Raw genomic sequence first — 144,179 nt, forward strand, 5'->3', positions numbered from 1 at the left:
TCCACCACCAAATCTTTTTTTTTTTTTTTTTTTACATGTCAGTATATGGGCACAGAAATGTAATTGTCCCTTATTGTCTCAACTCTAGAAATATTTACACGGAATGAGCATCTTTTAAATGGGATGGAGGTATGTTTAAAGCATGTGGTTCTTCCTTAGGTTATCAGCAACTGCTGTACAGAGAAATAACCTCTTCTTCCCAAACACTGTTAATAATGCACAGCCTTTTTGCACTTTAATGTTGGCTATATCTTAGAAATATCGCTTTTGGCGCTGATACCTAACTTAAATTTAGAATGCATACTAACAGCAAACTCTGTGTTCTGAGCGCCTAGTCTTATGTAGCCAAAACAACACTATCCACAAGGGGGGCAGAGACACAGGTGGCGCTGCGGTCTAAACCACTGAGCCTCTTGGGCTTGCCGATCAGAACGTCAGCAGTTCAAATCCCTGTGACGGGGGGAGCTCTGTCCCAGCTCCTGCCAACCTAGCAGTTCAAAAGCATACCAGTGCAAGTAGATAAATAGGTGGCGGGAAGGTAAACGGCATTTCCATGGGCTCTGGTTTCCATCACGGTGTCCCGTTGCGCCAGAAGTGGTTTAGTCATGCTGGCCACATGACCCAGAAAGCTGTCTGCTCCCTTGGCCTGAAAGTGGAGATGAGCACCACACCCCATAGTCAAGTTTGACTGGACTTAACCTTCCAGGGATCCTTTACTTTTTTACCTATCCACAAGGGGGTAATGCTATCTGTCAGCAGGCTAGGGGAAAGGCAAAGTACAGGAAGTCATTAGGGTCTCGGCCACACCATCTGTTCAAAGCACATCTGAACCACATGGCTTTCCCCCAAAGAATCCTGGGAAGGGCAGTTGGTTAAGGGTGCTGGGAATTGTAGTTCTGTGGGAGGTGAACTACAGTTCCCATGATTCTTTGGGGGAAGGTATATGCTTTGGATGCATGGCATGGACATGACCTAGTCCTAGGGAGAGAAAAGTGTGGGGGTGTTGTGGATCGTAGGGGAGGATAGATGGATTAAATCTTATCTTTCCTCACTCATGCTAGAGAGTCAGTAGCAGAGTACATACCCCAATATATTGCAGGAAGCTAGTTGGTAGACTCAACTGAATCTCTTTAGAAGAAGAAGAATTTGGATTTGATATCCCGCTTTATCACTACCCTAAGGAGTCTCAAAGCGGGGAAGCGAACCCGCTTCCCCAGATTACGAGTCTACCGCTCTTAACCACTACGCCACACTGGCTTTAGTTAAACAATCCAGTCTGGCTTGTCCAGATTGGATTATTCCTGGTAAATCCCCATTGTTCCCTCTTAAAAAGAATAAAGACAGAATAGTCTTTTCTTAAACGTAGTAAGAAGTTTACTTACATTCAGTTCACAGTATGATCCTGAAGGCAGGCTTTAGCTTGTAGTTACAGATACAGATACAGGGAAAGGTGTGAATTCATCCTTTTGTGAGGGATGAGCCCATGTGCTGCTGACCGAGAGCCAGCACACAGCAAATGCATCAGTATTAGAAGAGAGCAGCAAAAGAAAAGAAGAGCAAGGGAAGATGACTGTGTGACTGGCCCTTTTACAAGGGTCTCACAGGGTCACGCCCATCTACCTGGTTACATGCAGGGGGAGCATGCTCCAGGCCAGGAGTGACAGGAAGTCCTCCTGGCTGGAGTAACATCCCCCTGTGTGTCCAGTCTGGGCAAACAGGAAGTATTGTACAGTGGTGCCCCGCAAGACGAATGCCTCGCAAGACGGAAAACCCGCTAGACGAAAGGGTTTTCCGTTTTGGAGGTGCTTCGCAAAACGAATTTCCTATGGGCTTGCTTCGCAAGACGAAAATGTCTTGCGAGTTCCTGCAGGTATTTTTCCTTTCCCCCCCTTTTTCTAAGCCGCTAAGCCGCTTATCAGCTGATCCGCTAAGCCGCTTATCAGCTGATCCGCTAAGCCGCTTAACAGCTGATCCGCTAAGCCACTTATCAGCTGATCCGCTAAGCCGCTAATAGCGCTAATCCGGTAAGCCACTAATGGGCTTGCTTCGCAAGACGAAAAAAACCGCAAGACGAAGAGACTCGCGGAACGGATTCTTTTCGTCTTGCGAGGCACCACTGTACTTGACTGCTTATGTTACATCTCACAAAAAGCCCTCCAGGGCCCAAAGCAAACTCAGTCTGCTGAGTGGATGCAGAATGCTGATGGGGTGAGTAGGTGAGATAGAATGTCTGGATTCCAGGATGAGGAACAGAAATTCGGTGTGTCTGCGAAATGATATGGAATATTCTGGAGAACGGCAAGGCTGACTGGCTGGCAGCCTGAACAGTAGCAATCCACACGCTGCAACATTTTGTAGGTCTTGGTCACGTGCGATTTGCTGAAATGGTTGAGCAATCCCACCTTTTCTCCTTTCTGAAATGCTCATGTGAAGGAAAATAGTGCATTTGACCCTAGGACCACAAAGTTGTAGAGTTATTCTAGTGTTGGGAGGGGCCCCAAGGGTAATCTAGTCTAACCCCCTGCAGCTGTCTTCAGTGGTACTTCAGTTCTCAAACGTAATCCATTCCGGAGGACCATTCGACTTCTGAAACGTTTGAAAACTGAGGTGCAAAGGGCTGGTTGCAAGTTCAATTGGAAAAATGGAAAAACACACTGCGGAAGCTGTTCGACTTTTGAGACATGTTCAAAAACGGAAGCATTTACTTCGGGTTTTTGGTGTTCGGGTTCCGAAAGCTTCAGCAATGGAGATGTTCAAGAACCGAGGTACCACTGTATTTATTTGAAAACTTCCTTTAACCGCTTGCCAATGTAAAGACTTTCCTCCAGGAGAAACCTTAACCAAAAACACACACAAAAACAAACAAACAAAAACCCCAAACAAATCCAAAATTAACTATATTGGTTGCTTTTGTAATCGGTGGTTGTTGTTTTGTTGTGCCTCATTTGACATAATGTGAGGAGAATCAGGTGATTTTACATTACTGGACGTGCTGGGTTGCACTTCCAAGGATGCCCACCAGAGAGAGCACAAAATCTCTTGAAATTAGTGCCTCTAGCGCTGCTATAGAGAGGAATCTCCCGTTGTTTGCTTTTATACGAATCCCCTTCCCTACCAAGCCAAGCATCCCAGACAGAGCTTGCTTTATGACGGCTGATTCTGCTATAGCAATGCATCTCTCATTTTCTCTCTGGGTTGAACTTCATCCCCCGTGGTTCTTGGGACACCCCTCCAGACTATCACTGTCTCAGAAGCGATGCCAGCTGAATAATACATGAAAATAATTAATAATTCTCTTCAGACAGTTTACATTTAATTATTGAATAGTTCAACAGATCCATATCGACGATTGCACCCGAGGCATTTATTTATTGATGACTGCGCCGTCCGTTTGGAATGTAATGAATTGTTTTAATTTCCACATCCTCCTTTCGAGTCCCAGGGGTCGGTTGGGCGTGGGTGGCTGTGGTCCTGCACAGAGCTCATCTCGTGGGCTTAGTCTGAATGGGAAACTTAAGGTGCATCCGCATTGCAGTTAAGCTCCAGTTCATGCGCAGAGGGCAGCTTCGAGAACGGGAGTTGGGCAAGCTCAGGTGAAGGGAAACAAAACGGGCAACACAAGTCAGGGGAAGACATGCCCAGCCCCTCTCTGGTGTGGACAGTAAAATGCAAATGGGAGTTGGAGACAGCAGAGAGAAAAACAACCTTGCAGCATTTCAAGCCAGTAATATGTACATAGCCGATTTGGATGCTATGTGGTCTAAACCGCTGTGGTCTAAACCACTGAGCCTGTTGGGTTCGCCGATCAGAAGGTCGGTGGTTCGAATTCCTGCAACGGAGTGAGCTCCCGTTGCTCTGTCCCAGCTCCTGCCAACCTAGCAGTTCGAAAGCATGCTAGTGCATGGGTAGGCAAACTAAGGCCCGGGGGCCGGATCCGGCCCAATCGTCTTCTCTATCTGGCCCGCGGACGGTCCAGGAATCAGCGGATTTTTACATGAGTAGAATGTGTCCTTTTATTTAAAATGCACCTCTGGGTTATTTGTGGGGCATAGGAATTCCTTCATTATTATTTTTTCAAAATATAGTCCGGCCCACCACATGGTTTGAGGGACAGTGGACCGGCTCCCTGCTGAAAAAGTTTGCTGACCCCTGTGCTAGTGCAAGTAGATAAATACGTACTGCTGCAGCGGAAAGATGCAACAGCATTTCCATGCGCTCTGGCTTCTGTCACTGTGTTCCGTTGCACTAGTAGCGGTTGAGTCATGCTGGCCACATGACCTGAAAAGCTGCCTGTGGACAAACAGCGGCTCCCTCGGCCTGAAAGCAAGATGAGCGCCGCAACCCCATAGTCGCCTTTGACTGGACTTAACTATCCAGGGGTCCTTTACCTTACCTTTATATAGCCTATGAGGGCTGGGAAATATCTATTTGCCTGAGACTTTAGGTGATAATGTGACTAGAGAGACCAAGGTTAAGCCATTTTCATTTGTTCAATTAACCCTTATACCCCATCATTATCTATCTATCTATCTATCTATCTATCTATCTATCTATCTATCTATCTATCATCTCCTATAATGCAGGGTTTCCCAAACTTCTGAGTTCATGGACCCCTGTATCATAGATTCACAGAATTGTAGAGTTGGAAGGGACCCCAAAGGGTCATCTAGTCCAACCCCCTGCAATGCAGGAATATTTTCCCTAATGTGGTGCTCAAATCCACAACCCTGAGATTCAGAGTCTACCAACTGAGCTATCCCAGCAATCCAGCTTATTTATTTATTCCGTCATTTATTACATTTATACTCCACCATTTCCCCCCGAATGTGCAAATTAAATCAATGAATAAACAATAGTACATGGTTATTCCCTCCTTTTTTAACCCTTACACCAACCCTGTGAAGTAGGTTAGGATGAGAGGCAGCAACTGGCCCAAGGTCACCCAGTGAGCTTCATGGAGGTGTAGGGATTCGAACTTTGGTCTCCCAGGTCCTAGTCCGACACTCTAACCACGGTGTCACGCTGGATCTGCTCCTCCTCTGCAAGTTGAAGTTGCCAGTGGGCAATCCCGGGAAGGCTGCAGACCCCCTGGAGTTGGCATGCCTGCCACCTGTCAAACGTGGCTCATGGGGCTGCCATAGATTAGTATCTTGGCCTAGCAGGCTCAAACAGTTCTCTCCCACCCCCCACCCCCCGCTCTAGGGGGCTGGGAGGGAGTGTGAAAGCAAAGAAGGAGCCTCTCAGACAATGGTGTGTGGGGAGCAGGGACGGCAGATGTCTCCGTTTTCAATGACAACCACCTGTATACGAAACCATTGCGTCAAGGACTTTATAGGCCTGTTCGTTCTTGGATCATGAGCCATCTTCTACAATGGGGCAATAAGCAACTTTACGGCGACAAAAGCAATGACGCCAGGCGGAATTTTACAACGGTGCACTTAAATCACAAGGAACAGACGAGCGAGGGAGAAAACAACCACCCCAATCACCGGCGAGATTCAGCCTTCGTTTTCTGCGGAATGGTTTACAATGCGCCATAATGAGACGCCGCCAAATGTGGCGTGAAGACTTCCTAATACTTCCCAGCCAACGAAGCCGGTGATGACTAGACAAAAGAAATTAGACGGCTGCAAAATCGCTCAAAGATTGCGCTCAGGCCGAGCAGAAGCGATGCTTATTGGCAATAGATATGCATGTTGTCTTAATGGGCTCTGTGTGTTTTTCGACTTAATTGCCACTCAGTCACTTTATTCATCAAAGTGCTGCTTACGTTCAGCTAATTTGTCTCCGCTGATGTGCTCCGGCTGTTGCAGTAATGATGTATGTAGTGAGAAAATATATATATATATATATATATATATCCCCAAATAAATGGGAGAAGTGCAGAGGAAAAGTTTTTGTTGAAGTCCTAGAATTGTAAGACTTGGAAGAGACCTCACAGTCCCCCAATTCTTTGAAAAACATCTGGTAAAGCTGTGGGTTAAATCACAGAGCCTAGGACTTGCCGATCAGAAGGTCGGCGGTTCGAATCTCCGCGACGGGTGAGCTCCCGTTGCTCGGTCCCTGCTCCTGCCAACCTAGCAGTTCGAAAGCACGTCAAAGTGCAAATAGATAAATAGGTACCGCTCTGGCAGGAAGGTAAACGGCGTTTCTGTGCGCTGCTCTGGTTCGCCAGAAGCGGCTTAGTCATGCTGGCCACACATGACCCGGAAGCTGTACGCCGGCTCTCTCAGCCAATAAAGCGAGATGAGCACCGCAACCCCAGAGTCGGTCACAACTGGACCTAATGGTCAGGGGTCCCTTTACCTTTAACCTTACATTAGTAGCGCCAAAGTGACCTGCCCAGGGCACAAGCCTGGCCATTGTATATGAAAGTCCGAGCAACAAGACCACCATCTCCATTTCACTGATATGGTCCAAAGGAAAGCAGAGCAAGACATTTGGCACCAGCTTTGTGTCAGGAGTTGTCAGAAGGAGGCATACAACCATCTTAGGGACTCCAGATTCGGTGGGGCTTGCTCCTTAGCTTTTCCTTCTCCTGAAGATGTCCCACAAGGCAGCAGAGTCGGTCACGACTGGACCTAATGGTCAGGGGTCCCTTTACCTTTACCTTTAACTTGCCCTGGGACCTGCTGATGAAGGAGGGTAATAAAATGAATAAACACGCAAGGGGTGATTTCTGGTTTTCCACTGTTCAACAATATAGGACCAAAGAGGCAGAGAGGTAGATTAGATAGCTAATGCTAAGTAGGTGCAGGAACAACGGAAGCCTGACTATAAAGGAATAAATTTCATTTTACATACTTGTAAAAAGCTGAACATGGATTAAAAGCCATATAAGGAAACTTAGTAGTGTCAGTTGAGAGTAGTGTCAGTTGAGTGCTGGTGGTTGCTAGGTTGCGGAGGTCCTTGTGACACGCCCTTCATTGTGACACCTCCCTCTGCTGGCTCCTTGGTCACTAGGGCTCTAGAGGCATAGCAATCTCCTTTGGTTTGATCATTCAGCGAGTGAGAGAGAAAGTGAATGGAGATGTAAGTAGACTTTCTTATCAGCATCTGCATTCTGTGCTGGTAATACTCCATGAGAGTCTTAGGGAACATTTAAGAGATTAAGATTGGGAATAATTTAAATGCTTCAGTCAGCCCTTCTGGGCATCTTTATGACTCCACCCACTGTTTTGTAACAGTGAAGGGAAGTGACTATGGGTTCTGCTTACACTTTAAGAGAAGGAAAACTAATAAGATGTCACGCCTTGGAAAAGGGCGTTCTTTTTAGGCTAGTGAAACAAGAGTCACTTGATAACTCACCATGGGAGCATTAAGCATGCCCTCTGGAGAGGGTAATATTTTGCATTGTCTTCTTCCCCTTCAATCAAAATTGATTTGATTGACATCCTATGCCCTTCTAAAATGTGTTGGGCAGGGGTTATCGGATTGTTGTTTTTACTTTGATTATATATTTTGTGGCTTTATATTCTGATTCTATTCTGTGTACAGCCCTGAGACCTCCGGGTGTAGGGCACTAGATAAATTCTAATAATAATAATAATAATAATAATAATAATAATAATAGTATTAATAATTGTGAATCATTAGCATTGCCCAACTCCCCATGTCTAATACAGATACTTGATCTTTACAGTGCGAGTTATAACTAAGTACAATACACAGCTGCAGAGTTTAAGTACCGTATTTTTGTCCCATAGGACGCACCTAGTTTTTTTGGGGGGAAATAAAGGAAAAATTCCCCCCCCCAAACCAGGTCGGGGAACAGTGGGATGGCGGCGCTGCGCCTCCCCACTGTCCCCCAAGCTTGTGGGGCTGGCCGATGTCTGCCCAAAGCGTGGGGTGCTCTGCTTCAGTGTGCCCCGCGCTCCGTGCAGCAGGCTGCTATCCGCAGCCTAGGGAGCCCTGCGGGAACTCCCACAGGGCTCCCCATGCTGCGGATGTCTGCCCGGCGCGCGGGGCGCTCTGCTTCAGGGTGCCCCGTGCGCCGGGCAGCAGGCTGCTATCCGCAACCTGGGGAGCCCTGCGGGAACTCCCGTGGGCTCCCCAGGCTTGCTGATAGCTTCCTGAAGCCTGGAGAGCGAGAGGGGTCGGTGTGCACCGACCCCTCTCGCTCTCCAAGCGTCAGCGAAAGCCTGTGTTCACCCCATAGGACGCACACAGATTTCCCCTTCATTTTGGGAGGGGAAAAGGTGCGTCCTATAGGGCGAAAAATACGGTAAGTGGAAGGCCAACATATTTTTTTTAAGCAAAGGAGGCTTGCTCCTAAACAGCACTGTGCATGCCTCATGAGATCAATCTAAGTGTTCTGTTTCCAGTGTTGTTTTATATGAATATCGCAACAGTTCCTAACCAGTCCCGGAACGCTGACACAGCACTTAAAGCTCGCCGTGCATCCCGAACATATTCCGAGCACGACCGCACGATTCCCAAAGCTACTCTTACAACAGTTGCGAGATGTCAGTGAATCCTGTATTGTTACAAAGAAGTCTGTTCTCAATTCTGCCGAGGTCTCTTTAGAGAACAGAACTTATTACAGCACCAATACCTTCCAGGGAAAAAAGCAGTACAAATACGAGGAAGATTGATTTTTTTCCTTCTTCCCTTGAATGCCTTCTGCACTTCAAAACTCTTCTGGGCTAAGAACGAGCCGCATCAATTATTATTATTATTATTTTCTTATTAAGCAATGCTGCTTCAGTGCTCAGCGAACTGCTTACTCATGAAATGGGCTCACAAGGAGAGGTGGTTTGTCTGTTGTGGCATATTCTGGCCCTCCTGATCACATCCGTGCCATACACTTACACCAGGGGTTTTCAAACTTTTTCAGCAGGGGACCAGTCCACTGTCCCTCAGACCTTGTGGGGGGCTGGACTATATTTTTTATTTTTTGGGGGGGAGGAATGAGCAAGGGAGGATGAGCGGCATGCGAAAGGGCTCCGGAGAGGGGCTGCTCGGGCGCTCAGCCAGTGTGGTGTAGTGGTTAAGAGCGGTGGACTTGTAATCCGGGGAACCGGGTTTGCGTCTCCGCTCCTCCACATGCAGCTGCTGGGTGACCTTGGGCTAGTCACACTTCTCTGAAGTCTCTCAGCCCCACTCACCTCCCAGAGTGTTTGTTGTGGGGGAGGAAGTGAAAGGAGAATGTTAGCCACTTTGAGACTCCTTTGGGTAGTGATAAAGCGGAATATCAAATCCAAACTCCTCCTCCTCCTCAGCCAACTGCGGCTCCTATGTCTTGCGAGCAGCAGGGGTTGGCGGTGGTGGAGGAGGAGGGACAATGAGCAGAGAGCGAAAGGGTGCCGGAGTGGAGCTAGCACCAACAAAGCCCAGCTCCCTTCCTCCTCTAGGCAGGGTGGGGAGAAGCCAGGAGGAGGAAGGAAGGAGGCAGCGCCGTCGCGTGAGGGAGAGGGACAGAGAGGGAAAGAACGAGCGCGCTGGCGATCCACGCGGCGATTCCCAGACCGTCCGTGGGCCAGATTTGGAAGGCATTCATGGCAGATCCGGCCCACGAGCCTTAGTTTGCCGACCCATGATTTAAACTTTCTCCCAAGGAATCCTGCGAGCTCTGGTTTCTTTGGGATCGCTCCAGTGCTATTCCCACTGCCCCCAGGAGGCTCACTCTCAATTCCTTCTTGCTCTCTCCTACTGGATATTTTACACTGAAATAAAGGACAACCTTGTATGGGGTAACTGTGTCCCTGAAGGACCAGGTGTTCAAACTGGGAGTCATTTTGGACTCACAGCTGTCCATGGAGGTGCAGGTCAATTCTGTGTCCAGGGCAGCTGTCTACCAGCTCCACCTGGTACGTAGGCTGAGACCCTACCTGCCCTCAGACTGTCTTGCCAGAGTGGTGCATGCTCTGGTTATCTCCTGCTTGGACTACTGCAATGTGCTCTACGTGGGGCTACCTTTGAAGGTGACCTGGAAACTACAACTTATCCAGAATGCAGCAGCTAGACTGGTGACTGGGAGCGGCCGCCGAGACCATATAACACCAGTCCTGAAAGACCTACATTGGTTCCCAGTGCGTTTCCAAGTACAGTTCAAAGTGTTGGTGCTAACCTTTAAAGCCCTAAACAGCCTCGGCCCAGTATAGCTGAAGGAGCGACTCTACCCCCACTGTTCTGTCCGGACGCTGAGGTCCAGCTCCGAGGGCCTTCTGGCGGTTCCCTCACTGCGAGAAGTGAAGCTACAGGGAACCAGGCAGAGGGCCTTCTCAGTAGTGGTGGCCACCCTGTGGAACATCCTCCCATCAGATGTCAAGGAAATAAACAACTACCTGACTTTTAGAAAACACCTGAAGGCAGCCCTGTTTAGGGAAGTTTTTAATGTTTGATGTTTTATTGTGTTTTTAATATTCTGTTGGGAGCTGACCAGAGTGGCTGGGGAGACCCGGCCAGATGGGTGGGGTATAAGTAACAAATAATAACAATTATTATTATTATTATTATTATTATTATTATTATTATTATTATACAGGACAGGTGGCAACGCTAGAAAGCCCCCACTGCAATATGACAACTCCTCAGATGTTTTCTGCCTGTGCATTGAATGGCTGCACGGAATTGCGTCTTTGCCCGACAGCAGGAGTGCTTCACGTTGGGACCAAGTCCCAGGACTTTTCGTTTTAATTATTGCAGAACATTAAAGCGTTTTGTGGTTTGGCCTCACTTTCTTTCTCCATCACTGTGCTATTGTTTATGTTTTACGGAGGTCGGTTTGATTGTTAGGTTTGCTCTTAATGCTGTTGCGCTGCATATGTTTCCTTGCAAGTGGACTTGATTTTTATCATAGGAAAGCGGGATCCGTCTGTCTAAAACAAACTTGTGTGTCATAAACACACAAGATAGCAAAGATGATCTAAAGGAGCCACGTCCAGCCTGTGTCGATTATTGCTAAAGGGACTGTTGCTCTGGTTTTGCCCATCCGGGATGGGAATTAGGGGTTAAGAAAAGAGCCTTAAAGCTCCTTTAATGACTGTGTGGATATTTCCTCCTTTATTTTAAATAATTTTTATGAAAAGTTTTTCAAATACCCATTTCCGCAATTTAAAATATTTCAGTAGTGGTGCCCCGCAAGACGAATGCTTCGCAAGATGAAAAACCCGCTAGACGAAAGGGTTTTCCGTTTTGGAGGTGCTTCGCAAGACGAATTTCCCTATGGGCTTGCTTTGCAAGACGAAAACGTCTTGCGAGTTTTTCCGACTTTTTCCCCTCCCCCCTTTTTCTAAGTCGCTAAGCTACTAATAGCCGCTAAGCCGCTAATAGCCGCTAAGCCACTAATAGCGCTAAGCCGCTAATGGCCGTGCTTTGCAAGACGAAAAAACTGCTAGACAAAGAGACTCGCGGAACGGATTATTTTCATCTTGTGAGGCACCACTGTATACCAATGCATTCAACGACTTCCCTCCTTCCCCTTTCAAGGCTCCTTTATTTTTACCACAATTCCTGCATATTCTTGTACAGTGGTGCCTCGCAAGACGAAAATAATCCGTTACGTGAGTCTCTTCATCTAGCGGTTTTTTCGTCTTGCGAAGCATGGCCATTAGCAGCTTAGCGGATTAGAGCTATTAGCGGCTTAGTGGCTATTAGCGACTTAGAAAAGGGGGGGGGGGAGTCGGAAAAACTTGCAAGATGTTTTCGTCTTGCGAAGCAAGCCCATAGGGAAATTCGTCTTGCGAAGCACCTCCAAAACGGAAAACCCTTTTGTCTAGCGGGTTTTTCATCTTGCGAGGCATTCATCTTGCGGGGCACCACTGTATATCCGTTTAATTCAATCCCCGCCCCCCAGTTTTAATATCCCTTTTAAATATGTTGTGCTGTTGAATTTACCTTAATGCTGTGTATGGGCCTATGGCCGTAATAAATAAATATTGTTATTGTTGTTACCTTAATGCTGTTGGCGTTTTCGTCTGTGTACGATTATTTTCTATATATTCAGCAACAAAATTCCACTCCTCTTTATATACACGTTCTTCTTGCTCTCTAAATCTGCTTGTTAGCCCTGCAAGTTGTGCGTTTTATAATGTCTTAAGTTGCCCATCCTCCTTATTAGTGTCCTCACTCACTTTCCATTTTGGGGCTAACAGGATCCAAGCTGCTGTTGTCGCATTGATATATATATATACCTACTCCTGGGTACCTCTGTCTGAACCATTCCTAAAAGGAATGCCTCTGGGTTTTTTTGGGGGGGGGAGGGGAATAGTTGATTTAAACATTTTTTTCATCTCATTGTAAATCATTTCTCAATATCCTTTAACTTTTTTGCATGCCCACCACATGTGAAAAAGTGTTCCTTCAGTTTCCTTACATGTATCTGATTTGGATTTATACATCTTAGCTAATCTACTTTATTTTCTTACAGCAGTATAGGGAAGTTTTTAATGTTTGATGTTTTACTGTGCTTAATGTGATTAATTTGTTGGGTGCTGCCCAGAGTACAATCTAGTCACATGGGTGGCATATAAACAATAAATTATTGTTGGTGCTGTTGCTGTTGTTAAGAAAAAACTTCAATGTCTAAAATCCCTGTTAGAGGACAAGGATCCTGAGATCATGTTAAGGGTAGCCAAATTCTGTGCGATTGCCAAAAAACTTAGGGAACAAGCTGTGCTATCATAATGATTAAAGTTTTAAATGATAATTTTAGGTTATATGTTACTGACTAAGTTTTAATTTATATATATTTTTAACTGTTGCTATATCTGTATTGTCCCTGTTATACCTAATTGCAAATACAAATGTATCCCTATGGTGTTTTATGACTTCCTTGATATTGTATGTGGGCTGGAACTGGTCTGTGACTGAAATAATTGTTAAGAAAAAAGATGGCATAAGAGGAAGGACCTGATCTGGAATATGACAAAGGCAGATTTAGGGGAGTGTGACTGACCAGTTTGGCTGCATGAGGTGCAGAGCCTCAAGAGTACCACAACTTTGGTCTATACCACTGAGCCTCTTGGGCTCGCTGATCGGAAGGTCAGCAGTTCGAATCCCCATCACCAGGTGCGCTCCCGTTGCTCTGTCCCAGCTTCTGCCAACCTAGCAGTTCTAAAGCATGCCAGTGCAAGTAGATAAATAGGTACCGCTGCGGTGGGAAGGTAAACAACATTTCTGTGTGCTCTGGCTTCTGTCACAATGTTCCGTTGCACGAGAAACGGTTTTGTCATGCTGGCCACATAACCTGGAAATCTGTCTGTGGACAAACGCCGGCTCCCTCAGCCTGAAGCGAGATGAGCTCCGCAACTGCATAGTCGCCTTTGACTGGTCTTAAACATCCAGGGGTCCTTTACTTTTTTCTCTTTTTTTGCCCTCACACGTCCCTTTTGCAATGGGAGGAAAGCATCCATTGGTACTGTTTAATATGGTTTTAAAAACAGATGTGCAAGGGATAAAGGTGGAAATAGCAGTCATGCCCAGCTTGGCCCCTCGTCTAGAAAAACTGGGGTGCGGCGCTGTAGCCGATTCCCAAAGTTGGGAATTTTGAGGCTGGCTGTGCCGTATAGGCATATATACTTGCCTTCATCGTCTGCCTCTTTATGCATTTGTTGACAGAGCAAACACTAGAGAGATGTTGCATAAGTTGCTGCATTGTTGTCACGACCTGGTCCGGGACCTTATAGTGAAGGACGGATAATAAATCAAATTGACAACAACAATGCTGTCCCATCCACAAGACAGCTTACATATGTCTCCTCAAAAGCAAGCCCCACAGAGTTCAGAGGGACTCAGACAAGTGTATCTGTAGGGCATCTGCCTGAACTGGGTAATGCATCTTCTCCAGGGAAGTGGAGAGTCTGGAAGAGTTCGGCATTTTATGTGCACTCCCTCATCCAGATACAAAAGAAGGGGGAAGGAAATGTTTCCATTATTCATGAGAGCAGAGTGGGAATGTGACTAAACGCTCTCAGTACACAAGGACTCTCATCTCTCTCTGTGATCAGCACCACTTGCCTGCACGGAATTATTGATTCCAGGTTTCCATCCTCCTGAAGCACTGCTAGGTAAATTTCCAGAGCTATTTCCCCCTGTGATGATGCCTCTAGTCTATAATCTTGATTTGGCAAGCCAAGGAACCACTCAGTGACAAGTGGCACATTGCTGCCTTACCCCCACTCTCCTTCATTGTCACTGAGCGGTTCCCCCAGCTTGCCAAAGCACGATTGTGGGCTATAGGTATTGCCACAGGGGAAAATAGCATCCCCAAAGGTTGAAGGAAGTATGGCCTAAGGTAAAGGTAAAGGTAAAGGGACCCCTGACCATTAGGTCCAGTCGTGGCTGACTCTGGGGTTGCGGCGCTCATCTCGCTTTATTGGCCGAGGGAGCCGGCGTATAGCTTCCGGGTCATGTGGCCAGCATGACTAAGCCACTTCTGGAGAACCAGAGCAGCGCATGGAAACGCCGTTTACCTTCCCGCCGGAGCGGTACCTATTTATCCACTTGCACTTTGACGTGCTTTCGAACTGCTAGGTTGGCAGGAGCAGGGACTGAGCAACGGGAGCTCACCCCGTCGCGGGGATTAGAACCGCCGACCTTCTGATTGGCAAGTCCTAGGCTCTGTGGTTTAACCCACAGCGCCACCCGCGTCCCTTAACGTGGCCTAAGGTAGGGATGGGTGAAATCTGTGGTCCTCCACCAGGCGATGTGATGGGGACTCCAGCTCCCATCAACCACACACCCAGCTCAGCACAACTGTTAGTCAGGGATGACAATGGGCACAAGGCAGGGGGGGCCAACTTGAGTAGATTATGGGGGGGGAGCCCCACTCCACATAATCAATCACAAGATGCACCACACATGCATAATTTGGATGGCAATGCTCATCAACTTGGGGGGGGGGCTTGGCCCCCTCAAATAATTTATGGGGGGAACCTCAGCCCCTAGGAATTGGCTCCTATGCTGTAGGGGCCAACTTTGGTAATATGGTGCCTTGAACCAGCACCAAATCTCCCCCCCCTCCCATTTTGAGTAGGTACCCATATTATTACTTAAGGCCCCCTTGGCTCATCAATCTCTGTGGGGGAACCCTAAATCCTGCGCAATAACTACAGCCTATCCTCCCCCCTCCCCAGGAATCCTGGAAACTGTAGTTTTTTAAAGGGTGCTGGGAATTGTAGCATTGCGGGGGGGGGGGGGACTAAAGTTCCTTTAAGAGAGAGAGAGAGAGAGAGAGAGAGAGAGAGAGAGAGAGAGAGAGAGTCTCGTGCTCTAAACGTACAGGATGCAGCTTAACTTCGGAGCATTGGACTTCTGTGGGACTTGACTCCTGCGTCGTCACGATGCGCAGCGCGGCGCGTTACATTTTTGCCACCTCTCCCCTTTCTTTCTTTCTCTCCCTCTCTCTCCGGGCAAGCATCTCGCGTGGCCTTCCTCATCGGTCCGGGCGCCCGCAGCGAGCATCCCGTGCGCGCCTCCTTCCCCGCAATGTGGGGCTTGCAGGAGACGGTGGGGGGGGGGGGAGCCGGGAGGCCGAAGGACCGCCCTTCTTCTGTGTCTCCTCCTCCTGCCGCTGCTGCGGGGCTGCCGGCGAGCGCCTGCCAAAGCCGCGCTGCGTCCTGGGGTCTCGCCACGCGCGCCGCCAGCTGCTCCACGGAGCAGCTCCCTTTTCCCGCGCGCCACGCTTCCAGTGCCAGGTATTTCCCCTCCCCATCGCGGTGCAGAGGGTCAGGCAGGGGGGTCCCTCTTCTTCTCCGCCCCCTTCGGCTCCCATTTGCCTTCGTTTGGGTCCGCCTTTTCCCCGCAAACTTTCCCTGGGGTCGCCTCGCCTTGCCTCTCCAGCCTTTGCTTCGTGCGCGCAAAAGAAACTTCGCTACATCCTCTCCGCCTGTCTTTGCGTCTCCGAAGTTTTCAGTTCACGTAAAAGGGACTGGGAAGAACAATACCCCCCCACTCTCTTCGGGCTCCCCCGCACCTTATTATTATTACTATTATTACTATTATTAACTTATTAAACTTGTAGAGCACCATCCCGCCCCCCCTCCCACACCTTGCGTAAAACTGAGAGCGCCGCTTCGTTTCTTATTTGCAGCGCCAGAGGGTCCCATAGGGGACACTGTTGTGGAAACTCAGCCCTGCAGTTTAGGGGTTGTGTCAGAGCGAGCTGTGCTTCTTTTGAGAAGGGAAGGCACCCTGCACACGCTCAGAGGCGGTGACCTTGCCATCTAGGCTGCAGGTGGAATGTGCAAGTACTAGCTAAGCCTGCAGTTTGAATTCAGTGGGGCTTGCTTCTGAGTAGACGTGGTTAGGATTGCAGCCTGGGTATCTCGCATGAAGCCTACGAACAGATTTCCAGGGCTGAGCTCTAGCTCAGCTTTTCATGCTCCGTGGATGTCCTTTCAGAAGAGTGAAGCCTCATGGATTTTGTGTGTGTGTGTGTGTGTGTGTGTGTGTGTGTGTGTGTGTTTTAAGGGTGGGTGTTTTGCTGAGATTGACTTGGAATCGTTTCTCCCCTTTGAAATGGAGTGACTTTTTCTCTTTGAAATGTGAATGTTGTGTAATTCTATGGGGGATGTCTCAGATACAGAACTTGGTTTTCTACTTTAAAGTACTGTAGTAATTTTGGTCTTTTACTAGGGAATGTGTTTGTTTTTTTTAGCATGAAACTGCATCAGATTGGACTCTGTGTCTCTGTGTGCTTAGTAAGGGGAATGACAAACTCTTTGAGACTTAAGAGAATTGCAGAGTTGGGTCCTCAATGGGTTATCTAGTCCACCCCCCTGCAATGCAGGAATCTCAGCTAAAGCATCCATGGCAGATGGCCAATAAAGCTCTTCTTAAAAACCACCAAGGAAGGAGAGTTTGTCACCTTCTGAGGGAGTCCATTCCTCTGTCGAACAGGTCTTACTGTCAGAAAGTTCTTTCTGATGTTTAGTTGCAATTTCCTTTCTTGTAACTTGAATCCATTGGTTCAGGTTCTGCCTTCTGGAGCAGGAGAAACAGTTATGTTTCAACACGGGTCACATTCTGCTGATCTTGGCAGTCCTGCAACTCAAGGTTTGCCATCTGCAAGGGAGATGTTCCTTAAAATGTGGGTGCTTCCAGGCTACTGCTATTTTAGGATGAGATGCAATCAATATATTGTTCAGTTCAAGTTGGGCAATTAAATGCTGTGTTGATCCTCTTGTATAACACATCCCCCACTCCAAAGAAACAAACACACCCCAGACTATTTGTGATAAGGAACGTGACTGGAAAAGGGACTCGAAAACGCTTGCTTTGACACAATGCCATCTAACTTCCTTTGCAAACAAATTGGGACGAATGCTTGATAAATAGCTGGCTTTTTCTAAGCTCTCCCCAAACTTTGTGCAAACAAATCATGACAAATGCTGAAATAATAATAAAAAAAACCAGTCACATGGAAGTCCATACTGCAGAGATCCACCCCATCTTTCCAGAATACAGATTTTAATAGTAGTCTAGGTTAATTTTCTTTGACGTATTAGTGTACTATGGTACATTGGATGGTAATGATATTGCTGCACTCAAAATGGATTTATTTCTCAAAATCAAGGTGCGTTAATTGTCTTTTTTAAATGCCTTTCAATTTCCTGTGTGTTTTAAAGGGACAGTGGAAGCTGGCTCCTTCTTATCCCATTAGTGACCTGATCAGCGTTCTCCCTTCTCTTTTGTTTTTTCATCAGATATTACAAAAATATTTGGAAGCAACTATTTAACTTGGCTTTGGTTATTTTTGGTCAGGCTTCACAAGACTCTTGTTTAATCTTTCCTCCTAAAAAATATAATGTCATGCCTCGTGTTGCGTCCGCTTCATATCACGTCTTTTCGCGTTACGTCCTGCGGCAACCCGGAAGTACCGGAATGGGTTACTTCCGGGTTTCACCACTCGCGAATACACAGAAGCTCCAAATTGCGTCACACACCTGCGCAGACACCGCACTTCGAGTTGTGGGCATTTCACGTTACAGACGGGCCTCTGGAACGGATCCTGTCTGTAACATGTGGTAAAAGGTAAAGGGACCCCTGACTATTAGGTCCAGTTGCAGATGACTCTGGGGTTGCGGTGCTCATCTTGCTTTACTGGCCGAGGGAGCCGGCGTACAGCTTCCGGGTCATGTGGCCAGCATGACTAAGCCGCTTCTGACAAACCAGAGCAGCACACGGAGACGTCGTTTACCTTCCCGCCGGAGCAGTACCTATTGATCTACTTGCACTTTGATGTGCTTTCGAACTGCTAGGTTGGCAGGAGCAGGGACCGAGCAACGGGAGCTCACCCCATCACGGGGATTCGAACCGCTGACCTTCTGATCGGCAAGCCCTAGGCTCGGTGGTTTAACCCACAGCACCACCTGCGTCCCTGTAATGTGAGGTACCACTGTAATAATAATCCAGTTAAGTTTCTGTAACAAAACCAAGAAGAAGCTGGAAATCATCTTCCAAAAGTTGAACTGTGCAGCAGCACCCTGTAGAAGAGAATTGATGTGAACCCTCTTTCAGTTGGGATGCTTTAGGCATTGATGTCCTCAGCTAGTTCTTTCTCTGCTCTCTTTATTTTTTGTGCTATCTTGATTGCTTCATGCATTATATTTCTAGGTTACAATTAAAACAAGAGAAGGGCTCCTCAGAGACCCAAGTGCATCCCACTGTCCACATAGGAAATCCATAGCCACAGTATCTCTTGATAGGTAGCCTTCAGCATTTGCTTAAAAACCACAATCAGGGCAGCCTGTTCTACAACTGAGAGGCTCATCCCATCAGGAAGTTATTTCTAGTGGTGCAAACCCTTTGTTGCTTTACCTTACAATGCATTAAGGTAAATGTATTTTGGAGGGATGCGGTCTAAACCACTGAGCCTCTTGGGCTTGCTGATCAGAAGGTTGGCAGTTCGAGTCCCCAGGGTGAGTTCCCATTGCTCTGTCCCAGTTCCTGCCAACCTAGCAGTTCAAAGCACACCAGTGCAAGTAGATAAATAGGTACTGCTGTGGCGGGAAGGTACATGGCGTTTCTGTGCACTCTGGTTTCCATCACGGTTTCCCATTGTGCCAGAAGTGGTTTATTCCTGCTGGCCACAGGACCCGGAAAGCTATCTGTGGACAAATGGCGGCTCCCTCCGCCTGAAATTAAGATGAGCACTGCAACCCCATAGTTGCCTTTGACTGGACTTAACTGTCCAGGGATCCTTTACCTTTACTTGCAGTGTAGTATGTAAAGACTGTGAACCTGGCTAACGGAAATGTCAGTCTTGTGCAGGTACACTTGCCAAGAAGCGATTGGCTGTAGCTGTACAGTGACAAAAACTTGAATTTGTAGCCTTCGGTTGGTTGCAGTGTGGATTGTGTTTGTATGAGTGATTGGGGGTTGGATTGTTGAGTCAGATTAGCCACATTGATTCGTATGCTGGGGAGGGGCTGGGAATAGGCCATTGTCTTGTTGTCTTGTTGTGTGTGTGTGATAAAGGGGAGACACACCATGGTGAAGGCATCCTCCTTTGCTTGTCCCAAGTTTGTTGGTTAACTTTTCTAGTAGGGCAGTTTCCCATACGTTTTGGAACCGGTGGGCTATATTCACTCCTGATATCTCCTTCTCTCCCCTCTCTTTTCCCTCAATCGCATGTCTATGACAATAGTGTCTCATATCGAACGTAATTGAATGGTGAAAAAGACTCAGTGAATCAAAAGTAGAGACCCTATATGCAGTGCTTTTTTCCCTGGGGGTACGCAGGGGTGCACATACCCCTAAACATTTTGTGAATCAAAATTTGGCCTCATTGAGGGGCAGTATTTCAAAATGAATAGGAAAATGAGAGTGCCCCTAAACATGGTTTTTTTAAAAAGAAAAAAAGCACTGCCTATATGTACTTTTCCTGGTTTAGTTGGCTGTTTCGTAACACAAGAAAATCTTTAATAAAAACCAAGAACTGAGTTTGTAGTGAAGCGAACCCGCAACTTGATTTAAATGTGAACATTCAACAGTAATTGCCGTTAACAGACGATGAACTCCCCCCTCCACGCACAACCACACACCATATGTGTAGACAGGAACTGTTTTCAAGCGTCTTTGTGGGGGAAGGATTCTAAATCCAAGAGGGGTTTTCTAGACTTCTTTTGCAGAGAACAAGGGTGTGAACGCGTTTCTTAAGAACAGGAGAGGGGAAGAGAACCAGAGAAGTTCGCCACTGGGGGTTTTGTCTTCATTAATTCCACCCCCACCCCGGCTGTGGCATTTTTACTGTATTACAGTAACCCATTAGTGTGAAATCATCTCTTTCTCCAGCCCTTGGCTAGCGTTCACGCAGAGCAGGATTGGCAAGGAGCGATGCTGGGTTGCACTACTTTGCTGAGAATGTGGTCCGGTTTGTCAGCAAAAGTGTCGGAGAGTAATTAATTGCACAAAGAAGTTTCGCTGGGAAAATATATTCTCGCTAGTCCTGGTGTCGGAAGGAGCCGAGGGGCCTGCAGGAGGAAAACAGCCAGGTTGGCTTAGTTGTGTGTGTGTGTGTTTGTGTGTTTGCAGACGTTCTTGGTGCAAGCACGTTCTTTCTTGTTAGAAAAAGCTGGCATGGTGTGTGTGTGTTTGCTTTTGGGGGGGGGAATCTGGAGCAATTTTGCAGCGAGTATGTTTTTAGAAAACAAATAGTATCTTGGTGGGGTGTGCGATTTAATGGGAAAACGTCACGGATGGAATGATCTCTCCTGATTGCTCACTCCCTTGCACACTGTGGTTGCTTTTAGTTAGAAATGAACGTTCCCAGGCAAAATACATTAGACGAAAGGCATCATTAACGTAGGAATGACCCTAAGAAAGTATGTTTTGGGTGGGAGTACTTGCCGGGTGTCTGTCTCTTGGATGCGGTGGGTATCCAGGTCAATTCTCTTGCAAAATTCCAGAGCTTATAAGATTTTAGCGGTGTCCTTTATGAAGAGCAAAGGACTTCAAAGTGAGGCTCTAATGGTAGAGATTGCCAAATGACCAATGGATAACTCTGAATGCGCTGTGGTATTTTACATTTACAATCCACTTTTCCCCCAAGTGGCTCATGGTGGCCTGAACTCCTTCTTCCGCTACCCACTTTGTCCTTACAACAACTCTGTGAGGTGGGAGAGGCTGAGAGGCTGTTCCAAAGACACCCAATAAATTTCATGGCTGGGTGGGGATTCAAACCCTTCTCTCCCAGGTCTGAGCCCAACTGCTGGACCGTACTGGGTCTCATGATAGGATTTCATGATATCTTGTGATTTGCCTTCCAGACATTTGTGGCGAGATACAGTCCAGTCCAAAGGGATGCGGGTGGCGCTGTGGGTTAAACCACAGAGCCTAGGACTTGCCAATCAGAAGGTCGGCGGTTCTAATCCCCGCGACGGGGTGAGCTCCCGTTGCTCAGTCCCTGCTCCTGCCAACCTAGCAGTTCGAAAGCACGTCAAAGTGCAAGTGGATAAATAGGGACCGCTCCGGCGGGAAGGTAAACGGCGTTTCCGTGCACTGCTCTGGTTTGCCAGAAGCGGCTTAGTCATGCTGGCCACATGACCCGGAAGCTGTACACCGGCTCCCTCGGCCAATAAAGCGAGGTGAGCGCCGCAACCCCAGAGTCAGTCACGACTGGACCTAATGGTCAGGGGTCCCTTTACCTTTACCTTACAGTCCAGTCCTGTGCGTATTTATTCAAAGGTTCTCAAAGGAATTGGGCTGAAACTACATTCTAGCTAGACGTCACCACTCAAGATCCCATATGACAAGGGCTGGTGGACTTAACAGCTAGAAGGCTGTGTGTAGGGTTTACTCCTTAGCCTGTTCTTCTCCTGAACATATCCCACAAGGCAGCTGAGGTTTAGTACCAGAGTTTTCCTTCCCCTGGTTGGGCTGCCTTCCCAGGTGGACCAGCCCCATCTGCCCCTCTCTTCCCCCTCCAGCACATGCAGAAACCTCCTTCTTGAGCTTTGGACCCACTGTTGGTCTTGTCTGCTCAATCCGCTGGAGCCTGTCTTTGCATGCAGGGGAAGTTCCCAACTAACCAAGGGTTCGAGGCCCACTGGCTGCCCTCACCTGGTTTTGACTTGTACATATGGGAATAATAAAAGATGATGACCTGGCATTGTGAATCAATAGATCTTGCTGAAATCGTCCCTTTTGCTGGGCATGTGAAATTTATGACTGATAAGGTTCTTTTTAAAGTGAGGTTATGTGTAAGGAAGTACTTTTGCTGAATCAGACAAACTTCCATGCAACTCAGTACTGTTTACACTAGTGTTTCCCAAACTTGGGTCTCCAGCTGTTTTTGGACTACAGCTCCCATCATCCCTAGCTAGCAGGACCAGTGGTCAGGGATGGTGGGAATCATAGTCCAAAAGCAGATGGAGACCCAAGTTTGGGAAACACTGGTTTGCAGTGACAGAGAGCAGCTCTCTAGCTTTCAGACACAGCGTCTTTCACTATCTGAGATTGAACCTGAAACCTGATTGCAAGGCAGATGCTCCAACCACTGAGCTATATAGCCTCTTCTTCCTTTCTCCTTTTCTTGCTATATCCATAGTAGTCTAAATAGGGTACAGTGGTACCTCAGGTTACATACGCTTCAGGTTATAGACTTCACTAACCCAGAAATAGTACCTTGGGTTAAGAACTTTGCTTCAGGATGAGAACAGAAATCATGTGGCGGCGCCACGGCAGCAGCGGGAGGCCCCATTAGCTAAAGTGGTGCTTCAGGTTAAGAACAGTTTCAGGTTAAGAACGGACCTCCGGAACGAATTAAGTACGTAACCAGAGGTACCACTGTATTTGTAATCGTTAGCAATAAGCAACAAAGAGGCTTCCAGTCTCCAAAACCAGGGCTTCCCCACGAAACAGTAGGAAAGCTTAAGAAACCAGAATGCCTGGTTAAAATTAAAAGTAATTCTCTGGAGGCAAATTCATAAACCAGAGGTCAGAATTTGTCCTGCCTTGACCCTGTGGAGAGGCAGAGTGGTCCTATATCAGGGAACATTCCCACAATGACTGTTCCAAGGACATGTCAACATGGAAGAAGGAAAAGCACATTTGGAAGACCCGGCAAATAATTGGCACTTAGCCCTCAAGGTAATCCTAATTATTGAACTAAATCTTCCAGAGCAGTGAAAAGTAATAATGGCCAATTCAATGTCACTTAGGAAGTGCCGTAATATGGGGTTGCTCAGTTTCCTGGCCATGATCCAGAACTCATAGAAAACAACGAATAAGACAAGAGTGCTTCACACGTTTCTGCTTCTGCCGAGCACGGTAACCGATGATATGATGGCTCCTCAAAATGGAAATCGATGTTTGAAAGCTTACCACCTCCCCCCCTCCCCCTGACATCTTTATTTAAAAAGGACATAATTATATGTGCACTAAATGTGGTGAGGTGTAAATAAAAGACAGAAAAAGAGAAACAGCACCCATATATAATGGAAAGTAAAGGGGAGGAGGGGAAACACCCAAAACTGTATGCAGTGGTACCTCGGGTTACAGACGCTTCAGGTTACAGACTCTGCCAACCCAGAAATATTACCTTGGGTTAAGAACTTTGCTTCAGGATGAGAACAGAAATTGTGCTCTGGCGGCGCGACAGCAGCAGGAGGCCCCATTAGCTAAAGTGGTGCTTCAGGTTAAGAACAGTTTCAGGTTAAGAACGGACCTCCGGAACAAATTAAGTTCTTAACCTGAGGTACCACTATACGGTTTACAAAGTTGTTATTGTACTTCACCAGATTTTAACCTATTACAGTATTTGAAAGAATGGATCCCACATATCATTGAATTTGCCCATGGCAAGTCTGCATTTATATGCAGGTTGTTCATATGTTGCGAGTTTGTATAAGTCTTCAATCCAATCGTAGAAGGAAGCCGCATTTTTATTTTTCCAATTCATCAGTATCAGTATTTTTCCTGTGGTAAGGGCATGGAGAGGCCACTCGTATTGTCCTGTTGTAAGGTTCCATGTGCTGAGTATGAAATTCAAGAGGATATTTTGCTCTGTAAATGTAAGGTTGTTCCGTACAGTTCTGCCGTTAGTTTCAGTTACCTTCTGCCAAAAGTCTTTCAATACAGGATAATCAAAAAAACATATGTTTTAGGGAAGCAGTATCCCTAATGCATCTCCATCAGTTAGGTACCTTAGATAAAAGGTAAAGGGAACCCTGACCATTAGGTACAGTCGTGGCCACTCTGGGGTTGCGGCGCTCATCTTGCTCTATAGGCTGAGGGAGCTGGCGTACAGCTTCCGGGTCATGTGGCCAGCATGACTAAGCCGCTTCCGGCGAACCAGAGCAGCACACAGAAACGCTGTTTACCTTCCCGCCGGAGCGGTCCCTATTTATCTACTTGCACATGACGTGGTTTCGAACTGCTAAGTTGGCAGGAGCAGGGACTGAGCAACAGGAGCTCACCCCGTCACGGGGATTCGAACCGCCGACCTTTTGATTGGCAAGTCCTAGGCTCTGTGGTTTAACCCACAGCGCCACCCACGTCCCTAGGTACCTTAGATAGCCCTTTTTAAAACAAAAGTAATGGTGTCCAGTATATTCTAAATATTATTTTTTGTTGTATGAGCCTCAGTTTAAGGTCCAGAGATGCCCTTGTTATAGCACTTAGAACAGTTTCCCACTCTGTGGTCAGAACTGAGATCTCTAATTCTTTTTTCCATTCCTCCCCCAATACCTGTATATCAAATTGGTTTGCTAGTAACAAAGATTGATATATGTTGATGGCTGGTTTTTGGGTTTTTTTTTGTTGCGTAAGAGTTAATCAGCCGCTTCAATATCTCTGGGGTCTCTTAGGCTGTAAATGCTGCTGGTCTGTAGATGGTGGTTAAAGGTAAAGGTAAAGGGACCCCTGGCCGTTAGGTCCAGTTGCGGATGACTCTGGGGTTGCGGTGCTCATATCGCTTTATTGGCCTAGGGAGCCGGCGTACAGCCTCCAGGTCATGTGGCCAGCATCAGTAAGCCGCTTCTGGCAAACCACAGCAGCACACGGAAATGCCATTTACCTTCCCGCCAGAGCGGTACCTATTTATCTACTCACACTTTGACGTGCTTTCGAACTGCTAATGAAATATACTCGGAGTCGCAAAGAGATTTCATGCTCTTTATTCAGCTCATAGTGGTGAGGAGGAATGAATGAATGTCCCCTCAAAGTATCTGCCTTATATACATTATTTACACAATGGGCTGCACATGATTGGCTAATTCCGGAATTGTACTGTAAACCAATCAGGTTGTGGATTCACTTCAATCTGGAGCATGATTGGGTGGTTCCTGCCAACCAATCATACTGCTGCATTGTTCTAGGACCAATCAGACTGCTGCATTCTGAATCCTATTGTTCTAGGACCAATCAGACTGCTGCCTTTTGGATCCTATTGTTCTAGGACCAATCAGACTGCTGCAGTTTGGATCCTATTCGACTCAGTACATAACACCCCTCCCCTCTAAGTTCCAGTCCTGCCCGGGAGATCGCATTCATAGTCCTCAAGGTACGCTGGCGGCCTACGTGTGCGTTGCGGCCTGGGGTGTTCCCTGGTCCGGGGTTCTGGTTCTGGCTCGTGTTCCAAGGATGCTGGCTGTGATGGGGCTGTTTGGTCTGGCGCAACCGGCTCGCTCAGTCGTGGTTCTGGTTCCGGTGTCCTTTCGGCCTCCCGGGACCTCTCTGTATTTACTGGTTCTGCCTCTCCTGCTGGCCCCTGCTGCTCTATGGGCCTCACTGCCCCACTGTTCCCCGGGGACTCCTCTGACCTGTCCTCCTCCTCCTGGTTTTCTCCCGGGAATCGTCGCCGTATCCCTGGTGACTGTGGCGGGTACCCATGCAGGGCCTGCCCCAAAATTCTTTGCGTACACTGGGTCCTGGGCCTCGAAGGTCCGGGGGTTCCTGCCTTCCCCCACCCCTACCTCATCCTGAGCTCTATCGGGGTGAAGGCGGTCCAATCTGATTGCAAGGCGCCGACCCATTAGTAGTTCAGCGGGGCTCCGGCCAGTCGTTGAGCTGGGGGTGCTGTGCTGTGCTAGAAGGAATGTGGCAAGGCGGTACTCCCAATCCCCTTGCGTCATGCGGCAAAGGGTGTCCTTGGTGGTCCGCACCATGCGTTCTGCTTGGCCATTGGTGGCAGGGTGGAATGGCGCCGAACGGATGTGGCGGATGGCGTTCTGCGCTGTGAAGGTTTGGAATTCTCCTGACGTAAATGCAGTCCCGTTGTCTGAGACGAGAGTGTCAGGGAGCCCGTGCGTTGCAAACAGCCTGCGTAGTACCCGGATGGCTGCGGATGTAGAAGTGGATGGTACCAGTGCGACTTCCAGCCATTTGGTGTAGGAGTCCACCACTATGAAGAATGTTTTCCCCTGAAAGGGGCCAGCGAAGTCCACATGCAGGCGTGACCATGGTGCTCGGGCAGACTCCCAGGACTGGACTGGGGCCCTTGGGGGATCTGGGCCCTTGGGGGATCTGTTTGACCCAGGCCTCTATCTCTCCGTCGATCCCCGGCCACCACACATAACTCCTGGCAAGGGCCTTCATTCTTACTACCCCTGGGTGTGTCTCGTGTAGGGCTGTGAGGACCCTTTTGCGGAGGGGCTGGGGAACAACGACCCTGCTTCCCCATAACAGGCACCCCTTGTGGGCCGACAGTTCATGTTTGCGGGTTGTGTAGCTGGCGAATTCTGGCCCGGGGATGCTGCTGGGCCATCCCCTCCACACCCAGTCCAGGACCCGGGAGATGACCCTATCTTTCTTGGAATGGTGTGCAACTTCTTGTGCCTGAATGGGGCGGTCGGGAAGCAGCTCCAGGCTCATAACCTCTTGTGCAGGTGCCGGGTCGGGGCCTGTTTCTGGTAGTGGTAGCCTGCTGAGGGCGTCCGCATGGCCCATCGCCTTCCCAGGGCGGTGAATCAGTGCATACTGGTAGCTGGCAAGGAAAATTGACCACCTGAGGACACGAGGAGACAGCACTTGGGGGGTCTGCTTTTCGGGGGCAAACAAGCCAAGCAACGGTTTGTGGTCAGTCACCACGGTGAAGGGCCGCCCATACAAGAAATCATGGAATTTTTTTACTCCCTTCACGATTGCCAGGCCCTCCTTGTCGATTTGTGAGTAGTTCCGCTCGGTTGCGTTGAGTGTCTGGGAAAAGTATGCCACCGGTACCTCTCTTCCATCTGGGAGTTGGTGTCCCAGGACAGCGGCAATGCCATAGGGTGAGGCGTCGCATGCTAGCACCACCGGCAGCCTCTCGTCGAAGTGTGCCAAGACCGAGTTTGAGACAAGCAAGTCCTTGACTGCCTGGAATGCGGCCTCCTGGCGATGGCCCCACACCCAAGGGGCCCGCTTGTCCAGGAGTCTGTGTAGGGGCTCCGCTACCGCCGCCTTGTGGGGAAGGAAGGAATGGTAAAAGTTCAATAGTCCCAAGAAGGCCTGAAGTTCAGTCTTGTTCCTGGGCGCTGGGGCATCACAAATGGCCCGTACCTTGTCCCCAGTCGGGTGGACCCCTTCTGCGTCCACCATGAATCCCAGAAAGTCCACCTGGGCACTCCTAGTAGACATTTTTCCCGCTTTACCTTGAGACCCGCTGTCTGGAAACGGTGCAGAACGGTGCGGAGGCGGTCCTCAAACTCCTCTGGTGTGGGCCCGGCAATCAACACATCATCGAAGAAGGGGGTGACGCCAGGAATCCCTTTAAGGAGAGAGTCCATTAGATTCTGGAATATGCCTGGTGCCACGCTGACACTGAATTGCAGCCGCTTTACCCTGAATGCTCCTCTGTGCGTCACAATCGTCTGTGCCTCTGCTGTTGCCTCATCTACTGGCAGCTGTTGATATGCTTGGGCCAAGTCCAGCTTGCCAAAAATTTTCGACCCAGCCAGGGTGGCAAGGACATGGCTGACCACTGGCACTGGGTATGCATGGGCCGTGAGGGCCTTGTTTATGGTACATTTGTAGTCTGCGCAGATGCGGACTGAGCCATTAGGCTTGACAGGTGTGACGATTGGGGTTTCCCAGGGGGCATTAGGTACCGGTTCCAGCACTCCTTGCTCCACGAGCCGGTCCAATTCCTCGTCTATACGGGGTTTCAGAGCGAACGGGACCCGGCGGGCCTTGAGCCTGACTGGTCGTACTGCGGGGTCAAGCTGTAGAGCAATGGGGGGGCCCGTATACTGTCCCAATTTCCCATCGAAAACCCCCGGAAATTCCTTGCATATGGCGTCCACGTCCACTTGTAAGCTAGTGTGGTTCACCCCGGTGACAGCTAGCCCCAGTGGTCCAAACCATGCCAATCCCAGTAAGCTAATGTAGGGGCCCTTGACCACAAGCAAGTCCAGTTGCCGCGTCCGCCCTCGGTATTGCACCCTGAAGGTCCCCACCCCCATTGTGGGGACCTTACGTTTCTGGAAGTCCCGGAGGGTGAATGGGGGCGGCCTGAGTTTGGGACCCCCAGTAGGACACAGTTTCCTTAAGGTCCTTGCCGAGATTATGGATAGAGTTGAACCCGTGTCAAGCTCCATGCGGCATGGGGCCCCCTCTATCTGTACCTCTACATAAATTTTCTCTATGTTGGGGTGGGGCAACTGGTATACCTGGAAGTCCGTGAGCTCTGTCGAGTTGCCTTGGTGCGTTGGGCCCCGGGACCTGGGGTTCTTGGATTGGTCGTCTGATGCCTGGTGTCGGGTGGGCCGAGCCCGACACACCCGGGCGATGTGTCCCGATTTTCTGCACTGTCTGCACTCTGCATTGCGGAAACGGCAGGTCCTCCTCTCATGACTTTCTCCACAGCTTGCGCAGTTCCCTCCTTCTCGTCGAGGCAGCTGTGGTATGTGGGCTGCTTGAGTGCGCTGCTGTACTCGGTGCACCTCCTCCCTGTCAGATCCTGAGTCGTCGGTGAGGTCTTCATGGTGGACCCTCGGTTGGGACGGCTGGCTCGGCCGTGCCTCTTGTGTCGACCTCTCGGCAGCTTCCGTTGCCAGGGCCTCCTCCAGAGCGACCTGGAACGTTAGGTTCTTCTTAGCGTAGAGGCGTCGTTGCAGCTTCTCATCCCTCAGGCCACCGACGAGGCGGTCACGAAGCATGTTCTCCAGCTCTGAGAAGTTGCAGAACCGGGCGGCTTGGCGGAGAGAGGTCACAAACCCAGTTATGGTTTCCCCAGGGGCTTGCCGCTTTGCGTAGAAGGCATTTCGACGAGCCACCACTGAGGGCTGTGGCGAAAAGTGCCCCTTCAGCTGTTCCATTATTGTTTTGTATGGAACAGTAGCAACGTCTTCAGGCGCAAGGAGAGCCCGGGCGATTTCAAATGTCTCCTCTCCGCAGACGCTGAAGAATATTGCCCTCTTCTTGGCGTCTTCATCATCGGTGACCCCTTTGGCTTCTAGGAGGAAGGTGAAACGGGAGGCGTACGCTTCCCAGTCTCCAGATGCTGGGTTGAACGGCGAGAAGTTGCTGTCAGTTGCCATTCTGAGTTCCTTGTGTCCCGGAGCTGAAGCCTGGATACACGGTGCGAGGCAGCGGTGCGGCAGGTGGCGGTGCTGCGGTGCTGTGTGTGGCAGTCAGCTCAGCGGGATCCCACCTTCGTCGCCAGTGAAATATACTCGGAGTCGCAAAGAGATTTCATGCTCTTTATTCAGCTCATAGTGGTGAGGAGGAATGAATGAATGTCCCCTCAAAGTATCTGCCTTATATACATTATTTACACAATGGGCTGCACATGATTGGCTAATTCCGGAATTGTACTGTAAACCAATCAGGTTGTGGATTCACTTCAATCTGGAGCATGATTGGGTGGTTCCTGCCAACCAATCATACTGCTGCATTGTTCTAGGACCAATCAGACTGCTGCATTCTGAATCCTATTGTTCTAGGACCAATCAGACTGCTGCCTTTTGGATCCTATTGTTCTAGGACCAATCAGACTGCTGCAGTTTGGATCCTATTCGACTCAGTACATAACAGCTAAGTTGGCAGGAGCAGGGACTGAGCAACAGGAGCTCACCCCGTCGCGGGGATTCGAACTGCCGACCTTCTGATCGGCAAGCCCTAGGCTCTGTGGTTTAACCCACAGCGCTACCCGTGGTTAGCAAGTGTTTTATCTGGAGAGATTGCCCCTGAGCATTTGTAGGTAACCTGTATTTGTCTCTTAAGACGGAATATGTATAAAATTCATCCTCTTCGTTTATCAGGTGGTCTAACGATAATATACCCATATTCACCCACTTTTCCATATGACCATTTCTTTCCTGATTTTTAAAGACGGGTTTCCCCACAAAGTCATTTTGTCATGGGAGAAAAGATCAAATATATATATATATATTTGGACATGTTGTGCCATATCGTTCAAACAGATGCTGTTGTTTCAATAGGATCTTGAGTATTAATGTATTTAGACCCAAGTGCTGCCCATCTTTCTAGAGTTGCTAGACAGGAATATTCCAAAGCAGCCCAATTTGTGTGGTGGAATGACCTTCTCTGTCCCTGCCTTCAACAAAGGGGCATCTCTGTTGTTTTTGCAGTCTGTGCTGTTTAAATCTCACTATCCCAGAAGGGCCTACTGAAGGTTTGTGTGCTCAGCAACATTGCGACATCAGTCTTCTTGAATGCATCAGCTAGCCAGGCCAGGAGGTGATACTGACAAAAGGTACAGATATTCCCGGTTGCTCTATAACTGTTGAGCATCTTGCCGCCCTAGCTTCACCTCAGCCATTGCTTCTGTTTCTGGCTGCAGTTTGTGAGAATATTTTTCTTCCTGCCGTCGGACTGAGCCATTGTGGTGCAGTTGGTTAGAGTGTCGGACGAGGACTGGGGAGACCCATGTTCAAAACCCCACTGAACCATGAAATTCGCTGGGTGGCCTGGGCTCTGTCAGAGTCTCTCAGCCTAACCTACCTCACAGGGTTGTTGTGAGGAGAAAGTCATGGATGCCACCTGGAGATTCGTGGAGGAAAGGTGGAACACAATTGGAACAAATCAATAAAGCTGTGAAAAATACTAGAGGGATTCAAAAACTTAAATTCAAATTTTGCTTTGTGAGACTTGCAAGTCAAACAGGAAAGACAGAAGTTACTTTTTAAAACAACAACGTATATTTACTGGAATCTTCCATACAGAGGAAGTTGACATAGATGGCAATAGGCCATCGAAAGAGGAATGAAATGTATGAAAATAATATGCAATATACGTATATACACAAAACCATTTTGTATGGAATGAGTTGCTATTTTTGTTGTGGCTGTAATTCCCCCTTAATTGTTTTGTAACTGAACTCCGTATCTAAGCTACTATATGATATTGTGATTTTTGAAAGCACACGCACACCATGATTCACAGTATATTGCCAGGTCAAAAATTATGATGCTGATATCACGGTATGGACTTCAAACCGGTTTTGAACGATAGATCACCCAGCCCTATTGTCGCCTATCCTTTGTTTCCTTTGAGGTCTGTCGGATTCTTCTCCTTCCTCTCTACTGTTTCTTCCTCTTTTGCATCTGCATTTTCCCTTACCTCTCATGCTTCACTTTCCTGCCCTCTAAACACTGCAGGTTCGTCTTTGCAGAACCTGCAGTGGTTCTGTACAGTATATTTTGGGGGCAAGCTCAGGGGAAGGGCCAGAGGTGACAAACAGTGAGAGAAATTCTGCCACATCGCTTGCATGTGCCAAGCGCAGTATCCTTTCCCCCAGTACTCCCATTTGTGGGTCTTACATGATGTTGTTGTTTAGTCGTCTTAGTCGTCTTTGACTCTCTGCGACCCCATGAACCAGAGCATGCCTTGGAAACTATCACTTTCTTCTCAAAGCTGCTCCTTTTTTATGTCCATCGAGTTTTCTTGGCAAACTTGGTGCCTCGGGTTAAGAACTTAATTCGTTCTGGAGGTCCGTTCTTAATCTGAAACTGTTCTTAACCTGAGGTACCACTTTAGCTAATGGAGCCTCCTGCTGCCTCCGCGCCACAGCCACACGATTTTTGTTCTCATCCTGAAGCAAAGTTCTTAACCTGAGGTAATATTTCTGGGTCAGCGGAGTCTGTAACCTGAAGCCTCTGTAACCTGAAGTGTCTGTAACCTGAGGTACCACTGTACTGGAGTGGATTGCTAGTTCCTTCTCCAGGTGGATCACATTTAGTCTACACCATGGGTAGGCAAACTAAAGCTCGGGGGCCGGATCCGGCCCAATAGCCTTCTAAATCCGGCTCACAGACAGTCTGGGAATCAGCGTGTTTTTACATGAGTAGAATGTGTCCTTTTATTTAAAATGCATCTCTGGGTTATCTGTGGGGCATAGGAACTCATTCATATATATTATTTCAAAATATCGTCCGGCCCCCCACAAGGTCTGAGAGACAGTGGACCGGCCCCTGCTGAAAAAGTTTGCTGAGCCCTGGTCTACACTCTCACCTATGACCTGTCCATCTTGGGTGGCCCTGCACGGCATAGCTCATAACTTCTTGGAGTTATCCAAGCCCCTTCACCGCGACAAGGCAGTGATCCATGAAGGGGGTCTTACATGATAGTAGGGCGTTAAAGCACATGGAAACTAGTGACTCCGGTTTGCTTGTTTAGTTAGCTCTAGAGAGGTTTGCATCTCGGTGCAAAAAGATTCCTGTTAATGGGCCACTTGACCTGCAGATCCGACAGCTTATTGCAAAGTCCATTATCAGCCTTATTGATATTGTGCACTGTTTTATCTTCACTGGGAAAACAAACACACATCTTCCCCCCACCCCACCCTGGCTAAACCGTATTAAAATGTCCTTAGCTGTCTGTACTGTTCACTGCCGTCACTTCAACATGGTACCAGACTATTACAAAATGCATCCATTGTGGTGAGTTTTTTAAATATTATTATTATTATTTCCAAATCCATGACAGCATGCCGCAAGGCACCCAAGCAATTGTGTGGCTCCTGAATCTAGCTGAGTAGACCTTTGATTCCTGGTTCCTGTGGTTTGGCCTTTTTAAGAAAGAAAGAAAAAAACCGAGCACCATACCATTAACACTCAGTTATGCAACCGAGCTGCGGTATGTGGATTCCAAAGGCTGCTTTCCCATCAGCATTCGGCTGGTGTAGAACCAACCTATTCTTTTGTGCTGCTGCCTGGCTGTAGGCAGAACATGCAATGTCAGAGTACAAGGTGGTGTTATTCTGCACTGGCAGAGGGGTTGAGGCTGGGCGAAGCGCTCTCAGTGAATCAAAAGGGGGAAGAGACATACCCAAAGCATCAGGTATTAAAGGAGTCTCCTTCATTTCATTTCATTTATTGAATTTATATACCGCCCTATACCTGGAGATCTCAGGGCGGTTCACAAAAAAACCCCACAATATATAAAATAAAAATAAAAATCTAATAATACCCCCCCAAAAAGAGCCAAAATTTAAAGGGTGTAGGATATTGATTAGGTCAGCCAAAGGCCTGGTTAAAAAGGAAGGTTTTTGCCTGGCACCTAAAGGTGAATAATAATAATAATAATAATAATAATAATAATAATAATAATTTATTTATACCCCGCCCATCTGGCTGGGCTTCCCCAGCCACTTTGGGCAGCTTCCAAAAGAATATTAAAATACTATAATACATCAAACATTAATGAAGGTGCCAAGCGAATTTACTTGGGGAGAGCATTCCACAGATGGGGAGCCACTGCAGAGAAGGCCCGTTCTCGTGTTGCCACCCTCTGAACCTCTCGAGGAGGAGGCACATGAAGAAGGGCCTCAGAAGATGATCTCAGGGTCTTGGTAGGTTCATATGTTTTGTTTATTGAAGCTTATGGGTTGCTAGTGATTTTTTGTTTATTGAAGCTTATGGGTTGCTACGGTCTCTGGAGCGTAATAAAGATTGATGATGATTTAAATCAGTAGTCCTCTGCTAATCACCCTCACATCCTATAATATGGAGGGGAGTGACCTATACCAGACTTACCTCTTTCGGGGGGGCGGGTGCCATAGATTCATGTCATATCAAGCAGCATTTGAAATTCGCCAGGTGCAAGGTGCATTTTGCAGTGAGAAGCAAAAAAGGTTGTTTTTTTTTTGTTTAAATGGTAGAAATCCCACAGAGGTTTGAAAAGGGGGTGGGGTGGGGATTGAGGCTCTGTTTGGGTTTCTCAACACTGTGCTGGATCTCCCCAGCCTTATAGTTTGATGCTCTGCCCAACGGACAGTTAATTGCACATGGAGCCTTACTGCTATGATGGGGGGGCGGGGATAGGCTAAAACATACCCTATTTATTTTGGCTTTTAGTCTTTTTTTAAAAAAATTGGCTTCGGTGTATCCTGAGTGAAACTAAACAGGATTATAAATTGGGCTTGGACTATGAAAATGGCCACTCTAAGAATTGGCTTTCCTAGTACCGTAAAATATACGGCGCACACAATATATAGCGCTTTCAGTTTTAACTATAGGAGTTGCTTTTTGGAGTGTGTGTGTGGGGGAGTTGATTGCACATAAATTGCTGCTGGGTTTATTGATTCTTCAGAAGCTAATTATAGGGTGAAACCCCTAAAATTTGCTGCATCGGTGACGATACGATACAATACGATACGATAATCTTTATTGTCATTGTCCCATACAAAACAATGAAATTGAAAAAATCTACATCAGACATTCAAGAGCCAACAAGCCTGCTATCCCAGCTATCCCAGCCTGGTTAGCCCCCTAAGAACTCTGATACCCCATAATTAAATACAATATACTCCCATAGAGACTACCTTAAAGGTAAAGGAACCCCTAACCATTAGGTCCAGTCGTGGATGACTCTGGGGTTGCGGCGCTCATCTCGCTTTATTGGCCAAGGGAGCCGGCGTATAGCTTCCGAGTCGTGTGGCCAGCATGACTAAACCGCTTCTGGCGAACCAGAGCAGCACACGGAAACACCGTTTACCTTTCCGCCGGAGCGGTACCTATTTATCTTCTTGCACTTTGACGTGCTTTCAAACTGCTAGGTTGAGACTACCTTACACTGCGTTTAAAACCAAAATCGCATATGAATAGAAACTGTTTCTAAGGCGGCTAGTCCTAGTCTTTATAACCCTGTACCTTCTTCCAGAAGCCGAAAGATGTGTCAGCGGCATGACGTCGTCCAACGGCATATTTGATGTGGAAAAGAGTGGCTGTTGCAGTTGTGCAGAACGATTCTCAAAAGTTAGTGATCACAGCCTTCTAAGCAACACGCATGGCTGTCTTGTGCAAAGTAACTCTTGGGAGCTGTTCAGGAGATTGTTTTGTAACATAAAGTCTGTGCACAAGCATGTCTTGAATTCCCCTCACAAAACTACAGTTCCCAGAGAGTGGTTTAGCAACCAACATCTCTTTGTAGGGGGAACTCCAGAAACTTTGCTTCTGTGAGGAGAATCGGGGTCTCCTAGCAGCTCTCAGAACCCTCAACAAATTACAGCTCCCAGAATTCTTTGGGGAAAGCCATGACTGTTTATAGGGATATCATAGCGAATGTCCCATGTGAGTGTTAGGAGGTGGCTGGAGGATGGATGGCCGTTAACAGATTGAGGTTGAATCCTGACAAGACAAAGTACAGTGGTACCTCAGGTTACAGACGCTTCAGATTACAGACTCCGCTAACCCAGAAATAGTACCTCAGGTTAAGAACTTTGCTTCAGGATGAGAACAGAAATCGTGCAGCAGTGGTGCAGCAGCAGCAGGAGGCCCCATTAGCTAAAGTGTTGCCTCAGGTTAAGAACGGTTTCAGGTTAAGAACGGACCTCCACAATGAATTAAGTTCTTAACCCAAGGTGCCACTGTACTGTTTTCGGGGCACGGCGAGTGGACAGGTGTGGGGGGAGCCTCCCTGGTCCTGAATGGGGTAACTGTGCACCTGGTCCTTTTGGACTCACAGCTGTCCATAGAGGCACACGTCAGTTCTGTGTCCAGGGCAGCTGTCTACCAGCTCCATCTGGCACGCAGGCTGAGACCCTACAGACCACAGACTGTCTCGCCAGAGTGGTACGTGCTCTAGTTATCTCCCAGTTGGACTACTGAAATGCTCTCTGCGTGGGGCTACCTTTGAAGGTGACTTGGAAACTACAAATTATCCAGAATGCAGCAGTTAGACTGGTGACTGGGAATGGCCGCCAGGACCATGTAACACCGGTCCTAAAGGATCTACACTGGTCCCCAGTACGTTTTTGAGCACAATTCAAAGTGTTGCTAGCAAAATACATCCTTAGGATGTTCTGTTCCTTGTTGCCAGTGAGAACAGCTGCTCCTTCAAATTCCATTGCTCTGAGTGTAATTTGGTAAATAAATCTTAGCAAAAGCACCGTAAGCTTGGTACTCTTTTCTCAGGAAGTGATCAGATGTTCCAGGGAAAGTTTTGCATGAAAATCACCCTGTGAACCTTTTCAGTGGAATCTCTCTCCAAATGGCTAAAGCAGAAGCAAAACAAACAAACAAACAATAAACCAGCGCCCTGTCGAAAAACTTCAGTGGATATATGTAAAGGAATACCTCTTTGTTCGTTTGTTTTAAGCCAGCCTTGGTGGGTTAAGTAAGCACACAGCCCATTCCTTGGGGGCAGAAAGTTTGCCGGCTCTTAATTGAAACGGCTTGTTCAATAAAAGGTTATCACATCTCCTCTCTCCGCAACAAAATAAAATCAATCCAATAATGACAAGTGTTGCAGAAGGGACGTGAGCGAATGCTGCTTGACTTTAGCCCATGAGGAACCTGGGTGCAAATCTGTTGTAGACGAAGCAAGGACATTTAGCATTTCACTATGGTGCTACTCGCAGTCTTCAGCAATTAATCAGCCCAAATGGACATATATTGACAGGGGTGCTTAAATCTTGTGATGGGTTATTATGCCAATAAAGCTGTAAACTAGGACTTGCTGGTCTTCCAGGTATTGTTGGATTCCAATTCCCATCAGCCATCTCTTTGTCTTTAGCAGCTTGTGTCAAACAAGAACATGAAGCCATTCCACCGCTCCTTTAAATTGTCCTCAGTGAGGGCTGAATGTGACTTTTTAATGCTTGGTGTAAATTGTGTTCCTGAGCTATTTACTCTTCATCCCATTGGCTTCAATGGGAGCAGTTTAAATGAGTGGCTTTAACAGCCAGATCCTGTTAATGTTTACTTGGGAGTAAACCCCCTGGGTACCATTGCCCATAGCTATCAACGTTTCCCTTTTGTTAAGGGAAATTCCCTTATTCCGAATAGGATTCCTCGCAAGAAAAGGGAAAAGATGACAGCTATGCCATTGGCGCTTACTCTGACATGAACACAGGTCAGACTGGGCTGCAAGTCTCCCACTGAACTTAAAGGCATTTAAAATGCTTAATTCATCCAGTTTTATGTCGTCGATGGTGATGATGTTGTTCTCTTTCTCCATGTGGCAAGCATTCAAAATTAAACCAGATATGGGTTTTTCAAGAAGGAAGATATTAAGGCTTGCTTTAAAAAAGAAGCCCTATCTTCTTCTTAATTCTTAACATTTCATTTTTAAACAAAATTTAGGAAAAAATATATGAGGAGTTATGTGTTGTATGCATTTATTAAACAAATCCGGCATCATTTATTTTTCATCGTTGTGTGCTAGGTAATAATCATATTATTATTATTATTTAAATATATTTGCCCTCTTTCTCAGCAGCAACCCAAGGTTGTAATTTTAAGCATTGGGCTGGCGGGGGGCAGTTTGGAAGCTGAGAGCATTTTGTATGCTCAAAGCATAAGGAGATGTTCAGATATAATCAGCAGAAAAAGCGTTGCAGCTGTCCCTTATACCAACAGCAAACTTGTTCTCAAAGTGTGGATCCTTATGTAGCCGAAACATCACCATCCCTACACAGCAGGGAGTATCGGCAGGCTTGAGGGGATCCCAAGGTTTGCAGAAGTACAAAAGTGGGGAGATTGAAAAATGAGGAATGAAAAATCCCATCTCCCCCACCTCAAAAAAACCCCATGCAGCCCAGTAGTGGACTGAGCTTACTCATTGACAAGGGAATCCTTGCAGTTGGAGAAGGGATGGAAAACTGGGTGATAGAATGGTGATTGGATGGAATATTCTGGAAGAAGGCTTAGCTAGCTGGCTGGAACCCTGAATGGGAGCACCGCACAATGCAACAATTTGTCGCAGTTCCCCCTTGTTTATGGTTTCTGTTGCAGGCCTTTGGAAGAAATGCTATCCCACATGCAGTCAGTTAAAAAGGACCCTGCAAAACAAATTCTGTATTTCATCCATTTTCAGTACAGTAATTTCCTTTCAGAGGAGGGCTTACAGATGTAACATAGGCTGATGAGGGTTGAGGTCTTATGGATGTAACATGGATTAATTCTGAAATATGCTCTCAGGAAGGTAATTTACGTCAAGTGCGCTGGTGTCATCTCTGGGATTTTGAAGCACCTGAGAGGGAAACATAATCAACTCATATAATTCTTTGTAGGGGTGGGCTTGGTTTTTGCAGAAATCTGAGGGGGTTCTGTCGCCATTTTAGAAAACCAAAGATTGCAAATGCCTGCACATTTTCTCACAGACTTGTGACATGTTGGCTCTCACTATAATGAACTCATAAAATAAATGACTTTTGCTTATACCAAATGACTTAAAGCCATTTCTCCCATCAGTTAAATTCTCCTTTGTTGACTTCAAGATACAGTATAAAAGCTGTTGTTTATGTGAACGCATCTTAGACATTTTAAGAATCACAAATATATTAATTTATGGCATTTTTCAATATACGCTTGGTTTTTAAACCTGCAGGCATGCACTTTCCAAATTCAAACACTTTCAATTTTATGGGACCAATCTTTCTCTCTTGGGGGGGAAATTAAAGCTAATGGCCCATATATAAATGCAATGAACAGTGTTATGCAGGCTATTCTAGCCTACATTTCCCCCTGTCTATTTTACTGCTTACCAATCCATTAACCTTCAGTTATGTTATGGTACATGGAAGGCAAACAAGCCTTGCCTTGCCAACCTAAGGCTTTTCACATTTCCTTTTGTAATGATGAAGTCGTCGTGTGATTTTACAATTCCTGCATTCTTCTGAATGTCCCCCCTTCATGATGAAACAGGACATTTGCTACAGGACACTTAACTATGAGACACTAATTTTTACTCAAGAGCAGACCCACTAACTTTCAGTGGATCTACTCTGAACAAAAGTTCCTAGAGTATCCTAGAGATCCCTCAAAAATGAAAATTCAGATACTGGAGAAGTGGAGGTGGAGGCATTAATGAAGTACAGTGAGCCCGCAATGGAGGAGAGGGTGACATTCCAGGGATTGTGACTGATGCCAAAATTGTGTGCAGTGAAAACTCATTGGGTTCAATGGCGGGTGGGATTGCCAAGGAAATTTTGCCACATGCACAAAGTTGAATGTGTATGAGTTAAATGTGCATACGTTGCTGTATCATTCTCTGCTTGGAAATGACATGAATAAAACCTATCTAGTACTGGGACGACTTAATTGTGGCTTCAGATGAAGATGAATACATCTGGTCAAAATTCTAAAAGGAAAGGGGCATCACACTTCATGAGGTAAAAAAATCTGTCTCCTTCAAGGTTGACATCTGGGACGGAGGTTATTTCACTGACCACAAACTTCTGGCTCCAGTCTAGCTTCTCTGCCCCCATCCCACTGCCAGATGCAAAGAAAATCCTAGCACTTCCTGTCTTAGGACCCACCCTTTCTCTTGCCCTGGAAGCTGACTTCACTTCCACCATATTAAGAGAGGGTGGCTTTGGACAGCCATGTTTCTCTAGGCGAGCCCTGCACCTTTGCATGTGTTGCAAGTTTGATGTGCAGCCCTAAATCACACAGAAGTGTTGCATTGCCAGACTAATCATTTCTACACCCCAGTTCTGTATCACCACATAGTTCAAAATTTCCAGGGTGGCTTATGATAGATGCAGTGGTGGACCTACATTTTGAGGGGTCCTGAAGCCTGAACTGTTAAGGGGGCTCCTTCGCAACCAGCAATGAGGTCTGGGTAACCACTGTCATCATCTTCAGTGAGGTTGTCTGCAACACCTGTGCTACTGACTTTCAAACTTTGGGATTGTTGAAATATATAAAAGAAAAAATAAATTGATTTGAGTCTACTAGCCCCATTATTATTTTTTTTAAAAGCAATGTGGATTAAAGTCACTTCTGGGGCCCCATGGGATTAGGGGGGACTGAAGCTTAATCTTCATTTGTTTCATAGCAGATTAATCTTTGGGGAGATGAATTTATGGAAAGTATCAGATAGTTTTGATAAGATTTTCAACTTGCTTAGGTTCTATAATGGCGTGTAGATACATGGTTCATGGAACTGTCGTGGATTCAGGAATCCAGTCTAATATAATATTACTATATTATGGCCTCACTTGTAAAAGTTCACGTAACACTTGAGGGCCACCAACCTTATGCGGTGGTTGATGAGAGGATAAACTAGAGAAGAACGGTCCATCAGACTCCTCACTGAAAATGGAAAGGAAAAAAAAGTATTTCATGCTAATTGAATTTCTTGAAAGTGTTGGGCCAAAATACATTGATTTTCAATTGTCACTGGAAACTCTATCCTTTTTAAGGACCTAGCTTTTATTGTTCACGTTGGGCAGCATTGATTTTGTTGTTGTGAGGCACCTAACCATAAGCCTGCATTTTTATCAAAGCTTCTATATATTTCAATCAAGGCTTGTATTTAAAAATGAGCTTAAAAAAGGATTTTCAAATGTTTCATGCCAGGCAGAGAAAACCTTGGCCATTCTCCTAAGACAAGAGGGCCCCATTGATTTATAGTAGAAAAACAATTCTCAAAGTCATAAAAAGGGAGAATTACATATGCTGCCCCAAGGCTGAAAAAACACCATTAGGAATGGGGTAAGATAATACTAATGTGCCTCCCAGTAAAATGAGCCAGATCTTCTTTCTAAGGTTGAAAGGCCAGGAGCAAATGGAAAGAAAAACATTTAGCTAGAAGAAAGAGAGCATTTTTGGGGAAGTCTTTTTCTAAAGCCATTCTTTCTTAAACTGAAGAGGCTTCTTTTAAAAGCTGTTTTACTGAGTTTCTTCCTTTTTACTTTGAAAAGCTTTATTCTTTTAAGAGGCTACCTATGATAAATGTATGAAATATATTAGCTTAAATATATTGGCTTAAATGTAATTATGCAAAGGATTTAAGGAATGCTAGATTCTTATTTCATAGAGTCATATTGCAATAGGAGACCAGAGGGGCAAATGAGCCTAGCCCCCCCCCCCTGCCAGACAGAAGACGCCATCCAAGCAGTCTTGATATATAGTTGTCAGGCATTTGTTTAGAAACATTAAATGAAGGAAATCTTTCAATGTTGATGTGAAACTCAAGATCCTTGACATCTGTTGAACATAAAAAATGTAAGATTAAACATTTGTTTTAGAAGGCAATAGGGCAAGGAGGGCAAGAGGTGAGCTGGTAATTAAGATTCCATGTAAGATATATTATTACTTATATGTCATATATATAGCTCTTTGTCTCCCTTATAAGGGCAAGGAAATGGGTGTATCTTTTGTGGGTGTATTTTTTGTGATTGGTTCTAGCAAACAGCCAATAGGAATTTCAACCAGGCTGATTGGACAGAGGCAGCCACAGGAGGAGCAAAGGGGGCTGGATTAAGGGAATATAAGTGCTGGCCAGAATGGCAGGAGGCCAGGCCAGAGCTTGGTAACCATGTACCACTGTGCCTCTTATTTATTTGTCTGACAAATAAATTACTATTTTAATTTCTCTATTGCTGCGTTGAATATTTCATTCCAGCTAAGCGTTAACCACAAGCAGGGTGCTACATTTTATGGTGCCCTGTGACTCGGATAAGTGGTCTGCTGGAACGCAGCCCCTTCGCCCTACTGGGCAGGGTACAAGAGAGAGGACAACTGCTTACCCAAAGCGCGCACTGGTAAATTTTTCCAGGGGAACGCAGAAGACTCGTCTGTCTGATACCCTGCTCACTGGCGGCGACGGACCGGGGGAAACAGGGAACCAACCAAGGGTAAGTGCACAAAGGGATTTTTGGCCCTCCAATTAATTAGGAGGAAGAGAAGTCTTGATCAAACTTCTGCGTCTCAGTAAGGGGAAACTGAGTACGCTAGGTGGTTGGGTACATCAGATGGTGATCTGGTGTAGGGAAAGGGAAAAATTGGGAGGTAGAGTGTGGTGAAGTATCCAGCGCATTGTATGTGTGAGAAAGTACAGAGCAATCTGTAGCTGACCTGAGTGTGGAGTGGGCAGTACTTCGGTTCCTAGTAAGGCGACTTCACTAGGCAAGGAAACCCACGAAGCGCGTCTGTGAGTGACTGAGTGGATACTTCACAGGGCCATACAATGGGAGTTGGGGGTTCAAAGGGGGAAAATACACCTCTTGAGTGTATGTTAAATAATTTTAAGAAAGCCTTCTCAGGGGCATATGGAGTCAAAATGACGCCAGAGCGCTTGAGAACGTTATGTGAACTAGAATGGCCAAAACAAAATACTAGATGGCCATCTCAGGGAACTTTTGATATAAATTTAGTAAGCAAACTTTGGACTGATATCGCCAAAGAAACTGGAGGGTGCCCAGAACAATTTCCATATATAGATTCCTGGCTGAGCACATTAAATAAAAATCCTCCATGGATAAGGGAATGCAAAGTCAAACGATGCAAATTATTGGCTGTAAAAGCCGAAGCTAGGAAAGGAATCTTGCCAAATAAACTCAAACCCATTTTTGAGGGGCCAGAGGAAGAGGTGCTTCCACCTCCACCCTATGCTCCACATCGAAGGGAGCTTAATCCAAACACTCCACCAGTTGTAACCCCAAGGCAAGAAACTGGAATGAATAATGGGAGTGGAGTCACAGAGTTTGATTCCTTGATAGATTATGATAAATATCTTCAGGAGGCATTGGAGTCCTATAATAAAGCCCAAGCAGAAGTGGTTATTCCACCTGTGACTCCTAATAGACCTCCATCTACAGTCTCCTTTAGTGGAACAACTGATTGCCCACCCCAAACCCCTGTACATCCAAGTCCCAGAGAAATATTACAGAAGTTACAGGGAGACCTTGCTCGGTCAGCAAGCAATACAGCCAGGCGTATAAAGCTGCTAAAAGAACGCCTTGCGACAGATATCATCCCCTATGATTTGAGGCCCCTAGAGCAAAGTGAAGAGAAAGGTCACGTAGTAGCCCCTCTTAGAAGAGTATTTGATGCACTTGAGGAGCCTGCGCTGGTTAATGGGCAACCCGGACCACGGCCACCTCGAACTTCGACCCTGCAATATATTCCATTCACAACTACAGATCTGATGAATTGGAAAACACACACCCCATCTTTTGCAGAAAAACCTCAGGCTATGATGGACTTGGTGACTTCAATAGTAAATACTCATAGTCCTACTTGGACAGATTGCCGCCAGCTCCTGAATACTCTGTTCACCACTGAGGAAAGGAGAGACATAATTGAAAAGGCACAGATATATTTGCGTGAGCAGGCCAGAGTGGGAAATATTTATAATATTGACCGTCATCTCCAAGATAACTTTCCCTTGGAAGATCCTAATTGGGATCCAAACAATGCAATTCACCTGGCCAGACTTACCACCTACCGCCAGACACTTGTGCAAGGTATCCGCAGGGCATGCCAGAAGCCCACTAATATGTCTAAAGTCTCAGAAGTAGAACAGAAACCAAATGAGAGTCCGGGAGACTTTTTAGAGAGGCTGCAAGAAGCCTATCGTATATGGACTCCTTTTGACCCTGAAGCCCCTGAAAACAGTAGAATGATTACTGCTACATTTGTGGCCCAGTGCGCTTCTGACATTCGTAAGAAAATTCAGAAATCAGAAGGATGGGAAGGGATGCTGATGAGCCAAATTATGGCCATTGCACGCCGAGTTTATCGGAATAGGGATGAGGCTGAGAAGCAAGAGAAGAAGAAGTGGCAGAAGGAAAAGATGGTAATGCTAGCCACAGCAGTGAAGCAAGACCACCGCCCCTTAAATGGAGGGCGAGGGCGAGGAAGGAATCCACCACTGGGAAGGAATCAATGTGCAAATTGCAAGAAGGAGGGTCACTGGAAGCGGGAGTGTCCTGAACACCTGAGGTTGGAAGAAGTACGCCCAGGCCCAGGCCCAGGCTCCGGCCCAAGAAACCAGGGACGGGGACGGGGAATGATCCGAGATGGAAGATATCAGAGACCAGGACAGGGACGGAGTAGAGACAATTTCATTGGACTGGCAGAAGAGGATTTTACTCAAGACTAGGAACGACCGGACTCCATAAAGTTAGGCTTCCAGGAGCCCACGGTCACGATTCAATTAGGAAGCCATTTAATAGATTTTATGATTGATACTGGGGCTGAATACTCAGTACTCCCAGAACTATTGCAGAAAAAGGCATCCAAAAGTGTAATCATTAAAAGTGCCACTGGACAGTCAGCTAAGAGGTCTTTCCTCCAACCTTTGGAATGCCAGATTGGGGGACATCGTTTAACCCATCAGTTTTTGTATATACCTGAGTGTCCAATACCTCTCTTAGGCAGAGATATGCTGTCCAAATTGCAGGCCCAAATCACTTTCACTCCTCGAGGTCCAGAAATGAAACTGCCATCAAAAGCAGCAGGAATAATTACCCTCTCAGTACCTAAGGAACAATCATGGCGCCTAATGTCAGCCTTGCAAGTCCAACCCACATTGGATACAGAATTAAACAAGCTCCTCCGAACTCTACAGGTGCCACCAGGAGTATGGGCCGAAAATAGCCCACCAGGAATGGCTAAGAATATAGCTCCAATTGTAGTAACCCTAAAACCTATGGCTACCCCTGTATCTGTAAAGCAATATCCCTTACCCCGGCGAGCAGCGGAGGGCATCCAGAAACATTTGGACCGCCTATTAAAATATGGTCTGCTTAAACCTTGCCAATCAGAATGGAACACACCCCTTTTGCCTGTTCGAAAACCTGGGACAGATGAATACAGGCCAGTGCAGGACTTGAGGCTCGTAAACCAGGCTATCGAGACCTTGCACCCAAATGTACCAAACCCATATACCTTGCTGAGTTTGATCCCACCAGAAGCAACATTTTTTACTGTATTGGACTTGAAAGATGCATTCTTCTGTTGCCGGCTGGCACCACAGAGCCAACCTATATTTGCCTTCCAGTGGGAAGACCCTTTGACAGGAACAAAAGGCCAGCTAACCTGGACAAGATTGCCCCAAGGATTCAAAAATTCCCCAACTTTATTTGGCACTGCCTTGGCGAGGGATCTAACAAGTTACCCCTCAACACCGGGAGAAAAGGTGGTTCTGCAATATGTGGATGATCTTATACTAGCTGCAAAGGATTTTGATACCTGTAAAGAAGGGACAGAGGAACTGCTCCACTTGCTCTGGGAAGCTGGCTACCGAGTTTCCCAGAAAAAGGCACAGTTATGTTTAGAAAAGGTCAAATATTTGGGCTTTGACATCTCACACCAACAACGAGCATTGAGACCAGAGAGGAAAGAAGCTATTTGCCTTATCAAGGAACCTACCACAAGAAAACAACTTAGGGGATTCCTGGGAACAGCAGGGTTTTGTAGACTATGGATACCTGATTTCAGTAGTCTGGCCAAGCCCTTACATGAAAGCACTCGAGGTGCAGAAAAGGACCCATTCGTATGGGGACCTGAGCAGAAACAAGCCTTTTTAGTTATCAAACAACGACTTATGGAGGCACCAGCCCTTGGATTGCCTAATTCGGAAAAACCCTTTCAGCTGTATGTACATGAACAGAATGGGATTGCAGCGGCAGTCCTGACCCAGAGATTAGGAAGTTGGAACCGTCCAGTAGCTTATTTGTCTAAACAATTGGACTCAGTAGCAAAAGGATGGCCTCCATGCCTAAGGGCAGTAGCAGCCACTGCGAGCCTTGTCAAAGAAGCTGATAAATTTACCTTTGGCCAGACGATGTATGTGAATGTACCTCATGCTGTTCTGACACTCATGGAATATAAGGGTAGTTATTGGCTAACGAACCCAAGGATGGCTAGATACCAAGGCCTATTGTGTGAAAATCCCAGGATTCATCTACGAGTAGTGAATATGCTCAATCCAGCGACTTTGCTGCCCCTACCAGAGGTAGATGATGAGGAATCACATGATTGTCTCCAAGTAATGGATGAAGTTTATTCCAGTAGACCTGATCTGAAAGATGAGCCATTGAAAAATCCAGATGTTGTATATTATACGGATGGTAGCAGTTACCTGCATGAAGGTGCCAGACGAGCAGGATATGCTGTGGTCACCAATGAGGAAGTTGTGGAAGCTGAGGCTTTGCCTGCTGGCACCTCAGCACAAAAGGCTGAACTTATAGGTTTAACTAGAGCTCTGCAATTGGCAGCCGGATGTAAGGCAAACATCTATACTGATTCAAAATATGCCTTCTTAACCCTGCATGCACATGGAGCTCTATGGAAAGAAAGAGGTCTAATCGGAGCCCACGGGAAGACTTTGAAATATGGACCTGAAGTAGAAATCCTGTTAGAAGCAGTATGGGCTCCAGAACAGATTGCTGTAATGCACTGCAAAGGTCATGGACGAGGAAGGGATCCAATAACCAGAGGAAATCATGCTGCTGACAAAGCAGCCCGAGAGGCAGCCCAAAAGCCTGTGGGAGGATTTATAGCAGCCCTCATACCAGAGGTAGTTCCAGAAGATGTTAAACCTCACTATACCCCAGAAGAGAGGAAGTGGGCTGAACAGGAAGGAGCAGTTGTGAAGGACGGTTGGATGATCCTGCCGGACAATAGGATTTATGTACCTCATCATCTAGCAGGCACAATTGTAAGAAATTATCATGAATCTACTCACCTTGGCGGTACTGCAACTAGAGAGAGTCTCAGTCGGAAGTTGTATATTATTAATCTATCACAATTAGCAACTTGCATTTCACAGAAATGTGTTCTTTGTGCTAAAAACAATCCCAGGCAGGGACCGGTACAACCTCCTGGAATTCAGCATGTGGGATACGTCCCCATGGAAAGCCTAATTGTGGACTTCACAGAGCTGGTCCCTTCTAAGGGATTCAAGTATCTCCTTGTGTTTGTAGATACTCTTACCGGATGGGTTGAAGCTTTTCCCACCCGAACTGAAAAGGCACGAGAGGTAACTAAAAGACTCCTCACTGAATTGATCCCAAGGTTTGGATTACCTAGATGCATTGGAAGTGATAATGGGCCAGCGTTCATTGATCAAGTAGTACAAGATGTATGTCGAGTCCTACAAGTAAAATGGAGACTGCATACAGCATATAGGCCTCAGAGTTCAGGGAAAACTGAAAGAATGAATCGGACTCTGAAAACCCAATTGGCAAAATTAACCCAGGAAACGGGATTGGGATGGGTAGATGTGTTACCCATAACACTGTTTCGTGTTCGGTGTGCACCCACAAAAAGACTTAAGTTGTCACCTTTTGAGCTCCTGTATGGGAGACCGCCCTCCTTTGTTCAGGATATTCCAGCTGACCTTAAACAAATAGGAGATCATGTGACACAGGGACAAGTGCAATCTCTCTCCCGTGTTTTTGTTTCTCTTAACAGGTGGGCCCTCGAGCGCACGCCGTGCAGCATTGCCGAGCCGATTCATCAGTTCCAGGCTGGCGATAGCGTATGGGTGAAAGAGTGGAAACGTGATCCACTTGCACCTAAGTGGCGTGGACCTTACACCGTCTTGCTCTCTACTCCAACAGCGGTGAAGGTAGCTGAGGTGACCCCCTGGATTCATCACTCTCGTTTGAAGAAGTCTGAAGGCAGTTGGACGTGCAAAGGTGACCCCTCTAATCCTTTAAAACTAACTCTCTCCAAAAACCCCTGTATCTAGCCCTACCGGGAACGGGCTAGGTCACGGGCAACATTTGACGACCGGCCTGCTGCAGCCACAACCTGGAAGCTGGCTGACCTGCGCACGCCTGAAGCTTGAGGAGCGTCTGAACCAGCGACTGTGAACGGAAAGATTCTCTAATACAATTGATTGACTGCCCCCCTTGTGGAACAATTATCAGAGATATTACTCATTGGGGATCCTCGGGATATATGTTTTGGTCTTGGTGGTTCCCCATTTCTGTCACTGGGGGAATTATATTGGGGCTAATAATTATTTGCTATCACAATAAGGTAATCTTTTGTGGAAGGAATGCATATACTAGATATCAACATGATTTTATTATTAATCCTGATCCCTTGGGAAGGGGAAGGGTCCTTGAATCTGACCAAATTGGCTAAATATGGATTCAGCCATGACCACAATATGTGGGTAGGTTTAGCTGAAATGGTAGCTAATGTTGCAAATAGGACCAATTGCCTTGTTTGCTCTCTTGGGCCAGATGATTCAGAGGGAGGTATGCCCTTATTACCGATACCATTAGATGCTATTGGTATGGTAAGCGAAATGCCACACCAAACTGAAATACAGAATTTCCCCGGATGGAACTCAACTAAACCATTACGAGTTATACCTGTACAAGGGGAATTCTGTGTACATAAATCATCAGATGCAGCTGATTCTCCCATGATAGGCTCTTCTCATTGTCACTATACTTGGGATTATAAGAAGAATAGTCATACCTGGGCACACGGTACTACCTATCGAACTCGGAATACCTTGCCCTGTGCACCTCCTTTTATTCACGCATGGAAGGTGGTGTGGAACATAACTGTGACAGAAAAAGGCAATCTAACATACTGCACTGTGAACTCTCTACCCCTTTTGGTATTTCGCCTTCTGTATTCCCCGTACCAAAAACCTCAGACCCGATGGTTGTGGTGGATATGTGGAGAATGGGCGTACAAGAAACTCCCTTCCAAATGGAGTGGGACTTGTTTCTTGGGTTGGGTATTACCACCAATGTGGATTATGCCCACTAGTTCGGCCAGGCGAACACGAAGGAATGCTGATATTTCTCATATAGCAGGAGGAAGTACCCAAAGTTGGAGCGGTACTGATGATTGGCCGCCAGAGCGCATTATAGCCTATTATGATCCTGCCTCCTGGAATCCTGGTGAGCTCATACAAGGGGCACGGGATCCTATTTATAATCTAAACAGAATAATTCGATTGCAAGCAGTAGTGGAACTTGTAACCAATGCAACGGCCCAGAGTTTGAGACTTATTGCACAACAGTTGGATGAAAGTAGAGCCGCCATTTTGCAGCTGAAAATGGGAATGGATTATGTACTTGCCAGGCAGGGAGGCCTATGTGGAGTCTTGAACTTGACAGGGAATGCCTGTTGCTTTAACATTTCTGATAATGGTGAGGCAATCCGTGTGTTGGCCACAAAGATGGAGAATATAGCACATGTCCCAGTACAAACATGGGAAGGATGGGATATGGGATGGCTCACCAATTGGTTACCTAATGTCACAGGACTCAAAGGGATACTATTGTCTTGCTTGTTTTTCTTGACAGTAGTAGTATTGGTTTTATGTATGATGCCATGTATCATTTCATGTTTTAGAAGTACAATTAGCAAGATGGTTTCAAATGAAACTCTACCTCATATCATGGCCCTATACAGAGCTTTACCTCAGGAATATGATGAAGGTCAAGCTATCAAGGACACTTGGGATGAAGGTCCTTGAGCTTGAAAGGGGGGAATGAGGCACCTAACCATAAGCCTGCATTTTTATCAAAGCTTCTATATATTTCAATCAAGGCTTGTATTTAAAAATGAGCTTAAAAAAGGATTTTCAAATGTTTCATGCCAGGCAGAGAAAACCTTGGCCATTCTCCTAAGACAAGAGGGCCCCATTGATTTATAGTAGAAAAACAATTCTCAAAGTCATAAAAAGGGAGAATTACATATGCTGCCCCAAGGCTGAAAAAACACCATTAGGAATGGGGTAAGATAATACTAATGTGCCTCCCAGTAAAATGAGCCAGATCTTCTTTCTAAGGTTGAAAGGCCAGGAGCAAATGGAAAGAAAAACATTTAGCTAGAAGAAAGAGAGCATTTTTGGGGAAGTCTTTTTCTAAAGCCATTCTTTCTTAAACTGAAGAGGCTTCTTTTAAAAGCTGTTTTACTGAGTTTCTTCCTTTTTACTTTGAAAAGCTTTATTCTTTTAAGAGGCTACCTATGATAAATGTATGAAATATATTAGCTTAAATATATTGGCTTAAATGTAATTATGCAAAGGATTTAAGGAATGCTAGATTCTTATTTCATAGAGTCATATTGCAATAGGAGACCAGAGGGGCAAATGAGCCTAGCCCCCCCCCCCCTGCCAGACAGAAGACGCCATCCAAGCAGTCTTGATATATAGTTGTCAGGCATTTGTTTAGAAACATTAAATGAAGGAAATCTTTCAATGTTGATGTGAAACTCAAGATCCTTGACATCTGTTGAACATAAAAAATGTAAGATTAAACATTTGTTTTAGAAGGCAATAGGGCAAGGAGGGCAAGAGGTGAGCTGGTAATTAAGATTCCATGTAAGATATATTATTACTTATATGTCATATATATAGCTCTTTGTCTCCCTTATAAGGGCAAGGAAATGGGTGTATCTTTTGTGGGTGTATTTTTTGTGATTGGTTCTAGCAAACAGCCAATAGGAATTTCAACCAGGCTGATTGGACAGAGGCAGCCACAGGAGGAGCAAAGGGGGCTGGATTAAGGGAATATAAGTGCTGGCCAGAATGGCAGGAGGCCAGGCCAGAGCTTGGTAACCATGTACCACTGTGCCTCTTATTTATTTGTCTGACAAATAAATTACTATTTTAATTTCTCTATTGCTGCGTTGAATATTTCATTCCAGCTAAGCATTAACCACAAGCAGGGTGCTACAGTTGCTTGTCGCTATTAGAAGCTGTGTATTGTTGAAAGTAACTGAGAAATAAGATTAGTGGTCTTTAAAACTGGTCTGAAGGGAGACATTTTATTTTACTGCCAGAACAGGCTGGTCTTGATAAGGCATAATGAGGTACTCTGCTTATTCTTGCCTTTCTCAGTCACTCTGCAGAGTCGTATAACTGTAGGACAACCATTCAAGAAAACTCATTATGGAGTTTTCCACCCCCAAATGGAAGCCTCCTGCATATTGCTCAGAGGCAAAGATTCCAGGTGATCTTTAAACTAAGCCCAACTATCTTAACTGACCCACTTTCCTTAGGTCAGGGTGATAGCGATCTTTCAATTTTCCGAAAGTGCTCAGTAACTGAGCCAGCTGCGTGTGGTCAGAACAGAATACGGATGAACATGTCATCACTTCTAAGTGAATGGCTCATTAAAGTCAACTTTATCTACAAGGAGGGGGTTAGAATATTTGTGTTAAAACTGTAGACTTCCGATCTTCTTGGGAATTGTATACAGTGTAATAAAAAAATTAAGGTCTTATATATATAATAAATGTTCATAAATGTACCAACCAAGCACGTACATAGATATGTGGACCACATGTCCGGAGCAGCACAGGAAGACTACCCCGAAACCATTTTGACTCCCAAACTGACCAAATGTTTTCTCTGCAAGGAGGGAGGGGGTGAGGGAACCTTCCCATTGTCTCAGGAATTGGGTGATCACCATCTCAAAGGAATGGGCAGACTACTAGGAAAGGCAATCAGATAAGGCCTTATCAGATAACCTGGCAGACAGGAAAAACAACAACATTCACATTTCTGTTGTAGACCGCCTTTTCTGTGATGTGGGTATGATGTTTGTGGGGGGTGGTCTTGGGTTACACACCTTCTGTGATATAGGTATGATGTATGGAGGGGTGGTCTTGAGCTCCAGGGAAGGCAATTAAAAATGTCTATATAAGGGTGGGCACACCTTTGTTCTGGGTCCTGCTCCTTTCTCCTGCTTGTGAGGGGAGCACCCTCTTGCAACAGTTCCATAAAGATCAGGCTTACTAGCTGCTTTGCTTCTCAATATTCTCTGGTTGGCCTCTGTTATTTTCTCCTACTGATGGAGAACCTACAAAGGACTCTATAGGGACTCTTGTGTCCCCCATAAGGAAATAAGGGTAGATTTTGTTTACAACAGACAATTCTGCAGTGTTCGTATTGTTCTCGCAGGTAATAAAATATACGGAAAAGAAATATATATGTTGGATTATGAGCACAGCCAGCTTCTTATTAAGCTTTCTTGATAGCTATTATTATTGTAGTAACTCAACCCATTCATCTGTCAACATCTAAATAATGTATGTTAGTGGACTGCAGACACTCACTTTGTTATTTGTATGTATCTGTTTAAGGAATTTTCACAGACCCCCAAATCCTTTATGGTGTATGAAATGGACTCTCTGTCGCAGTGAAGTAATATTGCTCATGAACATCAGTGAGGAGGAACCCTGCCTGGTTGGACACAGAGGAATGATGGGAGGAAACTGCTGGGGAACCCCCATGGGAAGGAGGCTCAGAGCCCGGGGAGTGGTGGTGGGGTGACAATGAGTGGCCAGAGCGAGAAGACTGGGAGGAGGAGGTGTCAGAAACTGAAGGGGCAACAGGACTTAGTGAGCTGGGAGAGTCTGTGGCAGAGAGGCAGAAGCTGAAGCAGGAGGAGAGAGGCCAAGAAACAGAGATGAGTCAGGCTGGTGAAGAGTCATGGGTGCCATCCTCTCCTGCTGTGATGAGGTCCCCTCCACTCTTGTCCCCCAGAACCAGAAGAAGTATGAAGTGGGAGGAACAAAGGCAGGCACGCAGGCGCAGTCTCCGATTGCTAGGAGAAAATCCTGGAGAGGAGGAGACATAGACGGCTGTGGGGAGACAGGGACCTTCAGTCAACAACTGCTTCATGGGGGCCAGACCTGCGTGAAGATCCTATTTTTGCTAATAAAGAGTTAACGCCAGCTTGCTCAGTGTGGATTCCTGCTAGCTCAGCCCAGCCAGCAGCAGAGACATTGCAACTTAACCAGAGGGGAGAGGACCAGTCAATGGGGATATCAGCACTGTGTAGGTTCAATCTAATATTACCTACCACCTCATCCCTGACCCTCTCCCACTAAGTTAGTAATTCCCTGCTGCATACCTCATTCATCACTACAGGTGATGCCCAACTAGTTCATTGATTTTAATGCGTCTATTCTGGGTTTTGAGTATGAGTTTTCCATTTGTATGTAGTATTTTGTTACAGAAAGCCCAGATATATCTGGTCTCTGGTCATGTAACCTTCAGAATAAAGGTTTCCACAAGAAAATAAGTAGAGGCCTGCTTGATCCAGCCAGTGGCCAATCTAGACCAGCCTCCTATTCCCACAGTAACCTAGATGCCTATTGGAAGCTAGCAAAGTAGTGCAACAGCCATCTCTGATTCCCACCCACTGGTTTTCAGGGGTCTGCTGCTTCTGACAGTGGAGGTAATGCCTAGCCATCATGGCTAGTAGCTGCTGATAGCCTTCTCTTCCTTAAACTGAGTTGCTGCCATTGAACAGCAATGAAAATGGAAAAACCTTTGGACAAAGAGATGGATACAGGCCACCATCTTGGATCTAGAATAGTGTTTTCTTGATAAAGTTGGCTTGGAATGCTTTTGGAATCAAAAGAACTTGCCACGTTGCCTAAACCTGTGTCTGTTAATTAACTGAATGGATGCGTCGCACTAGGTAATCACAGTGAGTAATGGGTGGTATTAATGTAATCTCAGCCATGAATCATAGCCTAGTACTGTGGAGGATTGCTGAGACCTGATTTTTCCCCCTGAAGTGAAATTGGCTTTAACAAGGTGCATGCAGATTTCTCTGTTGATAAAAATCTAGTGCACAACCCCTTTTAATTCCATTTTGATTAAATAAGAAACAGGAGGCTTAATGCTCTTTGACCAGTCTATTGTCAATTTTCGTTCTGTTTGTACCTGCCTTTCCCCTAAAGTAGGGATGGAGAACATTTGGTTCTTGAGATGTTGGGCTGCAACTCCCCCTGACCACTGGGCATGCTGGCTAGGGGTAACTGGGGTTGGAGTCCAACGGTATCTGAAGAACTACGTATTCCCCATCCTGGTTATACATAAGTCTTAGCCTAATGGAGTTTGTGACATCTGAACTGAGCCAATCTGCTGGAACCTCATATTCTCCCTACTTTTCTCCTGTACGTGGATTCCCTCATTTCCATGATTTGCAATATCCATAGTTCGCTGCAGAATTCAAATGGCACAAACTATAGCACAAACAAACCAGAAAGCTGCAGTTTGACAGAAAACCAGCTTCAAACCATAGTTTTGTATCTCCCTTCACCCAAAACCTAAATCTTCCACAACATCTTAAATCACTTGATTGCCTATCAATCTCCTGCTTAATTTCTTCCCTCCCGCTGTGCTCAGGGCTGGCCCTCCCGCCCATGAAAAGTGGCGAGGCAGTTGCCACATGGCGGCAGGCTCTTAGGGGTGCCACTGTGTGCCACTGGACATTTGCTGCCAGGCACCCACCACCTGGCACTTGCCACTGCTGGGTGATGGCTGTTGCTGGCTGTTTGCTGCTGCCTCTTGCTTAGCTGCAGCAGTGAGAGAGCCCCCTGCATCCACAACCATGCCCTGCAGCTGCCGTGGCCCACCTGTTGCTGTGTCTCCTCTGCTGCCACCTGGAGGCAAGCTGCAATGGGTACCACAGGGTGTATGGCCACAGGGGTTTACAGCAGTGGGGTGTGTGGCCATGGTGGGACATTGAAGAAGAGTTTGGATTTGATATCCCGCTTAGCAGGTGGCACTGTGGGTTAAACCACAGAGCCTAGGACTTGCCAATCAGAAGGTCACAGTTCGAATCCCCGCAACAGGGTGAGGTCCCATTGCTCAGTCCCTGCTCCTACCAACCTAGCAGTTCGAAAGCATGCCAAAGTGCAAGTAGATAAATAGGTACTGCTCAGGCAGGAAGGTAAACGGCCTTTCTGTGCGCTTCTCTGGTTCGCCAGAAGCGGTTTAGTCATGCTGGCCACATGACCTGGAAGCTGTACGGCGGCTCCCTCGGCCAATAAAGCGAGATGAGCGCCGCAACCCCAGAGTCGGTCACGGCTGGACCTAATGGTCAGGGGTCTCTTTACCTTTTAAGGAGTCTCAAAGTGGCTAACAATCTCCTTTCCCTTCCTCCCCCACAACAAACACTCTGTGAGGTGAGTGAGGCTGAGAGACTTCAGAGAAGTGTGACTGGCCCCGGTTCACCAGATTACAAGTCCACCGCTCTTAACCAGTACACCACGCTGGCTCTCTACACCACACTGGGCCAGCCCTGCCTGTGCTCCTAGCCTACTTTTATTGGAATATGTGTAGATGACAAAATGGTCAGTGCTTTTTCTTTCTTTCCTACAGGTATCCTCTCATTTTGCCGAACGTGAAACTTTCTGGCCTTTGCCTAAACCAGGAAAGTTGTTTCAGTCCTCTCTTGTATGCAGTACCGCCATGCTTATAAACGCAAACTGCCGTGACAGGAAATGCTTCTGGAACTGACAAGTACCCTAAGAGAAGGCTTCAGATCACTTCTGGTAAGTAGCAAAATCAGATAAGTTCAAATATCCCCTTTTCCCCCCAGGCACCTGTCTGTAAGAATGGCTAGGAGAGGAAAATGAAGTCAACTTCCCTCTGGTGTCCCAGAACCAGAAGAGGCATGAAAAGGGCAGGAGAGAGATTAGCAATGTGCAGACGTAGTCTCCCTGGAGAGGAGGCAGCTGTAGGAAAGTGGGGACCTTCAGTCTCAGCAACTGTTTCCTAGGGCAAGACCTACCAGAAATGAGTTGCTGTGCTCATTGTGCTGTGCACAATTAGTTTTTGCTAACAAGGAGTTAACTCCAACTTTCACAGTGTGATTTACTGACCGGCTTGCTCTGTGACACACAGGTTCCCATATCCTTGGGATCCATGGTCATCATCATCATTACGATCACAGAAAAGATCACAACATATATAATCAGAATAAAAACAACAACCCAACAACACACCTCTCGAAAAGAGCCACATTTTAAAAGGGTATAGGATGTCAGTCAGGTCACCCAAAGGCCTGGTTAAAAAGGAACGTTTTTGCCTGGCGCCTAAAGGTGTATAATGAAGGCACCAGGCAAACTTTCCTAGGGAGAGAATCCCACAGACGGGGAGCCACTGCAGAGAAGGCCTGTTAAAATGTGAGAAATGGGACTCGCAGTACTCTCCTGATCTACATCCCTAAACTGGTTTGAACATTCACGACTCAAAGCTCAAGACGGATTCACTTTCCTAGGCATATCATAATGGGCATCCTGTGAAGAGAGTGCTTGAATACTGTAGCCAGAATAGCACCCTCTGGATATTATAAGACAATTCATTGAATTGTCTTAAACTCATTGAAAGAGATGGTTTGCTTAGTGTGGAGAAGGGATGTTTAAAAGAGAAACATCAAATACCACATACTAATATTACTATGGAAGGAGCATCAGCCTGCTGAAGGGTTTTGTACCTTGGCTGTCCTGGGAGGCAGGAAGGGGAGGAAGACAATGCAAGATATTACCCTCTCCAGAGGGCATGCTTAATGTTCCCATGGCAAGTTATCAAGTGCTTAAAAAGAACGCATGACATGTTAGTTTTCCTTTTCCTAAATTGTAAGCAGCATCCACAGTTACTTCCCTTCACTTACAAAACAGTGGGTGGAGTCATAAAGATGCCCAGAAGGACTGGCTGAAGCATTTAAATTATTCCCAATCTTAATCTTTTAAATGTTCCCATAGACTGCCATGGAGCATTACCAGCACAGAATGCAGATGCTGATGAAAAAGTCTACTTACATCTCCATCCACTTTCTCTCTCACTCGCTGAATGATCAAACCAAAGGAGATCTCTATGCCTCTAGAGCCCTAGTGACCCAGGAGCCAGCAGAGGGAGGTGTCACAATGAAGGACGTGTCACAAGGACCTCCGCAACCTAGCAACCACCAGCACTCAACTGACACTACTCTCAGCTGACACTACTAAGTTTGCTTATATGGCTTTTAATCCATGTTCAGCTTTTTACAAGTATGTAAAATGAAAAAATTCCCTTTATATTACACCTTCCGTTTTTCCTGCACTAGCTATCTAAGCTACCTCTCTTTAAAAGGCCTGGTTAAAAAGGAACCTTTTTGCCTGGCGCCTAAAGGTGTATATTGAAGGCGCCAGGCAAACTTCCCTGGGGAGAGCATCCCACAGACGGGGAGCCCATTCTTGTGTTGCCACCCTCTAGACCTCTCGAGGAGGAGTCACACAAACGAGGGCCTCAGAAGATGATCTCGGGGTCCAGGTAGGTTCATCATGCTTTGAACAATTATTTCCCCTTAGAAAGTACAGTGGTACCACAGGTTACGGACGCTTTAGGTTACAGACGCTTCAGTTTACAGACTCCGCTAACCCAGAAATAGTACCTTGGGTTAAGAACTTTACCTCAGGATGAGAACAGAAATCATGCTCCAGCAACGCAGCGGCAGCAGGAGGCCCCATTAGCTAAAGTGGTACCTCAGGTTAAGAACAGTTTCAGGTTAAAAATGGACCTCCAGAATGAATTAAGTTCTTAACCAGAGGTACCACTGTATATGAATCAAACACAAAATTTTCTCACTGCAGATTAATGGGAAGTGTGTGATGGAGAGGTGGGGCACCCACCCACTCTTTCCCCATAGGAAGCGGTCTTGGTAACCTGGTAATTGCAAGGACACAGCCATGCATGTATAAACAGGGGGAAATGTATTACAGACTTAAATATTGTTTTCTTGTGAGATTCATTATAGTTAAGCCTACCAGAGCTACACTTTAATTCTTGGAAGGATGAACATTAATTTAAATATGGTTCAGCTACAGGACAGGACAAGCTTAATGAATTAACCATCTTTTCTCCACAGCAGGGTGTTTGGGGGAGGCAGGGGGAGGTAGTGCTAACCAGACTTTATTTTAATCAAGCTTTATAACTCTGACTTAATAAACCTTGTAAGTAATTTAATTTTGCCTCTCTGAATTGTTTAGTGCTGCATGTGAGATTTTTATTTCTTCCCCGTTTCCTTTAATATGACTACTCGCAGTAAGCAGAGATGAGAAGTGTTTGCAATGAGAACAAAACGAGATTGAATTACCTAAGTGTACCTTGTGTTGCTTTTTAGGTGCGATGTAATATTATGTGCCTTGCCAGCCGGCCACAACACTTACAGCATTCAAAATGGTGTACGGCGAATTCTTCCACAGGCCGGGACAAGATGAGGAGCTTGTCAACTTGAATGTGGGTGGCTTTAAGCAGTCCATTGGCCAAAGCACACTGCTCAGATTTCCCCATACGAGACTCGGGAAGCTGCTCAAATGCCATTCAGAAGAAGCTATTCTGGAACTGTGCGACGACTACAGCGTTGCAGAGAAGGAGTACTACTTTGACCGGAACCCTTCCTTGTTCCGCTATGTGCTGAATTTTTATTACACAGGGAAACTCCACGTCATGGAAGAGCTCTGTGTCTTCTCCTTCTGTCAGGAAATAGAGTACTGGGGAATCAACGAGCTCTTCCTTGACTCTTGCTGCAGCAACAGGTACCAAGAAAGGAAAGAAGAGGGACTTGATAAAGAGTGGGACCAGAAAAGCAATGCCGGAAGCCTGGATTCTTCTGACGACGAGTCGTCCATCTTTGAGAAGGAGCTCGAGAAGTTTGATAAGCAATGGTTGGGGGAGTTGCGCAAGAACATCTGGGTCAGAATGGAGAACCCTGCCTCTTGCTTGTCCGCCAAGTTGATTGCCGTTTCCTCCTTGAGCGTCGTCCTAGCATCCATCGTGACCATGTGCATCCATAGCATGCCGGAATTCCAGAAGCTGGATGCCAACGAAAGGGAGATAGAAGACCCTATTCTGGAAATAGTGGAGATCATATGCATCATCTGGTTCACCTCTGAGCTTATGATCAGGTTGGCTGCTGCTCCCAGTCAGAAAAAGTTCTGGAAGAACCCACTGAACATCATAGACTTTGTCTCCATCATTCCGTTCTATGCCACTTTGGCCGTGGACACCAAAGAGGAGGAAAGTGAAGACATTGAGAACATGGGGAAAGTGGTCCAGATCCTGCGTTTGATGAGGATCTTCCGTATCCTGAAGCTGGCTAGGCACTCTGTTGGGCTGCGGTCATTGGGTGCCACTTTGAGGCACAGCTACCATGAAGTTGGACTTCTGCTTTTGTTCCTGGCTGTTGGGATTTCCATTTTCTCCGTCCTGGTCTACTCTGTGGAAAAAGATGATGACACATCCGAGTTGCAGAGCATCCCAATCTGCTGGTGGTGGGCCACCATTAGCATGACCACCGTTGGCTATGGAGACACCTACCCGGTCACTCTTGGAGGGAAGATCATTGGCACAACGTGCATCATCTGTGGAATATTAGTGGTAGCTCTTCCCATCACGATCATTTTCAACAAGTTTTCCAAATACTACCAGAAGCAGAAGGATATTGATGTGGACCAGTGCAACAACGACCCCAAGGAGAAGACAAACGAGCTCCCTTATTTTAATATTAGGGATATTTATGCAAAAAGGATGCACTCCTTTATTTCTAGCCTTTCTTCAGTAGGATTTGTAGCCAACGATCAAGATTCAACCGACGCCTCAAGCATCCAAGATCTTGACGATGTTTATAACACAACATCTTTGCAGAATGGTACAGGAAAATGAGTTGAATCTCTTTTCTTTACTGTTTCCTTCTAATATTAGCACAGCTTTGACAAAGAGCACTTAAATTCTCAGGGTATCTTAACTCTCTGCCATATTAGGGCATTCTTGGCTCTGATGATGTTGCACATTCTTTACAGTTTAGATGGGGCTTAAGGATAGATAGACTGTGTGTGGTGGATTAGTTTTTTGTTTCTTTCACATGGCTTCAGAAAATGGTATTGAGTGTGCTTGGTCCGGCAACCAAGTCCAATAACCTTTTAAAGAATGTGTGGTTTGAATGGATTGTGCATTGGGAAATAGTGGGTTACTAGCACACAGGAAATGTGCTGGGACAAATGTAATTTTTTATTTGGGTGATTATACCTGAGAATGAACAGAAGTGCATACGAAACCATATTTGCTAAGAAACCAAATAGTCCTAAACTAAGCCAGGGGGCCTGTTAGCATTTGAGGTTAAAATTCGACATTATACAGGGCTAGGGAAAGGCTTTGCTCCTCAACCATAGTTCACCCAGGCCTTCTTTGGTGTTATGGGTGGGTGCAATTCACTTGTGTTTCCTGTAGCTTGCATACAGCCCTCAGCCTAATTCCATGCCAGTGGAGGAAGCCTGGTGGGAGGAAGGAAGGGAGTGGAATGGAAACTAATGGAGTGATCGAGAAGAAATTGAAAGCCCCTTGCAAGCAATTTACAGTACAGTGGTACCTCTGGTTGCAAACGGGATCTGTTCCAGAGGCCCATTCACAACATGAAAAAAGCGCAACCTGAAATGCCTTATCTGCGCAGGTGCGCAGCACGATTTGGCGCTTGTGCACATGCACGAAGCGTGATTTAGCACTTGTGCACGAGCTGCGAAACCTGGAAGTAACCCTTTCCAGTACTTCTGGGTCGCCGCGGGACATAACCTGAAAGAACGTAACATGAAGCAAACGTAACATGAGGTATGACTGTAGTGTAAACATCTGGCGAGTGTGATCTGTCCTTTCTCCAGCAGCCTGCTGGGCTGGGAGAAAGAGGAAGGGGATAAAGGGGAACAGGGAGCATGACTGGTCCTGGCTGGTTTTGGGTGTAACCCCATCCAAACCCAGTTTAACCTTGCCCACCCCTGACAGATCCAGAGAGAGAAAAAAGGCTTCCCAACTTCCACCTTTCGATGTGCAAAATGCCAGCGCTTTATTTTGTTTTGCAGGAACAGGCACCTGTTTCAGATGCATGTCTTGCTTAGCTGCCTGATCTCAGGAAAGATGTGCGCATTGCCACTTGATGTGCCAGCCATTCACCCTTCATTTCTCACCGCAGGGTTGGGCGACCTTTTTTTTACCTACTTACTTGTCTACACACACAAACACGCACACAGGCAAGCAAGAAGCATTATTCAAGGAGACCTTCCAATTGGCAGAAGCACTTGAGGAAGTTGTTGTACAAACCTGGTGTGGGATGGCATCCAATGAGAGGACTGTGGGTCACTAAGAGGAGCTGGGGGAAGGGGCTGTGTTCAGGCCTCAGGCCTGAGTTCCTCCATCTTTGATTTAGTGTCCGAACCTACCCTTAAGCCATAGATTGACGTGGTGGATGGCAGGGTCAGGCAATGAGTCAGCCATATTATTCCTTCCAACTCACTCGGTTCAATTCGCTTTTTAAATGGACGCATAGCAGAGCTGGAAGGAACCCAGAAGCCATATCATATATTTCCTTGGCCCTAGCATAAAATTAAGCTGCCAACTTCCACAAATCCGAATCATAGCATTCCCCTGGTCAGAGAGAAGGTACACCCCATAATAGTGTTGGCCAAGCAGTTGACTTGAGGCAATTTGTACAAATTTGGCAGTATACTTCTGTCTTAATTTCTGGATCTTGGGACTTCTTAAGTGAATCCATCCTTGCACATAGAAACACATTTCCATTTATTTTTCTCTTTCCAATTAATTTCTAGTTTGGGGGAGGCAGAGTGCTCCCGCAACTTGCAGTGCTACGGACTATGTCAAGCTGACCACGAAGGCGGACTAAATGTCAAGTGTTGCCCCTGTTTATGGGCTCAGGGTTTTATATCCTCTGTGTACTTCCTTTGTTTTGGTGATGGTGACAGCAGGACGCATGACAAAGCAGTGAAGCATTTGCTTGGTTCTCCGCTGATTGCAGTAGGAGGAATTCATTACGCCTGACTATAAATGGAATAGGGCTGCTATCATCTTTGTACGTGAGATTGCAAGTCAAAATTCTGATAGCCACCCGGCCACTAAAGCCCACAGGGATCCTTGTAATCACCTGGAGGAGGCTAAATTATCTCATATGAAATCACACATTGTAGACACACAGCAGGAGCTTCCCAGAGCTGCAGAACCTACTACTGCAAGGGAGATTTGCTGGTGCACTCCATTTTTGGTCTTCACAGCAGAATGGCCGAGCCCCCATACCTCCATTTAAGGCAGCCAAATTGCTCAGCTGACACTAAAAAGCTTAACTTAAGCAGCCTTCTCTTGTCAATCATTCTCACAAACCAGCCTGGCAGTGTTTAAAACAGAGAGAGCAATGATTCAGATACCGTTAAGAGTGGTGATGAGGAAAACTCTGTAATATCAGCTGAGAGGAGAAGCTGGAGCCTCCAGTATCTTTTTATGCTTTCTGAGTAATTTTTATTATTCTGACACACTTCTGCTGTTGAGGGCTACCTGCCAAAAATGTTCTGAAGTCTTGTGAATCTACTTTGTTTTTTTGTTAGAGCTCTGAGATCCACCAAGCAGAATCAGGTGGAAAAGACGTACAATTTAAGGATTAAATAACACCGAATCCAGGAATCTGTGTTGAGTATCTGAACTGAACTTTCTGCACTTCCACACAGAATCCATGATTCCGTGTACTCCAGCTTTCTTCATTGCAGCAGTATAATAGTATTGGGGGGTGGGGATGTGCCATTTTATTATTCCCACTGTTAAATGACTGGAAGTCAGAAGTCCTCTTTGAGTTGCCCAGAGGTGTACTTGTAGCTGCAGATTGGCCATTGGCCAACCCCTTCTCTAAAAGTCATAGGAACTAGGAGAGGCAAAACATGGGGCTTTCTGACTTGGATATATAGGGGCTAGTAGACAGTTTTCAGTGAAAAGACTGGTTTGGGGAGAGGGATTTGCTGGAATTCTGGAGGATGGGGTGGTAGGTTTGCAGCTTAATAGCTTCTGGCTTAGTACAGAGGTAGTAGCTACCAGTGGGGACGCAGGTGGCGCTGTGGGACACGGGTGGAGCTGTGGTCTAAACCACAGAGCCTAGGGCTTGCCGATCAGAAGGTTGGTGGTTCAAATCCCCGTGACAGGGTGAGCTCCCGTTGCTCGGTCCCAGCTCCTGCCCACCTAGCAGTTCGAAAGCACGTCAAGTGCAAGTAGATAAATAGGTACTGCTCCAGTGGGAAGGTAAACAGCATTTCCGTGTGCTGCTGTGGTTCGCCAGAAGCGGCTTAGTCATTCTGGCCACATGACCCAGAAGCTGTACGCTCGGCCAATAAAGTGAGATGAGCGCTGCAACCCCAGAGTCGGCCATGACTGGACCTAATGGTCAGGGGTACCTTTACCTTCACGTTTAGCTACCAGTGGGCTAGACACTTCCAGCTGAATTTGTATAAGCAACTCAAGTTTGCCCCAGTGGCTAAGAAGGGGTCTTTGAGGGAGAAGCACAGGCATAAACAGTGGACATAAAATTGATAGCACTGACCAGGGCTTGGGGATATCTGGTTTTCAACATCATGATATATCACCAGCTAAACATCACAATATTCCGATATGCCATGATGTCTGAAATAAGGATGGAGCTATGCAGAGGCATTGGCTGGCCTCACAGTTTTTCCCGCATCGTGATTTTTGCTGATGCTGCTCTTGTGATTTGCTGCACACCTGGAGGCAGGGGAGAACTGAGCTGGCAGAGTTAGCAGGGGCTGCAGGAATTGAGAGAAGCATTGGCTGGCTTCACGGTTTCCCCCACACTGTGAATTTTGCATAACACACACACACACACACACACACACACACACACACACGTACACATGTAATGATTCATGATATATTGGCAAGTCAAAAATGGACTTCAAACTGGTTTTGGATCATATTTCGCCCAGCCCTAACACACATCATGATTTGTGATAATTGCCAGGTCAAAAGTTATGAAACCGATATCGCAATATGGACTTCAAACTGGGTTTGGATGATATATTGATAAATTGCCCAGCCCTGGCCAGCTGGTGGTGGGCTGGGCAAGGCAGACATATGCCTTTGCTGCTCTTTGCTCTTCCATGTGCCAGCACAGACATTCTCTTGGCTGAAGGCAAGTTAAGCACTGGGTTTGCTGCATGCAACACTTTTCTTGGAATACCTGACAAGGTTGTTGTGCAGAGATGCACCCTGGAAGACATGAATGGCTAGAAGCATCGTTAGTTACCAGGTTCTTCTTGGTTCAGCTGGTATATGCAGTTATGAGTATAGCAAGTCCCTTCTAAACCACTCCTTTTAAGCAGCTTTTGTGAGTTTTGAAGGACAATGTCAGTGCAGTAAGTTCAGCCTCCACAAGCGCAGCTGGCTTACAGCATGCTGACTCATACCGCCTGTGCCTGAGTCCCTTATTCTTTGTGAAATGACCAAGATCTGCTAAAAGTCTGGATAAAGTTCTTTTAATGCTCTCAGATTAATCAATAGCTCTTATAAACCCATTACAACTTTTCAGTGCGCTGAGCACCTCTCTGTCTCTGTCTTTTATTATTACTTTTTAAAGCCCCAAAGAACCACATCCTGCAATTTGTGTGGCACACTGATAAGCGCTCAGAAAAATTCCTGTGACTGATGCTACAGAGCGTATGCTTCCTACTCTTTCTGAATCTTTCAGTCTCGATGCCGTGCAAATCCTTTAAAAAGTTGCCTGTTTTTTGTAGTGCTGTTTTCATTTCCTAAGATCTTCTCTGCTTGTATGCTTTTGTCTGCAGAAAGACAGAGGACGGGAAAGTCTGTGGGAAGCCAATGCTTCAGAGTAGCCCTAGTCCAAACAACAAGCCCATCTCAGTGGCTTTTATTGTTAACTTGAGAAATCCCTGTGCCACTTCACAGGAGAGATGAGTGTTTTGGGAGAGCTGGGCCCTAGCCTTTCTCCTTTCCTCTACTGTGCTTCACTTTAGACCCTGACTATTTCCATACTGGGACACGGGTGGTGCTGTGGGTTAAACCACAGAGCCTAGGACTTGCCGATCAGAAGGTCAGCGGTTCGAATCCCCGCGACGGGGTGAGCTCCCGTTGCTCGGTCCCTGCTCCTGCCAACCTAGCAGTTCGAAAGCACGTCAAAGTGCAAGTAGATAAATAGGTACTGCTCCAGCAGGAAGGTAAACGGCGTTTCCGTGCGCTGCTCTGGTTTGCCAGAAGCGGCTTAGTCATGCTGGCCACATGACCCAGAAGCTGTACACCAGCTCCCTCGGCCAATAAAACAAGATGAGCGCCGCAACCCCAGAGTTGGCCACGAGTGGACCTAGTGGTCAGGGGTCCCTTTACCTTACTATTTCCATTTTGGCAAGATTGGCCCTACTGTTAGCCAGAGTGAGGCAACTGCCTCAGGCAGCTGGTTTGGGGTATCATGAAAGGCCAAGAAAGACCAACATGGTTCCTGCTAGATCTTGTTGGTGGGTGAAAACTCACATCAGCCCCAGCCAACATGGCTGAAGGTCAGGAATGATGGGAGTTGTAGTTTCTGCAAGACATCACATTGTCTACCCCTGGAACAGAATAAGAGAGAGTAGCCAACCAAATGAGTTTTGTAGTTGAGCAGGGATTTAAGCCCAGTCCTAGTCAGACGCTCTACTCCAGAATTGGAGAACCTCAGGCCCATGGGTCTAATCAGACTTCCCCATTTACTCTCAAGGTTGAGGCCATTTTGGCCAAGCTTTGCCCACCTGATCTTCACCTGATGTCAAACTGGTTCTTTATTGTTCAAGTCTACCTAAAGGGAGCTGGCTTGCTTTTGAATATGAAATTGCTAAGTTTTTCAAAATGTTCAAGTTTCCCCTGGTGCTGTGGATTGGGACTGCCATTTTGGATGTAATAGCTGGCTGTGAGCCTGAAAGACTGCAAGCATATATAATGTTGAATTATATCCAAGAAAGAGTGATATGTTTTTCTTGCTGTAACCAATCATGAAGCAATAGCTGCGGGAGTTCATATGACTTGAGTAAAAATTATCATTTCACTTGGCGCAAAATTGCATCTTGACTCCAGCCGCTTCCAGATCATAATACATTAGGGAAAATATTTGGGGTGGATGAATTTTGGCAGGAACCGATAACCTTATCTGAAATTATTTCTACTCTCCTGATCTTTCTAAAGCACAGTAATCTCTGCAATGTGAAAGTAAGAAGAGTGTCAAGTTTCTGTTTGTGGTGGAAACTCAAGAAAGCAAAACTTTATTCCCTGGAGTAAAGTTAGAGGGGCTTACTCAGAGCTTCATGTAACCTGGGTCAAGAATGTATACAAGGGATAAGAAAAGCTGGATTATGTGACTAACAAATTGTCAAAAATAAGGAAAGGTGCATATTCTGCATAGTTTGGATAATTCCTGTTTTGTTTTTTGTAGCCTGACTAAGAGGTAAGGACCTATGCAGGGCACAGGAGACCCTGCATGCTATCCACAAATACTTAAGCCTTGTCTTTATAACCTTGCAAGTGCAGAAATTCAGGTTAATGACAGTCTATACCAATCAGTACTGTGGGTGAGATTCTATCCCCAGTCCCCATGAGAAAGTTGCAGTTGTACTCCAAAGATTTAGTTTCTTGACATCAGACTTCATTTGTAACCTTTGTTTTGTTCATACATATGCCTTGGGTGGTGCTGTGGGTAAAACCTCAGCGCCAAGGACTTGCCGATTGTATGGTCGGCGGTTCGAATCCCCGCGGTGGGGTGCGCTCCCTTCGCTCGGTCCCAGCGCCTTCTTTCAAACTCGGGGGTGATTTATGGCAACAGCAGGCGAGGCAGTGTTTCCCCATTCCCTGGGGTAACAAGGGAGGCTGCATACTCCCATATCAGCCTCTTAATTACCCTGTGTAAGACGGAGAGATGGTATTGTTGGCCATCTTCCAATGCGCCCCTGGCGCCCCCCCCCCCCGTTCTAGCTTTATCTACTAGATTATGCCCAGGGGCCGTAAAGGAGGCAGTGGTGAAGTTTTGCACTACTAGTTCAGGGCATAAGAATTCATAGCCGTGGTGACAGCAAATTGTTAAGGGAAGCATGTGGGTGTTCAAGCAGGTTGGTGTTCAAGCACTGTGATGTCCTTTCTCAGGTAGGCTAAAGACAAAAAAATCACACTATGGCACAGGGGAGGGGGCATGTTTTAATTTATTTATTCTGAGCATCTCTGCCCTTCTCTTCATTGTAATGTAACAACCCGACTTCAATAGCTACCAATTAGTTTCCGGGCCAATTCAAAGTGCTGGTTCTGACCTATAAAGCCTTAAATGGCTCAGGACCGCAATACCTCAAGGACAGCTTGCTCCCATATGAACCTACCTTGACTCTGAGATCATCTTCTGAGGCCCATCTTCGTGTGCCTCTTCCTTGAGAGGTCCTGAGGGCAGCGGCGTAGCGTGGGTTATCAGCACCCGGGGCAAGGCAAGTAATTTGCGCCCCCCAACCCGGGGCAAGGCAAATAATTTGCGCCCCCTAACCCGGGGCAAGGCAAGTACAGTAATTTACTCTCCCAAGCAGCAGCAGCAGCGAGGCTTCTCTCCTTAATTGATTCCCCCTCCACACCGCGTCGTTTCCTGGCTGCTCCCCCCCCCCTTCCCCTCTCTCTCCTCCTCGCTCTGCTTGCCTTGCCCTGCCCTGCCTGAGGGCACCCTGAGGAGACTCCGCTCTCCTTTTTGACCAGGCGAGGTGGGGAAAAGGGGGGAAAGTCTCTTCCCGCCCCCTCGCCAGACTCCCTGCTCCGCTCGGCTCACTACCCAGGCGGCCAGTGGAAAGAGAGACGCAATTACCTCTCCCTCCACTTCGCCAAGCTGTCAAAGCCCGGCAGCAGCGGCAACGGCAGCAGCAGGCGCAGCCAGACCCCCGCGAGCCAGCCAGCCCGCCCGCCCGCCCGGCTTCCTCTCCTTTTTTTGCCAGCGGCAGAAGGCTTTGCTCTCCCCCTTCTGCGACCTCCTCGCCAAGCCGAGCGAGCGCGGGCTCCCTAACCAGTGGATTTTAGTAGGGGCAGAGAGCTGCTAGTGCGAGTGCGCCCCTGCCCAAGTTGCGCCCGGTGCGGCCGGCACCCCTGGCACCCCCCACGCTACGCCACTGCCTGAGGGTATCAACATGAGAACGGGCCTTCTCTGCAGTGGCTCCCCATCTGTGGAATGCTCTGCCCAGGGAAGTTTGCCTGGTGCCTACATTATACACCTGTAGGTGCCAGGCAAAAGCATTCCTTTTTAACCAGGCCTTTGGTCCATCTGATTGACATCCAATGCCCTTTTAAAATGTGTTGGGAATGGGGTTATTGGGTTTTTGTTTTTATTATGTATTTTGTATTTGTATTTTGTGATCTTATCTTGTGAACAGCCCTGAAACCTGTGGGCATAGGGTGGTATACAAATTTAATTAATAATAACAACAACAATAATTCCAGATAGTTGTAACTTGCCCTGGGACCTGCTAGTGAAGGAGGGTAATAAAATGAATAAACACGCAAGGGGTGATTTCTGATTTTCCACTGTTCAGCAATACAGGATGACACTAAAAGGAAGGAGAGGGCCGCTGTGGAGCTGCAATGAATCACTTTGTGAATTGTTGAAGACACAGGGCCCTATCCATAGCCTTTTGGTTTGTGGCAGTTGCACCAGAGAGGCAGAGAGGAAGATTAGATAGCTAATGCTCAGTAGGTGCAGGAACAACGGAAACATGAATATAAAGGGATAGATTTCACTTTACATATTTGTAAAAAGCTGAACATGGATAAAAAGCCATATAAGCAAACTTAGTAGTGTCAGTTGAGAGCAGTGTCAGTTCAGTGCTGGTGGTTGCTAGGTTGCGGAATTCCTTGTGACACGCCCTTCATTGTGACACCTCCCTCCGCTGGCTCCTTGGTCACTAGGGCTCTAGAGGCATAGCAATCTCCTTTGGTTTGATCATTCAGTGAGTGAGAGAGAAAGTGGATGGAGATGTAAGTAGACTTTTTCATCAGCATCTGTATTCTGTGCTGGTAATGCTCCATGAGAGTCTTAGGGAACATTTAAAAGATTAAGATTGGGAATAATTTAAAGGCTTCAGCCAGCCCTTCTGGGCATCTTTATGACTTCACCCACTGTTTTGTAACAGTGAAGGGAAGTGAGTGTGGATTCTGCTTACACTTTAGGAAAAGGAAAACTAATAAGATGTCACGCCTTGGAAAAGGGTGTTCTTTTTGGGCTAGTGACACAAGAGTCACTTGATAACTCGCCATGGGAGCATTAAGCATGCCCTCTGGAAAAGGTAATATCTTGCATTGTCTTCCTCTCCTTCCTGCCTCCCAAGGCCCATCTTTCAAAGGACAGACAAGGTACAAAACCCTTCAGCATGCTGATGTTCCTTCCATAGTAATATTAGTATTTGGTATTTGATGTTTCTCTTTTAAACATCCCTTCTCCACACTAAGCAAACCCACCTCTTTCAATGAGATGATGAGAATTGTCTTATAATATCCAGGGGTGCTATTCTGGCTACAGTATTCAAGCACTCTCTTCACAGGATACCCATAATGATTGCCTAGGAAAGTGAATTCATCTTGAGCTTTGAGTCGTGAATGCCCAAACCAGTTTAGGGATGTAGATCAGGAGAGTACTGTGAGTCCCATTTCTCACCTTTTGACGGGCCTTCTCTGCAGTGGCTCCCCATCTGTGGAATGCTCTCCCCAGGGAAGTTCGCCTGGTGCCTTCATTATACACCTTTAGGTTTCAAGCAAAAACATTCCTTTTTAACCAGTCCTTTGGTTGACCAGACTGACATCCTATACCCTTTTAAAATGTGGCTCTTTTGTGGGGAGGTTTATTGGGTTGTTGTTTTTATTTTGATTATATATTTTGTGGTTTTATATTCTGATTTTGTTCTGCGAGCCACCCTGAAACCTCTGGGTATAGGGCAGGCTATAAATTCAATAAATAATAATAACACCACCACCAGTGTAAGTTATAGTATAATATATTGTTGGCGTTTGGTATGTGTAGCAGCAGAGTAAGGAAACAAATAGTTTGGTGAGACTGCTGGTTGTAAGAATTTTTTTTTAAAAAAAAACTCCTGGCAAGCAAAGGCATTCTGAATTTATAATTACATGATCCTTTAAGGATTCCTCTCCAGGCAGGGATGGGAATGACTGAGGTATGAAATCCTGTAGGGCCACTCCAGTCATTGCAGACAGTATTGAGCTGGGTGAGCCAATGGTCTGACTCAGTGCTATTTTTCTAGAAAAAGAGGTGCCAAAACTCTCCATGAAGGCCTCCCTTGTTCTCTTCTACATGGGACGCAGGTGGCACTGTGGTCTAAACCACTGAGCCTCTTGGGCTTGCCGATCAGAAGGTTGGCGGTCCGAATCCCCGTGACAGAGTGATCTCCCATTGCTCTGTCCCAGCTCCTGCCAATCAAGCAAATAGGCAAGTAGATAAATAGATACCACTGCGGCGGGAAGGTAAACAGCGTTTCCGTGCGCTCTGGCTTCTGTCACAGTGTCCCGTTGCAGCAGAAGCAGTTTAGTCATGCTGGCCACATGACCCGGGGGAAAGCTGTCTGTGGACAAACACCGGCTCCCTCGGCTTGAAAGTGAGATGAGCGCTGCAACCCCATAGTCGCCTTTGACTGGACTTAACTGTCCAGGGCTCCTTTACCTGTTCTCTTATAATGGCAGAGGGGCTGAGAGGTGCCGGAACTTAGTTTCAGCCCTGGGCATAGTGCACTTTCGTATCTTCCCTTGGCTGCTGAGACAAATATCTATAAGCTTTAGGATTGGATGACTGTCTCTGGCACAGACAGAAAGCCCAAACAAATGTGGGAAATGAAATCACCTATGATTCATTGTGGGATAAACTAACTTCCTTAAGTGAGTTGCAAGAGCATGTGGCCAGTGGTATAGGTTTGTTCCGACTCCCCATCCCCTCACCTGGAGGGCATCCCCCCCCGCAATGAAATGCTAATATGTGCAAGGTTGCCTAATAGATTGCTATATGTGCTGGCTGGGTACCTGTCAAAACATTGCTGCATTTCCTTAAGAAAGGTTGGCACAAAGCTAATCGCTGCTAATGTGCGGTGTGCTGAACTGTGTCCAGGGCTTTGCTGCATTACAGGAATGTGTGGCTTATGCAGAATGCTCTTGTGAGAAAACAGTGCTTGTTGCTGCTGCTGCAATCCCTTGGGCCAAATCCTGAAAACTTAATAATTGCTGGGGGGGGGGTTGTTGTGTGTGCGTGTTCATTAGTTGTCTGTGCAAAGCAGTACCTGTGATGTTGCAAGTAACGGTGCAGTTAGCATTAACTGCAAAGAGGAAAAAACCCCCTTTGAGGTTGCTGCTTTGCTGTTCTTGTATCCTTTGTTGTTGTTTTTTGTTCTTCGATTATTGCATTTGTGGTTTAATTGTTTTAGACTGCAGTCTTAATCCTCTGCCCACTTTGCTTGCAATAAGTCCTCTTGAACTCGGTGGAGTGCATTTCTGAATCAACATGCATAGGACATCGCGAAGATATTTTTCTGAGTTGCCTTGGGAAAACTAGTTTTATTCTATGTCCTCCCTGGGGGGCTTTTGTGTGGGTGCCACCAGCCATTCTTGCTCATCCTGACAGTTCAGATGCTTGAAATTTCTCTACAGGGAGCTACCTATGTACCGTAATGTCTTAGTTGTCTACACAGTTGCAGAGGGTTGCCATATGTCCGGGAAATCCTGGACATGTCCTCTTTTGAGGTGCCTACATGTGCATCCGGGAGGATTTTTACAATTTTAAGCCAATCGGGCTTTTGGAGGGTTAAAAAAAATTGTGTGTGTATGTGAGTGGCTCGGGTTCAGGCACAGGTGCGGACAACCTGGGGTCTGGCTGTTTCTTGGGCTCTGGTGTCGACGGCTTGGCCGGGGGGCAAGTGGGTGATTGTTTTTTAAAAAAGCTCAATATTTTTCTTCTTGAAAATATATTTTTTATTAATTTTCAATTACAAAAGTCCAATATATGGTACATTGTATCAATACCAAATTACCATTCTAATTCAAATACCAATCAGTTAAAAAGCCAATTACACATTTTAGATGTGCTAGATTTCAAGGTACGATAATTTCGTTTAATTCTGCTTCCAGAGTCTTATTTAATCCAATTACATTTCAGTTTTCATCATAATCCAACAGCTACAATATTTTTAACTTCCGTTCGTATTAACACATTTAATAATTTGTATTCCCGCAACCCTACAGTTGCATAAATGCTATCCCCTCCCCCCTAAACAAAACAAAAAAAACCCTCACTGATTTAGGGCTGTTTACACATTATTATTTACTCCGGCACCATCACAAGACCGCTGTTGGTGTTTGAAGCCATGTACACAGAAAGTTTGCTGCAATATGTATCTATCCTATAGTTTCTTGAAAAACTCTGCTATTAGGTACATTTTCCGCCCTGTTTGAAAATGTAAGCCTCGTTCATTTCACAGTTAAGCTGAGGTGTGTACAGTAGAGACAGTCATTGCACATGTGCACAGACTGCATCTTCATAAAGAGGAGTAATAATAATAATAATAATAATAATAATAATAATAATAATAATAATAAATCACTCTGGGCGGCTCCCAATCAAGTGTTAAAAACAGTACAGCGTTAAATATTAAAAACTTCCCTGAACAGGGCTGCCTTCAGATGTCTTTTAAAGATAGGATAGCTGCTTATTTCCTTCACATTTGAAGGGAGGGTGTTCCACAGGGTGGGCGCCACTACCAAGAAGGCCCTCTGTCTGGTTCCCTGTAACCTCACTTCTCGCGAGGGAACCGCCAGAAGGCCCTCGGCACTGGATCTCAGTGCCCGGGCTGAACGATGGGGGTGGAGACGCTCCTTCAGGTATACAGGACCGAGGCCGTTTAGGGCTTTAAAAGTCAGCACCAACACTTTGAATTGTGCTTGGAAACGTACTGGGAGCCAATGCAGATCTCTCAGAACCGGTGTTATATGGTCTCGGAGGCCACTCCCAGTCACCAGTCTAGCTCCCGTGTTCTGGATTAATTGCAGTTTCCGGGTCACCTTCAAAGGTAGCCCCACGTAGAGTGCGTTGCAGTAGTCCAAGCAGGAGATAACTAGAGCATGCACCACTCTGGCGAGACATTCCGCGGGCAAGTAGGGTTTTAGCCTGCGTACCAGATGGAGCTGGTAGACAGCTGCCCTGGACACAGAATTAACCTGTGCCTCCATGGACAGCTGTGAGTCCAAAATGACTCCCAGGCTGTGCACCTGGTCCTTCAGGGGCACAGTTACCCCATTCAGGACCAGGGAATCCCCCACACCCGCCCGCCCCCTGTCCCAGTTAGGAGGAGCTTCCAGGGAAACCAATCATGTAATGCACATTGCATGAAGACATCCCTGCCACCCCTCTGTTTTCCAGTGGTTTTCCTGTGGTGAAAAAACAACCTCTCTGCATTTTTAGCTGCAAATGCGTACGTGCTCTTCATTTTGCCAAGGCTTTGTTGAGGACAGAGAGAGAAGGCAGGGCCTATCATATCATACCTCTCATGTAGGTTTTTCTGCTGATCCAGAAACTGCTGATAGAATTGCATTTTCTGCTGATCTTCAGAGGTGGTCATTTTGGAACCTACCCTCATTTCAGATCCTGCCAAAATGGCCATTAGTACTTTTTCTCCTTTCATCATTTCGGAAACGCGGCCAAGCTTTTGCCTGCCACTAAAAAAGATCCTTGCGGTTATTTACTTGAATTTTCAAACTCTTTAAGTCATGTTATTATAATGTTTGTCTACAGTGGCTCATCAAAGAAAATGCTGTCTGGGTTGCAGCTTAAAAAAACACACACACACACAACATCAAACAGTTCTTAATTCTTTTCTGGGAGCAGCTACAAGTATGGTGATTTCATATAAACAATGAAAATCACACTAAATCAAATTGCAACCTTTCCCCCTGTTCAACATTCAGAGGGAGGATCTGAAAGTCTTTGCATGAAGGCTGTTCCAAGCAGTAAGAAGTTCTAGGGCTGCAGTTCTTACCTGGGTTTGTCTTCCTTTGGAAGGAGGTCATTGGAGGCTTATGGTGTCTTGGAATATTTGAGTTTATTTACAAATATTACAAGAAATGCAGCTTAAGCACTCCAACCACGAGGCAGATCCAGTGCCTCAGCCCAGTATGCCAGTGTTCAGCCCAACCTCTGAGGTCCAGAGCCGAGGGCCTTCTGGCCGTTCCCTCACTGCGAGAAGTGAGTTTACAGGGAACCAGGCAGAGGGCCTTCTCAGTAGTGACGCTTGCCCTGTGGAACACCCTCCCATCAGATGTCAAGGAGATAAACAACTATCTTGACTTTTAGAAGACATCTGAAGGCAGCTCTGTTTGGGGAAGTTTTTAATGTTTGATGTTTTATCGTGTTTTTAATATTCTGTTGGGAGCCACCCAGAGTGGCTGGGGAAACCCAGCCAGATGGGTGGGATATAAATAAATTATTATTATTATTATTATTATTATTATTAGCACTCTGGGTGACATCCAACTAAGTCATACTCAGGGTATGACCCACTGAAATAAGCGGACTTTGATACCATTCTCTGTATCTTTTGAGTCTTGGAATCAAACCACAGTTTTTGTTGTTTCTTTTCAGACAGAGGCAGGGATGGCATCATCCTTTGAATGTGTGTGTGTTTGTAGAACGCAAGGAAGGCATGTATCAAGATTCCTATCAGCCACAGCCATTACGGCAATAGTTAGAACTGTGGAATTGCTGAGTTACAAGGGACCACTAGGATCATCTAGTCCAGCGGTTCTCAACCTGTGGGTCTCCAGATGTTGTTGGACTACAACTCCCATCATCCCTGAGCTCTGGCCTTGCTAGCTAGGGGTGATGGGAGTTGTAGTCCAACAACATCAGGGGACCCACAGGTTGAGAAAGGCTGATCTAGTCGAACCTTCTGCAATGCAGGAATCTTTTGCCTGATCTGTTTACCTTCCTTGCCTCCCGATTCAATCATTCCTACCCGTCTCAGCAAAGTAAAGAGAAGGTGTATGGACAGACAGATTCACGGGGGAGTGGGATACGATTATAGATTTCACAATGACTTGCCTATTTTTGGACAGAGACTATGAATATAGAAAGGGAACGTTCTCATTCTAATGAGGCCTTTTTGAATATACGTTTTAAATAGCCATACATATCGACACCATCACAATTTCATTTCATCTTTTCAGAGGGAGCCTAGGCAGTGAGAGGGAGGAATCTAAGAATAAAACATGCTTGCATTATTTTAAAGTTTCCGTTTGTATGCACATGCATGCTTTTGGTTTGCACGGAAGATAAAAAGTCATTACAGTTATTGCCAGTGAATCTTTATGTCTAGTAATTGACTTCCCTCCCCGGCTTCTTTTAAATGAGCAGGCAAGGGAAAGCTCACTCAGAGCTTGGCACACAATAATTGCCCGTTAATTGTGAAACTAAGGCCCATCCTCTAAAACCTTTTCAGTTTCGACACCAAGTGCTCTTCAGCCCTCCATGGGGTTTAAACAGTAGAAGCAAGGGTGAGTATAAATGAATGAAAAGAAATTGGTTGGAAATAAGTGCATCCAAGAAGACTCAGCTCCTTTGGGAATCTTGGGCAGTGTTAGTGTCTAGTTGCCATTTTGGGGCAAGACAGCTCTCAAGTCTTATGTTTCAAAGGATGGACTGACTGTGATCGATCCTCAGTGAAACATATGGCTAGTTCAGAGGGCAACCTCAAGCTGGGTTAGGAGCTTTGAAAACTGAAAGGCTGCACAGAAAAAGCATTTTGGTTCCTGAAATATACTCGGAATTGAGTGTGAATTTCATGCTCTTTATTCAGCTCATAGTAGCAATGAAGGAAACTTTCCCCAAAACGTCTAGCTATATATACATTATTTACACATTGGGCCTCACGTGATTGGCTAATTCCGGGCTGCTCCTGTAGGCCAATCAGGTTGTGGATTCACTTCCTCCGGAAGCCTGATTGGCTGCTCCTGCAGGCCAACCAGGTTGCTGATTCACTTCATCCAGGAGCCTGATTGGCTGCTGCTGCAGGCCAATCAGGTCACTGATTCAGATAGGATATAACTGATTGTGAAAGCAGTCCAGGTCCAATGATCACCAGATGGTGGAGATGCAGGTGTCATCCTAGCACCCAAACATCTTCAGGTGGTTACAAGTAGTTGGAGACTTCCGGGTAAAGATGCATAAAGTTTTGCTGCAAAATGGGGTTAAATAGAGACGATAGAGGTCAAAAATAGGTGCTGGGTATGACAAGGCTATGTAAAAACGGAATGCAAATTCTGGTGTCTTAAAAAAGCTTTAGACATAGACTGTCCAATGCTTCACTTTTTATTTGAAGGGAAATATATCTGGAAGAAAACATTAGGACTCACATGAGGCTGAAAATACGGTTAGATTTGGGGTTGGAATGGATAATGTTGTCATGTGGTTAAGTGTGCAAATGTCACATATTTTAAATATTTTTTATATCTACTTTTAGGTTAGGTTTTTGGTGTGTAAAGAAGAGGAATACAGCTATCACTCAGTTTATTTTTTAAAAAGTTACTAGCAGGTTTGGGGGAGGGCGGATCTGGATTACAACCCAGGTAGGAAGTAAGGGGCTTTAACCCTTTGTCTCCCACTGTATTCATGAGCCAAATTGGGGCCCCTGCACCTTTTTGCTTAGGAAAAAGTGCTCCCATTCCTACCAGTTGAAGCTTTCCTTCGGATTCAAACAAGTGTGCCTCCCTCCTTGATCTGGATTATAGTTAAAGCCCCTTGCCTCTCCATATCAAGGGCCCTTTCACCTGCTATTTACTTTGTAAACGTTATTTTTTAAAATGCTAATTTTGTGAATTGCATTCATTTCATCTCGTTTGGCCTTTAAACCAAGGGATATGTGGATCCCTCTTGCATTAACTTGATGGATTTGTGTCACTGTTCCAACCGAACAGTGGTCCACTGAAACCAGGATCCAGGGTGCTTCCAACTTCACAAAATGAACGTTGGCAGCTATCCTCCTGAATACCAGTTGCTGGCAAGAGCACTCTTATGCTCGAATCTTGATTGGCGTTTCCAAAGGCATCTATCTGGCCACAGTGAGAAAAGGCATCTGACCCAGCAGGCTCTTCTTAGGCCCATATGTTATAATAATAATAATAAAATAAAAAAATTCCTTCCAGTAGCACCTTAAAGACCAACTAAGTTAGTTCTAGGTATGAGCTTTCATGTGCATGCACACTTCTTCAGATACACATGTATCTGAAGAAGTGTGCATGCACACGAAAGCTCATACCTAGAACTAACTTAGTTGGTCTTTAAGGTGCTACTGAAAGGAATTTTTTTATTTTGTTTTGACTATGGCAGACCAACACGGCTACCTATCTATAACTAATAATAATAATAATAATAACAATAATAATAATTCATTATTTATACCCCGCCCATCTGGCTGGGCCTCCCTAAACAGGGCTGCCTTCAGATGTCTTCTTAAAGTTTGGCAGTTATTTTTCTCTTTGACATCTGGTGGGAGGGCGTTCCACAGGGTGGGTGCCACTACCGAGAAGGCCCTCTCCTTGGTTCCCTGTAACTTGGCTTCTCGCAGCGAGGGAACCGCCAGAAGGCCCTCGGCGCTGGACATCAGTGTCTGGGCAGAACGATGGGGGTGGAGACGCTCCTTCAGGTATACTGGACCGAGGCCATTTAGGGCTTTAAAGGTCAGCACCAACACTTTGAATTGTGCTGGGAGCCAGTGTAGGTCTTTCAAGACCGGTGTTATATGGTCTCGGCGGCCGCTCCCAGTATATTAACGTAGTTCTCGTTTCCTGAAAACCTTGGGAGACTGCCTCTCTGCTCCCCTCTGCACTGTTCTCACACAGCTGCATTTACAAACAGTAGCTGTGCCAATAAGTTGCATGTTGCTTATATCCTGATAGGCATCTTGGCCATGCATTTCCTGGTCTGCTCTGGCTGGCAGTGCGGCACACAAACAGATCTGATAGGAGGCTGAGGATTAGTGTAGCTGCTGCTGATGTCACAGAGAAACTGTGAATCAAAAGGGGAAGCTGTGTTACTGTCCAAGGCAGTTCTGATGGGGAATGTGTTTTGGGAGTCTCCCTTGGGTGCAAGGTTACCCAAACACAGTCTGTTTTCCCCCTCTGCTGACTTCCCATTCTCAGTCACCTTGCCAATGCTGGCAAGCACAGACAGAGAAACTGACAGCCACGTAGAACATCAAAAGAGACACTGGTGCACTTTCTCAGTCACCAGTAAGCAAGTTCTAGACATCAGCACCGAGCCTTCTGGGTTGACCTCAGAATGAAACTACATTTTAAGGCTAAATGTGATGCTCCTAGCCCTGTGTTGGCCTCGTGGTGCTAATGTGGACATGCATTTGCAGAGGGAAATCTGTGATTACAGGTTGGGGGACATAACCCTTCTCACCACATCTATCTTGGGGTTTTTTGTTTGTCTGCAAAATTCCTCCCCCACTTCCCAGTATGTTTTTTGTGTTGGCTTTCCTCCCTCTGAGCTTCAAGACCGCAAGTCCCAGCTGTAGGGAAAAGCATTTTTTCAGTTTTCACGAGAGATATTAAGCCTGCTCACATGCATTTAGAAAAGGTGTTAGACTGCATTGTGCGTAGCTCTGATCTCTGGAAGGGAAGCCGGGAATTAGGTCGGCATTGATTATAGCAAGTCGTAATGAAGCGATGCACTTTATTGCATTCAGACAAAGGTCCTCAGTATATTCATACTGCAAATGAACACTTGCCAGATTAAAATGTGCAATTGATAATGTTAATAAAACCTCTTATGTCAGCGGCAGAGGCTGCTCCATTAGTGTGAATGGGCACTGTTCCAGCGGCCTCAGTCTGACTCCCACCAGCCCCTCACCTGCCTGCCTTCTTAAAAAGGTAAAGAGACCCCTGGCCATTAGCTCCAGTCGCAGACGACTCTGGGGTTGTGGCGCTCATCTCGCTTTATTGGCCGAGGGAGCCGGCATACGGCATATAGCTCATGTGGCCAGCATGACTAAGCCACTTCTGGCGAACCAGAGCAGCGCACAGAAACGCTATTTACCATCCCGCCAGAGTGGTACCTATTTATCTACTTGCACTTTGATGTGCTTTCGAACTGCTAGGTTGGCAGGAGCAGGGACCGAGCGACGGGAGCTCACCCCGTCGCGGGGATTTGAACTGCCAACCTTCTGATTGGCAAGCCCTAGGCTCTGTGGTTTAACTCACAGTGCCACCCGCATCCCTTTTAGCCTGCCTTCTCACTTGCAACCAACCCAGAAAGTAGCACCCTTTAGTCTTAGTGTTAGCCTGATGGAACTCAGCAGGGAAGAGTAGGAGGACAGAACTAGATTTAGTTGGTTCTGTCTGTCATTGGTTCTGGCTCTGCCAGTCATTGTCTTTGGCTCCACCTGCTTGTGGTCACCCTGCCTTCCACTCCACCAATCCCAATGGGCCTCAGCCACCACCATTTCAACGTAAAAAGCTAAAAGGATGATTAAGGTCAGTAAGAGGTGACTATGGAGTTGCAGCGCTCATCTCGCTTTCAGGCCAAGGGAGCTGGCGTTTGTCAGCAGACAGCTTTCCGGATCATGTGCCAGCATGTCTAAACCACTTCTGGCGCAATGGAACACTGTGACAGAAGCCAGAGCGCACGGAAATGCCATTCCCCCCCCCCGCATTACTTATTTTTCTACTTGCACTTTGACGTGCTTTCGAACTGCTAGGTTGGCAGGAGCAGGGACCAAGCAACGGGAGCTCACCTCATTGTGCAGATTCGAACCACTGACTGTCCCATCGGCAAGCCCAAGAGGCTCAGTGGTTTAGACCACAGCGCAACCTGCTCCCATATATCCAATCCTTATTTTGAGTCCCTGCTAGCATCTATACACCTATGTACCCTTAGTCTAGGTACTTTGACCAGGATACTTAGAGCACATGAAACAGATCCAGCCTCTGGAAAACACACCAGAGTCTAACCTTTCATGTGTGTTTTTCCACTGCAAGAAATCATTAGCATATAAGAAATAGAGTACATGGATCTGAAGAAAAGGGTGGTGGGTATCCAAGAACATGTTTTTTTTAATTACAGGAGGACCATAGGAGTCAAGTCCTAGGGGCCAAGGTCCTTCGCCCTCCTCCTATAAAATATTTGAGGGGGCTGGGGCCCCCCAAAAGCTGATAGGCATTGCCATTCAAATGGTGTGTGTGTGCCGCATCTTGTGATCAATTATGCGGGGCAGGGCTTACCTGGGCGCCCCCATTATTTTATTCAAGTTGGCACCCCTGAGTAGGACAGTCTAGGATGTCTCATCAATTGGTTCAGTACTTGTGTGTATGAGGTTAAGCACTTTCAAGTCCCATTGATTTCTGTGGGAGACATTTAAGCATGTCCACCCGCTGAGATGAATGGCATTTAGATTACTTTTGGGCTGTGCACGGTAAATTGCAAATTGCAAATTCAAACTCAGGGATAAAACTCTGGATTTATTTATTTTTGTCTAAACGCAATTGGCACGCCACAGTCCAACTTACCCCTTCTGCACATGCAAACAAGACTGCATGGGCAGGCAATGCAAGAGGCCATCAGGGTGAGTTGGAGGGACATTCATGCCTCTTAGATCCTTATCTGGTTCTCCCCTTCCACTTGGTGCAGGGCACTTGTGCCACGGAGCCCAAGTGACTTGTATAAAGCACAGCTGCCTGATGAACTCATGAGGCTGAACTTTCATCTCCCCCAGCTGCTCATACATGATAGGGTGGAGGGCGGGGGAAACCCAAGGGCATTCTCTGCACATGGTCACTGTATGGACTGGATTATGCTGAATAGTAAGAGTAATATTGAGTTTTATCATAGTAATGTTGTTGTGATGATTATATACACCAGTGTTCTTGACAAGTGTTGAGGAGGGCTGCACTGAGGAGGAATGGCAGGAGCCTCCCCATCCACCTGATCCTGATCCTGAATCTTCCCAGGAGCAGGAGGACAGTATAGATTTGGAACAGTGGTTTGCAGAGGGGCATAAATCAGAAGGCAGAAGCTGGGAAATACTGGATGGGGAACAGCTAGGAGAAGAAACACTGGGAGAGAGAGGATTAACAGATTCACCGTCTCTGGACAGCATTCACACACACCCTTCTCCAAAGTCATGGAGAGCTCTGAAAGTGTTAGAACAGAAAGTGCAGAGGGTGCAAGCTCAGATTACAAGACGTAGAAGTGATGTAGATTAATAGGGACGGAAGGGGGTGTGATCCTTAATTGGGAGCACCGCCATTTCTGGGAGATGAGTTCTTTGTTCTCTTACTGTGATTATTAAAGTTTCAAAGACTCATTTTCCTTTCTTCTGCTTATCTACTGCCACAAAGTGGTGGGGAGATTCCCTGAAGCCTGACAACAAGACAGAAATGCAATTCAATTTCACCCTTGTTTGTTTTTTGTTTTGTTTTTATAAAAAATATCAACATAGAACCAAAAGAAATGTTGCACTGATATTCTGTGGCTGATGTAGTTTGGAATTCATTCTGCTGGAGGAGTGCAGGGCAGGGGCAGGGGGAGAGAAGAACAACCACATCACGGTGACATGCTAGGGCTGGGCGATATATCGTCCAAAACCGTTTTGAAGTCCATATTGTGATGTCGTTTTCATAATTTTGAACCTGACAATATATTGTGAATCATTGTGTGTGTGTGTGTGTGTGTGTGTGTGTGTGTACGCGTGTGCGTCCGCTATGCTATGCTATGCTATGCAAAAATCACAGTGTGGGGAAAACTCTGGAGCCAGCCAACGCCTCGTGATGTTCAGCTGGTGATATATCACCATGTTGAAAACCAGATATCGCCCAGCCTTAGTGAGATCATCCATCGGTTATATAACCTTGCCCAGTGACTAAAGGTTTTGAAAATACTGTTATAGCAGGATTGAGGAATCTCCACTTGGATTCCAGCTCCAAGCAGCATGGTCCAACAATGGTGGTAGATGTAGCTTGACATCTGCAGCTTCCCCACCTGCAATAATACAGCTTGTCCACAGGAAAACAGCAGGGGAAGAATTCATGCGCAGCTTGAAAAGCACAGGCCTTTGGGGTAGGGCGTAAACAACTTTTGAATGTGGTGTGTGTGTGTGTGTGTTCTTTATACAAAGAGGTGTGCTTTTGTTCTCCTATCTTCCGACATTGTTGGTGCTAACTTAATTCTCAGTACGAATAGATTAAAAGCCCCATCGCCATGCCAGTTTCCACGATTTCCAGGCCCGCCGTGGAACCGGCCGTGTCTTGAGTTGCTTTTTGACGAAACCCGGGGCTCGGCATTAAAAGAAAATATGTTTGTCTCCTTCATATAGAGCGTGCATCTTTAGTCTCTTCGAAGACCCACCTGTGACGGGACCTGTAGTCTGCTGGTTACCCTCTGGCACTAAGCACAGCCAAATGAAATCCATGCACAGTGAAGAGAGACTTCAGCACCCAACTAATCAGAATGGTGAAAGGGAGCTCTCTTACACAGCACTAGGGGAGATAATCAGAAGCAGTAAGTGGCAAACACGAGGCCGTACGCTGACAGGATTTTGCTACAGCTTATTGTGCATTTGCTGCTACAGCTTCGCACCAGTCCCCCATCCCACTAAGAATAAGCCATACATGCCATTGATAGCCTCATTTTATACTTTTGGCCAGCAGGAGAGTTTCTGTAGAATCACCTAACCCCCATATGACCTAATAATGTCCATTTGTTTGTGTGTCCCTTCCCTCTCCCCCACATGAATTAACAAAGCATCGGTCCTCGGGGGGCTGCCTAACTCTGCCAAATGCTTCCTCTCATGATGATTGCCGCCATTTCCTCCCGCTGCCGAACGATGACGATAATAACCATGTATTGTGACTTATACTTGATACTGCTTGCTCTTCCTTTGCTTGTTCTTGTTAAGAAATGTCCATTTTAAAGAAGAAGAAGGAGAAGAAGAAGAATAAAAACTTCCAATAGGCCAACTGGGCAAATATCCCGGTAAACTACTTCACGATAAGGCGGGCTACCTCAACACCAATAAAATTTTGTCATGACCACCAGTGTCCTTTTGTTAGTGTGTGTGTGCTTGTATACGCAGCAGCAATAGTTAAAACCAAACCTGCTTAAAAAAACCACACACAATCCAGTCTAATAACATCTCTCAGTTCTCAGTCCTTGGTTCCTCAGCAGACCATTCACTTCAAGTGAAGTGCCAAGAGTTCAATACTTGGCTTCTCCAGGTAGGGTGGCCTAAAATCCTGGAGGCCTGCCACCCGTCAGTGTTGACAATAACTCAACAAGATGGACCAATGGTTTGACTCAGTATGAAATTGGTATGATGTTTCCCTAGCCGCTGACAGCACATTGCACCTTACTCCTGCCTGCCTGCCTGGGCTGGGCTGGTGGCGGTTGTGATGTACTGCCAGCTCAAATTGCCTCAATTAGCTGGAAGACAGGCGGTTTAAAGAAGGCTGCTTCTTGGCTGATCAAGCAAAAGGCGAGGGGACAGCTTTCTTAAAGTGCCTGCGCCTCAGCAGAACAGTTTAACAAAGCTCTGGTACAGCTCCTGCTCGTGGGAGCCTGGGTGGTAGGGGGCTTGTTCATCTCGGCGAACTGGGCAAGCCCCCATACCAGTCTGGCTCCCGCGAGCAGGAGCGATATGGGAAGGGATGGGCAATTTCAGACCCATTGAGATATATCAGCACGTCACAATATTTCATGGTTCCCGTGATCTGCCTTCTAATGTCATTGGGACTTTCAAACTCTCCTAAATGGCATCCACGTTGCAGTGGGGTGAGGAGGAACTATTGAATATATGCGTGTAAACAAGACCGGAAGCCTACTTCCGCCTCAGCTGTCCCAGATTTGGCTTCTTATTCCAGCTCAGTAATGCGATTCCTCACGTTGAGTCCTTGGCCATGTTCCCCCCTTCTCGGAACCGAAGCAAGAAAGGGAGAGCTGTAAACTGAAAGCTATACACTTCAAATTCGCCCCCTTTTTGTGCATGCAGTGGGGGGTGCAGGGGGGGGGGCCGGCCGCACCGGGCTCAACATCTGGGGGTTAGGGTTAGGGGGCGCAAATCCACGGGTTGGGGGCGCAAATTACTTGCCTTGCCCCGGGTGCTGACAACCCACGCTACGCCACTGTGTGCATGCAAGCGATGAAACCCAAAAGCAATTTCTGCAGCAAAAAGAAAAGGATGTCACAGGAAGCCCATTGACACTAGCATTTGAAATTGATGAAGACCCATTTGGTGAAGACCTCTATGTTGTGGAACACGGTGTGTCCAGTTTCTGTCAATTTTAGAAGGAAATTCAGAACATGAAAAGGGGCACAAGGACACAGGAGATCCATATCTTCAGGGTTGTCAGTTTAATAAGCATTGGCCTTGCCTGAGCCAGTTACATTATGTGTATAGCTGTGATAAATGTGAGTGATGGGTCTTTCAGGAAGTCTGACGCTCGCTACCTGGCCATTCTTGTCTCATTTTTACCACTGGGTTGGTGAATTAAAGACAGGAGACACTCAATATGTCCGGGGCAGCCACAACTCCCACGTTCCCTGACTGTTAGCCATGCTGGTTGAAGCTGATGGGAACTGAGAGTCCCCCAACGTCTGGAAAGAACTACATTGGCTGCCCCTGCAGAATGTCAATGCAGTATATTTTACCTGTCAACATGAAACTAAATTCTCTGGGATGTCTCAGGTAATAAAGTTTGATGTGCCTGCCCTTTATGTAGTCATTACAAAATCCCTGTTTGCCCATACTAATAGCATTCAACATGTCTAATTTTATTGATTTCCACAGTGCAGTCCCATTGAACCCAACCCTCCTTCCCCATGATCTCTCTTCATGCCATAGAAACTGCCAAGTATTATATTTTATTGATTATTATTATTAATATCCCACCTTTTCTCCAAAGGATCTCGAGGTGGCATGTATTCTTTTTCTCCTGCCTGTTTTATCTTCACAACAAGGCTGGTCTAAGAGACTGCGACTGGTTTCAGGTCACCTAGTGAGCTTCTTGGATGTTTGGGCATTTGAATCTTGGGGAAGAATTCATTGTTGCACAGTTAACCATCATTCCATCTGCTTGTTGGAATGATCTCCCACTCTCATGTACACCGTTCTGGGGGTTCTCCCAATCTTCCACAAGAACTGATTGTTGGGGCACCAGAGGTTGGAGAATGGGAAGCCTAATAATAATAATAATAATAATAATAATAATAATTTTATTATTTCTACCCCACCTGAAGGGAGGGCGTTCCACAGGGTGGGTGCCACCAGAAGGCCCTTTGAGATGGACCTCAGTGTCCAGGCTGAACGATGGGGGTGGAGCATAGCTGTCAACTTTTCCCTTTTCTTGAGATGAATCCTATTTGGAATAAGGGAAGTTCCCTTTAAAAAAGGGGGAAAGTTGACAGCTATGGGGTAGAGACACTCACATTGCACTAGCAAGACTTGTGGTGGCTCCAACTAGCACAGCTATTCAGTTGAATCTGGCCCCTGGTCTCACAGGTCCTTTTTAAAAATTATTTTTTAATACAGCTTGAAAAACAAAGGAAAAATATACAGAAGTTAACATCAAATACCAAGCATTTTTTTTAAACATAGGGAAAGGGAAAGAAGTATTTTGATTCTTCTGTTGTAAAATCAATAAAAATTATTATAAAAAAAAAAAAGAAGTATTTTGATTCTTCGTCAGCTTTATAAACTTACACAAAACTATTACTCCATAAAAGCTAGCTCTTCTACTTTCCATTTTTTCAGTCTTCAAACCCGGTTCCTAATCCAAATTTTAAATCAGAGATGGGCAACATTTCTCCCTCCAGTTTCTGTCAGCTACCAGGGGTGTCTTACCCATAGAGGCTAGTGCTGCGGGGTGCCAGGGCGCCGAGTTCTGGAGGGTGCTAGGGAAGAGGCGGAGGCTGGACGTGGTGCCTCCTGGCATCAGCTCGCTGCCCTCACCCGCCTCCACCATGCCACGTCAAAGCAGCACCGTGCCTGGAGCCTCCGTCTGCTGTGGCCACCGTGGCACAAAGCGGCCAGCTGAGCCGGGAGGCGCCAGGCCTCTTCCCCACCAGAGGAGCCACCCTCCAGCCACTGCCCGCCACCTCCAGCCCTGCCGGCAGTGCCGTCCTCCCTAAAAAACTCTGGTAAACCAAAAGACCAGAAGCATTTCTGCTAGGTCTAGTGGGAAGAGAGATTAAAATAAAAGATCAGAATTTGTTTATGTATGCCACAGCCTCCGCAAGAACTCTATTGGCCCCAAAATGGAAAACACAAGACTTACCAACCATCCAGGAGTGGCAGGTGAAGATGACAGATTTTGCGTAACTTGCCAAATTGACAGGGAGGATCCAGGACCAAGAGGACCAGAGATACAAGAACAACTGGAGTAAATTTATTGTATATTTAAAAGAGAACTATAAAAGTCTAAAGACACTAGCAGGACTGGAATAATACCTTCAATGTAAAATAGTAGAGATATGAGAATAATATATGTGATAAGAATGTGATGTATATACCATCTGCGGGGAGGGTGGGAAGTCAAGACTTGGCAGAGTCAAGGGGGTTATATTGTGATAATAAGGATTGTTGGGAAAAGATTATATGAAGAAAATAATAAAAAATTACCTGGGGAAAAAACAACTCTGGGAAATGGGGGGGGGGGGGACAGAGGGAGCTTTGTGCCACGGCGCTGGATATGCTTAAGATAAGGTTACCAGATTTTTTTCAATGAATCCAGGGACACTTTTCAACTTCAATGGATTTTGTATGGGGACTGATTTGGGAAACGGGGACATCTGGTAACCTTAGCTTAAGATGGCCCTGTCAGCTACACTCAAAAGTGAGTAGGTCGCCTGCTTCCCCACTCTTTCTCCGACCCCTTTTTCTCTGGGGCACTCTCCTTTCTCTCTCTTTTCTATGCCTCCTTCCCTACTGCCCAGCAGGGACAGATCATTCTTGCTACTTTGCAGAAGGCTTTGGGAATGAGGATGAGGACCAGCTGCAGTTCAAAGAGAAGTGATCAAAGTCTTCCAGCTCATGCATCTTGCCACACTAACATGTCACCAAGATTGGGGCGATTTCCCCCATGGTATTTCGCAGCAGGAGGCTCACATTCTTCCCCCTTCTTATTCTCGATAATGATTAGAGTTTTTATTTTCGCATTAGTCTTGTAGCAGCATGGGTCATAAACAGCAGGCAAGCAACTTTTCTACGTGATTGATTATGAAACATGGCCATGGGTAAGTGTTGCATGACCAGCTAATTGAAAGTTGCCTTCCATATCTGAATTTGCATGATGCTGGCTCATGATGAATAATCACAGCATCTGATATATATGCATATACAGCTCCAGTTCCCTTCTTAAATATTTTCCTTTACTGATGCTTTTACCCTCTTGTTTCTAAGTTATTTTGACTCCTAGGAGCTGAAAAAAACAAGGCTGTTTTTGCAAAGGGTGAGATCCCTGTTTTCTTCCAGCTTAAGAAATATCTAATGGCTGTTTTATAGCTTTACCACAAAAGTGAAGAGCTTTTGTAGACTTTTTTTGTGGAGAAAGCAAAGGGGCTACAATCAGCTATACCTTTAGGCTGGAATAACCCACCCCGCTTTCTGATATTTGGAGTTACCAAAGCCTAGAGGTCCCAGCCAGATATTTCTCTTACCTTGCTGATGTTGCCTATTGTATTCTGTAAGGTAAAGGTAAAGGGACCCCGACAATTAGGTCCAGTCGTGACTGACTCTGGGGTTGCGGCACTCATCTCACTTTATTGGCCGAGGGAGCCGGCGTACAGCTTCCGGGTCATGTGGCCAGCATGACTAAGCCGCTTCTAAGCCGCGAACCAGAGCAGTGCATGGAAATGCCATTTACCTTCCCGCTGGAGTGGTACCTATTTATCTACTTCCAGTCTGACGTGCTTTCAAACTGCTAGGTTGGCAGGCTCAGGAACTGGCAAGCTCATTGGCTGCCGCTGAATCACAGCTTCGTATTTCTTAAGGGATGTTCATACATTACATTCAATGAGTGTACAGTCTTTGTACCAATGATTATGGTTATGATTATGGTGGTGGTGGTGGTGCTGATTAGTGTCTCAGGGTGGTTCCCAGGATAAAAGCACACTATAAAAACACAGAATACATAATCAAAATAAAAACAACAACTGTCCAGTAAACCCCCCCCCCCATTTTAAAGGGCATTGGATGTCAGTCAACCCAAGGCCTGGTTAAAGAGGAATGTTTTTGCTTGCTGTAGAGTTGCCATATTTCAAAAAGTAAAAACCAGTACACCCTGAATGTTGTTGAAAGTTCCCCCCTAGACGTCAATTCTACCTTTGTAATCTACAAATACGTGTACATAAGTAGAGACAACTTGTATCTGTGAAACATTTAATGCTTTTGTTATTATTGTGAACCACTTGGATCTCAGCATGGAAAAGCAGAACACAAATAATAAGTCAAATCAGTGTGTGAAGTGATGCTCTAGGTTACATCTTTCCACGGCGAGAGAAACGTTTAGCTTCCTTTTAAAGATATGTGGCCATGTAGGCTTATCTCAGTGACATGTTTTGCAGTCAAGTAAGAGAGGTTTTAAAACCACAATAAATCCTGTTTAACTTTGAAACAACAGCAGCATATTTTTAACCAACGCTGTCGGTCCTTGTTCTTCTCCTGCAAAAAATTAAAAAAGATAAAGCCCAGTTTTCTGGGCCATCTATGAGTAATGGCCCAGGGTAAAAAAATAACCCATTCTGAATAAACTGAGCCGAGATGAAAAATCATTATCATTTACATAATAATTTATACTTATCTTGTTTATGCAAACACAAGACGACTTTATCTGCCTATATGTTGTTTTCCTTTCCCCCCGTTTTCCTCTTGTGAAGGGAATGCATTATGTTCCTCATGGAGATTTATAATCCCTGCCGCCTGAATTTATACCGCTGGCTATATTTCAGAAAACAGAACACCTCAGAATCCAGAGCTTTAAGCTTCTCTGGGAAGAAAATTTATTTCTCTGTCTGCAGAAAAATGAGATGAGAAGCAGAAGATGTAATGATAAGAGAATGCAGGCACAGAAAGGGAGCTGGTACCTGGAATCCCCTGAATGGAATAATGTCCCCTTATGGGCATATGGAATTAGCATTACCTTGGAACGAATGTTTTGAATTCATTATATATATATATATATATATATATATATATATATATATATATATATATATATATTTGCTTTCGTAGATTTTCACGGGTACAGGAATGCAGGTTTTGGTGTCCTCGGGTGTCTTCCCGTGTAAAAGTTGGGGTGTCTAGGCGACGTTTCGACGAGGTCTCACTCGTCATCTTCAGGCTGGTGCTTTCGGCTTCTTGTTACTGGAACAGAGCAGGATCTCAGTGTTTGAGTTCCTATAAATACCCCCTCTACAGTATTTATAGGAACTCAAACACTGAGATCCTGCTCTGTTCCAGTAACAAGAAGCCGAAAGCACCAGCCTGAAGATGACGAGTGAGACCTCGTCGAAACGTCGCCTAGACACCCCAACTTTTACACGGGAAGACACCCGAGGACACCAAAACCTGCATATATATATATATATATATATATCTGACAGGCAAAGAATCAGAAGCCTCCCGTTTCCCCCTTTTTCTTCTTCTGTTGTTTTTGTATTTATTTAGATTAGTTTTTTCATCTTTTTCATCTTTTTGTATTCTAAAAAGACACTCAGTTCAAAAACTGAGTGTCTTTTTAGAATACAAAAAGATTAAAAAACTATACAATGGTACCTCGGGTTAAGTACTTAATTCGTTCCGGAGGTCTGTACTTAACCTGAAACTGTTCTTAACCTGAAGCACCACTTTAGCTAATGGGGCCTCCTGCTGCTGCCGTGCTGCCAGGGCACAATTTCTGTTCTCATCCTGAAGCAAAGTTCTTAACCTGAAGCACTATTTCTGGGTTAGCGGAGTCTGTAACCTGAAGCGTATGTAACCTGAAGCGTATGTAACCCGAGGTACCACTGTATATATATAATCTTCTTTTAAGCTTTAATAAATCTATTGGAGGAAGAACATATGGAATTATGTTCTCCCCCCCCAAAAAAATAGATTTATTAAAGCTTAAAAGTTATTAAAGCTTAAAACAACAACAACAACAGCAACTATTTTTTTTGAAATAATATGCACATTAATAGACTGTAGCCTGGGTCATCATGTTCATGGGAACTTTGTTGGGACTCCAACTCCCATCAACTCCATTCGATGGTCAGAAGAGTTATAGTCAAAAAGCTGCATTGTGAACAGAATCAGTGCAGATCTTTATTTTCAATTTTATTTTCATGATCTTCAGTTCTCACTAGCTTCTAGCCTCCAATACACCTCATCCCACTGTGTGCAATTTCTCCTTCTGTCTACTTCATGTATCTGGTGAAGCAGCCGGTGGTCTAGGAAGGTGAGGCAGCCCATCAGCAAGTCAGGGGATGGGTGTCGAGCTGTGTTCTCAATGTGGAGCCCTCCAGGTGGTCAACTGTGGAGGGTGATGGGAGTTACACTATGCAGTATGCAAAAATGAATAAATAAATAATGTGGAGGGCACCAGGTTGGGGAAGCTTGGTACAGAGCAGCAGCAGAAGAAGAGTTTTGGATTTGATATCCCGCCTTTCACTCCCCTTCAGGAGTCTCAAAGCGGCTAACATTCTCCTTCCCCTTCCTCCCCAACAAACACTCTGTGGGGTGAGTGGGGCTGAGAGACTTCAAAGAAGTGCGACTGGCCCAAGGTCACCCAGCAGCTGCATGTGGAGGAGCGGAGACGCGAACCCGCTTCCCCAGATTATGAGACTACCACTCTTAACCACTACACCATGCTGGCTCCCACATGTGCACGTCAAAAGTCCCAGGTTTGCTGGGAAATACCCCTGTGTGAGTGTGAGACCCCCTGGGTATAATGTATGCATTGTCAACTGCACAGCTCCTATAAGAGAAAGCACTATGACCCAGGAAGGCAGCTTCTAAAGAGGTTTGGTCTGGCTTGAGGGGTTAGTTGAATTCTATTGATTTCAACTCAATTCTACTCAATATTGATCCAGAGTAGATTCCAACGCACAGTGGTACCTCTACATCAATTTTTATAATTTTAATCAATCAATTTTTAATCAATTTTTATAATGAAATGTTTTTAGAACATTGTACTATTTTATTGTTGTTAGCCGCCCTGAGCCCGGCTTCGGCTGGGGAGGGCGGGATATAGATAAAATGTATTATTATTATTATTAGATACGAACGGGATCCGTTCCAGAGCCTCGTTCGCATTTAGAGGTAAACGTAACTAGTGATGGCACGTCTGCGCATGCGCGTGCCGCTTTTCGCCGCTTCTGCATATGCGCGTGATGTCATTTTGAGCGTCTGTGCATGCGCAAGCGGCGAAACCCGGAAGTAACGTGCTCCGTTACTTCCGGGTTGCCGAGGAGTGCAACCTCAAATGTGCTCAACTCGAAGCATATTTAACTCAAAGCATATTTAGCTTTACTGCTGCTGAAGGCAAATGAGCTTAATGGTCACAAATCCAATACAGTCGTACCTTGGAAGTCGAACAGAATCTGTTCCGGAAGTCCTTTTGACTTCCAAAGTGCGGCTTCTGATTGGCTGCAGGAAGCTCCTGCAGCCAATCGGAAGCCGCAGAAGCCCCACTGGACGTTCGTCTTCTGAAAGTGCATTCGAAAACCAGAAGAATCACTTCCGGAACGTTCAACTCCCGAGGTGTTCAGGAGCAATTGCAAACGCTAAAGAGCTTAGTCATTGAGCTTTGTAAACTCGATGACTAAGCTCTTTAGCGACGAAACGTCGGATTACCAGAATGACGTCCAAGCACTGAACCACTGGTATATCCCAAGTGGACTCTTTATCACTGCGTTTGCGATTGTTCAACATAAAATCTATTTTGGAAAGAGAAGAAACAAGCACTGAACCACTGATATATTACAAGTGAGCTCTTTATTTACTGCGTTTGCTGTTGTTTAAGATAAAACCTATTCGGGAAAGAAACTACTTTTGCCATTTTTTGGACATTTATTGTTTGTTTACAGATCGTTGCCTTGGTGATATTATCTTGCGACTCAATATAAGGCCAGCTCTTCATATTCCTAAAACACAGCTCTTCGGCTGCTTCCAGATGACATGTTTATTGAGCATTCATTAAGTTCTGTTTGCAGGGAGGTGAGATGATGTTGCATCATGGAAACGCCATTCCATGCTTACCGGTGTATTTCCACGACATTTTCCTTGTTGCAAACAACTCAGTTTTGGGAAGGAAGAGCACTTATTAAGAAGGAGTTCTGAATCAGCTTCAACTGCACAACTGGAATTTGCCAGTAGTGATTGTCTCCCACCCCCAAAATAGAAACAGCCTCGAAGTCCCCTTTTCCTAACATTGCCCCACTTCTTTTATTCAGATGGAGAAGGCTTTGGAACAGATATTTGAAAAAGACATTGCCAAAGGCACCCTTGCCTTTTGACAATGAGGTATTCCAAAACTGCTCATCATTCTATAAATATTTTGATCATATCATATGCCAGCATTGTACCAAATTCTTTCGGTGCATAACTTAATTAAATCACGCAGCACGGCTACGCTGGATTATGCACTCACTCTGAGAAGCATCAAAGAGGCAGCGTATATTCAGTATTCAAACAAAGCTTGCGAGGAAATGAATTGTCATGCATTGCGTTCATTGGGAATAGTTTCATTGGGTGATATTTTTAAGGAGAGATGAATATTTGCTTACATAAATCAGAAGAAAGGACAACATGTAGCTTGGTGATGCTCTGAATTAAATATCCTACCTCTTGTTCATTTTTGTTTAATTCCCCCTATATTTTGCCAAAATGATTTTTTTGGGTAGGGTGGCCAGTTCTGTTTTGCAAAAAAGAGGCCAAAATATTGCATAGGATTTGCATATGGCTCCTTACTTGTAAACCAGACTTGGACTGGGTAGCTCTCAGGTAGAGGACACATTCAAAGACAACTGTCCCTTCAAACCAGAGGATTGCTCACTGTGAAACAGGACACATGGCTAGCCTAGGTATCTGACAAGCAGTATAATCAGCAGGGTGTTCCATGTCTTCTTGAAAAAATGTTCCAAGTTCCCAAGTTCCAGCTCTCATCCAAATGCTCAGCAAATCCTTTCATCCAACAAAAAACACACAAAGTTATTTTACTATGTATTTTAATCATGGCTAGATGTATTTTTTTTCATAACTGGTTGTTGTTGTTTAGTCATTTAGTCGTGTCCAACTCTTCATGACCCCATGGACCAGAGCAACGCCAGGCACTCCTGTCTTCCACTGCCTCCCGCAGTTTGGTCAAACTCATGTTCTAAGCTTCGAGAACACTGTCCAACCATCTCGTCCTCTGTCGTCCCCTTCTCCTTGTGCCCTCCATCTTTCCCAACATCAGGGTCTTTTCCAGGGAGTCTTCTCTTCTCATGAGGTGGCCAAAGTATTGGAGCTTCAGCTTCAGGATCTGTCCTTCCAGTGAGCACTCAGGGCTGATTTCCTTCAGAATGGATAGGTTTGATCTTCTTGCAGTCCATGGGACTCTCAAGAGTCTCCTCCAGCACCATAATTCAAAAGCATCAATTCTTCAGCGACCAGCCTTCTTTGTGGTGTAGCTCACACTTCCATACATCACTACTGGGAAAACCATGGCTTTAATTATACGGACCTTTGTCGGCAAGGTGATGTCTCTGCTTTTTAAGATGATGTCTAGGTTTATTATTGCTTTCCTCCCAAGAAGCAGGCGTCTTTTAATTTCATGACTGCTGTCACCATCTGCAGTGATCATGGAGTCCAAGAAAGTAAAATCTCTCACTGCCTCCATTTCTTCCCCTTCTATTTGCCAGGAGGTGATGGGACCAGTGCCCATGATCTTAGTTTTTTTATGTTGAACTTCAGACCACATTTTGTGCTCTCCTCTTTCACCCTCATTAAAAGGTTCTTTAATTCCTCTTCACATTCTGCCATTAAGGTCATCTGCATATCTGAGGTTGCTGATATTTCTTCCGGCAATCTTAATTCTGGCTTGGGATTCATCCAGTCCAGCCTTTTGCATGATGAATTCTGCATATAAGTTAAATAAGCAGGGAGACAATATACAGCCTTGTCGTACTCCTTTCCCAATTTTGAACCAATCAGTTGTTCCATATCCAGTTCTTACTGTAGCTTCTTGTCCCACATAGAGATTTCTCAGGAGACAGATGAGGTGATTAGGCACTCCTATTTCTTTAAGAACTTGCCATAGTTTGCTGTGGTCGACACAGTCAAAGGCGTTTGCATAGTCAATGAAGCAGAAGTAGATGTTTTTCTGGAACTCTCTAGCTTTCTCCATAATCCAGCGTATGTTTGCAATTTGGTCTCTGGTTCCTCTGCCCCTTCGTAATCCAGCTTACACTTCATAACTGGTTGCATACTTCTTATTTTGGCGCTGGCTTTTACTTGTGAACCACTTTGGTATTCTGCATGAGAGAATGATTGAATCTTAGCCATGCTAGTCCAACCTGCTGCAAAGCAGGAATCTTTCACCCAATGTGAGGCTCAAACCTACAAAAGAAAACTCAATTTAGTTGGCTGACATTAACTTCCTAGCCAAGGGTTTCAAATATGTGAGAGTTATCGTGATTAGTGACAATGACACAAACTGGTCCCGAGTGCTGGAGAATCCATGCGCTTTAAGAAGAGAGCTTCTCCTTGTCGGTTCTATCAGGGGTGTGACAATTGCATCTGCAGAGTTAATTGGTGATGTCAAACTATATGCAAGCCCCCCCGGGCTCCAGGTACAGGCAGGGAATTGGTTTTCCCAAAGCACATAATGACAATCTAAGGCTTGTCATTCTAAATTATGCCATTGGTTTAGGTTACACGTTTCCTGATGGTGGATCAAAGAGGAAAAAAGACAAGAAAACATTGAAAGAAGTTTATAGTTGGCAAGCAATAGTTTTCAGTATTTGCCCAATATTCCGAAAAGTCTTTTGAAAGATCCACAACTGCTGTTCCCAGATTCCCTAAGAGATGATAGCTTTATGGATGGGGAAACAGTGGCCCTTCAGAGGCAGTTGGACTCCAACTCCCATCAGCTCATGCCAGCATGGCCAATAGGGAATATGGGAATTGTAGTCCATAAATATCTGGAGGGTCACAAGATCCTCGCTCCATCTTTTATACTTTAAAACTGTGGTGTAGAGATGCCTCCGTCTCAGAACACTTCTAATAATACTATTTTACATGCAGAGGGTTTCAGCTCTTAAAAGTAGGGCCGGTGAAATTCAGGGCCCATAGGCCAAACCTGTCAACCTAGCAGTTTGAAAGCACGTCAAAGTGCAAGCAGATAAATAGGTACTGCTCTGGCAGGAAGGTAAACGGCGTTTCCATGCGCTGCTTTGGTTCGCCAGAAGCGGCTTAGTCATGCTGGCCACATGACCTGGAAGCTGTACGCCGGCTCCCTTGGCCAATAAAGCGAGATGAGCACCGCAACCCCAGAGTCGGCCATGACTGGACCTAATGGTCAGGGGTCCCTTTACCTTTACTTTAAGGAATAGAGGGAAACTGGGGTGGCTTCTGTAAATCCAGGACTGTCCCTGGAAAATAGGGACACTTGGAGGGTCTGTGGTGAGTCAAATCAAGGTGAATATCTGTAAGCAGCATGGTTTAGGAGATGATAATACCATTTGGCAGAGTGAAAAGGGTGCTTCAGGCAGCTGATTTGAGGTATCATGAAGGAGAAGCAGAATGCTAGTGATTTAGTTGATTATTACTGCATTGTGACTCCCAGGAAGAGATGCATGTGGGTTTTTCTGCCTTAGGCGCCAAAATAACTTGACCATCCTTGAGTAATATGTAACTTGGCTTTGATAACTGAGGTGGGAACGGGGTGTTTTGCTGTTTTGCTTCAGGAAGCAAAATGCTTTGGGGCAGCCCTGACCGTGGGCGGGCTGGGTGAAGAGGACCAGAATATTAAAAAGAGGAGAAAGGCACCCTTGAATATTTGCTTGTGCAGAGCAGAAAGGGTTTTGTTTTCAGTGCTACCAAAACAATTGAGCTCAGACGAGAGAGAAGAATCGTTTTTGCTCGTTCACCAGAGCATTAGCTGCAACTGTTCCTTGTGCAAAGCTTCTGAAGCAGCCCTGTCATTTAACAAAGCCTTTCAGATTGATTTTGCTTGTTCGCAGCGAGCTTTGGGGAGGATTTCTAATCTGGCAGAAGTATGGGGGAGCATTTAAATGCCAGGACAAATGGGCATCCGAGGCAGCTTTTTAACAGGCTCTGTAATATGTCAAAGGTGTTCAAATAAATTAGACTTGGCCCCAGCGTAGCTGAATGAGGGCACCTGAGGACGACCAGCTTGAATTGATGTGGACGAGGAAGGTGTGAAGAAGAAGAAAGATCGCTTGGTTGGATTCAATGGGATCCGAAGCCTAGAGTTTTGCCTCCTTGCCAAATTCTTCTCTTTTTTACACTGAAGATCTGGCTTCAACCTGACATCATGTTTTGAGTTTTGAGCTAATGGACACCTCTGAGAATGGAAGCATAGGTGCCGGCTCCCTGAGTGCCCGAGTAGCCACAAAATTCCCCACAGGCACCCACAAATTTTGGCTCCAGGCCCCAGTGACCCACGGTTTCAGGACCAAGCTGGCACTCCTGACTGGAAGTTTGTGTTTGTGTATGGGGAAGCTTGTGTATGGGGCGGGGGAGAGGCGATTTTGCGGGTTGCTCTTTCCCTCTGGAGCTTCTGAGACTTCTTGAAAACAACAACACTGCTCTGATGCCATGCAGCGGTTGGATGCAGAGGGAGAGCTGGGAAGCAAGAACCCTCTCCAACAGCCCTGTTGTGACAGACCAGCTCCATCAACCAGGCCTTCTCCCCTCTCACCTGTCATCTAGAGTCGGCTGTTTCATCAGGCTACCTCAGTGGGAGAGATAGGAAGCAGGACTCATTACACCCGCTTTTCCAGAGTCCCAGTCCCACCTCCTGCCTCTGAACTATGCCAGGTAGACAATGGTCTGGAGATTGGAAGGGACGTGGGTGGCATTGTGGTCTAAACCACTGAGCCTCTTGGGCTTGCCAATCGGATGGTTTGGCGGTTTGAATCCCTGCAATGGGACGAGCTCCCGTTGCTCTGTCCCAGCTCCTGCCAGCCTAGCAGTTCCAAAGCACACCAGTTCAAGTGGATAAATAGGTATGGCTGTGGTGGAAAGGTAAACAGCGTTTCCGTGCGCTCTGGTTTCCGTCACGGTGTCCCATTGTGCCAGAAGTGGATTAGTCCTGCTGGTCACATGACCCAGAAAGCTGTCTGTGGACAAACGCCAGCTCCCTCGGCCTGAAAAGCGAGATGAGCGCCACAACCTCATAGTCGCCTTTGATTGGACTTAACCATCCAGGGGTCCTTTACCTTTACCTTTTACTTAGAAATTGGTGCCAGAGTTTTGATTTTAGTTTCCCTCTTCCCTCCTGCTCCCCTTTTCCTTGTGTGTTTATTTGAATGTAGACCTGTGGTTAGGAAGTGTCTTGTTTTGATTTCATGTAAGCCTTCTGGGATTTATTTTTGGCTGAAGTACAAATGCTCTAAATAAACAAATATTATTACATTTGTTTCATGTGCCCTGCTTTCCTTAGAAGTAGAAGTACAAAGTCATTCACCTTACCAGAGCACTGGGAACTTATGAGTCCCCCCTCCCCCTGTACCTGTTGATTTAAACAAATATATAAGGTGAGGAGGGAGGAGCAGGCGGAAGAACCCGGCTTCTTCTTACGAACCAGCTTCAAAACTAAGACTTCTGTCTTTTTCCCCTGGCTCACTTTCAACTGATAAATCATTTATTTTATTATTTATTACCTAGCACGAGCCTACAAAAAAGGAAGAAAGAAAAAGGAGCCTCCTTATTTAGCACAGCCATAACACGCTGATTTATTTATTGACGGTTTGGCTGGGATACAGAGACAATGATGTTGATTGTTGAGATGCAGATGGCTTCCCCCTCTAATAATGAGCTCAGGAAGTGAGCACTGATGGGATTGGAGCCAGGATGCGGGCCATGCAGCAGACATGCAGGGGAAAGGGTGGGCAAGGTTTTCAGAAGTACTTTTTTTAAAAAAAAAATCTAACCAAAAAACCAAACAACAACACCAAAGGGTTGAAAAACACTCTCCCATGGCTGAGTATACTCATTGGCAAAATAATTCTGAGTGACAGTTTGGGGGGGGGGAGGGAGGAAAACAGGAACGAGGGGGGATGGAGTATGCCAGAATTAGGTATGGCTGACTGGAGTCCTGAATAGGAGCACTTCTATAAGGAGGTGATATAATAATAATTTATTACTTATACCCCGCCGATCTGCCTGGGTTTCCCCAGCCACTCTGGGTGGCTCCCCAGAATATTAAAAAACACGATAAAACATCAAACATTAAAAACTTCCGTAAACAAGGTGTCCCATTTCAAGAATGCAATTTAACGTTATAAATGACGAGTACAGTGGTACAGTGGTACCTCTGGTTGCGAATGGGATCCGTTCCGGAGGCCCATTCGCAACATGAAAAGAGCGCAACCTGAACACTTGTATCTGCACAAGTGCGTGGCGCGATTTGGAGTTTCTGTGCATGCGTGAGCGGCGAAACCCTGAAGTAACCCTTTCCAGTACTTCCGGGTCGCCGCAGGATGTAACCTGAAAGAACATAACATGAAGCAAACGTAACATGAGGTATGACTGTATATATCCAGCCACTGTGTATTTATTTCATGGGTGGGGAATCTCTGGTCTGGGAACCAAGTGCGATACAATACGATATCTTTATTGTCATTGTCCCATCCAGAACAATGAAATTGAAAAATCTACATAAGACATTCAACCCCCCCCCAAAAAAAACCTCTGAAACCCCATTTTAAAATACAATATACTCGTATAGAGACTCCTTATACTGCATTTAAAGCCAGAATTGCAATTGGGTAGAAATTGTTTCCCAGGCGGCTAGTCCTAGTCTTTATAACCCTGTACCTTCTTCCAGAAGGCAGAAGCTGAAAGAGATCATTTCCGGGGTGTGCGCTATCCTGCGCTATCTCTGCAGCTTTCTTATGGCACCTGGAAGCATAGATTTGATCTAAGGTGGGAAGAGTGCACTCAAGAGCGCAACCGCTGTGGACACTTTTGTCCAGTCCTCAGGCCCCTTTCCAGGGCATATTTCTTCTTGGCCATGACTTCCACCCTCCTGAGGTGCTTTTGCCAAGTTGGAATCTGTCTGTTTTAATTTTGAATAAAAAAGTTATTCAAATGAAAAGAAAAGAGGAAGCCTGTTCTAGAACAATGGGAGTTTTGCACACTGGGCAGGAGGGAGGCCATCTTTATGATTTTTACTCATATCTAGGGTTGCTCCAAAGCACGAACAACACAGGCTCTAGGGCCGTGTTCCTGCTTTGCTGCGACTTAAGTTCAGTTCTTCAGGAGCCACTCCTGTCTTCTTCCCACTCCATCATCTGACACCGGCTTTTCATTGACAACCCATCTGCAGAGACAGTTTATTACCCTCGTTTCAAATGGTGGAACTGAGACAGAGAGCAATGAACCCATGAACAACTGGGTGCCAGCTCAGAAAATTGCTTAATCCTCTCGGGCGAGCTGCATCGTGCATCATCTTCATTACATTTGTGGAGAAGCAGGATGCACATAAATATCGCGGTGGGCATTGCGGTGCGGCATTAATCATCGGCAGAATACCATGCCCTGTTACCTCTGGGCAATCCAGAAGGCCATGGGTGAAAGAAAACCTACCGTTCGTGCAATCCCCATGCAGAGATTTGGACCCTGTTGTCTGGTGTAAAAAAAACAAAAAAACTAGCAGTGTGAAAGAGTTTCCACAAATGTAAGGAATTCTCTAGACACAGCTCTGTTTTCCTTCTGTATGGAAAAAAAGCTGTAGGTAGGATGAATCGGTCGGTATTGGTTTCTCTCAGTTTTTCATTTTTCCATTCTTAAGTTCAATTCTTCACACATCTCCAATTTTAAAAAAGCAGTCAGAATGGTATAAAAATCTCTGGAGTGTAATAACTGCAGAAAAAATAACATATGGATCTCTAAGAGACAGGAAGATCCTGATAATTTCTAGCCAGTATGGTGGGATTTTATTTCATATAGCTGAGTTTCAGATTTACAGGTATCTCACCCCTCACTGTATAGAGAAATACGGTTGTCATCATTTTGTATTGGGTGTTTTTATTTCATCTGTTTAGGCTTTGCATGCCCTGCCTTTAGTCAGAATAGATCATTGAATTTTTGTTATTCTTGTTTACTTGTCTCTCTGGTTCAATAATAATTTGAAAACTAAAAAAAAAAATTTGTTGGCATTTTAGTACAAATTTATTAGACTATGCACATTTTTAATGCAATTTTCCCTGTTATATGTATTTATTGCATTTCAAATCTTCACTAATATGTGAATTTTTAGGCTCACTTTCCAGAAATACAAACATTTGTACATATGTGGTTGGAAAACCACACTGTAAAACTCAGTGAGGGAGGGGGAGGGAGGAAAAATGGGGGGGGGGGGGAATAAGGATGATATGTTTTTCCTCCCTCCCCCTCCCTCCCCCCACAGAACCCACCCATTCCCACCCCCCGACTTCCCTCAGTTCCAGTCTTTGATTTCTCTAAAAATGCTGTTTTCTGCATGTTACACAGTTGTATAGATCCTCAAACTATTTAGCTGATTATTATCAATAAAAAGTTTGTGAATGTTTATTCAAAGCCAGCCTAGGAGTCCAGTTCACTTTGTTGCGTCTTCAAATACTTCAAATATTTCCCATTCATCTTTAAAGTCACAGTTATCCTTGTTCCGTTGCTTGTATGTCAGTTTTGCCAGTTCTGCATAGTCCATCAATTTTTCTTGCCATGATTCTTTCTCAACCTTGGCCCTCCAGATGTTTTTGGCCTACAACTCCCATGATGCTTTTTCTGGGAAGAATGTCAAGAGCTGAACAAAGTTATGGGAGCCTGCATGCTTGCTTGTTCACACTAAACCATGGTTTGGCTTACGGTTCTCAAGGACAATGATATGCAGCAGGTTTGCTAAATAAAAATGTCTTCGCCTGACCCCTGAGAGCTTTTTGCTGCAACAGTGGGGAAGTGGGGACAGCAAAGTACCACCCATAGCGACTCTGAGAAATCCCCTTGCGGAAGATGTTGTTAAACATTCATCAAGCACAAAAGCGCTGCACATTTAGCAAAATTTATGACAGTCCCCTGCCTGCAGGCTCTCAGTCTAACAGAGAAGATATAAAAGGAAAACACAATGGGGAGGGCAGAGGAAAGCAAACATGGAGGAGGAAGAAGAAGAAGAAGAAGAAGAAGAAGAAGAAGAAGAGGAAGAAGAAGGAGGAGAAGAAGAAGAGTAGTTTGGATTTGATATCCCGCCTTTCACTCCCTTTAAGGAGTCTCAAAGCGGCTAACATTCTCCTTTCCCTTCCTCCCCCACAACAAACACTCTGTGGGGTGAGTGGGGCTGAGAGACTTCAAAGAAGTGTGGCTGGCCCAAGGTCACCCAGCAGCTGCATGTGGAGGAGCGGAGACGCGAACCTGGTTCCCCAGATTATGAGACTACCGCTCTTAACCACTACACCACACTGGAAGCAGCTGTACATTTGCTGTCAATGCATAGGGCCAGATTGGTTTCCACATTACCATGATGTTCTTTCCCTCAGGGGCCCTAGGTGACCTTGCTGGTGGCTGAGGTCACAGTGAGCTTCATTTTAACTCCACAGTCTTAGGTAAATTGTAGTTGGAGCAAAGTGTCCTTTTAAGGATGGAGGTAGGATGTATAGATGGTATACGACACCAGTGCAGTTAGGGAAAATGTACAAAACTAGCTCAAACATGTGTTGGAAGTGTAAGGAAAAGGAGGGGACATTTTATCACATGTGGTGGGATTGTAATGAAATTTTAAAAAATTGGGAAATGATATACAATGAATTGAAGAAAGTGTTCCATCTAACATTTGTTAAGAAACCTGAAGCATTTCTCTTAAGGATTATAGTTGAAAAATATTTTCATGTATGCGACAACAGCAGCGAGAGTCTTAATAGCACAAGGATGGAAGAACGAAGAAACCCCGACTAAAGAATTATGGCAAGAGAAACTGATGAACTATGCAGAATTGGCAAAATTGACACTTAAACTACGGGACAAGGATAACTGTGACTTTAAAGATGAATTGGAACCTTTTACAAAGTATTTAAAGACGCAACAAAGTGAACTGGACTCCTTGGCAGGTTTTGAATAAACACTCACAAACTTTTTATTGATAATAATCAGTTAGATAAATTAAGGATTCATACAATTTTGTAACATGCAGAGACTAGCATCTACAGAGGAACCAGAGATGGGAACTGAAGGAAGTCAGGGGGGAGCGGGGGTTGTTTTATGGGGGGGGTGGAATGGGGGGAAAATTAAGGATGATATGTTGTAAGATACAGTGGTGCCCCGCAAGACGAACGCCTCGCAAGACGGAAAACCCGCTAGACGAAAGGGTTTTCCGTTTTGGAGGCGCTTCGCAAAACGAATTTCCCTATGGGCTTGCTTCGCAAGACGAAAATGTCTTGCGAGTTCCTGTGGGGTTTTTTCCCTTCCCCCCCTTTTCCTAAGCCCTAAGCCGCTTATCAGCTGATCCGCTAAAAGCCGCTAAACCACTAATAGCGCTAATCCGCTAAGCTGTCAATGGGCTTGCTTCGCAAGACGAAAAAACTGCTATACGAAGAGCCTCATGGAACGGATTAATTTCGTCTTGCGAGGCACCACTGTAATATGCTTTGTTTAAATTCATATATATATATATATATATGCTTTCGTAGATTTTCACGGGTACAGGAATGCAGGTTTTGGTGTCCTCGGGTGTCTTCCCGTGTAAAAGTTGGGGTGTCTAGGCGACGTTTCGACGAGGTCTCACTCGTCATCTTCAGGCTGGTGCTTTCGGCTTCTTGTTACTGGAACAGAGCAGGATCTCAGTGTTTGAGTTCCTATAAATACTGTAGAGGGGGTGTGGTGTATAGCCTCCAATGTTCTGGGCAGAGAGGAAGTTCCCAGGCTAGTGTGCCTTTTCTTCTTTTGTTCCTTAATTACTTGAGAGATATCTTGAGTGATTTCTTGAGTGATATCCTGAGTACCACTTAGGTGGGTCATTAGGTGTGGATTAGTTGCTAAAGTCTTTGTGTCTTGACCTCTTGAACTTTGTGAAGAGTTTTCCTGAGAAGATGGCTGTACTGTACTTAGTTGTGCTCTGGCTTGGCTTCGTGTATAGGGGCGAGCTGTGGTTTTGTGGCTTGTGTCAGCCAGATCTGTGTAGGGATTGCAGGGGGGTGCAGCATCCGGAGGTGCCACCATGGATTGGCTACTGGATGGTGTCTGTAATTCATCTGTGGAGAGGGTCTGGGTTTGGGTCTGGTGTGGTTGATTGGTTGATATATATATATATATCAACCATGCAGGTTTTGGTGTCCTCGGGTGTCTTCCCGTGTAAAAGTTGGGGTGTCTAGGCGACGTTTCGACGAGGTCTCACTCGTCATCTTCAGGCTGGTGCTTTCGGCTTCTTGTTACTGGAACAGAGCAGGATCTCAGTGTTTGAGTTCCTATAAATACTGTAGAGGGGGTGTGGTGTATAGCCTCCAATGTTCTGGGCAGAGAGGAAGTTCCCAGGCTAGTGTGCCTTTTCTTCTTTTGTTCCTTAATTACTTGAGAGATATCTTGAGTGATTTCTTGAGTGATATCCTGAGTACCACTTAGGTGGGTCATTAGGTGTGGATTAGTTGTTAAAGTCTTTGTGTCTTGACCTCTTGAACTTTGTGAAGAGTTTTCCTGAGAAGATGGCTGTACTGTACTTAGTTGTGCTCTGGCTTGGCTTCGTGTATAGGGGCGAGCTGTGGTTTTGTGGCTTGTGTCAGCCAGATCTGTGTAGGGATTGCAGGGGGGTGCAGCATCCGGAGGTGCCACCATGGATTGGCTACTGGATGGTGTCTGTAATTCATCTGTGGAGAGGGTCTGGGTTTGGGTCTGGTGTGGTTGATTGGTGTTGGCGTTCTGTGTGCCTCTGGATCTGGTGTCAGTTTTTGTGGGGAGGGCTAATTTCCAGATGTCTGGCAAGCGGGATGTGTCGTCACGCTTGTTCATGTTGTGAGGGTGTTTCTCTATCTCGATGGCTTCCATGATTATTCTCTTGTGGTGATGTTCCGTGTTAAAGAGCAATTTGGAATCTGCAAAATTAATTTCGTGTCCTGTTTCTTTCATGTGTTGGAAAAGAGAGGAAGTTATATATCAACCATATATATATACCAATATATATATATTGGTTGATATATATATATATATATATATATATATATATATATATATATTGTATTTTGGGGTGTAAGTTGTTGAGATGTGTGAGGAAGCTATCCAGTTTTTCCTTCCCGTGTGGCCAAATTACAAAGGTGTCGTCAACATATCTGAGCCAAAGTTTGGGTTTGTGTTCTGACTTGTCTAAAGCATTGGTTTCAAAGTGTTCCATGTACAGGTTTGCGATGACCGGTGAGAGGGGTGATCCCATAGGTGCTCCTTCTATCTGTTTGTATCTTTGTCCATTGTGGATGAAGTACGTGTTGGTTAGGCAGTGGTTGGTCAGGTCCAAGATGTATTCGGGGGGATTGTATTTGTTTTGAATAGCTGTCAAGGCTTCATTAATGGGCACTTGTGTGAAGAGAGATACAACATCAAAGCTCACAAGTAGGTCATTAGGATGTAGGTTTTGCTTCTTTATTGTTTCTATGAACTGGAAGGAGTTTGGTACGTGTGAAGAGATGGATTCTGCATAGGGCTGAAGTTGCTTGGCGAGAAATTTAGCGAGATTTTGTAGAGGTGAGCCTATGGAGCTGACTATTGGTCTGAGTGGTGTTCCTTCTTTGTGTATCTTGGGGAGGCCGTAGAGTTTGGGGCATCTGGATGATTTTTCTCTGGGGATGATTCTTAGCTGGATTTCTTCACTGATAGGAGAGGCTTTTATTTTGGATTTGGTGGTTTTTTCCAGGTAGGTGGTGGGATCTGTTTTTATAGGTTTGTAGGCAGGATCTTGGAGTAGATTTGATAGTTTTGCTTGGTAGTCCGATGTGTTCATCACCACTGTGGCATTACCTTTGTCTGCTGGGAGAATGATTATGTTGTTGTCTTTCCTCAGGTTGGTGAGTGCTTTCTGTTCTTCTTTGTGTAAATTGCTTCTGGGTGGTTTGCTGGAGCAGAGGATGTTGGTGACTTCAAGTCTGATTTTATTGGCTTCATCTGGGTTGATTTTGGTTAGGCTAGCTTCGACTCCGCATATGATGTTTTCCGTGGGGATGCGTCTCATATATATATATGAATGATGGAGGTGGGAAGCAAGGTCCTTCTCTGGGGTAGGGTTGGCCTCCCTTTTGCCATGATGTTCTTACTGCGATGCAAGAGGTTGAGGCTGCAATTGTCCCCAAGGATAGCGAAGGCCAGAGTGCCTTTCTTAAGACCCAAAGAGCTGCAGGATGCATCTGTGCAAAATGAAATGCTGGATGCATAACAGAGAGAAGTCGCATCATGTTGACTTTTCTGCATGAGACATGAACACGTGACTTGGTTTTGAGATAGTCCCACCTTTGAGACAAGAAGGAAGATGCAACGCAGGCAAACATGTGAAGTTTGGGTGTGCATCGTATGTCTGGCTGAAGAGCACTGCAGACTTAACTGCACCGTGCATGGAAAGTTTGACTGGATGTTCATGTAGAATCTGAAGCCAAGCTCGTGAAAGGAAGAATTTCTAAATATTCATTATGGTTCCCTGGATTGCAGTGGTGCCATCAAGGTTATGCAATATTAAATATTCATAAAATGAAGTCCTGGGAAAAAAAAAGAAATCCAATTGCAAATCATAGCAATAGAGGTGGATTGCATTATTTATGATTCCATTTGTTAAAATAAGACAATGAGACTTGATGAAAGGCATTAAGTGGACTAAAATTAAAGTAATTTGAGCATAAAGCAATGTTTTTTTTTAAAGGGGGTCCTTTTTCTTAACAATTGGAGCCTTTTAAGTTAATTGAAGGGCATCAAAAGGCAGAAGAGGTCTGCTATTTAGCTAGTGTTGAATCTGCCTTAGTTGTCCATTAGTCCATATAACAACAAGGCTTTGGGGGGGGGGGAGATCGTCTGTGGCACGTCACGTGGTGTGATGTTCAAAAGCGGATGGTGGAAACGTAAGAGGGAACACGGACTACGCTTTCACAGAACATTAAACTAATCCAGTAATTAGGTGGGGCTAGGGTCAGCAGCATTTGAACACAGCTTCATAATATCAGCCAAGGGTAGAGTCAGACAGCCAGGAGCCATGCCGTCGTTGCTTAAAAGTTATCTCTGTAACCGTTCAGAGAGGAGACCAGTGCCTGCAACTTCTGAGGCCTGCACTGCTCAAGGGCTTGTAGAGAGGTAGCAGCACTGTATTTCACCGCAAATCTAGAGCTGTTTGGTTTTATGCTTACAGTGGCTGGTCAGAGGCTAGTTTTCTTTGTAAGGTAACAGATAATTTAGCTGCCTCCCTTTTTTAAAAAAAAAAAGTTGAGAAGAGCTATCGCTTTTCTGCTACCGAACACAATTCACAAGCTGGTGGCTTGTTGAAGCAGAGTCTCTCAGCCTAACCTACCTTACGGGGTTGAGTTCGGCTAGATGCTTGCTTAACTGTCCACAATATCTTTGCAAGAGAAGATGGGGATCAAAGGAGTACACAGTCATAACTCATGTTACGTCTGCTTCATGTTATGTTTTTTCAGGTTGCGTCCCGTGGCGACCCGGAAGTACTGGAACGGGTTACTTCTAGGTTTTGCCCCTCGTGCATGCGCAGTAGCGCTAAATCGTGCTTTGCACATGTGCACAAGCGCCAAATCACGCCACACACATGTACAGATATGGCACTTCAGGTGGTGGGCTTTTCACGTTGCGAACGGGACTCCGGAACGGATTCTGTTCACAACTGGAGGTACCACTGTACATTGGTCAAACCTACAACGATCCCTTTAGCAGATGCTGGGATCTTTCTTTTTTTGATAATAATTTTTATTACGTTTCCAATTTTACATTTCCAAATAAACATTTTACAAACTTTAAAATATCCACTGACTTCCCTTCTTCTCCTTCCGTGGCTCATTTTACATATCACACATCCCTGCATATTTTACTGTAACCGTTCAAATCAGTTTTCCACTTTTACATCCATCAAAAATTATTTACTCTGTTGAATTTATCTTAGCGCTGCCAGCATTTTTAGCTGTATACAGTTATTTTCCATATACTCAATAAATGTTCTCCACTCTTCTTTAAACGTGTGTTCTTCTTGCTCTCTTATTCTATGCGTTAAATCTGAAAGCGCTGCATATACTTTCAACCAGTTGCCAGTCTTCTTTAGTTTTGGGACCTTGCTCACTTTCCATTTGGGAGCTACTGGGTGGGGCAATGATTGGAGCCACCTGCAACTCCAGAGCATTTTCCAGGGTATTCCCAGCTTCCAACAAGCTCTTCCTCTAGCTTAACTTCAAAATATATTGAATGCAGAATAGAGGAAAGTGCTGTTGGTATTATTGCTTTCTTGCCTGCCTGCTTGCTTGCTTATCAGTGAATTTCTAAAACAAAAACTTTGGACTCTTCAACTGTCTGGCTATCGCACCACATCCTTCCCCAAACCTATAATGGACACTGTATCCATTCTCGCATTCCATACAACGTTAAGAAGATCTTTGAAATTCTAATTTGTCCATGTGTTGCTAAAGAAAGTGAGTTTATCTGGGCTTCATGCAGTCTCTGATCATGACCACCCCCACCCCAAGTAACTAAGAATACTTCAGGACTCAATTGTGCCATCTAATGGCCCCCTAACAGCATGGCACACAAAGGAAATTCCTCACTGGTTGTTCCTTTCTATATTCATGTGAAGAGTTTGAATTTGATATCCCGCTTTATCACTACCCGAAGGAGTCTCAAAGCGGCTAACATTCTCCTTTCCCTTCCTCCCCCACAACAAACACTCTGTGGGGTGAGTGGGGCTGAGAGACTTCAGAGAAGCATGACTAGCCCAAGGTCACCCAGCAGCTGCATGTGGAGGAGCGGAGACGCAAACCCAGTTCACCAGATTACGAGTCTACCGCTCTTAACCACTACACCACACTGGCTCTCTCATGTCATGGTAGGGTTTTCATATTTCAAAAAGTAAAAACCAGGCATTCTGAAAGTTGTTGAGCTCTTTTAAGAAAAATCCTATAATTGTTGTGCTTTTTTGGGGGGACACCACTGAATTTTGGTAAAATCTACAAGAGTTTTTGAGCTTTTTAAAAGGCATTTTCAACATGATTTAACCCCGTTTCCGGTTTTCAGGGACATTTGTCCAATTTTCAAAAAATAGTCCAGGATGTCATTTTCTGAGGCGAATTCCAGGAAAATAAGAATGTGTGGCAGCTCTATGTCACGGTGGGAAAAGAACCATGCTTGGCAGATTGATAAGTAATGCATGCTTTGAACATACTGATAGTTAGATATATATGCAGATAGAGAACCGGAAGCTCCTCTTTCTTTCTTCTTTCTTTCTTTTTTTGTTTAGCTATTTTTATTTTATTCTCTTGTGATTTTTAATCTGTAGAAGTCCCCTATTTTGGAGTGACGAAGGAAGTGACACAGGAAGGTGACAGAGCGGTGGTGAGGGGCTCTGTGTGAAAAGTCTACTTTTCTGTGTATGGAAAAAGAATTGTGATGGAGAGCTTTTTTTCTCCTTCCTTTCTCCTGCCTCGCTATTTCTTTACTTTTATCTTTTTTTTATTTAGGTTGTCTTTTATTCCTTTTCTTTAGGATAGCTTGGCTTTTATTGTATGCCATATTGAAAACTTTTGATAAAATTATTTACCACCAAAAGAGTATTGTCTACACGGTCTGCCAGTGGCTCTCCAGCATTTCAGATGGGCATTCCTGGGAGATGCTGAAAACTGAACCCAGAGCCTTTTTCTTGCAAGGGAAACGCTCTGACACCGAGCCCTTCCCTGATTTGAAGTCTCACTGACATCCAAGGTTCAGCACAACCTTGCAAGACAGGACATTTTCAGTGGCGAGAACCAAGGTTGGAACACAACTTAAAGCAATACATTGGCAACAGATTTAATGCTTCCTTCAATTTTGCTTCCTAAAACACCTGCAGATAGGAAAGAAAATGAATTTTATAGGGCACACCAAAATTACCTGCCAAAAACTGTACCTAAGAGAGAAGTATTCCCAAAAGTAAGAGGGAGGCTGGTCCGTATGCCATCCTCCATGTAAATCAAGCAGTGGGTACAGACTTAAAAATAAAATAAAAAATTAAAACATAAAATGCTATTGGAACAAGTTTTCTAAAAATGACTTGTATTCGTGATTCTGTTTAAGAGTTACATATTTTCCTCATCCACAAATATCAGTGCTAACCAGACAAGGAAACAGTGACATGTGATCTTTCTTTTAAAAATTTTTATTAACAATTTCAACATAACAATATATTAAAACATATTATATCCATTATTTCCCGCCCTTTTCCCCATTCCCCATCAAACCCTCCCTCCCCCCCAAGACTTCCCTCAGCTCCTCTCTCTGATTTCTCAGCACATGTTATTCTCTGCATATTATAAAATAATTTCAATCCTTATATTATCTATCTACCATGTTATCAATCACTAAATTTGTGTATATTTATTCAAAACTTGCCAAGGAGTCCAGTTCATTTGGTTGTCTTTTTAAGTACTTTGTGAAAAGTTCCCATTCTTCTTTGAAGTCACAGTTGTCCTTATCTCGCAGTTTGTATGTCAGTTTAGCCAATTCTGCATAAGTCATCAATTTTTCTTGCCACTGTTCCTTTGTCGGGGTTTCCTCATTCTTCCATCCTTGTGCTATCAAGACTCTTGCCGCTGTTGTAGCGTACATAAATAAGTTATTTGTTTTCCTTGGCAGGTCACTTGTCCTACAGTCCCTAACAAAAATGCTTCTGGTTGTTTTTACAAATGTCATTTTAAACATTTTCTTCAATTCATTATATATATATATCATTTCCCAATTTTCTTTAATTTCTCTACATTGCCACCTTTTCTTTACATTTCCAACATCTGTTCGACCTGGTTTTGTACATTCTTGCTATCTGTACTGGTGTTATATACCATCTATACATCATTTTCATATCGTTTTCTTTCAAAAGAGAACAGCCTGTAAATTTTAAATCTGTTTCCACAGTTTTCCCCAATCTTCAAATTGTATGTTATGTCCGCAAAGTGTGATCTTTCAGCCTCTGTAAACAAAACGACAATAACATTCCTATCCGATTTAAGTTGCCAGTGTTAATAAAACCAGCAAATTGTGGGGGAGAGATGATATTTGTGTTGGAGGCATAAAAAAAAGCCCTGAGCTCATCCTCTAGGTTTTTGAATTTCAAGGACCATTAACTTGCAACCAGATGCATGGTGGCCCCTCTCTTGACATCTGACTTCTCATATTCTTCTCTAATGGCCAAAGAAATCGAACTTCAGATCTGCAGGCACTTGCGACCTTCCCTCTTAAATGAATAAACCCCCAATGTATCCATTGCAAGGAACAGAGCTGTTAGAACCTAAGGCTAAGGTACTTTCAAGAATGTATAACTTGCTGTTGAAATGGAATACACAAGACGAAATGGTTAAATCGGCTATGATAAAATGGGCACAGGATATTGGGCATAACATTATGTTTGAGGACTGGGAAAGGTTGTGGACCACTGGGCTGAATTTTACTGCATGTAATGCTTTAAAGGAAAATGTAATGAAAATGATATACAGATGGTACATGACCCCAGTTAAACTTGCCAAAATATACCATTTGTCTGATAATAAATGTTGGAAATGTAAAGAAAATGAAGGAACCTCTGGTGGACCTGCCCTAAAGTGAAGGTCTTCTGGGAAATGATATATAATGAGCTGAAAAAGGTATTTAAGTATACCTTCACTAAGAAACCAGAGGCCTTCCTTCTGGGTATTGTCGGCCAGAAGGTGTTAAAGAAGGATAGAACATTCTTTATGTATGCAACAACGGCAGCAAGGATACTCATCGCTAAGAACTGGAAAACCCAAGATCTACCCACACTGGAAGAATGGCAGATGCAGCTGATGGACTATATGCAACTGGCGGAGATGACTGGCAGAATTCGAGACCTGGGAGAAGAAAGGATTGAAGAAGATTGGAAGAAATTTAAGATTTATCTACAAAAATATTGTGATTTAGACGAATGTTAATAAGGATGCTTGGTTATAAACAATTGGCCATCACTAAATTGGATCGGAAATTGACGATAAATGAGATTAAGAGAAACAAAAATTTGTCGGAGAATTGTTACACTATATTGAATTGAGTGGTTATAAATTTGCAAATAAGATGATAATTTGCTTGAAAAAATTTATTAACGATGTAAGTGGGAGCGGGAGACGTGAGGAAGTCCAAAGAAGTTATGAAATTTTGTTAAAACAAAGCAATGCTGTTTATTATCTTTGTATTTCTTTTATAAAAAACCCTAATAAATACTTTATAAAAAAAAAATGTATCCATTGCAAGGTTCTCAGGGGCAAGGAAAGGGAGAAAACTCTCAGTTCTTTTTCTCTTCCTCACTGTCGTCTTCTCCCGCCAGAGGATTATTTATTTATTTCAGAAGCTGACTCTGCAGAAGAGCTAGTCATTTTTATGACTGTGAAATGAATATTTGCATGAAAGAAGCCAAATAGTTTTAAGCGTTTGGGTAAACACATGCCAAGACTGGGAAGCATAGCAGAGATGCCAGGGTCTTCTGATGTTAACAACTCCTTGTGACCGGAATCTATGATCAGCAATAATTTTCACAACATTGATTTGATTTGCTCTGCAAAGTTAATAACCCAGGTAAGGCAGTAAAAAGAAACTCCTTAAGCAAAGTCAAGTGAAATGTGCTGCTGCAGCCAACTCATAATGGCTCTTTCAGGAATCCAGTGGAAAAAACTGAGTGATGGATGTTACCTTGGAGGTACCAACAGCACTTGACCTCAGAGTTTGAACAGTAAAGAATCAACTGTTCAGATTGTCAGTGTATTCTGTGTCAAGAGGCCTTTGTAGATTGACTTACATCTTCAGTATAAAACTAGATTGATGGGAATGGATCCAGCACTGCTTAGACCAGAAATGGCTTGATGAAGATGAAGATGAAGATGAAGATGAAGATGAAGATGAAGATGAAGATGAAGATGATGATGATACAGTGGTACCTCGGGTTAAGTACTTAATTCGTTCTGGAGGTCAGTTCTTAACCTGAAACTGTTCTTAACCTGAAGCACCACTTTAGCTAATGGGGCCTCCCGATGCTGCCAGAGCACAATTTCTGTTCTCATCCTAAAGCAAAGTTCTTAACCCAAGGTACTATTTCTGGGTTAGCGGAGTCTGTAACCTGAAGCGTATGTAACCTGAAGTGTATGTAACCTGAGGTACCACTGTAATTTATTTGTACCCCACCCATCTGACTGGGTTGCCCCAGCCGCTCTGGGCGGCTTCCAGCATATATAAAACCCTAATAAAACATTAAACCTTAAAAAGCTTCCCTATACAGGGGTGCCTTCAGATGTCTTCTAAAGGTTACATAGTTACCCATCTCCTTGACATCTGATGGGAGGGTTTTCCACAGGGTGGGTGCCGCTACTGAGAAGGCCCTCTGTTGGTTCCCTGTGGCTTCACTTCTCACTGTGTGGGAACCTCAGTGTCTGGGCTGAATGATGGGAGTGGAGATGCTTCTTCAGGTATATAGGACCGAGGCCGTTTAGGGCTTTAAAGGTCAGCACCAACACTTTGAATTGTGCTCAGAAACGTACTGGGAGCCAATGTAGCTCTTTCAGGACTGGTGTTACATGGTCTCGGCGGCCGCTCCCAGTCACCAGTTTAGCTGCCGCATTCTGGATTAGTTGTAGTTTCCATAGTTAAACCGTAGTAGTCCCTGGTGCACTTTGCCATTGCAGAAAACCTACAGCCCCACTGTAGGTTTTTCAAAATATTGCATTTGCAAAATAAAAGACAATATGTGGAAGGATATTTACAGTCCCTCCAGGCTGATGTGGCACCATTGCACTTGCAACCTTAATCCAACAAATGGAATCATTGACTTGCATGAACGGCACAAACAGCTCAGTTAGTTAGAATGTAGTGCTGATAACAACCAAGGCTGCAGGTTTGATTCCCGTATAAGACAGCTTCATATTCCTGCATTGCAGGGGGTTGGACTAGATGACCCTCTAGTCATCTGCAAGGTTATGATTCTATGATAACAGCCAGGCTGAAATAAGCTATGATACTGGGCTGCGCAGTGGAAGTGTTGCAATATTTTCCAACAGACAAATGCATGGACTAATCAATGCAGAGTACCTGGATATGAGCCCTTTGCAGCAAAATGTTGGCTTTAAAAGTCAAATATGTGAGTCATCTGTGGGAATGTTCAGGGAGTCAGGAGAGGATATATTGTTTAATAATATCCTTCCTAACTTGCGTTAACAAGTCCCTTTACTTAGCAGAGTGCATTCCCCTTTTAAACACACAGCGGGTAGCTGGTTGCAAGCTTTTTTAAGCTTTTCAATATAGATTCCTGGTAAGATCCCTTATTTCCTTCTTAAAAGAATGAACACACGGCAATCTTATTTAAAGATATAAGAGTAGTTTACTCAGCACCATCAGTTCACAGATGGATCGCTGAAGGCAGACTTAGTTACAGATACACACACACACACACACACACACACGAGACTATCCCATGTGGGGATAGTCTCTTTATCCTCTGTTGGCTGAAAGCTGCTGGCTAGCTGCTGGTCCACCGAGTAGGTCCAAAAAGAGAAATATGGCTGTGTGCCTGGTCCTTTTGTCACCTGCACAGGTAAGGTCACGCCCACCTCTACATGCAAGAGGAAGGATGCTCCAGCCCAGGAGGAAACAGGAAGTTTTCCGACTGGCTGGAACAAACATCCCCTTTTCATGTCCACTCTAGGAATGTTGTACTTGACTGCTATCTATGTGTCACATCCCACATAATCATGGGAAAGTGTTGTCAGAACATGAGCACAGTGGCTATTTTCTGCTGCTTTCACCCGGTGAATAGTATTTAGAGGCATGTTGTCTCTGAGCCTGTAGGTAGTATACAGTGATCTTTGAATAGGAAGATAAAGGAATCGGGAGCTTCGTGGAATTACATTCTCAAAGGAGAGTGCTATGCAGCTATTGGTGAAATTATATGGAAACTGGTACATTGGCTCCTCAGGTCACCTTCAGAGCATTTCTCGGTCTCTGCCCCCTCCCTTCCCTGCCTGCCTGTGTGTGTGTAAGTCAGGACTAATGTAATATATCTAGGTCTATTTCAAAATGGAGGTGTCAGTGTATGGCACTGGGTCATTAGGTTTCCCCATTAAATAAATACAACTCTCCGTTCTTCTTTCCAGGAGACGGATTAGAATGTTCAGTCAGCCTTGAGTTCAAATACCTGAGTGATCTCATGTGCTTTAGGAAACTTTTCATGTACAGTGGTACCTTGGGTTAAGAACTTAATTCATTCTGGAGGTCCATTCTTAACCTGAAATTGTTCTTAACCTGAAGCACCACTTTAGCTAATGGGGCCTCCTGCTGCCGCTGCGCCGCCGGAGCACAATTTCTGTTCTCATCCTGAAGCAAAGTTCTTAACCTGAAGCACTATTTCTGGGTTAGTGGAGTCTGTAACCTGAAGCGTCTGTAACCCGAGGTACCACTGTATGCCTGATTTTGGACAGTTTTAATATCTTGGCCACTGTAATAAATTGTCCCTGCAAAATTCTGCCACTCATAAACAGTCTGGAGATGATGATGATGATGATGATGATGATGATTGCTGTGGAAATAGTATTCTGCATGATCCTTCCTTCACACTAGTGAGGGGTGGGGGAAGGGTGATTAAAAGTGGGATCTGCAACACAATAACAGAAGTTCTCGATTTCAGGGATGCAGGCAGTCATCTATCCATTATCTCCTCTGGAATACTCTGATCTCAGGGGATCGAAAGATTTGTTGTGTATTCTTTCCCAACCGACGCTTGGCGTTCTGTGGCTCCTGGAGGCCACTGAGAACATGCAGTTGCCATCAATGAGTTGTTGGGGTCTTTCCTTTTTTTGGTCCCTTTGTGGTTTCTTTGCATATTTCAGAGTTCAGTTGAGCATGCTGATAGTGTCCCTCCAGCTTCCTCATGGTCAGATTTTGGATCCAGTTCTGTTGTCATGCCATGCCTGGGGCAGAACAACAAGTCCTTACTTATGGTAGCCTGCCCACGGATGTCCATTCATTGGTAACCTCAAGACTGATCACCGCAGTGCACTCCCCCCCCCATAATTTTTATTAAATTTTCTGTTTTACATTTTAGAGTATTCATTCAAACAACCTTAAAATATTAATGACTTCCCTTCTTCTCTTTCCATGGTTCATTTTGCAAAACATAAATCCCTACATATTTTATATAAACTAAACCATTCAGTATTCCATTATTACATCCATCAAAACTGATTTACACTGTTGAATTTATCTTAATGCTGCCCACATTTTCAAATAAAAACAATTTCCCTCCATATACTCAATAAAGATTTTCCAATCTTCTTTAAACGTATGTTCTACTTGTTCTCTTATTCTAAACCAGGCTTCCTAAACCTTGGCCCTACATATGTTTTTGGCCTACAACTCCCATGATCCCTAGCTAGCAGGACCAGTGGTCAGGGATGATGGGAATTGTAGTAGTAGTAGTAGTAGTAATAGTAATAATAATAATAATAATAATAATAATAATAATAATAATAATAATAATTATTTATTATTTATACCCTGCCCATCTGGCTGGGTTTTCCCAGCCACTCTGGGCGGCTTAAACAAAGTATTAAAATACAGTGGTCTGTTAAACATTAAAAGCTTCCCTAAACAGGGCTGCCTTCAGATGTCTTCTAAAAGTCTGGTAGTTGTTGTTCTCTTTGACATCTGGTGGGAGGGCATTCCACAGGGCAGCTGCCACTACCGAGAAGGCCCTCTGCCTGGTTCCCTGTAACTTGGCTTCTCGCAGTGAGGGAACTGCCAGAAGGCCCTTGGTGCTGGACCTCAGGGTCCAGGCAGAATGATGAGGGTGGAGACGCTCCTTCAGATACACCAGACCAAGGCCATTTAGGGCTTTAAAGGTCAGCACCAACACTTTGAATTGTGCTTGGAAACGTACTGGGAGCCAAAATATCTGGAGGGCCAAGGTTGAGGAAACCTGTTCTATATGTTAAGTCCGCAAGTTGCACATATTCCATTAGTTTAAGTTGTCATTCTTCTTTAGTTCTATTTCCATTTTTGAGCTAACAAAACATGGGCCGCAGTGGTAGCATACATAAATAACCTTTTTGGATACCTGGGAATTTCCGTCTGAATTATGCCCAACAAAAAGGACTCTGGTGTGTGCAGTGTTTTTTTTTTGGGGGGGGGAAGCACTTTAAAACATTTCCCCCCAATTCATTATGGATTATTTCCCAATACTCTTTTACCCTTTTAGAGGTACACCACATATGATATAACGTACCCTCAGTCTCATTGCCCCGCAGTGCATTTTATATGAGATTACAGGTTTCCCATCCCTGGGCTAATATCAAGGAAATACACATGGCAGACAGTGAACTCTTTATTGTCAGAGCTGGCTCTTATAGTTGTGTCTACGGCTCCAAATACCTACAAACACCTTCCGATGTCTGCATGGTGTGGACCAGTTGCAGCAACTGGGGACCACTCTCCCTCCACCAGTTTATGTGCAGGCTGCACACATGTAGCCGAAGACTATGTCTGCATGAAAGCTTCCTCTGCTCATCCTTTTGCAATCCTCTCCTGGTTCTGGGAATCAGTGATGCCAGAGAGGTGTCAGGAGTGTAGATAATTAAAAAGGAGGATTTATTGCAAAAACAGATAGCTCCGGATGGCTCTAACAAAGCCTCCGGCATCATTACTCAAGATGACCCTTCTGAAGACTCCTTCCGGCGTCAAGAGAAGATATTGAACTTACAACCTTTACATCTCTTGTTTTGCTTCCAATCTAGCAGCTCTCCCATTCACCGACTCTTCGGACTTTTTTTTTTAAAAAAAATAATCTTTATTGATTTAAATTAAAAAGATAAATACCTAACAACGTTTAGTACAAGAACAGAAAAAGGAAAAAGAAGAAAGGAAAAGGAAAAAGAAGAAAGTTTGGATTTGATATCCCGCTTTATCACTACCCGAAGGAGTCTCAAAGCGGCTAACATTCTCCTTTCCCTTCCTCCCCCACAACAAACACTCTGTGAGGTGAGTGGGGCTGAGAGACTTCAGAGAAGTGTGACTTACCCAAGGTCACCCAGCAGCTGCATATGGAGGAGTGGAGATGCGAACCCGGTTCACCAGATACCACTCTTAACCACTACACCACACTGGCTATATAAGGCATTATACATTTCTTCTACGTAAATACAATAACATATTAACACTTAAATTCATACAAACTCACAAAAAGAACAGAAAAGGTCTCTAGAAATAAACTAAAAAAGACTTCCAAATATTCTCATTTACCATATCTATTCTTTCCTTTGTACTGTCTCGTATTACGCTAGTTTATCTGCATTCGTCCACACAGAATGTCATTTACACTTTTTATTTTGCAAGAATCACTCTAATTCTGCCAGACTCTTTGGACTTAGTGGATCAGCTCCAACCTCTTCCCATTCTGAGAGGCTATCTGAGACTGTTTGTACCTTTTTGTGCTTCCTGTGAGCTTTGGCTGTGTTTTAGCCTGCTCTTCACCTCTGCCTTATCAATCTGCCCATCAAGGTCAGGAAGAGCCGAAGTCTAGAGCTGCCGGCTCTCCCCTGCCTGACTAACATCTTAGCCTCTCTATTCCTGGCTGCTTTCTGCAGTTGGCTGCAAACCTTCGCTTGGAGGTGGCTCATTCCTGACAAGAGGGTGAGGAAGCACCTGGCCCTACGCTTGCCTGACTTGCCTTTTCTCCAGTCCTCCACCATCCAACTCTGAAACTTCCCCTGACTCCAACTCTTGTCTTGCAGCTGATACAGGTTACCACAAATCACTGGCCCCTGATTTTGGCCAATATACTGAAAAATCGCACAGTGCTAAAACAGACTGTGAAATTTGAGATATTACCATGCAGAAATGACAAAAATAGGGGGGGTTGGGGGGGAGGCAAGGGATGAGACTGCATACCCCCTGGGTGTGCTCCCGGATCCCTAATCCCTGAACCACTGCTGTAGAAAGGAGCTACAGTACTATGAAGATAATGGAATCTGTATGCTGAGATGGCTAGACAGAATTAAAGAAGAAAATGAGGGAAAAAATATTGGAGAATGGAAATATGTTGTGGAATATTTGAAAAAAATATCATGGTTACATGCGCCTTCCCCAGCTACGCCCATGCATGATTATGTTAAAAGATATGCAGGATCTGAAGTACAGCAACAGATTGGAATTGGTAGTTTAATAAGTTTGAATTAAGGTATATACAGTAGTACCTCGGGTAAAGAATATTGCTAAAACCTATTGGTGTTTCGCAACTTTCCGACTAGTTGCAGGACCTTAGCCAGACCTAGCAGAGTACACGCAGAATCCATGGAAGCAATTGGCGACTTGGATGCAGACAGGATAGATGAAGCAGGAACCAGGAACTTGTAGTTAGGTTTATTATATACAGTGGACTATTTACAGGAACAGAACACGGGTCTTTTGCTTTTTTTTTTTTTTTAAAAAAAGATATTTATTACTTTTAAGGCTTACAAAAAAAGAGAAAAGAAACAAAAGAAACAATACAATATAGACAATACAAAACACAACCTTAACATCTAAACACCATACACTATACAAAACAAAACAAAACAAAAACAATTTTACACACATCATACCTTTACCATAATCTATCTTTCATTCCCTTGTTTCGTTGACCTCCTCTCACCTCCCTCCTTGTATTCCACTTCTATACGTTATCTCAGCAAATCCTTTATCTTAAAATATTTTTAATCTTATTCCCCATTCAATCTAATATACCTATTTACACTTAACCCCTTAAAACATTTCCACTAAGGCAAAAAAAAAAAAAAATCAAAAAAAAAATCAATTCCAATATTTTTCTATCCCTCATTAAATTTTACAAAATTGCCCTATATAGAATTTAAATTTTCCAATCTTCTTCACCGTCTCCTCTTCCTGGTCTCGGCCTCTGCCACTCCTTTCCGTCAATTCCATATAGTCCATCAACCTGGAGATCTTATGTCCGAGGCTCTTAACTCATCTCCACATCCCTTCCGCCAATCTTCTTCATATTCTTTAATTTTAGAGAGCAGATCTCGGGGAAGCTCCGACCCAACAGCACTTTTATTCCATCTCAACAGGTCAACCAAGTTTCCATAGTTAAAACTAGAATCCATAAAATATTTCAAATCTTGTTTCGAGGTTCCTCCAACTCCAAAGGCCCCCAAAGCTCCAATCCCCTCCCGACCCAAATCCATGTCCCAAATGTCAATTGACCCCTGCATAAGGGGATCTCTCCAACCTCCCCCCTCCAGTCCAGGCCAAGCTCCAATCCTCAAAATCTGACCTCTTCCAGTTTCAGCCACAGAGGGCCCCGACCTGTAACCCTCAACCTGCCTCTGTGAGGTTAAGGCTCCCCCTTGTATTACTTTAAGTTCGACAACAGCAACTTTCTCCTTCTTCTGTTCAACGATTTGCCCTGTTGAAATAGATTCCTGTGCCAGATCCTGAGTTATTTCTGTGTTGGTATTCACTTTTAGTCCTGAAATGTCAATTTTTGTAGCCATAGCATCTATCTTCTTGTGAAGCTGTTTCAGCAAATGATCTATCCTGCAAAATGCAGACACTATTATCTCATCTGCCGACATTTTTGTCCAAGGTCAGTCTCTAGTTCTCACAATTCTTATCGTACAGCTGGATTCCTCAGCTCGACTCTTATGACAGTTTCAGCTCAACTCTTGTAACAGTTTCAAAGACTCCCTCTAGGGGGGAGCAATCTCCACTTGTATCAATCCTTTCCGACACAATTCCAAAAGTAATATAGTTTCAGTTTTCAGTAACTTTTTCAATTGCTTTTACTCCTTTTTAAACGCAGAAGCGGACAGTGAAAGCAATATATTTCTCTTACTAACTGACTGTTTTTCGCTGTCAATGAACTCTTCCAAACGTCAATCTGTTGGCAGCCCGTTCCCAGGAGTTCAGAGCAGTGATAATTTAATTTTTATCACTCTCTCCTGCAGGATGCACAGTCCACAATTCCCCCCCTCTTCCCCTGCTTCCAAGGGGGGCTTAATGGTTTCAATCGATGGAAGTTTAATCCTTTACATGAGGCTTTCCAAGACCTTAGCTTGCAACCTCTTTGCTTCAGTCTATTTACAAAAAGGGAAGGCGGACTTCCTGTTTTGAACCTTCCCCGCTCGTTGCCAAATTAAGGTGTTTAAAAATCCAATTTTTCGTTCTACTCACGGGTTGTAGTTTAAAGTCCAATTGTCCACAGGAAAAAAGTCAGCGCTCTCCGACAATAGCAATGCGGCTTCACTCCGTGAAAGAAGCAGTCGATTCAAAGCACCGCGCCACTCACCCCACGTCGCTCTGGATCCCCAAAACAGGGTTTCCCCGCAAGTAGGGGAGGCGCGAATGGTGCCAGCCAAATCCCAAGTTCACAGGCTTCTCCGCCTGTGATTTCTATGGGTCTCTGCCTTCGCCGTGGCGGTCAGACCCTACTTTTCACGGAGCAAGTTCCTCCTGATCGGAGGAGCTCCGCCATTGCCGGAGGCGCCAACCCCGGAAGTCTCCGAACACGGGTCTTTTGCTAGCTCTCTCTGACACGACTCACAACTCCTACACTGACACACAGAACTCTGAACCTCTGAACACTGAACTCTAGAACTAACACATTCCAGTTAGTAGGCCATTAATTCACTCCTTTGAGAGAGCTTGACCAATCAGGGAGCTGTCTCCATGTCTCTGTTATCACCAGGCAGACTTACTCCTTCACATGACCTTCTGGCTGTCTGCCAAACCTTAATTGACTCTGTGTGAGTAGCTGCACGTACAGTTTCCCAACAAAGAACTTAATTCGTTCTGGAGGACCGTTCTTAACCTGAAACTGTTCTTAACCTGAGGTACCACTTTAGCTAATAGGGCCTCCTGGTGCTGCCGCGCTGCCGGAGCACGATTTCTGTTCTCATCCTGAAGCAAAGTTATTAACCTGAGGTACTATTTCTGGGTTAGCGGATTCTGTAACCTGAAGTGTCTGTAACCTGAAGCGTCTGTAACCCGAGGTACCACTGTAATGGGTAAAGTATAAGTAATATAGCAGCTTTACACGGTAAGAAAAGAACACCATAGAAGGGTGGATATGAGCGATTTGTTCTAAGTGTTGCTTAAAAGAATTTGTAAAATCTGAAAATTCAATACAAAGGTTATACGAGAAGAAGAGTATAATATAACAGCATAAAGTATAATATAGCAGCATCCTCTTCTGTGACAAGGGATTCTGCTTCAAAATTATAATGGTCCTTCCTCTCTGTGGGCAGTGTGTGACATAGACCCCCCCAGCTCCTTCACTCAATGACATACATTGGTGGCATATGTACATACAGCAGGGTACTCAACATACTAGGCTGTCTTACTGCTTATGCAATTCGATGATTCTCACTCATTTTCACTTTCCAGCCTCACACAAAAGCCTCATCAAGAAGCAGCATCATTTATAAAGCAGATGGCCGAAACACTCCAATCTGCAAATTAGCTTTCAGAGAAGGAAAGGAAAAAAACACTAACAAACAAAGGGCCCCTTTTTTTCTCCTAGGGCTGCCGGGTTTTCTGCTGCCGCTTGGAGAGATCGATTGCAGCTTTGCTTCCTGTGTGCACGATGCTTGTGGAATAAATCTGCTCTTTCTGGTAGAAAGCTATCACTCTGGAATGGAGAAAGCAGTGCTCAGAATGTAACCCTGCTCTTAAAAAGACCTGACTGAAAAAACATAGGCTATCTGCTCCTTCCCCCTCAAATTATACACAGTTTTGGTTCATTTTCCTCAGCAAAGTGTCACCAGGATTTCTCTCCCTCTCTCTCTCTCTGGACTCTGTGTTATTTAATGACTTTACTAATAATCCCAGGCATATTTACTTGGGGGTAGCTGTCACTGGAGTCAAAATGATTTGCTCCTGAAAGTCTAGGATCAAGTGGTAGGAGTCTTCCTATAGTTGTGTTTCCCAAAGGTTGTAAGTTTGATACTACAGTGGTACCTCGGGTTACAGACACTTCAGGTTATGCTTTTCGGGTTGCGCACTGCGCCGAACCTGAAGGTTACTTCTGGGTTTCAGCACTCACGCATGCACAGAAACACTAAATCGCTCTTTGCACATGCGCAGAAGAGCCAAATTATAACCCCCGCGTGCGCAGATGCGGCGCTGCGGGTTGCGAACGTGCCTCCCGCACGGATCACGTTCGCAACCCAAGCGTCCACTGTATTAGCTGAGGGCAGTCAGCCCCAAATGAGATACGTAATAGTCCAGGCATGATAAATAATCAGAAGACATTCCCAAAAGACATTCAAATACAGAGAAGTGAGATTTTTTTGGAGGAGATCAAGGAATGCAGTTAAGCAACGAAGCAAACCATTTAGACTGCGAAGCTACCTTACCGAGCCCACAACCTCCTCATATTGAGGTTTTATTACAGGAAACGTCCGCCAAGGACTCGGTGACAATGTTGATTTGACAACAAGCTGCATTGATTTCTCGCCTCTGCTTAGACCTGTAGGAATCTATTGACTATAAAATTTCACTTGAAGTGACTGAGGCGTCTGTCAATGAAAAGCAAGCATGCTTTGGTGAAATCGTATGAGAGACTGAGGCTGAAAGTTTGGCGTGACACATACAATTTAAAACAAGCAGTTTGCTTCCAGGAGGAAAATAAAGACCCGACTTTAAATTTTTGACTGGGGTGAGGAGATGGAGTCTGTCCTGTATTAGACCACCGCAGCTTACGGAGCAGAGGGCAAAGTAAACTACTGAAAGTGCTAACTGGGAAGAATTGTGACTGTACATTTTGCCTCATGTCTCAGGTTCAAAAAATGCTGGGAATGTGCTTTCCGCCCTAATGAAAGATGGGAATCAGGAGATTATGGTTCTGCCCAGGGCACCAAGGAAGTCTTCTGTGGACACCAGGTAGGTGACCCCTAGCCAGGGCCGGATTTAGGTTTGATGAGGCCCAAAGCTCCTGAACGTACCAGGGCACTTTATATGTCCAGGTGTCCTTTGTCAACAGCAAATTGTCACTGGTTTTGGTGTTGAATATATGCTATATGGTAATTTATGGACGTAATAGGTATCTAAAGCCATTTGCCCATGCAGAATGTAGGCAACCTATATATAGAAATGAGCAAACCAGTGGTATTTTAGGGAGCAGGCTAGCAGGTGGGGCCCATTACTTACATCATAGGAGCCCACACAACACAAAACACTGTTGCTGTATGTAGGTTTTATTTTATTTGTTTTTTATCTTATATTTTGGAAATGTACATGCAGGTTTTTTTCCTTAATATTTTTGCCCCCTCCCCCAAGTGTGGGGTCCTAAGCTATAGCTTGTTTAGCTTACTGTCATACCTCAGGTTACAGACACTTCAGATTGTGTTTCTTCGGGTTACAGACCCGCTGAAACCCGGAAGTACCGGAACGTGTTACTTCTGGGTTTCGGCGCTCGCGCATGCGTAGAAACAGTAAATCACACTTTGTGCATGTGCAGAAGCGCCAAATTGTGACCTGAGCATGTGCAGACGTGGCGGTGTGGGTTGCGAACACTATATATGTACCGGTAAATCCAGCAAAGCCTCTGGCTTAGAGATGATAGAATATTAAGCAATTTGGAAATGCTTTTAATAATAATAATAATAATAATAATAGGCCAAACTACGTGATTAACCTCAGGGGCTGGGGCAACCCAGTCAGATGGGTGGAGAATAATAATAATAATAATAATAATAATAATAATAATAATAATAATTTTATTGTCACACTAAGGGAGGGTTTTTTGGGGGCGGGGAGGCAGGAAGTGAGAACTTTTCCAAATGTATGTGAATGTCTTCTAGGGTAGCCAGTTGCAAAAGCTGAGCGGGTGCTCCTGCACCTTTGTTAGTTGTGTAGAACAAGGCATTTCATCAGACAAAGCAGACAATTTTCTCTGTCACACTACTATTAAAGGTACAGGAGCTCCCCCCGTCCTTTGCATCTGGTGACCCCAGAAAGTGACCCCAGAAAGAAACTTTTTAGAAAAACAACAGCAGCCCACCACGACATTCTATGCAAATGTTTCTGAGCCAGGCACATAATATGCCACCAGAATAGAAAGGCACTCCATTATTCATTTGTGTTTCTTTGCCCTGCTTCTCCCAGAGCCCCAAGATGACTTGCAGGTTATGTAACAGTCTTTCCTTCTGTGTCATGCAAAAACATCAAGGTCGAGGGAACTCGGAAAGGACAGGTGGCAACACAGCCCGCGGAGTCTCTCGTTCAGTGAATGGTATTTTGTAATATATTTATTTACAAAAAACTTTTTATATGGCCTTTTCCAGCCCCAACGAGGACCTGCGAAACAATTTGCGCAACAGAACAAAACCAAAGAACGTTCCGTTAAGTAACAAAAAATTAAAACGAGAACCTTAAAATCAAAGGAGAAATCAATAAAAGGAAAGAAGCTGAGGCAAAACTTCAACAATAGATGGGGAAACCACTAAGGTCACAGCCGTACCATACATTTAAAACACTCTTACACTGTGAACAATCCTGAGATCGTATGACGAAGGGCGGTATATAAATCTTAATCACAACAAAAAATTAAAACTTTCCCCTTAAGAATCTTGGAAACTGTAGTCATTTAAGGGTACAGAGAGTTGTTTTGAGACCCCCTTACAGACCTACAATTCCCAGCACCATTAACAAACTATACTTCCCGGGATTCTTTGGGGAAAGCTGTAACTGTTAAAAGTAGCATAAGGGGGCTTTGAACATATGACTTACCGTATTTTTCGCTCTATAAGATGCACCAGACCACAAGATGCACCTAGTTTTTGGAGGAGGAAAACAAGAAAAAAAATATTCTGAATCTCAGGAGCCAGAATAGCAAGGGATCGCTGCGCAGTGAAAGCAGCAATCCCTCTTGCTGTTCTGGCTTCTGGGATAGCTGCACAGCCTGCATTCGCTCCATAAGATGCACACACATTTCCCCTTACTTTTTGGGAGGGAAAAAGTGAGTCTTATAGAGCAAAAAATACGGTAAATGTGACCTGAGGCTGCAATCCTATGGTCCCTGGGGAAGAGTCCCAGGTGTCAAAGGATTTACAGTGGCACCTCGGGTTACATACGCTTCAGGATAACATACGCTTCACGTTACAGACTCCGCTAACCCAGAAATAGTACCTCAGTGTGGCGATCACACACGGCCCCCAGACGTTTCTATTGACCCTGTGCCACCACTGCGATAGCTTTCTTCGCTGCCACCACCCGGCTTCTCATGGTGACACACAGAGTTCAGACAGTTGTTAACATAAACAAATAATCAAGTTTATTTGTACATGCAGGAATAAGCGTATGGTTTCAGTTTATTTTTCTCTTCTCAGTTTCTTACACTTAGTTCCTAACAACTCCAAACTGATTATCCCAACTAACTATCTGACTCAACCTAACAATTCCTCTCACTTTCTCACAATACAACTCGATGCCACACTCAGGTTAAGAACTTTGCTTCAGGATGAGAACAGAAATCGTGCTCCGGTGGCGCGGCAGCAGTGGGAGGCCCCATTAGCTAAAGTGGTGCTTCAGGTTAAGAACAGTTTCAGGTTAAGAACAGACCTCCGGAACGAATTAAGTTCTTAACCCAAAGTACCACTGTATTCAGATCTCTCTTTCTGAGAGTAGAGAGATAGATGTTCACCCTTTGAAAAGGAGACCTGACATTCAATGGCTTCTCTGTGGTCCCTCCAGTCAGTGGCAGAGGTAGGGGTTTTGGCACCCGGAGCGGGGTTGGGGCTGGCATGTTGCCTGTGTGAGCATCCCAATGGGGGTGCCACCCACGGCGATGTCGCCCCCCGTCAGGGATGGAACATGGAGCTGCCTGCCCTGAAGCCCCCTTCCAGCACCACTGCCTCGAGTGTCAGAGCTCTGAAAATGGAGGTGGCAAACAGGAGGCATTCTGGAAGACCTGCACCCAAACCAATGAGGACAAGCAACTTGGGTGGAATCTAAAAGGACTCCTGACCATTAAGTCCAGTCACGGACGACTCTGGGGTTGCGGTGCTCATCTCGCTTTACTGGCCAAGGGAGTCAGTAGAAGACAGCTTCTGGGTCATGTGGCCAGCATAAGCTGCTTCTGGCGAACCAGAGCAGTGCATGGAAATGCCATTTACCTTCCCGCTGGAATGGTACCTATTTATCTACTCGCACTTTGACGTGCTTTCGAGCAGGTTAGCAGGAGCAGGGACCGAGCAACGGGAGCTCACCCCGTCACGGGGATTCGAATCGCCAACCTTCTGATCGGCAAGCCCAAGAGGCTCAGTGGTTTAGACCACAGCGCCACCCGCGTCCACACATATTAAAAACGTTCTGAAAATGCTTTTAAAAAATAGTGTTTTTAAAAATACATTGAATTTCCCATAAGGCTCACCATCACCATCTAGTGTCACATTGTATACTGTGCACTTAAAGACTTTTAACACTTTTAAAAACATTTGATTTGCAGCTGTATAGCTGAGTCCTAATATTTTTAAAGTTCTTTACTGGTGAAAAACTGGGTTATGTCAACTGCTCATGTGCAAGTGATCCACGACCATGCGGGCCAACTCTGAAGGGTCTTTGCCCCCACCCATAAAATATTTGAGGGGGGCAGGCCACCCAAAGTTGATGGGCATTGCCATTCAAATTATGTGTGTGCACCGTGTCATGCGATCGATTATGCAGGGTGGGGCTAACCTGGGCTCCCCCCAATATTTTATTCAAGTTGGCACCTCTGTCTGCAACAAGGCTCCTTTCTAAGTAGCTGTCTAATCAAACTGACACAGAAGATCTGTGCCAGTATCAGAGAACTGGAGCAAATGTGCATTCCCGCCAACAACCGCCCTTTGCCGTGGTTGCAAAAGAGGGTCCTGTCTTCCATTGCCACCGACCCAACCTGTCATGCAAGGAAAAGGAGCCTTCTTACCAGTTAGAAACGTTAATAATCACAGAGAGAACAAAGAAGAAGAGTTTGGATTTGATATCCCGCCTTTCACTTCCTTTAAGGAGGCTCAAAGCGGCTAACATTCTCCTTTCCCTTCCTCCCCCACAACAAACACTCTGTGGGGTGAGTGGGGCTGAGAGACTTCAAAGAAGTGTGACTGGCCCAAGGTCACCCAGCAGCTGCATGTGGAGGAGCAGAGACGCGAACCCGGTTCCCCAGATTACGAGACTACCGCTCTGAACCACTACACCACACTGGCTCTTCTAGGACACATCTCCTAGAAATGGCGGTGCTCCCAGTTAAGGATCTCACCCCCTTATGTCCCTATTAATCTACATCACTTCTACATTTTGTAATCTGAGCTTGTATCCTCTGCACTTTCTGTTCTGCCACTTTCTGAGCTCTCCATGACTTTGGAGAAGGGGGGCTGGGTGCTATCCAGAGACTGTGACTCTGTTAACCCTCTCTCTCTCCCAGTGTTTCTAGCTGTTCCCCATCCAGTATTTCCCAGCTGCTGCCTTCTGAATTATGCCCCTCTGCAAACCACTGTTCCATTTTTTTTTAAATAATATTTATTAAAGATTTTCAAATATAGCAAAAAAAGAAAAACATCCAAATTTAAAACCTTATTTTCAGTGGCATCTTTCCAGGACTTCCTCTCCCCTCCCCCTCTGGTATTCCAATTCTTTCAAATAAATTCAACAAATTCTTACCCCAAGTTTTAAAATTATTATCATTGTCCCAATTTAAAAATATTTTCCCATCCCCTAAAATCGACCTGTTCCCTTCCACGAGTTCCCCTCTTTAGTATGCAATACAGATTAGAATAAAAAAATAGAAAAAAGAATAAAATGTAATTTAACACCCTTTGGATTCCAAATTTCCCTCCCCCCTTTCCCGGTTGCGTTCCCAATGTCCATCAATGTCTACTGTCATCCTGGAGCTCCCACATCTAAGCCATAATCTTTCACCAGTGCAGTTTGCCGTCTTTTTAATAGTCTTTGCCGTCTTTAATTTCTTTAATTTCGAATGTCCAATCTTGGAAGGAGTCTGTCTCAAAAAGGTCCATTTTTTCCATCCAGATCTTTGTATTTGAGAGTAAAAACTCCAATTTTCTTTCTTTAGACCTTTCAGATCTGGATGTCCCAAATGTTCCCACTTCCAACTTTGTCCAGTTCTTGTTATTCTTGTTGTTCTTGTTGATCTCTCTCCTCCTTTTTTTCCCCCCTGCTCTCCTGCACAAATGTTCTAATTCCAAAAGCTTCTAATTCCTCTGCAGAGGCTTTGTTATTCAGGAATGAAACATTACGTCAAGTCCCTTCCATTCTTCAATAGATAAATCTATTGTTTCCTTTAGTGTATAGACCTCTGTAGACAAAATAGTGTTCCATTTCTGCAGTTTCCCAGGAGATAAAAAGTCCTATTCAAATTCCATGCCAGCAATACTTGTAGTGTCCCACAGCTCCTCTAGAGGGATTGTAGTAACTCAGTTTCCTTCCCGATCACACCCAACAGTCAAAGTAACTTATTATTCCTTGTTTTAAACAATTTATATCCAATTTGTAACAAATGTAACCAGCAAAGTCCTCGTAACAAAGTTCTCTTTTTGTTCTTCCGCTTTGACAGCTCCTTTGACAGCTGTCAAAACCTCTATTTCTCCTCTCCCGGTGCTCTCACGGCTCGCTCCCGGGGTTTCGGGGGCGGGGTTTGCATTTTAATTCACATTCCACTTTTCTCCTCCAGCCCAGTCTTGTAATTTTCCATCGCGAAATTAATGACTTTATCAAAATAAGGTTGCACTCGATCTTAGTTGTCAAATCCTTTGCTTTAACTCCTCTACAACAGGGGGGAGGCTGACTTCCTTTTTGCACCTCCCCCGCTCGCTCCGAATTTTTTTTAAATTTTTTCCCCCTTTTTAATCCAAGTTCCAATTACTCACGGGTTATTCTTTTAAGTCCAAATTTTCAATGGAAGAAGCCAGCGCTCTCCGTCGAATGGCATGCGGCTTCGCTCGGCAGGGAAAGCGGAGGACTCATAGCACCCCCCCTGTCACCCGCTCCGTAGCCTTTAAAAAGGCTCCTTCGCGGGTCGGGGGGGCGCAAACGGTGCCCGCCGAGTCACCATGCACATGGGTTTCAGCGCCCATGGTTTTTAAGGGTCCCCGCGTCGCTGGCGCGGTAGGACCCAGCCCCTGCCGAGCAGGCTCCCTCCGGAGCTCGGAGGGAGTCCGCCATTCGGCGATGGCGCCAACCCGGAAGTCCTGCAAACCACTGTTCCAAATCTATACTGTCCTCCTGCTCCTGGGAAGATTCAGGATCTGGAGCAGGGGGAGGGGGAGGCTCCCACCATTCCTCCTCAGGACGTTCCCTTACACAACCTCTGTGATGGCGGAGCATTTGACAGGGCTTGACAAAAGTGGGGTCAATTTGGGAGTTCTTCCCAAATCAGAACTTCCTGACAGAGCAAAGTGATTGCTTGCCCCATGCTGATGCCTTTTCAACATCTCCGTGAACGTAGACAATGTGTTATTGAAGTGTGGTGTGCGAGAAGCTGAGGGCAGCATAATTTTCGCTGGGCTTCATTTCTCACCTGCTCCTCTGAGGAATTCCTTCCCTTCAAATTATCTGAGGGAGGAGGGGTGGGGTGCCGGGGAAGGAGGAATCGATGCTTTACAAGTAATGGGAGCCATTGATTCAGTTACATAATTTATATACTGAATCAGCAACAGCTAAACAAAACTCCGCGGCCACAAAAAAAGCACAGATGGAATTATAACTCAGAGCGAGAGGGGTTGCACAACTGCATGGAACAACAGATTGCCTGGAGAGCTCTAGGAATCCACACATCAATTAAAACGTCATGTTCCTCATATAGTCCACTCATTGGGCAATAGCATGAGGTAGATCCCAGACAATGCCCCCCCCCCACAACCCCAGGCCACATGCCCTCCAGTTTCTGATATTGCCCTCCAGTGAAGCTGAGAGACGGACACTGGGCAGAACTAGCATGGGAGTTTTATTGAAATAAGAAGACCTACCAGTGTGGCAAGATAGGGAACAACATAAACATCTTCCTTCCAAGCTGCCATGATTTCCCACACAATTTTCTTAAAGGTTTCATTTTCAGCATCATCAATAATTTTAAAAATCATTTCTTTTATATATATTCATTCATCCATTCATACTGAAGATGATAGAATTCTTCCTGTTTACGTCACAGTCACACTAATATATATATTATAAATTGTCACTGTGACATAAACAGGAAGAATTCTATTATCTTCAGTATGAATGGTCTGCCAATATAGTTGGTTGGCATCTGTCTGTCTTGGGAGATGATGGCGGCGTACGCCTTTGGAGGTGAGGTCAAGCTGTTGGAATAGGGGTCAGCAAACTTTTTCAGCCGTGGGCCAGTCCACTGTCCCTCAGACCTTGAGGGGCGCCGGACTGTATTTTGAAGGGAACAAAATGAACGAATTCCTATGCCCCACAAATAACCCAGAGGTGCCCCAAACACGGCTCCATGGGTGATTCTGAGTCAACTCCCTGGGACAGTTTATTGTTGTACATTGTTGCTAAATTTAGTGTTGTACATTGTTTTAATTGTCTGTTTTAACCATATCTGCACAGCAGTTTCTAATGTTGTGAGTGTCCTCTATTTAAGAGGCTTCTACTCTGCAGCCTCTTATAATTGTTTTAACTGCGAGTCTTTTAGTTCTTATGCTCTTACTGTTGTTTTAACTGCATGTCCTTGTTTGTTTTTAGTTCTTATCTGTTTTAATTATCAGTTTTTTTATCCATCCGTTATCCGTGTTTAATCTTGTATTTTATCCAGATGTTTTATCCTATGCCTGTTTCCTTGTCCTCATTTGCTCTAACAATTATCGGTTTAAAAAAATCCTAACTGCTGTTTTATCTATATGCTTTTTTAATCCTGGTCTGAGACCGTAATAAAGTTCATTCATTCAGAGATGCATTTTAAATAAAAGCACACATTCTACTCATGTAAAAACACCAGGCAGGCCCCACAAATAACCCAGAGATACATTTTAAATAAAAGCACACATTCTACTCATCTAAAAACACGCTGATTCCCAGACTGTCTGCGGGCTGGATTTAGAAGGTGATTGGGCTGGATCCTTCCCCTGGGCCTTAGTTTGCCTACCCATGTGTTGGAAGGTTGCAGTGCCTGTTGTGACTGTAGAAACCGATGTGGGAGAGACAAGTTTTGTTGCAGCTCGGGCAGATGAATGTGTGTGGCTGTACAGTTACAGATGCACCATGGCATTTCTTCTTTGGTCACTGCTATGGATACTCTTGAGAGTCCCATGGACTGCAAGAAGATCAAACCTCTCCATTCTGAAGGAAATCAGCCCTGAGCGCTCACTGGAAGGACAGATCCTGAAGCTGAGGCTCCAATACTTTGGCCACCTCATGAGAAGAGAAGACTCCCTGGAAAAGACCCTGATGCTGGGAAAGGAGAGGGCACAAGGAGAAGGGGACGACAGAGGACGAGATGGTTGGACAGTGTTCTCAAAGCTACCAGCATGAGTTTGACCCAACTCCGGGAGGCAGTGGAAGACAGGAGTGCCTGGCGTGCTCTGGTCCATGGTGTCACGAAGAGTCAGAAATGACTAAACGACTAGACAACAACAACATGGATACACGACTTGACAGCCTGTTTCTAGGCAGTGGCGGAGCAAGCTGATTGGGCGCCTGGGGCGGTGCGTGTGTCCTGTTCCCAGGGGTGGGGCCAGCAGCCTGAGGGGTTGGGTGAGCTGGGGCAGGAGTCTCCCTGGCTCCTCCCACTCAGCCACCCTACAGCTGAGGGGGAGGCAGCGGGCAGAGAGTTTGGGGCAGGGCACAGCCTGTGGGTGCCCAAGCCACTGCATCACTCCCAGGCCCCGTGGTGAGTGCCGCCTTTGTCACTCCCCTCAGTGGTGACACCCGGGGTGGCCTGCCCTCACCGCCCCCTTCCTCCGCCCCTGTTTCCAGGCACTGCAGTCGTCTGCAAAAACGGTTCTATTCAACCAGGCCTTTGGCTGGTTAACATTCTGTGACCTTTTAAATGTATTTGTGGGAAGGGGCTATTGATTTGTTTTTATTCTTGCTTTATTTTCATTATGTATTCTTGTGTTTTCATTTTGTATTTTTATGTAGTGAGTCACCCTCTTATTTTCGGATGAAGGATGGTATACAATTGTTTAATAATAATAATAATAATAATAATAATAATAATAATAATAATAATAAATTAATTTTAAAAAAGGATGTTCCTACATATCCTCAGTAAATTGTAACCAGATTTAACTCACATTTGTTTCTGGTGTAGGGAAACAATTTGCAGAGTTATACTAGAAGAAGCAGCCACTGTATAAGCTACATTTCACTGCTCAAAATATTAAAAACACATTGTTGGTTTAATGCTGTACCAAAAGCTACAGTCTCTCGGACGTATGAGGAGGTTCCTTTCACTCTAGGTACATTGCTGATTTCTACAAGCATTTTTCTCTGTTAGAGGATTATAACTCAACAGAGAGAGAAAATCAAAGTTTACAAATTGGCCAAGTTATTCACTATAATACTCCAATAATAATTTGGAAAGTGTGCATTGATCAGCTTTCACCAGACCATAAAAAGGAGACCATTTATCAGTACTGGAGTAATACCCCATAAAAACAAAACCAAGTCCATGCATTCCATGCACCCTTTAGAGATATTCCTACAAAAGGATTGTTTCTGTAAAAGGAATATTGCAGGCGCATGCATTTGAGCAATGAAAAAGCTCAACGTGATCTCAGAGATTTTATTGTAGCCAAACTGTAATGGAAATGGGTCACATCCACACCGCAAACTAAAATGATTTATATACATGTGATTAAACTGATCACGACAAAGAACAGTCGTCTTCTGTAAGACAAGCTGATAAAAATTAAGCAAAGAACTAGAAAATCATGATGGCATTTGCTGTGATGGGTTCTGCAAGCAAAGATGAAATCATCGTGAAATTGCAGAGTTATGAGAAATTGAAAAATAAAGTGCGAGACTGGCTTCATTATTATCAAATAATGGAGGTTTATAAGTTAGACAGGAAAACTGGTTTTCAGGTGGAAAAATCAAAATTGGAGACAGAACTGTTAGAACCCAATGCTAAAATATTATCAAGAATGTATAACTTGCTGTTGAAATGGAATACCCAGGATGAAACGGTTAAATCAGCTATGATCAAGTGGGCTCAAGATATTGGTCATAACATTATGTTTGCTGACTGGGAACAGTTGTTAAGAAAAGAAAGATTAAAAAATTAAATAGAAATTGGGGGAAGGATTTGCTGAATTGAATTAATTAGAGATTGGAATACAGGAAGGGGAGGTATGAGGAGGTCGAGAAAGTAAGTTTTATGAATACAAGGGATTGAAATTATACTTGTTATTGTATGTGGTTTGTATGTTTTGTATGTACTCTTTTTTTTTCTTTTCTCTCTTCTTTCATGTTTTTTCTATCTTAGATAATTCTTTGAAAACTTTAATAAATATTTTTTTAAAAAAAACAAAGATGAAATCATCGACCACAAATGTTGGTCATGGGGGACAACCACAAATTTATACACTAAGCCCCTGTCCTCCCCTCTGCCCAAGTGATGGGGTCTTCTCCCCATGGCTAGCTCAACCATTAGGCAAAGTGAGGTAACAGTTACTAAGGGGGCAAGAAACAGTGGTGAGGTGTTGGAGACCCTTGGATTTCTCATGGTGGCCTGAGGGTTGTGGAATACTTGTCATGGCAAGCTTGTGAAAAGTATAAAATGATGATCATAACTACTTTTGAGAATGAACGTGTGCGGGGATGTGTGGTTTCGTTTGTGAATCAGCACTGTGGTTATTTTATTGTTTACCAGAATGCTCTTAGTAGATTGTTCTGCTCATCAATCACATTAATTAACGGACAGAATTTTAATCTGGTAAACTTCTGTCCAATTGCTTCATAAGAGGAAAGAGGACCAGGGAAAGGACTGGCTATTCCAGAAGGAAGATTTATTGGAGATTTTGAAAAGAGAGAAGAGAATCTGAAGGACACTCCATATAAATATATATTCTCCCTCTCTGCCTTGTTGTAATTCTACTTTCTCTAAAGACACCAGTAAAACCCTCAGTGCTTACTGGAAGTATATATCAAAGTTATGTACTTGGGAAAGGACTGCTGAATGCCTTAAAAAGAAAAAAAAAAGCAGTAAAGCTACTGAAAGCATCAACTTGATCCAGAGCTACATATATGCAAATAGGCTGCTTTCTTTGTTTCAATGAAGGGGGGAGCTTGCTTAAAACTTCCATAAGAGCTGCATGGGTGATCTGAGTGAGAGCTGGGAAGAGTAGCTTCTGGTAGCCTCCCTCCTCCATCAGTGGGCCCTGGAGGGCTTACTTGGTAGTGAGGAACATCTGGGTTCAGCTGCCCTTTAAATGATCCACAATGCCTGAGAAATTAAAATGGTGGTCATCTCCTAGAGGCCAAGGTCCCTTCGGCCCACCAATAAAATAATTAAGGGGGTTGGTCCACCCCCAAAGTTGATGGGCATTGCCATTCAAATAGTGTGCATGTGATCGATTTTGTGGGGCGGGGACTACAAGGGCCGCCTCAATATTTTATGCAACTTGGCACCCCTGAGGGTGACTCGATCCAGCCTCTTGTCATCGCTCAGAGTGCCAGACCAGAAAGAAGCAGGTGGGGGAGCTAGGAGAGGCGGCAGTGGTGGGCTCTGCTGGGGCCATCGCTGGGCAGCGACAGCAGTCCCAATTGCTACCACAATTAAAATCAAGAGGGGAGGAGCTGCAGGTGAAGGAGGCCACATACTCGTTGGGTTCTCTGAACTGCAATAGATATCAGTTTGACTTGCAGAGCAATTTTATGCGGGTTCAGACAGAGGTAAGCTGTCAGGATTCAGGGAATAGGCTTCCTCCCTCGTGGCAGTAGATAAGCAGAACAAAGGAAAAGGAGCCTTCTTACCAGTTAGAAACTTTAATAATCACAGCGAGAGAACAAATAACTCCTCTCTTGGAAATGGCGGTGCTCCCAATTAAGGATTACACTCCCTTCCGTCCATATTAATCTACGTCACTCCTACATCTTGAAACCCTCTGTGCTTTCTGTTCTGACACTTTCTGAGCCTTTCTTGACCTTGGGGAGAGCAGAGGAATGCTGTCCAGAGACGGTGAATCTATTAACCATCTTTGTTCCAGTGTTTCTTCTTCTAGCTGTTCCCCATCCAGTATTTCCCAACTTCTGTCTTCTGAACTGTGCCCCTCTGCAAACCACTGTTCCAAATCTATACTGTCCTCCTCAACACAGTATAGGAGGAGGGGGAGGCTCCTACCATTCCTCTTCAGTGCAGCCCTCCTCAGCACGGCCCCTGACATAAGCCCACCAAGCTAGCAGGACTTGCTCCCGGGCAAGAGTATGTAAAGAACTGTGGCCCTAGCTTTCTGAACAGAGTGATACTGGGGTTCAAGTCAGTTTGGAAGCCCATCCATACTACAAAATTCTACATGATCGTGGTTGGTTGATAGTGAATTGGTTGGCCATTGTAAGGATGCTGGACCAGAGAGGCCTTGGGTCTGATCCAGCAAGACTCTTCTCACAGAGTTGTAGAGTTGGACGGGGTACCCCAAGGATCATCCAGTCGAACCCCCTGCAATGCAGGGATCACAGCTGACAGATGGCCACCCAAGCTCTGCTTAAAGGTAAAGGTAAAGGGACCCCTGACCATTAGGTCCAGTTGTGGCTGACTCTGGGGTTGTGGCGCTCATTCGCTTTATTGGCCGAAGGAGCCGGCATACAGCTTCCGGGTCATGTGGCCAACATGAGTAAGCCGCTTCTGGCGAACCAGAGCAGCACATGGAAACGCTGTTTACCTTCCCACTGGAGTGGTACCTATTTATCTACTTACACTTTGACGTGCTTTCGAACTGCTAGGTTGGCAGGAGCAGGGACCGAGCAACGGGAGCTCACCCTGTCGTGGGGATTCAAACCGCCAACCTTCTGATCGGCAAGCCCTAGGCTCTGTGGTTTAACGCACAGCGCCACCTACATCCTTAAAAACCACAAATTTAAATATTTCGTTGGGAGAACAAGATTCTTGTTAAGTTGTGGGTTGACATAGCAGACGACACAGCGATTTCTCCAAGTAGCTCTTTATTTCGTAAGCTGGAATAGAACTGACTGCAAACAGCTCAGCCGGCCTGCTTTTATAGGCAGCCGGCTGTCAACATTGTAACAACAACAGCCCAGAGTTCCCGCCTAAAATAACTGACGCGGACCTGAGGGAAAACTATCTACAGACCTGATTGAAAACTATATACAGTATCCCCCTGCTGGCCCAGGGTGAAACTTCACTACATAACACCCCTCCCCACCGAGATAAGGCGTTAGTTACAATCGTAATGGTTTCCTTATATACAGCACTACGCGTAATGGTTCAATTAGGCACAAAAGCATATCGGTTACATTTCTCATACTTAGACCAACAGTGATACCTGTCCAACAACATAGTCCTTTAAATAAGTTGGGCGCTTGGGAACTCTGCCAGACCGCCGGGGACTGGTAGCCAAGTCCGGAGGGCCACACAGTTCTTGCTGAGGCTGTGGTGCGATCCTAGGTGGCGTTGGAACCAAATCCCCTGGATCCGCTGCTGTGGGTGGAGCCTCCGCAAGTGGAGTGGTCTGAGTCTGTGGTAAGTCTGGCAGACCCTCTGAAGCGGCTTGGTTCGGCTCCACGCTGGCAGTTTGCGAGGGAGGTGTAGGTGGGGCCTCGCCATCTGTACGTGTCTCTTCTGGAGCCGCAAGCACAGTTGGGGGCACCTTGGTAGTGTCCAAGTCCCCAACCCTGCGCCTAAGCTGGTCTATGTGCCGTCGCCACGAGCGTCCGTCTTCGAGTGCCACCTGGTACGAGCGAGGTCCAGTGACTCCCACTACTGTGGCTGGCACCCAAGGAATGTCCCCCACATAGTTCCGGGCAAAGACCTGGTTTCCTGGGACAAATGACCGTGGCGCGTTGGCACAGCCTGGGGGTTCAGCCACGGCAAAGTCCGGGTGTAGCCGGTCGAGCGGTGACCTGAGGCGGCGGCCCATAAGCAGTTCAGCAGGACTCCTCCCTGTGGCCGCATGAGGGGTGATGTGTTGCACGAACAAGTATTCGGCGACCCGCTCATGCCAGTCTCCCCGGTCCAGGCGCGCCAGTGCCTCTTTTGCTGAGCGCACCATTCTTTCCGCTTGCCCGTTGCTGGATGGATGAAAGGGTGCCGTTAGGGCATGGCGGATGCCCAGTCCCAAAAGATACCGCTCAAACGTGCCTGACGTGAACTGTGGTCCGTTGTCAGAGACAAGGACATCAGGACACCCATGCGTTGCAAACAGGCCTCGCAGCACCCGGATGACAGCTTCGGTAGTGGTGGAGGGCATCAGGGCGACCTCCAGCCATTTGGAATAGGCATCCACCACTACCATAAAGGTCCGGCCGTGAAAGGGGCCAGCCAGATCAATGTGCACCCTCGACCAGGGTGTCTTTGGCGTCTCCCAGGTGTGTCCCTTAGCTGCCGGTGGTGCAGGCCTCGACTCTTGGCACGCTTGACAGGCGGACACCCAGGCAGTGATGGCATCGTCCATATTAGGCCACCAGACGTAACACCGAGCCAACGCCTTCATTTTGACAATTCCCGGGTGGCCAACGTGCAGAGCCTCCAGGACGCGCTGACGGAGTCCCTGGGGAATCACGACGCGGTCTCCCCACAGCAGACAGCCGCGATGAGCTGAGAGTTCATGTTGTCTGGTTGCGAAGGGCTGGAACTCCGATGCAAAAGGCCCTTGTGGCCACCCCCTCCACACCCAGTTGAGCACCCGGCTGATGGTGCGATCCTGGGCAGACGCGGAGGCCACAGTGGCAGCTGATACAGGCGCTGCCGGAAGATCCTCAATCAGAAGGAGCGATGAAGCTGGAGCCGGGTCTTCCACAAATGCTGGAAGAGGGCAACGGCTGAGGGCGTCGGCATGGCCCATCGATTTCCCCGGGCGATGGATGAGCCGGTAGTGGTAGGCAGCCAGGAAAACAGTCCATCGCAGCATGCGTGGCGAGAGGACCGGTGGAGTTGGACGATCACCGGCGAGGAGGCCCAGGAGTGGCTTGTGGTCAGTGATGAGGTCAAAAGTCCTGCCATAGAGGTATTCATGGAACCTCTTCACTCCAGCCACAAGTGCCAATGCCTCCTTGTCGAGCTGGCTGTAATTCCGTTCCGTCAGAGATAGTGTCCTGGAAAAGTAGGCGAGTGGTGCTTCTCTTCCATCTGGAAAACGGTGACTAAGGACAGCACCGATGCCAAAAGGTGAGGCGTCGCAGGCAAGGACCAGCGGCCTGGATTCACTGTACTGTACCAGCACACTGTCTGATGAAAGGAGAGCCTTAACCGCGTTGAAGGCCGCCGTCTCCCGATGACCCCAGGCCCAAGGCGTCTTTGTACTAAGGAGTCGGTGAAGAGGCTCAGCCACTGTGGCTTTGTGGGGCAGGAACATGTTATAAAAGTTCAGCAGCCCCAGGAATGCCTGCAACTCCGTCTTGTTCTTTGGGGTGGGGGCCTGCTGGATAGCGCGGATCTTGGATGTGGTCGGGTGAAGGCCGGAGGCATCGATAAGATAGCCCAGGAACTCTACCTGTGGAACGGCGATCTGGCACTTCTCCCTCTTTACCTTGAGCCCGGCCTCTTGGAACCTGGTCAGCACGGCACGGAGGCGCTCGAACAGCTGCTGGTGTGAGTCTGCAGACACCAAAACGTCATCAAAATATGGTACCACGCCCGGAAGCCCTTGCAGGAGACGCTCCATAAGGCTTTGGAAAATGCCAGGAGCCACACTCACCCCGAACTGCAACCGGCGGCAACGGAATGCCCCCCGGTGGGTGACGATCGTCTGGGCTTCAGCAGTGGCATCATCGACTGGCAGTTGTTGATAGGCTTGGGCAAGGTCCAGCTTAGCGAAGACCTTACCCTCACCCAGGGAATGCAGCAGGTGTTGGACAACAGGAACCGGATAAGCGTGCTGCTGAAGTGCCTTGTTGATCGTGCACTTGTAGTCAGCGCAGATTCTCACCGACCCATCTGGCTTGACAGGTGTGACGATGGGGGTTTCCCACTTGGCGTGGTCAACGGGCTCCAAAACTCCTTGGGCGATCAGTTTGTCCAGTTGTTCGTCCACCTTAGCCTTGAGAGCAAAGGGAACCCGGCGTGGCTTTAGCTTGATGGGGGCGACTTGTGGATCAAGGCTAAAGGAGATGGGCGTACCTGTATATTGCCCCAAGGTGCCGTCAAAAACCTCGGCAAAGTCTTTGACCAGACCCTCAGTCTCTGCGTTAGAGATGCAGTTGATGCCGGTGACTTCCAGGCCGAGGGCATCAAACCAGTCTAGCCCTAGGAGGCTTGGCCGCTGACCTTCGACCACCACCAACCGGAGCAGGCCCGAAAAATCCTTGAAGGCAATCCGGAACCGGCCAACGCCTACCACGGGAATGTCGTTTCCCTGGTAGTCTCTCAGGTGTACGCGGTGAGAGTCGAGTTGCCTTTTGGACACTCTGGGTACCAGTCTTTTGATGGTGCTCCACGACACGATGGACAGGGCAGACCCGGTGTCGATCTCCATGTCACATGGAGCTCCTTCAATGAGCACCGTGACGTTCAGCTTGCGTCGCGTAGGCGAGTCGGTTTGGCCAATCGTGGTTCCAGACGGGCAGCGGCAGTTGGTGAGAGCGAAACAACTTTCCTTGGCAGACTGTAGTGAAGGCTTGGACTTGCGAGTTGATGAAGGGGGGGTGTCAGACGGAGCCGATCGGCAGACCTTAGCGATGTGGCCCCTTCTGGAACACTTCCTACAGATGGCGTCTCTGAATCGACACTTGGCACGGGAATGGTTGCCTCCGCAGCCGGCACATTCCGGTTGGCCCTTGGACTTCTGTTGGAACTTCCTGTGCTCCCGCTTTGTCTGGTGCACGTCATCGCCTTCACTGGAGGAATTCTCACACACAAATGGGCCTCCTCGCGCTCTCAAGGGAACGTACCTGGCACATGTTCAAATAGACTATGAATCATTGTGGTGTCAGGTGCTGAAGATCCACACTGTCACTGGAAACATGTTTTTGGGGTTAGCCCTGTTTTGGTCTGGATTGAATTGAGCTCTGCTAATGCTTCAGTTACTTGGTCACAGGAGAGATTCACATTTTATAGCGAATATTCAGCTGCTGGCCATTTCCCTTCTATCCCAGCTGCACTGATATGTTTAGAAGGCACTGACTTTCTTGACGCAAATAGATCCTGACTTGTATATTGGATAGAGCCCTCACGGATGCTAAGAATACCAATTTCTTGCTAATCTTTTTAAACACCCCCCGGCCAGGAATGATCATGAAGCTGTCATTTATTTATTTTCCCGTTTGGAAATACTTCTCTTAACTGCTTTCTCAACCATCATTTCCAATGAAGATGAGTTATGCAATCAAATATACATTACTTGCAGACACCCAGTTACATTGCAGTTGCTACAGCAGGTTGAATCTGTGGGTTAAGTGGTTCAGCAACAGCATTTTGCAGCCAATGATGAATGACTGTAGCACTGTTCATTCTTTTAACAGGATTTATTTCGCTGAAGCATTAGGGATTGATGTGTGTTGTGGTGCTTGCAGTCTTTGCCTGCAATGCAGTGCCAGTTATCTGTTTTCACACACAGACACACACTTTTATGGAGGCAATTTACTCTTTATGCTGTTTTCCTTATTCAATAATTGATTTCCATAGAGGTTATAATCTGCAATTACTTCTGTTCCTGAGGAAATGGATTCTGACTGAGGTCCAATTTAAACTTGCCCAATTTCATTCATTTATACATTTATATATAAATGAATGTATAAATAATAATAAAAATATTATTATTATTACTGTGAGAAGCGAGGTTACAGAGAACCAGGCAGAGGGCCTTCTTGGTAGTGGTGCCCAACCTGTGGAACCCCCACTTTAGATGTCAAGGAATAAACAACCATCTGGCTTATAGAAAACATCTGAAGTCAGCCCTGTATCGGGAAGTTTTCAATGTTTGATGTTTTAGTATGTTCTGATAAATGCTGTGAGCTCCCCAGAGTGGCAGGGGAAACCCAGTCAGATGGGCAGGGTATAAATACTAAAATTTTATTATTCTTATTCTTATTCTTATTCTTATTCTTATTCTTATTCTTATTCTTTGGAGCTTGGTTACCATTTGGCAAGACCTCTGAAACTTTGGCAGCCGAATTACATGTAAATGTGTGCTGTGCCTAGTACCTTGTTTCCACAAACATCTTGTGCAACTATATGAACCAATCTTTCCAAAAGCCAAACTTGTTTTTCAAAGGTCAAGCAGGAATCGAGCCGCCCGTTTTCCCCAGTTGTTTATTTTCTTAACATCTGACGGGAGAGCATTCCACAGGACGGGTGCCACTACCAAGAAGGCCCTCTGCCTGGTTCCCTGCAACCTCACTTCTCGCAGGGAGGGAACCACCAGAAGGCCCTCGGTGCTGGACCATAGCTGTCAACTTTTCCCTTTTCTTGCGAGGAATCCTATTCGGAATAAGGGAATTTCCCTTTAAAAAAGGGAAACGTTGACAGCTATGCGCTGGACCTCAGTGTCTGGGCTGAATGATGGGGGTGGAGACTCTCCTTCAGGTACTCTGGGCCAAGGCCATTTAGTAATAATAATAATAATAATAATAATAATAATAATAATAATAATATGTTGTTTAGTCGTTTCGTTTAGTCGTGTCCGACTCTTCGTGACCCCATGGACCAGAGCACGCCAGGCACTTCTGTCTTCCACTGCCTCCCGCAGTTTGATCAAACTAATGCTGGTAGCTTCGAGAACACTACCCAACCATAAATTATTATTATTATTATTAATAATAATAATAATAATAATAATAATAATAATAATTTATTTATACCCCGCCCATCTGGCTGGGTTTCCCCAGTTACTCTGGGCGGCTTCCAACAGAATATTAAAATACCATAACCTATTAAACATTAAAAGCTTCCCTAAACAGGGCTGTCTTAGGGCTTTCAAGGTCACCACCAACACTTTGAATTGTGTTCAGAAACGTACTGGGAGTTAGCGTAGGTCTTTCAGAGCCGCTCCCAGTCACTAATCTGGCAGCCACATTCTGGATTAGTTGTGTTATGTACTGAAGTTCTCACCCTGGGCCAGCAGGGGTATACTGTAGATAGTTATGCAAATGAAGGATCGAAAGTGACGTTCAGTGATTGGACAGTTTGTATGCAAATGAAGGATCGAAAGTGACGTTCAGTGATTGGATAGTTTTAGAAAGCTCTATATAAGCAGGCTGACTGAGGCCTTCAGTTCAGTTCTCTTCCAGCTTACAAATAAAGAACTGCTTTGGAAGAATCGATATGTTCACCCACAACTTTTGGAAGAATCAATATGTTCACCCACAACTTAACAAGTTGTAGTTTGCGAGTCACCTTTAAAGGCAGCCCCACACAGAACACATTGCAGTAGTCCAAGCGGGAGATAACCAGGGCATGCACAGGCTAACAGAACCTTGGAGATGGGAGTGCAGAAGAAACCTAATGAGAAGGGCGTTCAGGGAGTGTGCACAAAAAGGAGGTTTCAGCTCTGCTGCATTGACAGTTGTCTAGCTTACAGTATTCATTCAGCCGGCGATACTGCAGAGGTGATATGAGGAGCCTCTGCAGAGACGTGAGCCGAATGCATGTAGACACCTATGAAAGTTTTTTATAAAATAAATAAAAGGAGCAGTCAAAAGGTGACGGTATGAAAGTTGGAACGCGAGGAGGTGTCCTTGTGGCAAGGTGAAGAAGCAAGGTGAGGGAAAGTTTAAAGCATAGGCTTCAGCCTGGGCATCTGTTGGGAATTTTAATCTTGGTTTACTTCAGAAATATGCACAAAACTGGAAGACTTCGGGACGAAGGCAAGATGAAAAACCAATGGAGCAAAATTGCAAATAGTTGTCTGCCAAGACACCATTAGAAATGGATTGTTTAATACATGATGACCCTCCTGATTAAACAATAAGACGGGTTCTAAGATATGACTGTTCATTACTGTAATAGTATATTAACTCACTGAATAGAATATTAACTCACTGGGGAAGAAAGGGATTGAAATTAGGATGTTTATACCCACAAAGGCTGCATAACAAAGCATCCATTAAAGCACTCCCCAACCATAGAATCTTGGAAATTGTAGATTATTCCCTGCAGAGCTAGAATTCCCAGCACCCCTGACAACAACAACAACAACAACAACAACAACAATAATAATAATAATAATAATAATAAATTTTATTTATATCCCGCCCTCCCGAGCCGAAGCCGGGCTCTGAGCGGCTAACAACAATAAAACAGTACAAAAGTACAACACAAACAACACTCTAAAATCATTCATTATAAAATTAATTCAAGCCACTGGATTCTTTTTTGGGGGGTGGTGGTGCTTCCAACATGTTTTAAATATGTGGTGCGTATGCAGGCAAAGCCTGTAGCAGACTTTATAATTTAGTTATGAGTCCTTCCAACATTTTTAGTCACAGGCTGGGGGTTGCGGGAAAGGCTAAAGGTGACCCTCTCATAAGGCAGGATGAGGTAGCTGACTTGGCAGCAGATTTTGAATGCCATTGCAGGCAGTAAATGGTCCGTTGGATGTGATTTATGGTTTTTTATATATCTCCATGGTGGGGCTGCTCTTCAGATATTCTTCCTAATGCCCAGACATTTATTGGGCCATCCCTAGGCAGGGATTGTACCACTTTCTCAAAAACGTTTGCCTTAAATTTAGCTGTGTTACCGCAAAATATTGTTTATCTCTCAATTTACAGTTCAGCTAACTAAAACAAAATGGATCAAACATGTGCATACGCATTAATGGTCACAATGTTCAATCTCTTATTGAAATTGGTGCTTGGAGAGTAGTTCATGAATAAGTCATTAAGAATCATAAAAATGAAACTTAGGTAATAATGAATCTTAAGACTGCAAACCTGTACCACTTGCCTGGAAATAAGTGACACTGAGTTTAACGAGCTGTACTTCTAAATAGGCACTACCTCCTTCCC

General features: G+C 45.3%; 1 protein-coding gene across 10 annotated transcripts; it reads left to right on the plus strand.

Annotated features, from left to right (window-relative positions):
* Positions 1-6,650: 6,650 nt before the first annotated feature.
* KCNS3 (potassium voltage-gated channel modifier subfamily S member 3) lies at positions 6,651-82,734 on the plus strand. 10 transcript variants are annotated; one of them, XM_081857193.1, is made up of 4 exons: positions 16,169-16,367; positions 55,168-55,340; positions 57,950-59,476; positions 61,422-62,299. In XM_081857193.1, exons 3-4 carry the CDS (start codon positions 58,006-58,008, stop codon positions 61,493-61,495), a joined length of 1,545 nt encoding a protein of 514 aa, XP_081713319.1. In that variant the 5' UTR covers positions 16,169-16,367; positions 55,168-55,340; positions 57,950-58,005; the 3' UTR covers positions 61,496-62,299. The 10 variants fall into 10 exon arrangements, 5 of the variants coding, with proteins under 5 accessions (XP_081713319.1, XP_081713320.1, XP_081713321.1 ...); XR_014155157.1 differs by lacking the exons at positions 16,169-16,367; positions 55,168-55,340; positions 61,422-62,299 and adding exons at positions 56,739-56,837; positions 82,014-82,198; positions 82,442-82,734; XR_014155158.1 differs by lacking the exons at positions 16,169-16,367; positions 55,168-55,340; positions 61,422-62,299 and adding exons at positions 56,739-56,837; positions 82,014-82,198; positions 82,596-82,734.
* The last annotated feature ends 61,445 nt before the right edge of the window (positions 82,735-144,179 follow it).

Source organism: Podarcis erhardii, assembly GCF_964252035.2.
Source record: "Podarcis erhardii genome assembly, chromosome: 3".
In the NCBI taxonomy this organism is placed as follows: domain Eukaryota; kingdom Metazoa; phylum Chordata; class Lepidosauria; order Squamata; family Lacertidae; genus Podarcis; species Podarcis erhardii.

Bases quoted from the DNA above. Each gene is read 5' to 3' on its own strand.
- KCNS3 (XM_081857193.1), top strand. From the start codon at position 58,006: ATGGTGTACGGCGAATTCTTCCACAGGCCGGGACAAGATGAGGAGCTT. The intron at 59,477-61,421 runs GTACAGGAAAAT...ATTAATTTCTAG, and splicing joins CACAACATCTTTGCAGAATG to TTTGGGGGAGGCAGAGTGCT.